This window comes from Budorcas taxicolor, chromosome X (genome assembly GCF_023091745.1).
Source record: "Budorcas taxicolor isolate Tak-1 chromosome X, Takin1.1, whole genome shotgun sequence".
In the NCBI taxonomy this organism is placed as follows: Eukaryota; Metazoa; Chordata; class Mammalia; order Artiodactyla; family Bovidae; genus Budorcas; species Budorcas taxicolor.
Genome location: NC_068935.1, coordinates 38,185,019 through 38,329,197, shown reverse-complemented (window position 1 = coordinate 38,329,197; position 144,179 = coordinate 38,185,019). Strand labels below are relative to the sequence as shown.

General features: G+C 39.4%; 3 protein-coding genes, 1 long non-coding RNA gene, 1 other non-coding gene and 1 pseudogene across 8 annotated transcripts; 3 read left to right on the top strand and 3 right to left on the bottom strand.

Annotated features, from left to right (window-relative positions):
• Positions 1-6,957: 6,957 nt before the first annotated feature.
• TRNAG-CCC (transfer RNA glycine (anticodon CCC)) lies at positions 6,958-7,030 on the bottom strand. The gene has a single exon. It is a non-coding gene; the product is annotated as a tRNA-Gly (tRNA).
• Positions 7,031-25,701: 18,671 nt separating this feature from the next.
• CUL4B (cullin 4B) lies at positions 25,702-55,656 on the bottom strand. Its single transcript, XM_052663049.1, has 21 exons — positions 55,614-55,656; positions 54,311-54,856; positions 52,094-52,209; positions 42,751-42,854; positions 42,041-42,110; positions 41,207-41,280; positions 40,243-40,405; positions 39,872-39,961; positions 39,549-39,631; positions 38,864-38,931; positions 37,537-37,655; positions 36,742-36,934; positions 35,658-35,762; positions 35,057-35,167; positions 34,510-34,595; positions 33,300-33,407; positions 32,252-32,365; positions 31,427-31,532; positions 30,322-30,494; positions 27,852-28,004; positions 25,702-25,808 (listed from the first exon to the last, which is right to left on the bottom strand). Exons 1-21 carry the CDS (start codon positions 55,639-55,641, stop codon positions 25,713-25,715), a joined length of 2,706 nt encoding a protein of 901 aa, XP_052519009.1. The 5' UTR covers positions 55,642-55,656; the 3' UTR covers positions 25,702-25,712.
• Positions 55,657-75,313: 19,657 nt separating this feature from the next.
• On the top strand, positions 75,314-76,065 carry LOC128070519 (insulin-like growth factor-binding protein 3 receptor; annotated as a pseudogene).
• Positions 76,066-78,431: 2,366 nt separating this feature from the next.
• Positions 78,432-90,750, top strand: LOC128069796 (uncharacterized). The gene is made up of 3 exons (XR_008201575.1): positions 78,432-78,486; positions 90,317-90,421; positions 90,615-90,750. It is a non-coding gene; the product is annotated as an uncharacterized LOC128069796 (long non-coding RNA).
• A 641-nt stretch (positions 90,751-91,391) lies between these two features.
• Positions 91,392-101,033, top strand: MCTS1 (MCTS1 re-initiation and release factor). Of its 3 annotated transcripts, none has more exons than XM_052662959.1 (7): positions 91,392-91,639; positions 92,284-92,390; positions 92,896-93,087; positions 93,619-93,716; positions 97,720-97,853; positions 99,517-99,584; positions 100,824-101,033. In XM_052662959.1, exons 2-7 carry the CDS (start codon positions 92,377-92,379, stop codon positions 100,903-100,905), a joined length of 588 nt encoding a protein of 195 aa, XP_052518919.1. In that variant the 5' UTR covers positions 91,392-91,639; positions 92,284-92,376; the 3' UTR covers positions 100,906-101,033. The 3 variants fall into 3 exon arrangements, with proteins under 3 accessions (XP_052518919.1, XP_052518920.1, XP_052518921.1); XM_052662960.1 differs by having other exon boundaries at positions 91,395-91,639; positions 92,935-93,087; XM_052662961.1 differs by lacking the exon at positions 92,284-92,390 and having other exon boundaries at positions 91,398-91,737; positions 92,935-93,087.
• A 13,110-nt stretch (positions 101,034-114,143) lies between these two features.
• Positions 114,144-117,739, bottom strand: C1GALT1C1 (C1GALT1 specific chaperone 1). 2 transcript variants are annotated; one of them, XM_052662958.1, is made up of 3 exons: positions 117,524-117,739; positions 116,844-116,966; positions 114,144-115,268 (listed from the first exon to the last, which is right to left on the bottom strand). In XM_052662958.1, exon 3 carries the CDS (start codon positions 115,261-115,263, stop codon positions 114,307-114,309), a length of 957 nt encoding a protein of 318 aa, XP_052518918.1. In that variant the 5' UTR covers positions 115,264-115,268; positions 116,844-116,966; positions 117,524-117,739; the 3' UTR covers positions 114,144-114,306. The 2 variants fall into 2 exon arrangements, with proteins under 2 accessions (XP_052518918.1, XP_052518917.1); XM_052662957.1 differs by having other exon boundaries at positions 117,600-117,739.
• Between the last annotated feature and the right edge of the window lie 26,440 nt (positions 117,740-144,179).

Below are 144,179 nucleotides of genomic sequence, written 5' to 3'. Positions count from 1 at the left end.
AGATCAGCAATTTTCCAACCAGCCAAATTATGTCAAGTTCATATTAGATGAAATAACATAGAAATAATAATTGCTAATATTTATTAAGCACATTCTAGGTATTAGTATCTTATGTGCGCTACCTCAGGAACTCTTATACAAGCCTATGAAGTATTATTAGAGTACTATCCTTGTTTTACACATGTGGAAACTGAGGCTTAAAAAATTTTTTTTTGAGGCTTAAAATCTTAAATGACTTGTCCAATTTTACACTAAGAAGAGACAGCGGAGACTGCAAGTGTCCTCCTCATTCCCTCCCCATGGTTTATAAGGCCCTCTGTGGCCTGGCTCCAGCTTCTCTCTGCAGCCTTCCTCATCACAATTTGCATCCAGCAGGAATGAAGTCCAGTTCCCTGAACAGACCATGCTTCCTGCTTAGAACCCTCTTCTCTCCATCTTTACCCGACTCAATCCCACTTGTCCTTCTGGTCTCAGCGTAGACCTCACTTCCTCTAGCAGTCTTCTCTGCTTTGCACGTCTGGTTTAGGTGACCTTCCTTTCTGCTTCTCTAGCTCCCCGTCATATCACACTGCATGGCAGTTGTCCATTTCCTGATCTGTTGAGAATTTGGGGAGAGCAGAGACTAGGTCTCTCTTGCTGGCCATTGCACTCCCAGCTCCTGGCACAACGCCTGGCATAAGTAAGTTCCCTATATGTACAGAAACTCCTCTACTTGAGACATTTCTTAGAGCCACAGAGCTTTATGGAGGGCAAATGTCATCAACTTTCTCTGCTTGCAGCAGCTTATCGACTGTCATTTTGGTCTCTGGCATTGGCATTCATCAGGTGTGTTTCTTGTGATTTTGCCTATGTTTGACCACTTCAATGAACATTGTTAATATATATGATACATACAAAAGCAGTAAGAGTGTTGCAAGTCTTAGTAATAAGTGATGTAGGGTTACAATAGAAAGGAAATTAGAATAGGTATGAAAATTACCAGTGTTGTACAAAAATATACATGAATAATTGAAGAATAGTCATGTCCGACTCTTTGCAATCCCATGGACTCTAGCCTACCAGGCTCCTCTGTCCATGGAATTTTCCAGGCAAGAGTACTGGAGTGGGTTGCTATTTCCTTCTCCAGAGGATCTTCCTGACCTAGGGATCGAACCCGGGTCTCCTGCATTGCAAGCAGATGCTTTACCATCTGAGCCACCACGGAAGCCCCAAATATTCTGATGGGCAAACACTAGATTATGCAACATGCGAACAATGTGGAGCCTATGGAGGCCAAAAAATCAAGAAGAAATATGTATTTTGCCTGAGGAAATTAATGTCCTAAGCTAATTCCGAGAGCACCTTATTATGGGGAGAGATAGAGGTCTCTGCCAACTTTCCGGAAGTCATTTTTCAGTCCTTTAATGACACTACTTTCAGAGCTTCACTGAAAACCATTATTGTGAAATCTTGAATTTAAAGATGTAGCCAAGAACCAGGATAATCAATCTTTATGAAGAAGGGCTACATCCTTAAAAAAAAAAAAAAAAAAGCAAGTTGCCCCCATTGTTCCATTTGTATAGAATTTTATAAAATATTATCATCTAGGTTTTATAATTGATTATTACTGCTTGAATGCCTGTTAGAGGTCAAGCACTTCTGAACATTATCTCACTTAATCCTCACAATATCCCTGTGAGATAGATACTGTTATCCCATTCTACAGATTAGGAAACTGGCCTTGAAAGGTTAACTTCCAAGTCACACAACTATGGAGTATTTATATTGGAATTGGAAACATATGAAAGAAAGTGTTAGTCGCTCAGTTGTGTCTGACTCTGCGACACCATGGAGCCCACCAGGCCCCTCTGTCCATGGAATTCTCCAAGTAAGAATGCTGGAGCGGGTTGCCATGCCTTTCTCCAGGGGATCTTCCCAACCCAAGGATTGAACCTGGATATCCTGCACTGCAAGCGGATTCTTTACTGTCTGAGCTGCTTCCCGAAAGTCACAGAGCTATGAAGTGTTTATATTGGAGTTGGAAGCATAATTTTGTTGAATCCAATATGCTCTTATTTTTTTTTTTAATTTTCATCCCATTATATTCAATTTTATTATTGATATAGTTGGATTTACATCCTGTATTCTACTTTTCTTTCCTACATGCCTCATGTCTTATTTTTTAAATAATTAAGTTTTAAATTTTTGGCTGTGCTGGGTCTTCATTGTTGCACAGGTTCTTTCTCTAGTTTCTGCAAATGGGGGCTTCTCTCTAGTCGCAGCGCATGGGTTTTCCATTGCGGTGGTTTCTCTTGTGGAGCACTGGCTGTAGAACTCGGGCTCAGTAGTTGTGGCACATGGGCTTAGTTGATCTGAAGCATCTGGGATCTTCCCAGATCAGGGATCAAACCCATGTTCCCAGCATTGGCAGGCAGATTCTTAACCACTGGGCCACCAGGGAAGTCCCAACATGCTCTTTTCACTACACCAACTAGCCTTCCCTATTATATAATTTCATCCTCACAACAGTCATACAAATGAAGGTAAGCAAAGTATTCCTCCGTCTTCAGATGAAGCAGGGAAGCCCAGAAATGCTCAAGGTCCCACCATTAGGTAGTGTGAGAAACAGAGGTAAACGCCAATCTCTTTTTTTGTGGTTCCGCTCCACTTGCGGGATCTTGTTCCTCAACCAGGGATTGAACCTGGGCCACAGCAGGGAAAGCCCAGAATTCTAACCACAGAAGCCCTAAACTCAAATCTTTTATCTCTAAGTCCAGTGCTCTTTCCAGGTGACCATACCTTTGCTTCTTCACAGACTGGTTAAATGCTCATGGTTGGAGCCTTTACGGGTTGGGCCTTAATGGCCTGAGGAGAGGTAAGGGAGGGGCGGTGTGCTCTTTTGGTGGGATGAGGGAGGGAGCTGCGCCTGAGGCCCTGGCCCTTGGATCTTGTCTCCCAGCTTCTAGGTTTTCAGTTTTCACTTTCTTGCATTGGAGAAGGAAATGGCAACCCACTCCAGTGTTCTTGCCTGGAGAATCCCAGGGACGGGGGAGCCTGGTGGGCTGCCGTCTATGGGGTCGCACAGAGTCGGACACGACTGAAGCGACTTAGCAGCAGCAGCAGCTTCTAGGTACTTGCCCTTGCCCTGGCCTTTTAGTGACATTCCTAATCTGTCCGAGGGAAATTGTCCCTTGTTGACCTTTACTCTGCAAATGCAATCCTGGCCAGGCTATATGGGGTATGATAGATTTCGTGTGTCCTTTCTTGGCTTTTTGGCTAAGATCAAGTGGTGGCTCAGACGGAAAGCGTCTGTCTACAGTGTGGGAGACCTGGGTCTGATCCCTGGGTCGGGAAGTTCCCTGGAGAAGGAAATGGCAACCCACTCCAGTACTCTTACCTAGAAAATCCCATGGACGGAGGAGCCTAGTGTCCATGGGGTCGCAAAGAGTTGGACATGACTGAGCGACTTCACTTTTTTTTCACTTTTTTCGAAACACTGTGTTCTGGATGAGGAGGCCTCTGGATAATTGGTTTGGTGACAAACTGGTCTTGTATGGTTAATTGCCAGCTTGTGTCTTTAGGGAAATTGAACAGGATGACCCATTTGTGGATTAATGCTTTATAGGGCTTCCCTTGTGGCTCAGATGGTAAAGAAGCTGCCTGCAATGTGGCAGACCTAGGTTCGATCTCTGGGTTAGGAAGATACCCTGGAGAAGGGAATGGCAACCCACTCCAGTATTCTTGCCTGGAGAACCCTATGGACAGAGTAGCCTGGTGAGCTACAGTCCATGGGGTTGCAAAGAGTCAGAACTGACTGAGCAACTAACACTTTCACTATGCTATCCTGGAACTCAGGGCTGCCCAGGAGCGTGCCACGGTCCTGGAGCAGATATTAAAGCCTGAGAACAGATTCTGGTCAAATTTCCTGAAATGATTTCCCTGAGAGCTATATGTTTTTCATTTTAATGAGATTGTATCCATTTCTTTCTTTTTTAAAAAATGTTAAATTTATTTTTGGCTGTGCTGGGTCTTCATTGTGGCATGGGAGCTTCTCCAGTTGCAGTGCACAGGCCTGTCTTATTGCAGAACATGGGCTTTAGCGTGCAGGGGCTCTCTAATTGTGGCACACAGGCTTAGTTGCCCTGCGGCATGTGGGATCTTAGTTCCCTGACCAGGGACTGAACTCACGTCCCCTGCATTGGAAGGTGATTTCTTTTGTTTGTTTGTTTTTTCCAATTAAAAAAATTAATTTAATTGCAGGATAATTACTTTACAGTATTGTGATGGTTTTTGCCATACATTGACATGAATCGGCCACAGGTACACATGTCCCCTCATTCTGAGCCCCCCTCCCACCTACCTCCCCACCCATCCCTCTGGGTTGTCTCAGCACCAGCTTTGAGTGCCCTGCTTCATGTGTTGAACTTAAACTGGTCATCTATTTTACATATGGCAATATACACGTTTCAATGCTATCCTCTCAAACCATCCCACCCTCGCCTTCTCCCATAGAGTCCAAAAGTCTGTTCTTTACATCCGTGTCTCTTTTGCTGTGGAAGGCGGATCCTTAACCACTGGACCACCAGGGAAGTCCCCAATATTGTTGCCATGTCTGACATATCTATCTTTAAGGATTTCAAATATTATTATTAGTTTAGCTTGCCATTAATCTGATGTTGAGCTTTTATGCAGTTGCATAATACCTATGCACAATACTAATGCATAATACTCAAGATAAATGTATGGAAATGTAGAGGACTCCTGCCTTCAGCCAAGATGGAGTAACGAGGCCTGAATTTATGTCCTGCCTGGAACAACCAAAAAAGATTAAAAAAAAATACAAAATTCATGAGACAATGATTGTTTTTTAAACACACATCAGGCAATAAATAAAAACTGATCTCTCAAAGATGGTTAAAAAATTAGGTGAGTCCTCTGATGGATGCCGACTACATAAGCTGCAGGGCCCAGTCAAAATGAAAATGTAAACGCCTTTAGCAAAAGGCACACAAAAAAGTTTTCCTTCCCCACCCCCCAGTCTCTCTCTTAACCCACCATGGTGGCTATTATGTGCTGTTTAATGCTACACTGTCTCAGACACGGGATACTTGCAGGTCAAGTGCAGACCCTCACAGAGGTGCCCAGAGGCTGTGCCTCTACCAAGGCATGCACACACATGCTTGCAGCAAACCAGCTGCTGGCTTCTGCCCCATATTGTTCATTTGCTCAGTTGTGTCTGAATCCTTGTGACCCCATGGACTGCAGTATTCTAGGCTTCCTTGTCCTTCACCATCTCTCCAGAGTTTGCTCAAACTCATGTCCACTGAGTCAGTGATGCCATCCAACCATCTCATCCTCTGTCATCCCCTTCTCCTCCTGCCCTCAATCTTTCCCAGCATCAGGGTCTTTTCCAATGAATCAATTCTTCACATCAGGTGGCCAAAGTATTGGAGCTGCAGCTTCAGCATCAGTCCTTTCAGTGAATATTCAGGACTGATTTCCTTTAGGATTGCCTGGTTTGATCTCCGTGCAGTCCAAGGGACTCTCAAGAGTCTTCTCCAACACCACAGTTCAAAAGCATCAGTTCTTTGGCGCAGTCTTCTTTGTGGTCCAACCCTCACATCTGTACAGGACAACTGGGAAAAAAAACATGGCTTTGACTATATGGACCTTTGTTGGCAAAGTGATGTCTCTGTTTTTTAATATGCTGTCTAGGTTTGTCATAGCTTTTCTTCCAAGGGGCAAGCATCTTTTAATTTCGTGGCTGCAGTCACTGTCCACAGTGATTTTAGAGCCCAAGAAAATAAAGCTTGTCACAGTTCAGTTCAGTTGCTTAGTCGTGTCCGACTTTTTGCGACTCCATCAACTGCAGCACACCAGGCCTCCCTGTCCATCACCAACTCCCAGAGTTCACTCAGATTCACATCCATTGAGTCAGTGATGCCATCCAGCCATCTCATCCTCTGTCGTCCCCTTCTCCTCCTGCCCCCAATCCCTCCCAGCATCAAAGTCTTTTCCAATGAGTCAACTCATCGCATGAGGTGGCTAAAGTATTGGAGTTTCAGCTTCAGCATCAGTCCTTCCAATAAACACCCAGGACCGATCTCCTTTAGGATGGACTGGTTGGATCTCCTTGCAGTTCAAGGGACTCTCAAGGGCCTTCTCCAACACCACAGTTTAAAAGCATCAATTCTTTGGCATTCAGCTTTCTTCACATTCCAACTCTCACATCCATACAAGACCACTGGGAAAACCATAGCCTTGACTAGACGGACCTTTGTCAGCAAAGTAATGTCTCTGCTTTTCAATATGCTATCTAGGATGGTCATAACTTTCCTTCCAAGGAGTAAGCATCTTTTAATTTCATGGCTGCAATCACCATCTGCAGTGATTTTGGAGCCCAAAAAAATAAAGTCTGACACTGTTTCCACTGTTTCCCCATCTATTTCCCATGAAGTGATGGGACCAGATGCCATGATCTTCGTTTTCTGAATGTTGAGCTTTAAGCTAACTTTTTCACTCTCCTCTTTCACTTTCATCAAGAGGCTTCTTAGTTCCTCTTCACTTTCTGCCATAAGGGTGGTGTCATCTGCATATCTGAGGTTATTGATATTTCTCCCAGCAATCTTGATTCCAGCTTGTATTTCTTCCAGTCCAGCGTTTCTCATGATGTACTCTGCATATAAGTTAAATAAGCTTGTCACAGTTTCCATTTTTCCCCATCTATTTGCCAGAATCCCATGGACAGAGGAGCTTGGCGAGCTTCAGTCCATGGGTTTGCAATGAGTCAGACATGACCAAGCAACTCACACACACACACACACACACACACACACACACACACACACACACACACTTGCCATGGCGTGATGGGACCAGATACCATGATCTTAGGGTTTGTTTTTTTTTTTTAATAATATTTATTTTTACTTATTTATTTGACTTTGCCAGGCCTTAGTTGCAGCATGTGGGATCTAGTTCCCTGACCAGGGATCGAACCTGGGCCCCCTACATTGGGAGCGCAGGGTCTTAGCCACTGGACCATCAGGGAAGTTCCCATGATCTTAGTTTTCTGAATGCTGAGTTTTAAGCCAGCTTTTGCACTCTCCTCTTTCATGTTCATCAAGAGGCTCTTTAGTTCCTCTTCGCATTCTGCCATTAGGGGGTGTCATCTGCATATCTGAGGTTATTGATGTTTCTCCCAGCAATGTTGATTCCAGGGTGTGATTCATCTAGCCTGGTATTTTGCATGATGTACTCTGCATACAAGTTAAATAAGCAGGGTGACATAGCCTTGATGTACTCCTTTCCCAATTTGGAACCAGTCCATTGTTCCATGTCTGGTTCTAACTGTCCTTTCTTGATCTTCATACTGGTTTCTCAGGAGGCAGGTAAGGTGGTCTGGTATTCCCATCTCTTGAAGAATTTTCCACAGTTTGTTGTGATCCGCACAGTCAAAGGCTTTAATATAGACAATGAAGCAGAAGTAAGATGTTTTTTCTGGAACTCTCTTGCCTTTTCGATGATCCAACAGATGTTGGCAATTTGATCTCTGGTTCCTCTGCCTTTTCTAAATACAGCTTGTACATCTGAAATTTCTCAGTTCACATACTGCTGAAGTGTAGCTTGAAGAATTTTGAGCATTACCTTGCTAGCATGTGAGATGAGTGCAACTGTGTTGTAGTTTGAACATTCTTTGGCATTGCCTTTCTTTGGGACTGGAATGAAAACTGACCGTTTCCAGTCCTGTGGCCACTGCTGAGTTTTCCAAATTGGTGGCATATTGAGTGCAATGCTTTGACAGCATCATCTTTTAGGGTTTTCAATAGCTCAGCTCTAATTCCATCACCGTCACTAGCTTTGTTTGTAGGGATACTTCCACTTGACTTGACTTCACATTCCAGGATATCTGGCTCTAGGTGAATGATGGACCCATCATGGTTATCTGAGTCATTAAGACCTTTTTTGTACAGTTCTTCTGTGTATTCTTGCTGCCTCTTCTTAGTCTCTTCTGCTTCTGTTAGGTTAATACCATTTCTGTCCTTTATCGAGCCCATATTTGCATGAAATGTTCCCTTGGTATCTCTGATTTTCTTGAAGAGATCTTTAATTTCCCCCATTCTATTGTTTTCCTCTATTTCTTTGCATTGTTCACTTAAGAAGGCTTTCTTGTCTCTCCTTGCTATTCTTTGGAACTCTGAATTCAGTTGTGTATATCTTTCCATTTCTCCTTTGCCTTTTGCTTCTCTTCTTTTCTCAGCTATTTGTATGGCCTCCTCAGACAACCATTTTTGCCATCTTGCATACCAACCACTGAGTCAGTGCCCTCAGAAAGGTAAGCCAGGAATCTCCACTTCCTATGGATCTGACACCCCAAACCACTGTGGATGGGCAGCCCCCAAGAGTACTGAAACTTCTGTGCCAAGATGGGTAGATAACTAAGAAAGTAGGCAAGAGGTTCATCTTAGCTGGGTCTCCTGTGATGCTGCCAGCTTGTGGTAGGGATGGTTGCCACCATGCCCCTACCTGAGATGCCACAGGGACAACCATTTGATCCTGACATCATGAGAAATGCTGGACTGGAAGAAACCCAAGCTGGAATCAAGATTGCCAGGAGAAATATCAATAACCTCAGATATGCAGATGACACCAGCCTTATGGCAGAAACTGAAGAGGAACTAAAAAGCCTCTTGATGAAAGTGAAAGAGGAGAGTGAAAAAGTTGGCTTAAAGCTCAACATTCAGAAAACGAAGATCATGGCATCTGGTCCCATCACTTCATGGCAAATAGATGGAGAAACAGTGGAAACAGTGTCAGACTTTATTTTTTTGGGCTCCAAAATCACTGCAGATGGTGATTGCAGCCATGAAATTAAAAGACGCTTACTCCTTGGAAGGAAAGTTATGACCATCCTAGATAGCATATTGAAAAGCAGAGACATTACTTTGCTGACTAAGGTCCATCTAGTCAAGGCTATGGTTTTTCCAGTAGTTATGTATGGATGTGAGAGTTGGACTGTGAAGAAGGCTGTGTGCCGAAGAATTGATGCTTTTGAACTGCTGTGTTGGAGAAGACTCTTGAGAGTCCTTTGGACTGCAAGGAGATCCAACCAGTCCATTCTGAAGGAGATCAGCCCTGGGATTTCTTTGGAAGGAATGATGCTAAAGCTGAAACTCCAATACTTTGGCCACCTCATGCAAAGAGTTGACTCATTGGAAAAGACTCTGATACTGGGAGGGATTGGGGGCAGGAGAAGAAGGGGACGACAGAGGATGAGATGGCTGGATGGCATCACTGACTCGATGGATGTGAGTCTGAGTGAACTCCAAGAGTTGGTGATGGACAGGGAGGCTTGGCGTGCTGCAATTCATGGGGTCACAAAGAGTCGGACATGACTGAGCGACTGAACTGAACTGAACTTCCTTGTACCCATGCCCAAGCCCCCATTGCTGACAGACAGGAGCATTAGTTGTTAGATGAGGGGAGGAGGGAGGAGGTTGGGGTGCTAGAGAGAGAGTGGTTGGCAAGAAACTATCCAAAGAAGTAGTAAAACAGAGAGAGGAAGGGCAGCGTGTGAACCCAGGCTCCAAGCCTTCAGTGTATGCTCTTTTGTCTCATGGGATTTCACTTACAAAACACAAAAGTAAAATTATTATGAAGTTCAAGATGGTGGCCACAGAGTATTAAAGCCAAACATGGGCCCTTTTGAAGCTTGGGGCCCTGCGCTACTGTCACAGGTCCATGGAGCCAGCTTTGTTTACCAAAAAAGGTGAACCAAGGCAGCCTGGCAGACTTCCTAGACTGAGTAGACATAGATGAGCATCTGGAGGCTCCACGGCAACTGGAGCGCCTAAGACAGAATCACAGAGAGGAGAGAACTGCACAGAGGTGGATCTCCAAAGATCTGCAGGTGTCGCCCCTCAAGTGTTCAGCAGAAAAGTAAGCAGTGCATTCATGTGAGGAAAATAACCCACAGAGAAGAGGACCATCTGAAAGAATGTGAACAAACAATGCGTGGTGCTCCTGTAAGGCCAGAATAGTGCCTGTTCCCACCAGCCTGAATAGAAAACCTCGTGACTCACAGGGCATTGAGGAGACAGATAAGTCTTGCTGGAGTAGTGGAGAATAATTAACACTAGAAAGCTCAAGAAGATTCATAGTAGTACAAAAATATACAAGACCTAAATGGTAAAATTGACAGTGCCCAGCATCCAATTAAAATTACTAGACATGCAAAGAAGCAAGGAAACACAACCCATGAGGAGCAGCATAATCAATTGATCAAAAACAAAGCAGAAATGTTAGAAGGAGCAGGAAATATTAAACCAGTTATAACTGTATTTCATATGTTCAAAAAATTAAGTAGTCACATGGAAGATAAAGAAAAGACACAAAATGAACTCACAGAGATAAAAACTACAATGTTCAATATGAAATATATATCAGATGGAATTAACTGCAAATTAGACATTGTGAAAGAACATATTAGTGATCTTAAAGGTATAGCAATTGAAAATATCTGACAAAAAAGAATGAAATTGGACCCCTATCTTATACCATGCACAAATACCACCTCAAAACGGATTAAAGACTTTAACGTAAGACCTAGATTGATAAAGTAAAGAACTCATAGAATTGAACAGAAACAAAACAAAAACAAAACATCCAATCAATAAATGGGCAGAGGAACTGCACAGATATTTTTCTAAAGAAGATGTCAGCAAATGGCTGACAGGTATAATAAAAGATGTTCAACATCATTAAGCATCAATGAAACACAAATCAAAACAATGAGATGTCACCTCATGCCTGTTAAAAGGAATACAAATCAACAAAATGTCTACAAATAACAAATGCTGGAGAGGATGTAGAGAAGAGGAAATACTTACACACTATTGGTGGGAAGGTAAATTGGTGCAGCCACAGGTGAAAACAGTATGGAGGTTCCTCAAAAACTTAAAAATAGTCTTTCCATATGATTCAGCAATTCTACTTCTGGGTTTAGATCCAATGGAAATGAATAAAGGATCTCAGAGATATCTGCCCTCCCATGTTCACTGAAGCATTACTCACAATAGCCAAAGTATGGAAACAATCTAAATGCCTATCAACGGATGAATGGACAAGGATATGGATAAATATATATATGGATATACATATTTGTCCATATATAATGGATATATATATATATCATGGAATATTATTGTTATGATTAAGAAGTAAATCTTCCCATTTGTGACAGTATGGATGGTGTTTGAGGGCATTATGCCCTGAAGAGAAATAAGACAGAGAAAGGCAAATACTGTATGAAATCACTACTGTGGAATTTTTTTTAAAAAGTCAAACTCATAAGAAGAGAGTAGAAAAATTGTTTCCATTTGGGAACACATGTAAGAATTAAAGATTTTAAAATTAAAAAAAAAATTGTTTCCAGGGGCTGGAATTGTTGGTAAAGGGATACAAACTTTCCGTTATAAGATAAATATGGTCTGAGGACCTAATATAGAACATGGTCACTATAGTTAACACTGTATTGTATAATTAAGTAAATAATGAGGTGATGGATGTGTTGGTGGAAACTCCTTCACAATATACATATATATGAGCAGTAAGATACCCCACGTCCAAGGTCAGTAGTGGCAGCCATGAGGTGATACCCCATGTCCAAGGTAAGGAGCAGCGGCTGCACTTTGCAGGAGCAGCCGTGAAGAGATACCCCACGTCCAAGGTAAGAGAAACCCAAGTAAGATGGTAGGCACTGAGAGAGGGCATCAGAGGGCAGACAGACTGAAACCACAATCACAGACAACTAGCCAATCTGATCACATGGATCACAGCCTTGTCCAACTCAATGAAACTATGAGTCATGTCTTGTAGGGCCACCCAAGATGGATGGGTCATGGTGGAGAGGTCTGATAAAATGTGGTCCACTGGAGAAGGGATTGGTAAACCACTTCAGTATTCTTGCCTTGAGAACCCCATGAACAGTATGAAAAGGCAAAATGATAGGATACTGAAAGAGGAACTCCCCAGGTTGGTAGGTGTCCAATATGCTACTGGAGATCAGTGGAGAAATAACTCCAGAAAGAATGAAGGGATGGAGCCAAAGCAAAAACAATATCCAGTTGCGGACGTGACTGGTGATAGAAGCAAGGTCCAATGCTGTAAAGAGCAATATTGCATAGGAACCTGGAATGTCAGGTCCATGAATCAAGGCAAATTGGAAGTGGTCAAACAGGAGATGGCAAGAGTGAACATTGACATTTTAGGAATCAGTGAATTACAATGGACTGGAATGGGTGAATTTAACACAGATGACCATTATATCTACTACAGTGGCCAAGAATCCGTTAGAAGAAATGGAGTAGCCATCATAGTCAACAAGAGTCCAAAATGCAGTACTTGGATGCAATCTCAAAAAACGACAAAATGATCTCTGTTCGTTTTGAAGGCAAACCATTCAATATCAGGGTAATCCAAGCCTATGGCCCGACCAATAACACTGAAGAAGCTTAAGTTGAATGGATCTATGAAGACCTACAAGACCTTTTAGAACTAACACCCAAAAAAGATGTCCTTTTCATTATAGGGGACTGGAATGCAAAAGTAGGAAGTCAAGAAACACCTGGAGTAACAGGCAGATTTGGCCTTGGAGTACAGAATGAAGCAGGGAAAAGGCTAACAGAGCTTTGCCAAGAGAATGCACTGGTCATAGCAAACACCCTGTTCCAACAACACAAGAGAAGACTCTATACGTGGACATCACCAGATGGCCAGCACTGAAATCAGACTGATCATATTCTTTGCAGCCAAAGATAGAGAAGCTCTATACAGTCAGCAAAAATAAGACTGGGAGCTGACTGTGGCTCAGATCATGAACTCCTTATTGCCAAATTCAGACTTAAATTGAAGAAAGTAGGGAAAACTGCTAGACCATTCAGGTATGACCTAAATCAAATCCCTTACGATTATACACTGGAAGTGACAAATAGATTCAAGGGATTTGATCTGATAGATAGAGTGCCTGATGAACTATGGATGGAGGTTCGTGACACTGTACAGGAGACAGGAATGAAGACCATCCCTAAGAAAAAGAAATGCAAAAAAGCAAATGGCTGTCTGAGGAGGCCTTACAAATAGCTGTGAAAAGAAGAGAAGCGAAAGCAAAGATATACCCATTTGAATGCAGAGTTCTGAAGAATAGCAAGGACAGATAAGAAAGTCTTCCTCAGTGATCAGTGCAAAGAAATAGAGGCAAACAATAGAATGGGAAAGACTAGAGATCTGTTCAAGAAAATTAGAGATACCAAGGGAACATTTCATGCAAAGATGGACTCAATCTTTATTGACAGAAATGGTATGGATCCAACAGAAGCAGAAGATATTAAAAAGTGGTGGCAAGAATACACAGAAGAACTGTACAATAAAGATCTTCAAGACCCAGATAATCATGATGGTATGATCACTCACCTAGAACCAGACATCCTGAAATGTGAAGTCAAGTGGGCCTTAGGAAGCATCACTATGAACAAAGCTAGTGGAGGTGATGAATTCCAGTGGAGCTATTTCAAATTCTGAAAGATAATACTGTGAAAGTGCTGTACTCAATATGCTAGCAAATTTGGAAAACTCAGCAGTGGCCACAGGACTGGAAAAGGTCAGTTTTCATTCCAATCCCAGAAAGGCAATGCCAAAGAATGATCAAACTACCACACAATTGCACTCATCTCACATGCTAGCAAACTAATGCTCAAAATTCTCCAAGCCAGGCTTCAGCAATACGTGAACTGTGAATTTCCAGATGTTCAAGCTGGATTTAGAAAAGGCAGAGGAACCAGAGATCAAATGGCCAACATCCGCTGGATCATCGAAAAAGCAAGAGTTCCAGAGAAACATCTATTTCTGCTTTATTGACTACGGCAAAGCCTCTGACTGTGTGGATCACAATTTCCTTGGTATCTTTAATTTTTCTTGAAGAGCTCTCTAGTATTTCCCATTCTATTGTTTTCCTCTATTTCTTTGCATTGATCATCGAGGAAGGCTTTCTTCTCTCTCGTTGCTATTCTTTGGAACTCTGCATTCAAATGGGTATATCTTTCCTTTTCACAGCTATTTGTAGGGCCTCCTCAGACAACCATTTTGCCTTTTTGCATTTCTTTTTCTTGGCGATGATCTTGATCACTGCGTCCTGTACAATGTCAGGAATCTCTGTCCATAGTTCTTCATGCACTCCGTCTATCAGATCTAATCCCTTGAATCTATTCATCACTTCCAGTGTATAATCGTAAGGGATTTGATTTAGGTCATACCTGAATGGTCTAGTGGTTTTCCCTACTTCAATTTAAGTCTGAATTTGGCAATAAGGAGTTCATGATCTAAGCCACAGTCAGCTCCCAGTCTTGTTTTTGCTGACTGTATAGAGCTTTTCCATCTTTGGCTACAAAGAATATAATCAATCTGATGGCTTACCTTTTCTTTAGGGCTTCCCTGGTGGCTCAGTTGTAAAGAATCCGCCTGGCAACACAGGAGACACGAGTTTGATCCCTGGTCTAGAGATCCCACATGCTGTAGAGCAACTAAACTTGTGCACCACAACTACTGAGACTGTGCTGTAGAGCCTAGGAGTTGCAAGTACTGAAGCCCACCCGCCCTAGAGCCCATGCTCTGCAACAAGAGAAGCATGGCAATGAGAAGCCTGTGGACTGCAACCAGAGAGTAACCCCCACTCAGCCCAACTGGATAAAAGCCTGTGCAGCTATGAAGACTCAGCAAAGCCAAAAATAAATAATTATATAAAAAGTTATATAATGTAGTACACCCTCCCTCTTATTGTTGGTGTATTTATCCTTGAAAACAGGCAGGAGGGACTTCCTTGGTGATCCAGTAGTTAAGAATCCACCTTGCAATGCAGGGGATACAGGTTAGATCCCTGATTAAGGAACTAGGATCCCACATCCATGGAACAACTATACCCGAGTACTGCAACTACTGGGCCTCTGTGCTCTGGAGGCCGTGAACCACAACTAGAGAGTCCGTGTGCTGAAACTAAGACCTGACACAGCCAAATAAATAAATAGTAATAATAAAAAAGAGAAAACAGGCAGATCTAGAAAAGCAGAGAAAAATTAAAATAAACATGATATGATCCAAAGCTTGAGAAATCATACAGTGATTTATTCATGGGTCCTAATTTATAACTCCTGATTTCTTGCTAATAAACTACTTAGAGAATTCAAACTATTAACTGAAAGTCTTAAAATAGTATAAAATTATATCCAGAAAATTAATTTTACTGGGTTTCTTTAGAATTGTTCATAGATGAGAAACATTCTTTTCAGTGGCGAGGGATCTATACATAAAAATAAAGCCATTAAGAGACTCATTTATTTTTACTATTTATCTAGCCACATTGGGTCTTATTCATAGCACATGGGCTCTTCCAGCTCTTGGTTGCTGGCACATAGGCTTAGTTGCCCTACAGCACGTGAGACCTTAGTTCTCCAATCAGGGGTCAAACATGTGTCCCCTATGTTGAAGGAAGATTCTTAATCACTGGACTACCAGGGAAGTCCCGAGACTCTTCTTTTAAAGTTGAGTTGTGGAGATTATTTTCTTGTTATCACCTATTTAGTTTGTAACCTAGATAAATGCTACCTGCATTAATGTTTTAAAGCAAGAAATAAATTACTTATTCTATTAAATATTTGCCATGTTCTTGAATACTTCAAATTTGAATATTGTATATTGAATAATTTGAACACATTGTATAGAACAATGTAGTTTATAACAGTTAAATATCTGATGTATATGATCACTGAATCATTTTATCTTAAGATGGATCCATTTGCAAATAACAGCAGTGATCCTTAACCCGTCTTTAACAGCTCATTTATTTTTGACCCATTTTGAGATATAAATTGAAAACTGTAATAATAAAACTGCTTTTGAAAATAAACAAGCAACAGACAAAACTATCCAAAAGGAAATATAAAGGGACTTCCCTGGCAGTCCAGTGGTTAAGACTCACAGTTTTCAATGCAGGGGGTGAGGGTTTGATCCCTGGTTGGGAAACTAAGATCCTGCATACCTCATGGCCAAGAAAAAAAAAAGGAAACAGAAAAACAAGACCAAAAAGCATAAATGAACTGTGAATCTTAAATGGCGTAACTGAAGTTCATAAAGAAGGGAGAGAGCGAGAAAATGTCTGAAAAAAAGGCAAAAGAGTTTCCAAACTTTATGACTACTATACACTCACAGATCCAAAAAGCTCGATGAACCCCAAATTACAACAGGAAGAAACACCACCATAAGGAACATCACAATGAAACAGTTCAAAACATGTGGCAAACAAAAAAACTTAAAAGCAACCAGAGAAAAAAAGAGGTTTTGTACACAAAGAATGACATCAGATTTCTCACTGGAAACTATGCAAACAAGGCAGCAGTGGAATAAAACATTTAAAATACTAAAAGAAAAAAAACTATAAACCTAGAATTCTGTATCTAATATCTTCTAAAAATGAAGGTGAAGTATGTTCAGACATTAAAAAAAAAAAACAGAAAGAACTCATTACCAACAGATCCCCCACTAAAAGAAATGCTCAATGATGTCCTTCAGACAGAAGAAAAATTATGCTAGGTGGAAATCTGGATCTACATAGGGAATGAACAGCTTTGCAAATGATAACTACATGGGTAAATATGTAAGACTAAAAAACTTTTTTTAATTTACTTATTTAGCTGTCATGGTTCTTCAATCTTCATTGTGGCTTGCAGGATCTTTCAGTTGCGGCATGCACACTCTTAGTTGTGGCATGTGGGATCTAGTTCCCTGACCAGGGATCAAACTCAGGCTCCCTGCATTGGGAGTGCAGAGTCTTAGCCACTGGATCACCAGGGAAGTCTCAATATGTAAGAGTTTAAAAAATCATTTAAATCTCTTTATATTTGATTTAAAACAAAAACAGTAACAGCATTTCATGTAGTTTATAAAATATGTAAATAGAATGTGATTCTTATAGTATAAATGAAGTGATACAGTATCACCCAAAAGTAGAATATGACAGGTTAAATTGTATGACTATAAAATCTAAAGTAACCACTAAAATACCTTCAGAACAGTTAATAAACCAGTAAAAGTGGTAAAAATAATGTTCAATTAATACTAAGTCTAATTCATCACTTTTTCCATTTATGAATCAAATCATATTTTGATTTGATCTGAGAACATTTTAGCATAAGTCCCCATAGATTTTTCCCTGTTTTTTCCCAAAAGTTTTATAGTTTTACACATTAAGACCACGAGAAAATTTTAAAATTGAAACCAATTTAAGAGATCTCTGGGATAACATTAAGTGTACCAACATTTGCATTATAAGGGTCCCAGGAGGAGAGAGAAGATTGAAAATGTATTTAATGAAATTATGGCTGAAAATTTCCCAAATCTGAAGAAGGAAACATCTGTACAGGAAGCACAGACATTCCCAAACAAGATCCACACAATGACATATCATAATTAAAATGGTAAAAGTTAAAAATAAAGAGTTCTTGGGACTTCCCTGGTGGTCCAGTGGTTAAGATTCAATGCTTCCACTGCAGGGAGCATGGGTTCAATCCCTGTTTGGGAAAAATTCAGCATTTTACATGGAATGAGTTTTAAAGGAAGCAAGAGAAAAACGAAGAGTCATGTACAAGGGAATCCCCGTAAGGCCATCAATTTATTTCTCTGCAGACACTTTGCAGGCCAGTAGGGAATGGCATGATATATATAAAGTGCTGAAAGGGAAAAACCTATAACCTAGGATACTCTACCCAATAAGATTATCATTGATATGGATAACCAACAAGGTCCTACTGTATAGAACAGGGAACTCTGCTCAATGTTATATGGCAGTCTGGATAAGAGGGGAGTTTGGAGGAGAATGGATACATGTATACATATGGCTGAGTCCCTTCACTGTCCACCTGAAATTATCACATTGTTCATCAGCTATATTCCAATATAGAATGAAAAGTTAAAAAAGATTATCATTTAGAAAAGAAAATGAGATAAAGGACCTTCTAAGATAAGCAAAATCTAAAAGATTCATCAATACTAAACCTACCCTGAAAAAATTCTCTAAGTGGATAAAAAGAATCTACAGGAAAGGGAAAATCCCATTCAGAAAGGCAATTATACAGTAAGGACTGAAAATCAACCACTTAAATAGGCCAGTTTGAATATAGAAAGACAAAAATTCATAAAAACTAAAACAATTAAGGGATAAGCATGAAGATATAAAATAGGACATCAAAAATACAAAATGGAATGGAAGGGAGTAAAAAAATGTTATCTTTTAGAATGTGTTTGAATTTAAATGACTACCAGTTTAAAATGAATAGATATAATCATAGGTCAACATATATGAACCCTATGGTAACAGTAATTAAAAACAAAACATCCACAAAAACTAAAAAGATAGGTACTCAAGAATACTACTAAAGAACATCATCAAACCACATGGGATGAAACAAGAAATAAACAGAGAACTACAAAAACTGGAAAACAAGTGATAAACTGGCAGTAAGTACAATGTTGTTGTTTTAGTTGCTAAGTTGTGTCCAACTTTTTTGCAACTCCATGGATCAATAATTATTTTAAGTAATAATAAAGAAAGAGTTCTTAACCACATCGAGTTATTGCCAATCAAAAGACATAGGGTGATTTGATTAAAAAAAAAAACCCCATATATTTCAATATGGTGCCTGCAAGAGACTCACTTCAGGACGAAGGGCTTCCCCAGTGGCTCAGATGGTAAAGAATCTGCCTGCTAATGCAGTAGACTTGGATTCAATCCCTGAGTTGGGAAGATACCCTGGAAAAAGGCATGGCAACCCATTCCAGTATTCTTGCCTGGAGAATTCCATGACAGAGGAGCCTAGTGGCCTACAGTCCATGGGATCACAAAGAGTCAGACAGACTGCAAGGACACACACAGACTGAAAGCTAATATTCCTAACCATTAGGCAACCAGGGAACACCCTATATCAAGCATTTTTCCCCCCAATCATAATGGCATGAAACTAGAAACCAATACAGGAAGAAAATGGGAAAAGTACAAACAAGTGGATACCAAAAATGTTATTCCAACAGGAAATCAGAGGGAATTCCTTGACATTCCAGTGGTTAGGATTCAGCATTTTCACTGCCATGGCCTGGGTTCAATCCCAGCTTGGGGAACTAAGATCTTGAAAGTTAAGTGAAGCGGCAAAAAAAAAACACAAAAAACCAAACAAACAAACAAACTAAAAAAACCCCCAAAACAAAGAGAAAAATTAAGAAAAGGATAAAACAGACTATAAGAAAAATGGCAAAATATTTGAACACTACAAAAGAGGAAATCCATATGGTTAAATTAATATGTGAAAAACATGCTTAACCTTATTAGTAATCAAGAAAATGAAAATTAAAATCACAATGGGGATGATAACAAATATGCAAGGAAACAAACCACTCTCAATGAATTCTCAGAAATAATAAACAAGTACATATCCCTCAAGTGCTTTAGATATTGGAATTACCTGATACAGAAAACAAAGTTGCTAATGTAAAAAAAAATATTTAATTGAAAGAACCACAAAAATGAGCCATCAACAGCAGACTATCGAAATGATCAAGTAGATTTATAAAAGAAGCAAACAGGATTTTTAGAAATTAAAAAAATGCAAACTGTTTAAAAGTTCAGTAGATGAATTAAACAGAAGATTGGGCACTGAAGACAGAATTAGTTTATTGGAAAACAGTTCTAAAGAAATTACCAAGAATGCAGCCTTACGGTTTGAAAATACGAGAGAGAGAGAGAGAGACATGGTAAATAAAATAAAAAGCTTTATATGTCTGACTTCAGTTCAGGGGGAGAAAGGAGAAAGAATGGAGGAGGCAATAGTTGAAAAACAAAATAACGGTTGAGATTTTTTCAGAACTAATTTAAGACATGAATTCACATGCAAATGAAGCACTATTATATGCCAAGGATAAATAAAAGCAAATCCACAGTTCTCCATACTGAAACTGCACAACATCTGCTGCAAAGAGGCAATCTAAACTGTAGTCAGACTGATAAGTCATGATCATCTGTAAAGGAAAAAAATGAGGGTAACGGGCAGATTCTTTATCACAATAATGGAACCTGGAAGGCAGTATGATGGTATCTTCCAAGTGCTGAGAAAAAATAACAGGCAACCAAGAATTGTGTGGCTTGAAAAATAACATTTCAAAACAGAGTTGAAAAAAAAATGTTCTTGGTCAAGAAAAAACAAATTTACACAATATACCTACAACCCAATACATTTATAAAAGATGTACTTCAAGAAGGAAAGAAAATTAACTGAGAAAGAAGCTCTGAGATGCCAGGATGGTGAAGGAAAAATCTGACAAGTATATAATCTATACTTGGTATAAAATAAATTGTTCATTTATTTAGCATGTATTATGTATCACCTGCTATAGTAAACTGAATAATACGGCATATTCAAAAGCAGAGACATTACTTTGCCGACTAAGGTCTGTCTAGTCAAGGCTATGGTTTTTCCAGTAGTCATGTATGGATATGAGTTGGACTGTGAAGAAGGCTGAGCGCCGAAGAATTGATGCTTTTGAACTGTGGTGTTGGAGAAGACTCTTGAGAGTCCTTTGGACTGCAAGGAGATCCAGCCAGTCCATTCTGAAGATCAGACCTGGGATTTCTTTGGAAGGAATGATGCTAAAGCTGAAACTCCAGTACTTTGGCCACCTCATGCGAAGAGTCGACTCATTGGAAAAGACTCTGATGCTGGGAGGGATTGGGGGCAGGAAGAGAAGGGGACAACCGAGGATGAGATGGCTGGATGGCATCACTGACTCGATGGACGTGAGTCTGAGTGAACTCCAGGAGTTGGTGATGGACAGGGAGGCCTGGTGTGCTGCGGTTCATGGGGTTGCAGAGTCGGACACGACTGAGCAACTGAACTGAACTGAACTGAACTGAACTGAAAGATATTAGGTCTTAATCCCTGGAACATGTAAAATGCCACACCTTATTTGGAAAAGGGGCTTTTACAGATGTGATTTAAGGATTTTAAGATGAAATTATTTTGGGATTATCTGGATGGGTCCAAAATGCCAATGGCTTCCCTTGTAGCTCAGTTGGTAAAGAATCTGCCTGCAGTGCAGGAGACCTGGATTCAATCCCTGGGTTGGGAAGATTCCCTGGAAAAGGAAATGGCAACCCACTCCAGTATCCTTGGCGTGGACAATCTAATGGACAGAAGAGCCTGGTGGGCTGCAGTCCATGGGGTCACAGAGTTGGGCACGACTGAGCGACTCACACAAAGAGAAATTACACACAGCAGTCAGTCAGGTGATAGAAGCAGAGTCGGAGGAAAGATGCTATGGAACCAGCTTTTAAAGTGAAGAAAGGGACATGAGTCAAGGAATGTAGCTCCAGAAGGAGTGTGGCCCTGCCAACACCTTGATTTCAGCCCAGTAAAGCTGATTTCCAACTTTTGGCCTCTAGAACTGTGAGAGAATTGATTTCTGTTGTTTTAAGCCATGACATCTGTGGTAATTTGTTACAGCAGCCACAGGGAACTAATGCACGTACCATGGCTAGAGACTTCCCTAAGCGCTTGAACAAAACAAAGGTCTCTACCCTAATAGAGCTTAAACTCTATTCTCAACAGACGATATGCCATGAGTATCATTAACAAGTAAACTGCATAGCATGTAAAAGGTGACAAATGATACGTGAAAAAGGCAAAAAAGTAGGGTGAATGTGGAATTGATAATGTGTGGTATGGCTGGTGGGCAAGTTGAAATTTTAAATACAATGGCTATGGTAAGCTTCCTAGAGAAGGTGGTGTTTGAGACTAATGTTTTAATTTGTGGTATTCATTTTTTTAAAAAAGGACAAAACTAAAGCACTGGACAATAATATTGTGTAAGTTGGGGACGAGGTGATCAGTATTAAAGTTTTCTAACATCTTTATATTAATTGGGAGGAAAATTTAGACATTCATTTTAGATTTTAAGCACACATACTAAGATATTGAAGGTAATCAGTAAAAGAAAAGAAATAGAATATATAATTTCCAAATAAGTAGTTGGGGAAAATGGAATAAGAAAGTCAACAAATAGAACTCAATATATGTATTTTTTTTTTAAAGCTGAGAAAGGAGAAAAAGCAAAGAAAATTAGGATAGAGAGCAATCAGTAAGATGTTAGAAACAAATGCAAATAGATATACATTTCCAGTTAAAGGACAGAAATTGTCAACTATATTTAAGTAAAAAAAAAAGTTAATGTATATTATGTAAAAAAAAAAAAGGACAAAAATTTGTCAGATTATGGGAAAAAAATGAGAAAATTCATCTAACATGAAGAGCCTCACCAAAATATGAGAATATAAAGAAAGGCTGTTAAGCAATGAAGAGCTATACCAAGCAAATACTAGACAAAAGTCAGAGTAGTTATTTTACAATAAAATACTAAAACCAACTCAAGAAGAAATAGAAAATCAGAAAAAAACAACTGTTAAGTGGAGAGATTGAATCAATAATCAAAAATTCCCCATAAGAGCAAGCCCAGGACCAGATAGCTCCATTGGTGAATTCTAGTAAATATTTACAAACACCAATCCTCAACTTTGAGGACTTCCCTGGTGGCTCAGATGGTAAAGTGTCTGCCTAGAATGCGGGAGACCTGGGTTCAATCCTTGGGTTGGGAAGATCTCCGAGAAGGAAATGGCAACCCACTCCAGTATTCTTGCCTGGAAAATCCCATGGACAGAGGAGCCTGGTGGGCTACAGTCCCATGGGGTCACAAACAGTTGGACACGACTGAGCAACTTCACTTTCTTTCTTTCTCAACTTTGGGGCTTCCTCAGTGGCTGAATGGTAAGAACCTGCCTTAACAATGCAGGAGATATGGTTGGGTTCAATCCCTGGGTCAGGAAGATCCCTGAAGAAGAAAGTGGCAACTCATTCCAATATTCCTGCCTGGAAAATTCCATGGACAGAGAAACACGGTAGGCTATAGTCACTTCATGGGGTTGTAAAAGAGTCAAACACAACTTAGTGACAAAAACAACAAATAACTTCTCAACTTTAATCTAGACTAGTTTCATACTGACTTTATAAACTATCTGACTTAAAGATTTGGATGAAACAATGGTCATACTTGTGCTTGATTTTTCTAAAATAGGACAGTTAAGAATAAATACTCACCTTGAGGATTCCTAGAAATCACCCATTACCATCCCTTCCCCTCTACACTCCTATAGCATTATCATCAAACCACCACAAAAATAAAGAGAAATTTAAAAAATAAAACTGACAACTATGAATTCATTAATCATTAGGAAGATTTTAAGTTCTGTGGTTTTATAACATTCTTACAATATCTGAATTTTAAAGATCTGCTCCAGAAATTTTTTTTAAATAAAAAGTTTTATTGGAGAAAAATAGAACCACCACGTACACAGGGAAAAGAGCACAAAAATTCAACTGATACAGAACTCAAAGTCACAACTACCCAATGTTGTTTGCGATTACTTTTCCATTTCTTAAATGGCTTTCCTCAATTTTAAAAATAGTCTTGCCTACTTTTTTCAGCTGAAATAGCATCAAATTTTCAAAACATTAAGAGCCTCAGCGAAGGGACCAGCTTTTAAGATAACAAAGGTGACACCAAGAGTCTTCTAATAGGACCAATTCTACCGAAAAATTCCTGAAGCACATAACTACTGAGTCTGGTAGAACAGTAGCTCAGAGACCATCAGGGATTAGTTAGAACACTGACTTAGATGGTCCAGTATGCAGAGAGGGCAAACAAAAAAGCTGCATTTCCCTGTCAGATGAATTCATGTAAGAAAACCAACAAGGTGCTAAGAAAATACAGGCAATGGCTGCTCAAAATAATTAAGGCGGCATTCTAAATACCACATATCATTAGACAACAGTGTGTAAATTGATGCAATTAGAAAACAGGCCAGCTTAAAAAAAATATGGTCACAGGTCATTGAGAACTCAATAAATCAATCAAGAGCAAACACAAGAGCTGAAAGTCTTCTCAGCTGAGGGTTAGGACCTAGGTATTCTTCCCAATAGCTTCAAATAGTCAAGGAAATAAACTGCTGCAAAAAGCATAATAGCAGTTCTGATTTTTCTAAACCAAAACAAAATTTCTGCTTCTCTTCCAAGATCAATTCCCTTCAAAACTTCAAGGAAAAACAAACAAGGAAGCAAAACAAAACCCAAAATACAAAACCAAAAAACCACTGATGGTAAAGAGAAGCTTTTACTCACATTATCAATTTGAAAAAAACAATACTTTTGCTGTTTTCTATGTATGAACAATCCTAGGACATTCCTCTGAAAAGCAGGTGTCCAGTGGCTATGAGAACTCTTTACCTTCAAGCAACTTTGCAAAGAATAAGATCAGCATAATACAGAATTTGAAATCCCAATGAGGGGGTGTGTGGGGAAAATGAGGAAGGATCTAGTTCTATCTAGGGCTTTAAGGAAGTTAAAATAAGGATAACAGGAAAGCCTAATATGCCAACAAAAAGGAGAGTTGCTGCTGCTGCTAAGTTGCTTCAGTCGTGTCTGACTCCTCGCGACCCCATGGACTGCAGCCTACCAGGCTCCTCCATCCATGGGATTTCCCAGGCAAGAGTACTGGAGTGGGTTGCCAGTGCCTTCTCCAAAGGAGAGTTGAGGTGCTTCCAAAAAAAACTTTGGTAGAGAAAATAGGAATGCTAAATCCCAGGAAGCCTGTAACAATCTACAATTGGTCCAAGTCAAAGACAAAACTATCCAAACAATTTTGAAGTCTAAAGAAGTTGAAAACTAGTTTGTGAATTTTTGCTCTTGTAAAAAGTTACAAAATGTGGGTTTGGTCTCTTTTGCAATGTTCATATTATATTCATTTTTAATACGAAGAAATAGTTGGGTTTTTCTCTCCTACCATGTTCTTCTAGCACAACTGATCAGCAATTTTCTATTTCAGCTATTTTTATAAGTACCTGTTAATCAGCACAGTAAACTCAGGGCTGAGCCATATACACACATCTCATAAATGGAACATTTTAGGATGTGTGTATACAAGACAATATGTAAGCACTGTCCCTCTACTTGAAAACTTGTTTCCAAATAAAAATTTTAAAAACATCCCTTTCAGTGTAACAGAACATTACTTAGTAAAATATCAAGAGCTATGACAACGTATTTTTCTCTTCAAGGGAAATCACAAAACAGGTGAACAATCAAGTCCAGGGTGGTTTTTCTATTTGATAAATACATCCAGAACTCTGTACAGTAAATAAAGTTTGCATGCAGTTTAAGTATCTTTAAATGACATTTTAAGCAAATAAACCTTTTGCTTCATAATTAAATGGTGTATAAGAACCCCCTCCTCCTCCTTTAATAGCCATAAGGACCTCTTCCCCAGTTCCAAATAGGAATCATGAAAACTGGGTACTTTCTTAAAGAGTTTTCTGCACATCATACTAAATAACATGCAAAGAGTTCAACAACATTCTTTTTAAAGGTAAGTATTACTCTTTAAATGGGCATGTTAACCACTGAAAAGTCACTCAACTATTCCCATTACACTGTTTCATTTGGTCATTGGTAGTATAAAAGAATTCAAACAACAACAGGTTAGTTTAGCCACTGGCTATTGTATATGACAGCAACTGCTTCAAGGCCAACAACATTTTATGCAATGTAATTGTACTGGTTTGGATTTTCTTTGTCTCTTTCCATGTAGTCTCGGTCAATTAGAGATTCTATTCTCTTCTTAAGATCAGCAGGCTGTAAGAGAAGGCAAATTTTCAGTGCATAGTTCATAACCCACTGGCGCAAGCCCCTTTACCAATACTCAATTTAAAAGAAAAAAAAACAACGGCCTTCAAATCTCCTTAATTTTTTTTAACTTAAATTTATTTATTTTAATTGGAGGCTAATTACTTTACAATATTGTATTGGTTTTGCCATAAATCATCATGAATCCGCCACGGGTGTACACGTGTTCCCCATCCTGAACCCCTTCTCCCTCCTCCCTTCTCCTTAATTTTAAAGAGGAAAGCATGATGAAAATAAATCAGGTTAAAAATGTTTTCCTACTATACATATACTGTCATATTTTGTCCTACTGTTATATAGTACATTCTCTATTTTAAAGAGATCTGCTAAGAACCAGCTATTCTCTGCGCAAATACAAAAGACCATCATAACTTCACACGAAGAACATGTTATAGTTTAAGGAAACATAATGCTATTAGTTTTGCCAAGATAGTTTGAGAAGATAACCAGATCCTAAATTTGGAAAAAAGCTGGTTCTCAAAGCCAGGCTTTGTTGCTGTTGTTGTTGAGTAGCCAAGTTGTGTTCAACTCTTTGAGACCTAATGGACTGTAGCACACCAGGCTCCTCTGTCCTCCACTCTCTCTCAGAGTTTACTCAAATTCAAAGTCAGGTTGCATTTTTATAAATTACAGATATACTATGGAAATCACTATTTACAAGACTACTACAACAAATGGCTTGATAAGTGAAGTTATCATTTCATATTTCAGATCTCTGTATTTCAGGTTTAATGTAAGATTTAACTGTTACTTGCCCAAAATGATTTTAATTTTTAAATTCTCCTTGTTGAGAAATCAATTAAGAAAGCTTATAGCTTGTTTTCAATTGCATTCTTAGCTGTTGGGCAACAAAAGTCCACTGTCTTTTGTATCTAGCCTTAAAGAGAATATAATCTTGCTTGCTAATAGCTTTTCAGATTGTATAAAATGCCTACTTGATCAAGAAAGTTAGAAGGAAAGTAGTTTGATTGGGCAGTCAAAATTTCAGTGAAGTGTGAATTCCAAGGTTTGAAAATCAAAATGACTTGCTCTTAATTATGGCGAAAGACCAAAAATATCAGCATATTTATTATAGTGGTCCTAAAAACTTCCTTAGCTAGCTAGTATAAATGAGCTCTCTGGCTGGAGGTGAAATGATTGTTAAGGCATAGGATGAGGGTGAGAGTGTGGTCATGAGGAGCCAGTATTGTCAGCTTACAAGCATTTATGTGTCAGGCCCAGTGCTAAGTTTTTACAAGTATCATCTCATTTAAGCTTCACAATAACCCTATGAGGTAAGTACTATTATCATCTCCATTTTACAAAAGAGGAAAACAAGCTCAAAAGGTGAAACAGCTGAGAGTCTATCCAAAGTCTAATAAGTATTTATTATCACAAGAGTCTGGGAACCTTCAAAAACATGAGATACAGTCCAGTACGCTACCACATTGTCTAAGGTGCTTTATTACTGGGGATTTATACTGAAACATAGCCATGTGATGACTAATTTTAGTTTGCAGAACTATCACTAAAGTTTACAAAAAGATGCCTAATGATGACATTACAGAGTTTTATTAAATTGGAATATAATTGCCTGTATGGTTTTTAATGGCCCTTACACAAGCTAACTAAACAGAAGACTTAATTAAAATAACCAAATCTGTCAAATAGCAAGGTATTCTTAGGAGAAAAAATTTTTTTAAGTAACAAAGAAGCTAAAAAAAATTAAAGTGAATAAACTTGAAAATTTCAAGTTTCAGGTATAAGAGCTTTTATAAATTGTTTTCCCCTTTTGTTATAGCTGCCCACATATGCCAACAAAGGTTTTTTTTTTTTTTTCAAAAATCATATATATGAGCATGAGAAATGAAAACTTTTGTCCCTGTAAATGGTCTTGAGGTTTTAGTCAATGTTTTTAAGATTTGTATCTTAAAAATCTAATTTATACATACATATAAAACAATATAATTTTTATATATAAGCAGCTCAGTAACAAAATACTGAAGTACCTACCTTGACTGGAAATTTCAACTGGTTGTACACTTCTGAAACAAGGAGATTGTGGCTAAGTGTCTTTCTCATCTTCATAATTCGAACAATTGCAGCATCAATTTGATATTGTCTATCTTGAAATACTCTTTCTGTGGTACTAGCTTGTTCTTCAACCTAATAAAAAAAGTTTTAAACTTAGAAACTGTACCTGAATTGAAACCTAAATACTTACAAAAACTGTACGTTTTAGGGCCATGACACAATTAACACTTTAAATATGCTGAATTATCAAAAGAAACCTCATAAATACAGACAATGACAAAAAAAAATACCCTACAAACATAATTCCTGTTTGTCCTAGTGTCCTGTATCAATGAAGTAATGCCAATTTTAGTTAATAGAAAAATACCATCTTGGTTTTTCTAGAGAGACAGCTGATGAAGAATGTATCATTTCCTTTTACTCTGTTCTCAAAATCTTAATGTGTCACAAGCAGTTGCTGACCAGATTTCTGTATAACATTAGCTTATCTGTAAAAGTGACTGACACTGACATCTGACTCAAACAAAATATGGTACCACCCAGCTAAGCTAATTAGAGTCAAACTTCTTTTTTTTTAGAGTCAAACTTTAAAATTTATTTTTATTTTGTAATACATAAATCAGAAATGCACAGTTTAAAAAGCCAGTTAACCAATTTTAATGTTACAGCTAGCATGTTCCTCTTTAGTACTTAAATTAAGAGTAGTTTGGGCTTTTTTATTTTTTGCCACACTGTGCAGTTTGTAGGATCTAAATTCCTCCACCAGGGATCGAATCTATGACCCTTGAAGTGGAAGCACAGAGTCTTAACCACTGGACTGTCAGGGAAGTCCCTAGTTTGGGCAATTTGTAGTCAGCTTCTTTCTGATACAGCATACATGTTTTAAAATGACATGGTAATTTAAGGGAACATCACACCTTTGATGTGAATGTTAACAAGACAGGAACTTGTCTGCAACACTGACCTCTGTGCTATGCTCAATCACTTCAGTCACGTCTGACTCTTTGCGACCCTATGGACTACAGCCTACTAGGCTCCTCTGTCCATGGGATTCTCCAGGCAAGAACACTGGAGTGGGTTGCCATGCCCTCCTCCAGGGGATCTTCCTGACCCAGTGATTAACCTGTGTCTCTCATGTCTCTGGCATTGACAGGTGGGTTCTTTATCACTAGTGCCACCTGGGAAGCTTAACATGGACCTCTGAAAGTGAAAGTGAAGGTCGCTCAGTCATGTCCGACTCTTTGTGACCCCATGGACTATACAGTCCATGGAATTCTCCAGGCTAGAATACTAGAGTGGGCAGCCTTTCCCTTCTCTAGGGGATCTTCCCAACCCAGGGATCGGACCCAGGTCTCCCGCATTGCAGGTGGATTCTTTACCAGCTGAGCCACAAGGGAAGCCCAAGAATACTGGAGTGGATAGCCTATCCCTTCTCCAGCAGATCTTCCCGACCCAGGAATTGAACCAGGGTATCCTGCATTGCAGGCAGATTCTTTACCAACTGAGCTATCAGGGAAGCCCACATTGACCTCTACCCCATATTAAAACTTTTTCTCAAGTACTACATTAAACCTTGTTGGGATTGAAACCAACTGGTTTCAGCAAATGCGGCAGTTGCTGGTTTCCTTAATAAAAGTCTCTTACAAACTCAAATGACAAAAATGAAATATTTACTGTTGATCAAAAAAGTACTAACTAAATCATTCCATTTTCACCAAGGAAGCTGGCAGAGAAAGAAAAAGAAAATATAATCTTTAGTGCTGGCGAGGGCACAGTGAGACAGGCACTCATGCTATTAGTGTAAATTAATGTATTAAGACTCTTAAAATGTCCACACTCTTTAACCCAAAAGATCTACTTCCGTGATAAATTTATAAGGAAAGATCAGAAAGATTAAGATTTAGGTACAGAGATGTACCTTGCTGTTTTATTTATAATACTAACAAGTTATAAATTTAACTGCCCAACAATAGACATTGGCTGAATAAATTATTAGAGCTGCATAAAAGAATATTGTGTGGCCATCTCCCATTTTATCAAGATGTTTAGTAGCATGGAAAAATAAAGACCTAAAATACACAAAAAGCAGTATATAAAACTATGTTGAGTATTAGGCCCAACTGTGTACACCCTACCCCCTGCTGCTGCTGCTGCCAAGTTGCTTCAGTCATGTCTGACTCTGTGCGACCCCATAGACGGCAGCCCACCAGGCTCTGCCATCCCTGGGACTCTCCAGGCAAGAACACTGGAGTGGGATGCCATTGCCTTCTCCCCTACCCCCTGCAAAACCCTGCAAAATCAAATACTGAAATACACTGAGCTAGATACAGGCCCAGATAATATTAATGCTGATGGTGGTATTCTAGGCTAAAATCTTCTCTATAAATCTTTACTATGAACACATATAATTCCAGTACATAAGGATGAGGAGAATGCAAAAAAAAAGTACCGTTTCTTTCATCTGAATTTGATTGATCTTTATCCTGAAAAGTTTGTGCTTGAAATCATCATTACAAATGAACTTGTCACCATCTTCGATATCTTTACCCTTTGGATTTTTTGCCAGAACTCTGGCTTTGCCACAGGCCAATGACTGCAATGTTCTCCTTAACTCTCCATCCTCTGAAGAAGAAAGAGTGGTTTAGCTATCTGTTACTAGCACATCAACATGGACAGCTATATTCAACCTCAGTCTAGCTTCTATCCTACCCATCTATTACAATTGTTTCCCCTTTTCCTGAAGGTTCATGAACAACATCCTCTTTATCCCATCCAATCGCTTTTTTCCTGGTCATCCTCTAAAGGCTTCAATTATCACTCCATGTGGATCACCATCACATCTTCAGAAATGACATCCCACTTTTCCCTAGTCCCACATTTAAAGGCTACCTCCACCTGGCTCTTTTATGCTCATCAATTTCAGTATGTCCAATATTTTAGTCATCATCTTCCCCATAAAACTGCATCTTCTTTCCAACTGTTAGTCATGAAGCCATCAACCTACTCTGGTGAGAAATCCTGGAATCATCTTTTAACTCTTTCCTCTCCTTCATCCTCCATGTATCCAGTAGTTGCTTCCTTACAGAGGCCTTGTCTCTCTCCTCATTGGCCTCATTGTAGTCTAAGCTCTTTACCCCACGAGCTTCTGGCCTGGAATCTCTTCAACTTCCAAGCTGCCCTACTATCCACTGATTCTAGGCAAGCTGCCCAAATGACTCCTGCCCAAGGTGTGCTCATTCCTTTCTCCATACCTTTTCTATGGTATTTCCTCCTGCAACATAACTAAAATTTGAAGGCCCAGCTCAAACCCTACTTCCTTCATGAAGGCGCTCCCCACTGTGCCAGTCCACAGTAATCTCTTGCTTCAATGAACTAACACACTCTGTCAAAACCACAGACTGGTACTCACTGGTTGTGAAATTATTTTAAGTGTCATTTCCCCCTTTCCCCATGGTTCTAAGTGCTGAGGAGAGGGATTATTTCTTTAGGGTCCCCCAGACCACTTAATCAAGTGGGCTGCACATAGTGGACACCAAATAATGCTTGCTACAAACCTATTCCAGTAGCCTGCTTGATCTCTTCTAAGCTGAACTCCTCTCCCTCATTAAACATTAGCAGCACCAGTGTTTGAAAAAGAGACACCTGGAGTTCTTTTTTACCCTGTTGGAGAAACAACAGTGTTTAGCCATCACTTTTTTAAAAAACCACATGAAGATTAATCAAGTAACTAATCTCTTACTGGAAGAGCATTTTTCAATTAGTGGATTTAAAAATACAGATTAACATTATCCAGAAAAGCCAGTATGTTCAACAGAGGGTTTAGGTGTGATCCTACCTAAAATAGGGAGGAAGGATTGAGTGACCTTTCTACAGGTCTTTTGTAAGCCTTATAATTAAAACAGAACAACAAAGTAATGAAAATTAATTACTCAGCTTTATGTGTCATTACACATATTTATTACAAGCAGTAAGAAATCACTATTTCAATGCATTTTCAATTTGTCTGATTCAGATTAGTCATGAAAAGCTGTAGGATTTTTTGAAATTAGATATGAGAACTGTTCCCCTTAACACCCACTCTCTTCTCTAGCTCCCAGCAACAAAAAAAGAAGTTTCCTGTCAAAAGTGGCAGCTTGAACTTTGCATCCACAGGTGGGGAAAGGATGTGGGAGAAAAGTTACTGGTTTTGTTTTGCAGCAGAGCCCAATCAAGTGTGGAAAAGACCACATTCATATACACAGAGCTGTGACAAGCTATCACTATGTCATGCACATATATAAGACAAAGTTATAAAACACCTTAAAAACCTTGAAGTTAAGAGGGATGATCTCAGTATCAAAGATGAAGATGAAAACTAAGTTGGGGGAATATCCACTTACCTCTTTAAACTCTGCCTTTAGTACGCAGTGTCCTAGAGTTGATTGCCATTGAAGTTTCCTGCCACTATGTTTGCCAAGGTAAAATGTCTTGAAAATCTCCTGAAGTTTTACCATCTACAATAAATAATGCTTTTTTTAAGCTCTGTATCCAGTATCACATTCACTACTTTTTTATATTTACACGTGTAAAAATGTGTGGAAGTTTTAAAGACTATACCCAATAGGGCCACTGATCACTTTGATGTAAGATAATAACCACCAAATTTAATAGTATTAATCAGATTTACCCTCTCTCATCTGTCTGCAATATTTTATCATCCTCTCCTTTTAAAAAAATATTTATTTATAAACTTAGTTGCAGTATATGGGATATAGTCCCTGACCAGGGATCGAACCTGGGCCCCCTGCATTGGGAGCTGGGAGTCTTAGCCACTGGACCACCAGGGAAGTCCCATCCCCTCTTCTGAAACATTCATCTCCAATGCTTTTTGTGCCTCTGTACCATGCTGGTTCCTTTATCTCGCTAGTGTTTCTTCATTGGTTTCCTTCATAGGTTCCTCTTCCTACCACCTACCAATTGTGAGCCTTTTTCAAAGTTCTGCCTTAGGCCTGTTCCTCTTGTTTCCACATTTTCTCTGTTAATGAGGGAGATCTGTTCCCTGGCCTTTTATGATCATCTTCATGAAGGACTCAGTGTCTATCTCTCTAGCCTTAACCCCTTTCCTAAGCTTCAGTCTTGGGTTAAGACATTTCCCCAGGAGTTAGGACAGATTTACTCAAGTATCCATCACTCAGCTATCCCACCCTCCAGCCCAGGTAATATACCATCAAGAATTTTTGAGAGTTGGGCAGTGACGGGTACTAATACAATCTGGGGATCTGAAAGAAGAGTCAAGGACATTGGCTCCAAACTCAGGAATTGGCATCTTAAGCTATGCTCTAATGATACTAAGTACAAGAGCAATATAAATAAAAGAATAAAACATTAAAAACACTTGACATTTGGTGTGGGTGTGGTAACACCAACTTTTAAAACAGTAACTCTTACCTCTGGTGGTAAATGAACTTCCATAGGCACATATGTTGGCCAGTAACCCATTGTCAGGATATTCACAGTTAATTCAATATTCCCAGGTACATTCTGGTTCTGCATATACTACAATAAGATCAACACACACTGAGATCTTAAAAAATAAAAATGCATACATTTCATGCCATAAAAATGACCCATTCAAGAAGTTCCTCATTATAAAACTACATGTGAATACTGACCATTTTTAAAATAAAAGGCAAAACTATTAAAAAGACTATAAATGAAGCCTATATTAAAAGCGCCAGAGAAGTACACCAGGTAACATTTTGCTACTATGTACACAAGGATCAGGTGATTCCTTCAGAGGCATTAACAACTTAAATAATTTCTCACATATGACTGGGCTGTTATAGGATTTCTTCTCCATTCTTTTCCCCATACCACCTGCAGTATCCATTTTTGGAGACCCCTACATGGCTTGGAAACCCTGGCAGCAACCTCCCATTCCTCAGCCCACCAGCCAGCCCAAGTGTCTGGTTTTTCACTTGTTCCACTGTGTGTTTGCAGGGAGTGACCTGAAATGGCAGAGGAAGAAGAAGGGGAGAGGGCAAAGCAGGTAAACCCTATTCTGTAGCTACTACAGAGGACCCATGATCCTACTAACCCTGATCTTTCTCTTGAGCCTTCCACTCTCATCTCTCATCATAACATAGTGGTAAAGAAATCACTGTTAAAACCCTAGGAGAGGAAAATCTATCTTGCTATCACTATTACCTATAATCGTAAATGTTTCAGAACTAGCTTCTACCAACATCTGCACAATATATAGATCTAGCGTTTCATTCCCAAGGTCCCCAAAGGCCTTATACACTCTATCACCTCTTCCATCTCCATCACTAGCTCTGAACATGCAACCACCAGTGATTAGATGCTAGAAGCCCTGCTTTCACTAGCTACAGCCTTTCCTGTTCTGACTTCTGCTCAATACATTTCATCTCTATTTTTGTGTTATTTCGGGAGTATATTGAGAATAAATTTTGAAGTAGGTCAAATATACTTACATTTCATTGGTGATTATTTTCTTCTGCTGTGACTATCATCTAAGTTGCTATGAAGTATTTATAACAAATACAAGTTTCTACTTATCCTCTTCAGTACAAACCAAAGTAAGAAGATAACTAAATACATTTAAGTTGGAGGAATTAAGAGTTTAACTCACTTTTACCTGTTTGAACTGAATCATGATGTCTTTAGAAAGTTCCATGTCTTTAAACATTCCTTCAAGTTTGCTGGTGAAAGCAGCTCCACATTCTAGTAAAGATGTTTGTACATTTACAATATTTTAAAGTGGTTAAAAACAAAGAATTTAGAATTGAAAACATGAAATGTAAAACTTACTTTAGGAAGAAATATGGTCTGTAAGTATTCATAAGAATAAAAAAAAGCCTTACCCCAAAAGTGTATGCCCCACTAAATCAGAGTCAAATCTTAATCCTGTAGTAACTTTATCTACTTTTTAGGCACAAGATAAATGGGAAATTTTATACAAATGATTAAAAACAAGAACAATGTTTTATTTTTAAAAAAACTCACGACAGCTCTGCATATGTAAATAGGTTGGAAACCTCATGAGCTTACTCAATTTACGTTTTTAATCATATGAACTTACAATGACTGACAAAAGAGGCAACTGACTGAAAGAGTAGAAATTAAGCTAATATTTTCCTCTCAGAAATTAAAGAAGAAAAGGATCAGAAGAATGACAAACATACCATGTTTAAGTTTGGACAGCATTGATTTTTCAGCATCTACAGATGCACTTTTCCCAACTAAAAGGCGCTTGGCTAAATCTTTCTTATAGAAGGCCTCAAAAACATCCTTACCTATATAAATCATAAAACACAACTCTTATATTCCAATATAAGGTTTTGACACAGTTGACTCAAAGTGCTTAATAAATCACACCATTAACCCAAGTCATTTAAATGTACACATTTTATCCAAGTTTTCTAAATGCAAGAAACATTAGAGGTAGATTTTTGTGCCAGACATTTCAAAACTTCTTTGCTGTAAAGAATTAAGACTGAATTTACTTTTCCTTAGAAAAGCTTTAGTTGACTAGTAATTTTCGCATCAATACCCCTGAGATTAAAATAAGTAGCAAAATTCAAGACTCTTAATAGTGGAAAAGTCGGAGCACAAGGCAATTCAGCAACATTCCTCAAGTACCCCAATAAATTAAATGCAAAGAATTTAATAGAATTTTAAGTATTTAATCCCCAAGTAAATATACCTTACAGGTTGATTTTACTCGCCAGTTTCTCTGTTGAGTGCTTTGTTTTAAAAGAATAATATTAAAACAAAAATACGTACCATATATAAATCTAAATATAATCATAATCTTATCCAACATTTTTTCAAGTTCTTCATCGGTAGCTTCTTTGTTCCCTGCACGAAGCTTTGAATCCACATACTTCGCTAAAATGGGGGAAAAGTTTGTTGTTCAGTGATCATCAGTACCCATGAGGTACTGGTCACTATAAATACCAAACAGGAGTATGATATACTGAGTATTTCAATGTTTTACACGTACACATGCATTTTTTAAAAGTTTCCAAAGTCAGGGAGATCAAGCGACTTGTTCAGCGTCACAGAGTTAAAAAATACAAGAGCTTCAACTCAAACCCAAGTCTTCTGGCTCCAGACCTAATGTACTTTCTACCATACTGATGGGATAAAGAAACTCTGGTGGGGGGATGGTGGTGGAGGTGTTTACAGCCTTGTGCAGGAGTCAAAGTCACTGAAAGACAGTGACTTTGGAATATCTTCTGGAATGTTCATTTTACACTGATGGTAGGCAATCTGAAATACTACTTTTCTATTGAAACAAATCAGATACATTACAGAGTAGGAGGCAAAAATTGCAAAAATTTTAAGGGTAAATAGTAAACCAACAAAATTTCCTCCTTTTAGTGAAGGATCTTCTCAGGTACCTCCTCCTCTGACCCAGGTGGGGAAAACTGAGAAGAACTGCAGTACACCACACTCTTTACTCTAAATTGGCCCAGATTCCTAGGTTTATTTTCATCTTGAACATTCTTTCTCACTGGCAACTGCAATTTTGTGCTAGCCTTTCCTGTGTGTGGGCCTCTAGAAAAAGTACCCTGTCCCACCTCTAAATTGCTCTAGGCTTGTAAAACAGCTATCAAGCTTTTTATATATAAAAAGTAAAAAGGTCCAATGTACTGTCTTACAAAGAAAAACCACGTTTGATAATGTGGGCTTTGAGATATTCTTTAGCATGAAGGACTACTCCTTGCATCCGGCTTCTTAGAAACCACCAACTAAGCAACTAGAAATAAATTAGACTGTTATTGAAAGACATGGCACAAAGATGTTAATATACAAAGCCTTATGAAAGAAGAACATTAAATGGGAAAAGGGAGTGGAAAAATACCTATAAGTTCAGCAGGCTTGTTTGGTCTTTTGTTAATGAATGTTTCAAATGCTTCTTTCATAGCATTGATAAACTTTTCATTCTTCAGGAAACAGATATCAATTATATGGTCAACCTTATCTTTAAAATCCAGCAATTCTTGAACCATGGTTTTATCCTTTTCAGGATTAATTACAATAGTGCTACCAAACGCCTAAAAAAACAGAAATGAATTTTTACTAGATTTTAATTCTCTGCAATGAAAACAATCCCCCAAATCATATTTTAAGTATACACATACCCACATACTTTAAAATTTCAAAAAATTAAATAAAATAAAGCAGGTTCTGAAATCAAGAAAAGAAGATAAAGTGATAAAACATCCAGACTGATGCCACTCATCTATAATCACAAGGTAAGGAATAGCCACTGGGTATAAAATATCATAATGGGGTCTTATTGTAGAAGTTTCTAGGGTTTTTTTCCTACTTTTAAAGTCAGCTTGAATTTTTTTAAATGGCAATATGCCTTCAGTGTTAGATTAAAGGAAAGAAATTTGGATCCTTAAAAAGTCCTATTCCTTTTCCCACATTCACTACTATAATTATTGGAGCTAGAAATCACATCAGACATCAAGAAGAGAACTGTTTTACTGTTAATTTGCCACATGGCTATCATTCTCAAGTTGACTGCTCTCAAAACTCCCATTACTTGAAAAACAAAAGGATCTAACAAATAAGAAAACACTTATTCGTATGTACTCTAAGTGTACAGATTATAAGCCATGAGAGGAAAAAAAAAGGTTAATGTTAATACCTTAATGTATTCAATCCATTGTTGTAAGAGAACCTGAACACCACCTCGAACTCTACTGAAGAGCTGATACAGGAGAGATAAATCTTGAATTCGGTTTTCATCAAGGAGGTTATTTAAACCTGATTTTTGAAACATTTGGTATTTAAAAAAAAAGTGAACAAAAATGTCAGGTATTGTAATGAAAAAGAAGTTAAAATTATTCTGATACTGGTTTGAACTATGACTAGTCTGTGAATTTTAATATAGAGATGTGCTTTGAATTAAACTCAAAGAGATAATTACCTTTCCAAGTGAAAACTAAATATAGGGAACTTATATAAAAACAAAAATTATATAAAGGTCTGTACCATTTAACATAGTAGATCACATGTATAAACCAACTTATAAAAATTGGTCTGTGTAAATATGGTATTCTTGGGCTTCCCTTGTGGCTCAGATGGTAAAGAATCCGCCTGCAATGCAGGAGATCCACGTTTGATCCCTGGGTTGGGAAGATCCTCTGGAGAAGGGAAAGGCTACCCACTCCAGTATTCTGGCCTGGAGAATTCCATGGACTGTATAGTCCATGGGGTCGCAAAGGGTAAGACATGACTGAGTAACTTTCACTTCACTTTCAAATGCATGTTACAAATACCTCATATGTGCAATAGCCATATTATATTTGTATTACTGTACACAGTTATATTTCAGAGTATTGGATAAGGCCTGTGGTATATAAAAATTATGCATCAATAGGCTAAGTTTAAATGAATCCTAAAGTATTTGATTTTCAGAATGAAATAAAAGTATTAACTGCATTAAAGTTCTAAGATATTTTATACAAAAGATGGCTGGAAAGGTAAGACTTTCGCCTATTTGTAACACTGTTAATGTAAAATTCAGGGTATACTCATATATCACTTAGGATTAATAGACATGCTTGGTTTTATATGCTAGAAACAAAATACTTCAGTGAAAAAAGGAATGCATTTCCTTATTATTTAATATACTTAATATTTATATATTTTATTTAATATTAAATACTTAATATTTACTATTTCCTTATTATTATTCCTTAATTTTCCTTAAAAATTAAGAATCCCCAAATTCCTACTGTTTCTTTACTGGAGTTGGTTAAGACTCCTCTCATCTCACTTCTTGTATCTTTAAAGTTAAGGAAAGAGGCACCTCCTGAAAGTTTACTGTGATGAAGGGGGGCAAAGCATTGTGTCCTACCTCAGGAATGCAGTAATCTATCAAACCTTTAAAAAGGCAAGCTTTAAAAATGTTTCTACTTGTTTGCTACTATTTTAAAAGTAATCTCTTTAATTTGTAAATTGCCAATTACCTTTCTGAAGAATTGCTGTTAAGTGTTCTCCTAGAAGTTGTTTTTCCACAGTAGCAATTAATGACTTCCTATAAGGAAAAAAAAAATTTAGAATTAGACATTTGATTCTGCTGAAAATTTAGTCTCTCTTGGGGGATAAAAAAAGTAACTAGCTCACTTTGTTAATTTCAGTATTCCTACTCTTCTGTATAAATTTATTGTGCTCAGTTACTCTACTTTATGCCTAGAAGGAAAACATTGTGTATTTCGAAATTTTGGTATATCACAAAATAAATATTTCCATGGTCTTGCCATGGCTGGCTTTTCCTAAACTTCTCTGCTTTTACTAGGAAGTATTTATCTGCTTATAGGAATTCCTTGGCTGGTAATATTTAGGAAAGCAGAGAAATACTTTCTCCTATGAACACTTGCTGAATTTTAATCAGCCTGAAGATGTCAAAGATCACATTAGCTTTTAATACTATTTTTTAATTACAAGCTAAACACATATGGACAACCAATAATCAAATCCTTGACTAAACTAATTAAGTAGGGAAAAAAACAACTTGAAGTTTGCATTATGAAAACAACTGTTAAAGTCTTAAGTTTTACCTTAAAATACTTACTAACATTTGGGATGCCCAAAGTGTCTTAAGTGATTCCACAGCACAGATTAAGGCTATTAGGCTGAGCGTGTAATACTTACTGGGTGGTCTGATCTAAGTAAGTAATAAGTCTGTCTGCTTCTTCTTCTAGACGTTTATTAACATGATGAAGGTATTCAGGAACCTACAAAGATAAGTTTTTTATATATTGTTTTCCTCCCCATAAATCATTTAGTAAATGTCAAGTCCAAAAGATCCTGGGAGTAGCCCTGTCAAATGTGACAAGGTTGAATCATATGTAAAATCACATGTAAAATTATAGCAGCATTACTTTTGGAAGATAAATGAAAGGGCAGCTTACGTTCTATAAAAGTAGGGTCTATTATGAGACACAGTGGATTTATTCATCATCATTTTTAAATACCTCTCTTTCCTGCATTAATTTTTGGCCTTCAGCTGCGTACAGTCGGTTAGTTTCTTCCAAAAATCGTTGTTCAAAAGAATCCTGATAAATCTGGGATAGGGTAACAAAGTAAAGAAGCTCAATTATTCAATAAATGTTTATGAATGTCTCTATGTGAACAGCATTATGAGCCTGGCTTTTTAAAAGTTTTTTTGGCCGCACCATGGGGTTTGTGGGATCTTGGTTCCCTGAATAGGGATTGAACCCAGGCCCCTCAGCAGTGAGAGCATGGAGTTCTAACGACTGGACTGCCAGGAAATTCTGTGTTTGTTTTTTAAACATCAGACTAGGTACAACAATCAGTTCTATAGTAAGTGAAGTAGTTAACTTACTTGCAAATCAGAGAGCATGCTTAGAAGGCTTCGGAGTAAACTTCTATCAATTGCTTCACCATTCCTCTCCCTCTCAATCAAAAGAAGAATGCCATCAATTGTCTTATTCTGGACTTTCTGATCACTTATAATATGAGCCCTAAATAATTCCAGTCCCATGTCCCTAAAATAAAAAAAAATACACAAAATCTAAATTAATTTAAAACGATACCACTTCTGGAGAAGCTTGCTTAACTTCTCGCCACATGTTAATTAGGGTTCCAGGCTTTGAAGCAACAACTGTAGAAGTATAAAATCCACATATTTAATTTTAAATAATATTATTAGATTAAAGCATACAGGAAACTCATTGTCTTTAATGAGAACTGAAGCTAAATTCCCATCTTCCTCCATAACTAAGTATTATTGATTTATTTCCTTTGGTGGATTTCTTCCTTGGTCAAATCAAGAGACAAAATTAGTTCAAAGCTATAAAATGGTCTTCACTGTACTTGTAATGAAGGCTTAATTGCTCATTTGTCATCTGCCTTCAGTACTCAAAAATCAGTGAACTCTGATAATTGCTGTAGGTAAATGCTAGGCACATGGTGCGGGCAAGAGCTCATTATACTCTTCTATTTTTGTGTATACATGGAATTTTCCCTAATAATGTTAAAAGATAATGAGTGAACTCTTGATCAGCAACAAAATGATGCATATTCAGACAGTCCAGAGCAAACTTCAATCCTTTTGGCTAACAAAAAAACTTCTTCATAAATTTTTGTATACTCAGGGAATGTTAGCTATGAATATTAGCAGAGAAGACATAAATAAGAAGGTAAAACTGCTATAAATACAAGTCTAGAAGCTAAATGTGAGTTTTTAGGAGAATATTCCCTGTATTACTCTCTTCTATTAGTGTAATTAAGATTTGACTATGATTTGTTAACATATCTTTTCATAATTTTTTTTCTTGCATCCTTACCAAATGGATGGTAGCATTGAATTCTGAAGAACATAAGTCCTATCCAGAAACAAAAAGATGCTCCTGATCATGATCTGTCAATGAAAAAAAGAATCAAACAATTTTTTATATGTTGTGAAGCTGATATATTTTATAAAAGAAGACTGCACGGTTTACTTGTATATATACTAGACTACTAGGATCAAACATACAGATTTTTTTTTTTCAAACATACAGATTAACACATCTGAGAATATGCCCATACCATTTTTAATTAAACTATTAATAAATCTTAACTCTTGCTGTAGTTTCTAGGAAAAAAAAGACACTTAAAATGGTCTATGACCTCTTTGCAACTTGAAAATTAACTAAAAATCAAAACAGAATCAAGGGGCATATAATTTTTCCTCAGCAACAGTTCTCAGGGTGAAACTCTTAAAATTGTACACGTGGGATTTCGGGTGTGTGGGATGGATTTTAAGATTTTTAACTTGCAGAATATAAGGTTTAATATAATACCAGATTGGGGAAAAGGAAAGGTTGTGATGTGAATAAGCTAAAGTGCAGGACCAGTAGGCACTTTGCTAGGTAACCAAATAACAGGTGGGATAGCCATTAAGACTGACAAAATGTAACACTTATTTATAGTGCTACAAAAATAAAAATGATTCTAAGGTATAAGTCATTCTAAAATACTGGTTTACCCATAACTTGCCATTTTAAAGTAGAAAACTCAACCAAAATTAGTTTTAAGTCCCCCTATTGCAAAACTTTTAAAACTAATATTCTTGTATTTGAAGAAACTTATTTTAACTACAATATTTAACTGAAATGTAATACTTTTTGCCATCTTACCATCTGCCTACAATGGTTCTGCCAACATCTATCAATCTTCTTCAGAAAAAGAACACTATCCAAAGAGTCTGTGAGATACACGTTAAGGATATTTTAAAAATGCTTAGGACAAGTAATACATGCAATGTTTAAGAGCACATTTGTCTTAAATATGGAAAGCCCTACATATTAAATGAAACTAAATAGTACTTATAGAACAAAATGCTACTTCTTAAAACGGTAAAAACATGTTAGAGTCCACTAAGAAAGAAAAAAACCTTTAAAAAACAAGTCTTAGGGACTCCCCCGGTGATCCAGTGGTTAAGACTGTGCTTTCACTCCAGGGGCCATGAGTTTGATCAACCTAGGTTGGGAACTAAGAACCCACATGCCACAAGGTCAAAACAAAACAACAAAAAGCAAGTCTTAGATGTAATTGAGCATTGTGTTTTCAGTTCATTATTTCCTGATTATCTTTCCTCAAATGGAAATTTGTGAGGACAGTAAGAGTAAAGACATTAAGAAATTTTATTTACGTTAGTGGTACAATGTAGATTTGGACCCTAATTAGAAGTAAAAAGTGAAATTTTACTTCGTTTCCCTAGAGGCAAGATGAACAAAACCCAACAAATCTACAAAACATAGGCATTCCATTTTAAGCTGGTTTAAAAAGTGAGGGACAGAGGGAGGAAAAGATGAAAATACAAGGTTTTTTGTTTTTAAAAGGATATTCTCTGAACTGATGAATCTGTGCTTTGATGTGATCTTCACAAATCTGTCTCAGCTGTTTGTACAAGTTTGCAGAAATCTTGTAAGAACAGAGATTTTCCACAGCCTGCAAAATTAAACACATACTTTCTTAAGGAGTGAATGTATCTCTGTATATATATTTCTTGATTATTTACATCTAATTCCTATTATTTGTTATTTCTACCATGTTAACTTATTAAAAAGGATGTCATCCATTTAAAACACAAGGTAAAACAACCAAGTATCAATGCAATTAGTGAACTTTTTTCATAACCAGTGTAGTATAACACCCCTCCCCAAATCTGTTTATTCTGGCAGTACAGTTTAAGTATGGGGGGGAATCAAGCCAAATTCTCCACTTGTAAAGACACTGAATTTATAACAACTGCTACATATAAATTCTGTCTTATTCATAAAAATGTTAATTGTTTTTCTAAGCAGAATTCCATTTTGAGTTTGAAAAATAATTTTACCAACTGTTTATTAGATAGTTTGGGGAGAAGGGAAAGGCTACCTACTCCAGTATTCTGGCCTAGAGAATTCCATGAACTGTATAGTCCATGGGGTTGCAAGGAGTTGGACACAACTGAGTGACTTTCACTTTCACTGGGCAGTCCAACTACCACTGACTTTAAATTTATTTATACTTTCTTTGGTTTTCCTGAACAGAGCAATCCAGAATTTGTTGCAAGCAGTGTTATAAGAATGAAATAATTATACAAGGATTTATCTCCAACACTGCAGCTTAAGAATATTTAAATAAAGACGTTTTAAATTTTGCACAATGGAATAAATATTAATTACTAAAGAAATACTGAATTTTTATTTCTTCTAATTGTTGGATTGGTCTCTTATAGTCAAATCCCAAAAGGACAAAACTGAGATTTCACTGAGTTTCTTCTTAGGTGTATCAAGACTTTCAAATTTAATACAACAGGCATGGTAGAACTCTGAAATAATCTACAATTCCAACTAGTAATGACTTAAGTATAACACCAGGATTTCTTTCTCACCACAACAGAAGGCAAAAATTCCATTAAAATTGACTCTAAGGGACCATCCAAGTCCTGTTGGTTGCATTGGAATTTTATAAATATGTAGTTGGAAGTCATATTCCCAGCATGCAGGTCCAGCAAATAAACTCATAAATGAAAAGAAAGCTTAAATGAAACCACTTATACTAAAGGAGGAAAGGTGCTACACCTTACCAGCAAATAGCAGACCACTTAGATCCAGCAGCTAACGAGGAATAAGGAAGCTAAGTTCCTGCTGGCCACCACTTACGATGGGGCCTTGGGTCAGGCCACAAATGTCTAAGAGTGCTTTTATTTCATGTGCCTGACTGGTTCACAATGATCCCCTATGGACTCTCTTCCTCCTTTAGTAGTCTTCTCATTGTATCTTGGTGTTCCTTTTGAATGATTGATTTTCTCAGCATTTCTTGTTTCCCTGCTTAAATTGTCTTTGTAGTGCATTTTCTTCACATTTCCCACTTCAAGTACTTTTCCAAGTCCTACTTCTACCATTCCCTTCTGCTGTGATACTTTCTTCCATACGTTAGTTCTCATCCCACCTGTTTATCTTCTCATACAGGATACCACATTCCCTTACTACTCAGCTAGGTTCCACTTCTTCCAATAAACTTTCCTTAACTGTCTCAGCTACCAATGACTCGTATGGCACTACCAACAATCATACCATACTGACCTGTCACTGAATCAACACTGTATCTTTTAATGTGTATATCCTGGCCTCCAACTCTCCTTAATGACAGAAAGAGACCAGACCATGGGCTCATGTACCTGTATGTTCTTTAATACTTCTGGGGCTTTAAACCAGGTGAATATAATAAATATTCAAAAAACTAATGTACTTATAACTAGCAATGTGTCCTACACACAGAAGAGGCTTACAGCATAAAGTGAAAACTGGTCAGAAAATATGTAATTACAACACACTATTAGATGCTATGATGGGGATAAACATAGAGGTGAGGTCTCTAACTCAATCTTTATGGCAGGGAAAAGTCAGGAAAGGCTTGCTGAGCAGCAGTAAAGAGGTGGAGTTCCAAAGACCCAGAGGGATGTGGATAAAGAGCTTATGGGAATAGTGAGAAAAAGAGAATTGGGCCCAGGTGGAGCAATGGTAGAGAATCCACCTGCCAATGCAGGAGATTCAAGAGATGCAGGTTCGATCCCTGAGTTGGGAAGATGCCCTGGAGTAGGAAATGGCAACTTGCTCCAGTACTCCTGCCTGAAGAACTCAATGGACACAGGAGCCTGGCAGGCTACAGTCCATGAAAAATGAAAGTGAAAGTGAAGTCGCTCAATCATGTCCGACTGTGACCCTGTGGACTGTAGCCCACCAGGCTTCTCCGTCCATGGGATTCTCCAGGCAAGAATACTGGAGTGGGTTACCATTTGGACACAACTGAGCAACCAAGTGCGTGTGCACGCACATTATATGCATATGGCTTCACGTGTGCTTAGTTAGAAAGCGGTTTAAGATTGTTGTTGTTCATTCACCAAGTCGTGTCCAATTCTTGGCAACCCCATGGACTGCAGCACACCAGGCTTCCCTGTCCCTCACCATCTCCTGGAGTTTGCCCAAGTTCACGTCCATTGCATTGGTGAAGCCATTCAACCATCTCATCCTCTGTCACCAGGCTTAAGTTATTAGAAGCAATAAAAGAAGGAAAGGCCAAGGCAGGAGGATCTAAGGTGAGTTTTGAAGGTCAAGATGGAACAGAACCCCTTACCAGTCTCTAATTTAGCCTTGACTGCTTAACATATAGACCAGATCCAGTAATTTTTCATCTTTAAGAACTTTTCCATCAAGCTCTTCAGGTACTGTTATGGAGAAACTGCCTAACAGGTATAAAAAAATACAAAGGACTGCATGGTGTGGTGCTGAATAGTGGTCTACTATCATTTATGTATATATAAAAAAGAAAATTGAGAAAACCTCCACACATCTGTTTTTGCACACATGAAACATTTCTGGAATGATACCCCTAATAACATTTGTTTGCTGGGGCAGGGAGGTTGGAGTGGAAGTGAAACTTTTCACTACGTGCTCTCTCATAGTTTTTGGGTTTTGAGCCAGATGAATGTATAAAATATTCAAAAAATTTAAGTATTTGCCTCCCCCAATAAAACACTATCTTTCCCACCATCATACTTTCTAGCATGGAATTCAAGGTTCAATATTACCATTATTTACTCTCATGTCGCTTTATAATCTTCCATACATCCCGTGATCTAAATACTCTGCTTTCCTCACTTTCAAGCAAGGTTTGTTTGGAACAATCATGTGTGCCTAAAACAGTGGCTTCCAAAAGTTTTTGACAAGCCACAGTAAGAAATATTTTATGTCACAATCCATTGCACATAAAATAAATTTATGTAAACAAAACAATATCTTCATGAACCTGCATTTACCATTACTATATGTGACCTACTTTGCTATTTTCTATTTTACTTCTTTAAAAAAAATGCTGGTCATGAACTACTAACTTCATGAGCCTACTAGAATATAGACCTCAGCAGCAAGGACTAACTGATCTCTGTATGTCCATGGCGTTTGTCTAGCTTTGCACATAGTAAACAGTCACTGACTCAAGAAGAATGGGGTGTTTACTAAGAACTCTATCCTGTTAGGTGCTGGGGTAGAAATATGAATAAGAGTTAAATCACCACTTAGGAGTTTGAGGTAAACTCTATTTTATTCCAGATCTTTGCAAAGGAATTTTAGAAATGTATTATTTTACACTTCACTAAACACTCTGGAAATCCTTGGAAGTTTGATCTAGTATAATTATTACTAATATAACCTCATTACACAGGTAACTATTTATATTAAACAATCTAGATAGTTCTATAGGACTCTTAAATAAAACTATCTTTTTATTTAAGCTCCCAATCACTACTGGTTAAATACGCTGCCTTAAATCCTTTTTGTAGGTGTCAGCTACAAAATAAGAACATTTTAATAAGGTTTTAACTTTTATTGTTCCAAATCCCAGCCTCTTCCCTTCAGGATGCATCAGAAACATGTTTATCTGAAGAAAAACAAACAAAACTCCAAAGAAAATATAAATGTGTAGCAAATGAAATACAAAACTATAGTTCCTGAAATTTGATGCTTTATGGAATACAAGATTTAAGAAACAGCAAAGGCACATAAGCTCCCATTTAGGACAAAGAGTGGGAAATGAGGTTAAGACGACTAGAAATAATAAAGTGAAGATTAAAACAAGGATAAAAAATACAAAGAATGCAAAAATTAATGGTAAGGGAGGAAATCTAGAAAATTTTCTGATTCAGCAACAAGAGACACTTAAGAAAGATTCAATTCCCTCCAGGGTGCTGAACTCTGGTTGCTGATCTAATGAACTGGGGCTTATTTTTCAAACCATATGCTTAAATAGAGAAAGAAAACACACATCACAAAACTTTTCAACTGATATAGCAATAAAACTCAAATTATGTCTTTTTACGTTTAGTAAAAATGGCTAAAATAAAATGATCAAAATGTATCAACAACTGAGAACTGCAAGAAGGAAGGAAGCCAAATAATAAAACCTAAATTATTTTTCTTTTTACATCCAGTAAAAACAGCTTAAATAAGACAAATTATCAAGGACTAAGAATTTGTAGTGGGATAAATAGCAGGGATAGTATTAACAATTCAGTAAAAACGGGAGTAATAGTAATGTGACAGAGTAAGCTTAAAAATATCAAGTTAAACTTAACAGAATACAATAGCTAGTGATCAACACAGAATAATCACCTCTGCTAAGAATCTACCTAGTCTCCCATATCCAATGACTGCTTAAGAAACCCATTTTACAATGGGAAATAAACTATACTTGGATAGATGCACTATTTCTTTCTAGTACTGTGGCCATCCACTGATTAATAAATCACTAACTGATTCATTTACAATCACTAATTGGCTCATTATTTTTAATATTTATTTCACAAGAAGCAAACAAGAGTTTCCATTATTAATGAATTATTTTCATCAGATCTCAAGTAGGAACTAAACTTATTTTCAAAGATAAGAATTAGACATTTATATTAAGAATAAATGTAACACTTTCATATAGAAATAACCAGCCAGCTCCAAAAACGGCAGCTGATTTAAAAACACTACACAGGGGCTGCCCTGGTGGCTCAGTGGTAAAGAATTTGCCCGTCAATGCAGGAGACACAGCTTCCATCCCTGATTCAGGAATATTCCACATGCCATGGAGCAACTAAGCCCATGCACCACAACTATTGAGCCTGTCCTCCACAAGAGAAGCCACCTTAATGAGAAGCCTGAGCATTGCAACTAGAGAGAAGCCCCTGCTCGCTCCAACTAGAGAAACACCGGCACAGCAATGAAGACCCAGCACAGCCAAAAATAAATTTTAAAAAATTATCAAAAAAACCCAAACAACAGTACACAGCTACTCACACAAGGCTGAGAACATGAGGAAAATAATCCTATTACTTAAAATATTACTTAGTAAAAAAAGTCACACACTAAAACCAAGATTCCAACTATTAAGACACCACATGTAAAAACAAGACACATTCTTGAGAAGTGCAGAGGGACACTGTTCCTAGACAGTTCTTTTCTTTTTCTACTATTTTTTCAGTTTGGCTAATGATGTTTTCTGACACACCTTTGGAATGTAATCTATTTACCAGCCAGCTGTTCTGGCCTAGTGTGGATTTAGAATTTAAAAATGTGTGGCTTTAGAGCTGTATAATAAAATGTAATCTCAAAATAAAGGTATCTTTTTTTTTAAAGACTCAAATACTATTTATTACCATTATCATCATCGATGACACAGACATATAGCAGGCTGTGTAGTTAAGTACTTTTTCGCAGTATTTATTTACAACCATGCCATACAGGTAGTGTTAGTCTCCCTGTTTTGCAAATGAGAAAACCAAGGCTTAGAGAAGAAACTGACCCAAAGTTATTATGAGTTGCAGATCTCTAATCTAAGGCAGGCTGATCAATTCAAAAGTCAGTGCATTTAACCATACTCCTATCAATCAAAAATAAAGAAGCAGAGACTTCCCTGGTGGTCCAGTGGCTAAGACTTCGTGTTTCCAATACAGAGGGAAATTCCCTGGTCAGGGAATTATACCTTATATGCCGCAGCCAAGAGTTCGCATGCCACAATGAAGAATAAATAAATATTAAAAAATAAACAAGCAAACAAAAATATTCAAACCAAAACAACACGAACCACTGTCTCACTCTTACAGAAATTCAAGGTTGTGGAGGAAAGATAAGTCTCACTTTGAATCACTTTTAAAAGATGACATTTACTTATTGCAAATACACTCAGTCTTTCCTAGAAATTAAAAACTTAAGAGGAAGTATATGCAATCTACACTAGGGAAGACTTCCATGCTTATGCTTTAAAGCAAAATGGTTTTTCATTCATAGAAAAAAGTTCTGCACAGACATATGCCAAATAAGTATTTACATCAAGGATAGAGAGAGAGGTGGGGAACGAGGAGTTTGGAGAACTTTTGTTTGGTATGTTACATATTTCTATATTGTTTCAATTTTAGGAGAGTACTTTTAAATTACATTTCAACCACTCAAAAATCAAACAAGCACCTGAAATCCAGATAGCATGAAACAGTTTAACTTTTTTATCCTCTTTTTTGAACTTGAACATCTTAGTATAATCTTTTCTGAAAACAATCCAAAGTAGCATTTACAAAGTTAAGGTAGAAAACAACAAAAGAGCTAGAAACAAATGCTTTTAAACTGATTATAGCAGAAGTAGTAAAGTATTATTAAAAATGCTAACAGTGAAAAGTTATAACTGATTTTAGGCTAAAGAAATGCAACTGAACAACACCAGATAGAAGTTCCGAAGTATAAGAAAGGAAAAACACACAAAAAATGTGAGCTATGAGCTCCTGAAACATAAAGAGATTTAACAGAAACAATTTATCAGGAAAAGGGACTTCCTTGGCAGTCCAGGGGTTAAGACTCCGTGCTTCCACTGTAGGGGGTGCGGGTTTTATCCCTAGTCAGGGAACTAAGATTCCACAAACCACACTGCATGGCCAAAAAAAAAAAAAAAATTATCAGGAAAAATAGTTTTTAACCCACAAGCTCTGGAAAAATACTCAAAGTAAAGTAAATAGAGTTCATTAACAACTACAATCATCACAACGCTAAAAACAAGCATTGTGTATTAAGGCACTTATATAGAACCTAGAAAAATGGTAGTGGATGAAACCTAGTAGAGAATGGACTTGTGGACACAGCAGGGGAAGGCGAGGGATGAACTGAGAAAGTAGCACCGACATATGTACACTATCACGTGTAAAACAGACAGATAGTGGGAAGCTGCTACAGAACACGGGGAGCCCTGTCTGGCCCTCTGTGATGACCCAAGGGGGTGGCATGAGGGGAGGGGAGGGACACTCAAGAGGGAGAGAATATATATATATATGGATATATAATTATGACTGATTTGTGTTGTACAGCAGAAACCAACATGACCCTGTAAAGCAATTTTCCACCAATTAAAAAATAAAATTTAGAAACTAAATGTTATAAACATGAAATATGTAACACATTACTGAAATTAAAGCTGTATGCCAGCATATCCAAAGAAACACCATATACATGCATGTATGAACAAAAATTACCTTCTCTGATGACAGAGTTTTTTCCCCCTAAAGTAAGAGTATTTATTTGCTTCAAACACTGCACTACAGAGGCATGTGGAGTGCGTGCACTGGACTAAAAATTTGGGCATCTCAGTTTAAGTCCCCTGCTCTGCCAATATGCTCTCCAGTGCATAGAGTCCCTTTGAGATTTCATTTCCTCATAGAGTGGGGATAATAACTACTGTCTTATCTAGTTCACAAAGTGTTTCTATAATGCTTAAACGAGAGAACCCTACTTTGTAGGCTATCATAGACACTATATGAAGAAAAGACACTGGACCACATAACCGCTTCAAGTCTAACTGCAATTCTACATTTATTATTGTACAACTCAGGATCCACATGTGTAATGTACCAACACAGCCAAATGAGGTGGGCTTATCCTTAGTAATACCTTAGTACTACTATTATTACCTGACACTTGTGTGTACCACACAGCATTATCACTATGCAGCGCGCACCATTCTGAGTTTGGCATGTACTGATATATTTTATTTAAATATAAACAGAAATTGGTGATCTCAATTGACACACTGTAAGTAAAAAAATCATACTGTGGCTTATGAAATAACTAGTGATAACATCAACTTATATTTCTATCATAGTGCTTCATGGTATTTTTCACAAACATCTTATTTGAGTCCTATGGGCAACTTGGTGAAATAGATACAAGCAGTTCTTCCCCCTGTTTACAGAGGAGGAAACAGAAGCTGAGAGAGGTTTAATACCTTGCCCAAGATCGCAGGCTAATACAGCCAAAACTAGATCCCTTTGTCTTTTGACTCCTGATCCACTATTTGTCCATCACCATACTACTTCTTCAACTAAAATGAATAGATGAAAACTACAAATTTTGATAAACTGGATCAACATAATTTCTTACAAGATACTCATCAATACAAAAACTCAAGCCACTGGACTGTGCAGCACTTTTTAAAAATATCAAACTGTTGACACCAGAATGGAAAGTAACTTCTTGAATTGGTTGTGGCAAAAATACAGTAGGGCAAAGTATCTTGGTAACAGAAGTCTAAATCAGTAACTGTATTTTTAAGTTAAACATTTCAAGGACAGATCCATTTGTTAAGCAAAAGAAACAAGTCTGAACCTCAGACCAAGTTGATGAACAACCTGCTGGTCATTTTGGGGGCTAAGGTGTGTCTTGTAGGCCAAGAGATAAGACATACAGAAAAAGAGAAATAAATGACAAAAGCATGCTAACAGGAAAGAGGTAGAATAAAGTATACAGCATTTCTTGAGGCCTTTCCTATAGGTAACATCACTTAGCAAGAAGTATCACAACAGAAAATGTCACCAGAAATTATCTTTGGGATCCAAGCTATAGGTTTCTATTACAGATAAAACTTACTATACCAAGGTACTCCTAACTGTAAATCCTAATTAGAAGGGTCCAAGATAAGCCCAATTTATACCAATCAGACTGTAGCCATAGTTGATGTCAGAATATACGGTCTGTTTATAAAACAGTGTATGCATTAATCAAGAAATTGGAACAAGAAGCGAACCAAAAATCTACATAAGCACCCATTTCGGAAAGTAAACTCCCTATGCACTGCGCCTCAATTTACGCTAACCAAATCTGGTTATCCACATCCAGACATACCTGATAGAGTTCTTCTAGATTGTACTTAATTGAAGTACTATTCTGGATAGCTTCCACTGCTTCTTTCAGCTTCTGCCATGTTTCATCTGTGTAGTTTTCTGGTAATTTAGGCTTATCTAGATGATATATAAAAGGTTGATAATCAGAATAACATGCAAGATATACTAACAAAAGGATCTATAAACTACTAGTATTATTGCTCTCCAAGTGTAAATTGTGATGTTTATAATTATCATACCTAATTATTAAAGTAACCATTATATTTAGGCTTAGTAATAAAATTTCAAATGCCAGAACACTGTGTAAGTCATTTTATCTCACCTATTAAAACTGAAGGTGAGAGTTTTTTCTATTGTCTGAATTGTTTCAAAAGATAAAAATCTGAAAATGACAGATAAAACTAATCCTGATCCTATTCCATCATGTGTAAAACCTAAGTCAACATGAATTTTGTACCTGAGATTTAAAATACTGAGTGCCTGTTATGTACAAAGTACATTATAAACATCTTAATCTTCCTAAAAATGTCCTGCTGCTGCTGCTGCTGCTGCTAAGTCGCTTCAGTCGTGTCCGACTCTGTGCGACCCCATAGACCTAAGGATGGTATTATTATCCTTATTTTGCAACTAAGGAAAACTGAGGCTGGAAGACTCATTTACTAAAGTTTGCCCAAGGTCACCACAGATGGTCAATGGCAAAACTGGGATTCTAATTCAGGTCTATTTGACTCCCATATTTATGTACCATCTACAGAAATGGAGAGAAACATCTTAATTCATGTTTTAATTTAAACTACATTTATGAGCAGAATGAAATATAAGAAAATCAAAATATCCTGGTAACTCCAGAACCTATGTAGCACATTCAGAATGAACAGGAACATCTTAATCCAGGCTTTAATTTAAACTTCCTTGACCAGCAATTGTTTCTAGATACCTTAATAATGTGTTGCAGTTTAGGAGGGGGAGAAACAAAAACTCAAACAAAATCTCTGAGACCAGTATACAAATACAATTAGGGTCATAGCTCATCTCTTTAAAAATCCTTGGCTGTTAAATTGATATATTTAAAGTAAAACAGTGAACAAGCTAGTCAATTACAATTCCTATTTACTTCAGAAAGGTCTACTATTAAATCAGCAAGATTACAACACTTGAGAGCCTGGAGGTGGGAGTGGGAGTGATAGGAAAAAGAAAAGGTTAAAAAATCAACATCCCTTTGCTTGAGACAAAATAGAGCATATTTCTGATTTCTACGCTAATGGTGAAAATACAAGCACAGGGAATCTAATTTTCTCAATACTAATATTTAGTCGCAAGGCACTGATCTGGTCAATATTACTTTAGTTCATTCATTTGACTTCTCCACTTAATAAACATTGTAGCATTAGTTGCCAGTTAGGGTGTTGAAAAAGTCAGGCAGAGAAACCGAAACACATTCCATAGATTAAAAAGTAATTCAGCTCAATTACATTATGCAAAATTGCTGATTTTATATTTGCATCAATGCATTCACAATACTCTCAATCACATACCTCAAAAACTTGAACAAATTCTCCTAAAAGCTGCAGGTCAGTACTTTAAAACCCATTTCAGTGATTAAAAAAAATAGATGAGTTACTACTTCTGTGTATACACAGTATTTTTCACTTCCAAACCCTACCTTTGGAAAGAAATGCAGAGATCATAAATACTTTTCTCCAACTACTGCTTCCATGAGTTTCAAGAATGTAGTATTCAACATTATAAATCTAACCAAAAGTCTTCTTGGAACATCAAAAGATCACTATTGCTACCTGAATTTCTAGGGACTAGATAATATGGCCTACTGAAGCATAAAAATAAAAATCCCAGCAGTGCCAAGATTCACTATGCACCTGAAATAAATAAACATTTTTAGAGTACAAATTTCTCACCTGTAAAATCCGGATCAATCATACCGACTGTCAATGTTATGAAGACTAACAGATCAGATAAAACAGGCTGAGCAGACCTCAAAATACTGCACAGAAATACCTGGTGTACGCTTCAGCAGAAGGATACTAACCACCCCCGGAAAATAAACCCTCCACCCAAAAAGGACCTCCCTCCTCCTCATTGATTATGCATAAAACATTAGGCCACCTCTATACTGTTTAACATATTAGCATAAATAGAGCACGTGACCACTCAAGTGTCAAATCCTGAGTACGTGATCATGGATTTTGGCCCTGGTTACCTTTAAAGTTCTTGATCACTAACTTCTTAGCAGAGCCAGGCTTGCTGTTAGCAAAGCTAGAGACGGTGGTGGAAGATTTGGCCAGGCCGTTTGCGTGATGCACCGAAGCCACAGTAGAGATTAATATACTCTTATTTTTAAGTTGCTGCTGCTGAGATGTTGCAGCAGTTGGTGAAGATGAGGACGAGGACGAGGATTCCTCAGCCATCTTCGCATCAAACCCTACAAACTCCAGGTTTTCTTCAAAACGCAGCTTCTTCTGTATCGGTACGTGGCTGGGAGCAGTCACTGGGACCCCCAGGCACGAGAAGGACGAGGTTGAAGGGGATGCCGAATCCCTGGGTTGTAAAGGAGGAGTGGAAGAGGAGGAAGAGGTGGAATCAAAGTCTTCTCTCTCGTTACTACTGTTACTGCCGCTACTGCTGCTGCTGCTGTTTAACTTTCTCTTCTTGGCAGAGGTGGGCGGAGTGGTGCTGGTATTACCATCAGTGGCTGATCTGACCTCTTGAGCAGCAGCAGCAGCTGAGGGATTGGGGGAAGAAAAACCTGTTGGAAACATGAAAATAGCGGGGTCAACAGGCAGACGAGCATCAAAAACCTACGTTTATATGCCTGCGTGCGTGTAGGAGAGAAGGTGGCAATGCTAGAGGGGGAAGGGAATAAAGAGAGGAGAAACACAGAGGACGAGAAGGAAAGTGAAGGGGGGGCTCCACCCGGGGAATGGGAGGGTTTGGGAAGGAGGATAGGCTGACACCAGGAGTGAGCAGAACAAGGGGGGAGAGCGAATGAGGAGGCAAACAGGTAAACGGCCGTGCCGTCCCCCTCCCCTGCTTTTCAGTCTCTCTCCCCCCTTTCTGCAGGAGCGACTCAGTAAGTCTGTGAAGCTGCAGCTCCTCCTCCTTTTCTCCCTCTCTCTGGGAGGGGAGATGCAGTGCTTGGGGGGAGGGGGGAGGGGGAGAGAACCGGAGCTTGTTATTGTCAATAGCACAGGAGGCTAAAGATGGCGCCACTTCCGGTCACGCGGCGCCGAGGGAGGAGCGGCGTCAGTCCGCGAAAGGGGGGAGCGGGTGGAGAGCAACACTGCAGGCGCCCGGGGGGCGGGGGAGCTGGAGTGGGGGGAGGCGGTGGGAAAGGGGCCGCTGAGGCGCCGGAGACGCTCGCGCTTCTGCCCTCGCACTCGCTCTCCCTACCCCTCCCTCTCCAGTTCCCCTTCCTAGGCAACACTCTCCTCCCCCGGCCCACCGATCACTCCCACCCTCTCCTAAAAGGTCCCGCGGGAAGCTTCGCACCGCAACGCCCTTACCGGAAGTGACTGGGCAGACACTTTTCATAGCGCCCAGATCCCGAAGCCCCCAGGTCTGCAGGACTTGGGGGGGGGGGAGGGAGAAGGGGGGGCAGAGAAGGGGAAAGGAAGGAGGGGGCGGGCCTTCGAGACACCTTCGGAGCTCCGGATTGGAGCTTCCAGAATGCGAGGCGGGCAGGGAGGGGTGGTGGCGGGAGCAGGAGCGGGAAGGAGTCTGCAGGGGAGGGAAGGTGGTGACGGTGAGGGGCGGGGTGAGCTAGCTGGGAAAATAAGAGGGAGGGAGGGAGTAAAAGTAAAGGAACGGAGAATAGAAACTTTGAAAGAGATAAAGGAATAAGGAGGGGTTGCAAGGCGAGAGGAGTACCTCGAAATGGAGGAAAACATAGTCATGCCATTATGCCTGATGCTAGGGAGGATGTCAAGATGTTAAGATAGGACAGGAAAAGGAAAAGAGCTTAGATACAAAGAAGATAAATGAGTGTTTCATTCAGTTGAGCTATACATTGTTTCTCTTTCATGTCAAGGACAGTGCTGACTCAATACTGAGTTTTCATACTTTTCTCAGTAACATACATGCAAATCCTGTTACCTTCCTACCCTACCGGAAGCATTCTCTAAGATGGCTGGCTAGAGTTAAAAGGGTGCATTTTAAGGCCAAGAAACAGGAAGGTAACTAACACGTCCCTCTAGCACAATTCCTAGGGCCAATCCCAGCTCCAACTCCCATCAGCCGTTAACCCGGTCGGTAATTTACAGACTAAACAAAGCCACTTCTTTTTACGAAATCCTGGTTCATGTTATTTCTCCAGACATTTTAAGAGAGCAATATCGGTAAAAGTCAATGTTTTCTACCAATATAGTGCACAAGCCCAAATTTTAAAACATTAATCCTGAAAACAAACCTTTAAATTTGGTTATATTAACAACAATAAGCCACGTAAATCCCTTGTTCGGAGTTTTTCTTTAACCCGAGGGTATTGGGGAAGGGGAGGTAGGAGAACCTGGCAAACAAAACTAAATTTCCCAACCTGTTGCTCTTCCTAACCACAGAAACATTCAAGGAGCATGTACCGAAACACTTCGTATGCCAGACACAATACCAGGTCCTGTCACTGAGAAGCAGTGGGAGAAGAGTTTCAAAATTAAGTTTCCATAACAGTACTATAACCAACGTACAAAGTTCCGTGGGAACAGGTGAAAGACATTTGAGAGAAGTCTAGAATAGTTTGAGCTTCACAGAGGAATTGAAGTTTATGTTGGGTCTCAAAGAGGGAGCTGCCAAAAAGACGAGGGGAGAGGACTGAAAGGCACCCTGGGCAGTGGAAACAGGGGCAAAGCAGGGAGCTGTGAAACGACCTGGCCTCTTTATGGAAATAAGAAAAATGCAGTGAGGCTGGAAAATAGTATGTCTGGTTGGAAGTAAGAAAGATGAGGCTCAAGGATGCCTGGCAGGTGAAGTAAAAAATTTTGGAGTCTACCCTGCAGGCCCAAGTAGACAGTATGGAGACCAAACTGGGCTTTTAAAAGCAGGGTAGTAATGGGATTGTGAGGGAATAAAAGCAGTTTGTATTGTATAGTTTGAGACAGACAAATCAGAATCCTAAGAATAAGTCAGTTTCTAATTTTGTTTACACAGTTCCACTTTTTATTGTCTTAAAAAGTCCTTCATTAAAAAGCAAATCCTCCTAGAAAAGGTACCACCTTGGGCCACTATCCAGCTGTGTGCGGTTTGATGACAACAGGCTGAAAGCAAGGCTCTAATGGAACTTAGGGCCCAGGGCCACAGAGAAGAGAGATAAGAGGCCTCAAAGGGGAAAGACTGGGCTCCTATTTGTTTTGAATGTGCTCTGTTGTTCTTCCTGCCCAATATGAGACACGTAAGCTCTTAAGGCCAGGGAAGGTGTCCCAAAATATTAAACCCTCCCTTATTGAGTCTCACATTTCACATGGTGCTGAACAACTATAAATACAGAGTAAATACTTATTGAGTTGAATATTTCATTGAATGAGAATAAAATAACACCATGTCTTCATCAGGGAAGATTAACTGGGCAATTTTCAGGACTAAATGATAAAGGTCATTCTCATTTATGTAGTTATATTCCTTAGAAGGTTATATAGATGGGCCAACTGATAATAGCTCAAAAGTGGTACCGTTTCTAGGAGGATTTGCAGTTTAACCAGGGACCTTTCAAGACCAAAAAAAAAAAAAAAAAAGTAGGCCATGTTCCAATTCAGGTAATTATATTCCTTAGAAGGATGTATGGAAGTGCTAGCTATTTAAAAAATTACAAATCTTAGTGCCATACAAAGATAAACTTTTATGCTAACATACAGGATAGCCGAGTCCTGTTAATATTCAACTATGTGGTTGTAATAATAGCTCCCAATCTGACGTGGTTATCTAAGCCCTTCAGTCTTCCGTGTTACATGTTAGCTCTGAAAGCACAGATACTTGGCTCTTGAGCTCTAGGCTCACTTTGAATGACCCCGTAGCTAACCTACTAGTTAAGTTTTCCGAGAAATATCCTTAAGTGAGATTTAGAGGAAAATATTTTTTCTTTTTGATTAATAAAAATCTTCCTTTTGACATTTTACAACCTTAATTTTGTCCAGGTCGATTCTTACATATTTAGCACATCTTAGTATGGATATGTAATTTATGTAATTTAAAAAATTTAACATTTACATTTTGTGGCACAAACCAACTTAGATATTACTGTGTAATGTATGACGACTAGAACTTTGTGTCTTTTTGGAACTTTGGACCAATTTAAAAGGAAGAAAAACCCACGTTGCTTTGTAAAATATCTTTGATGTCAAGAATCAACTAATTGGGGCTAACCAAAACATACAATCATGTGTGCATGTTCAGTCATGTCCAACTCTTTGTGACTCCAATGGACTGTAGCCCACCAGGCTCCTCTGTCCATGGGACTTCCCAAGCAAGAATACTGGAGTGGGTTGCCATTTCCTCCTCCAGGGGATCTTCCCGACCCAGGGCTCAAACCCTTGTCTCCTGTGTCGCCTGCATTGGCAGGTGGATTCTTTACCTCTAGCGCCACCTGGGTGTCTACCGAAATGTTTGTCAACAAATATTAAAGACATTCTCAACAGTAAAATACGTTTTTCATGGTTAACTCAATGAAACCACAATAATAAAGTTGTGCAATGTAGACACCATACATTTATGGCATTATCAGATTAAACCCAATTGGGCACTGTACACATATTCTGTACACAGAATCTTTCAACTTGTGAGTTCAACTCATACCTTAGAAACATTAATTAAACTTAATACCGCCAGATGAAGTATAATTATTACCGGCCTTCTTTTAATCAAGTAAATAAATAAATCTGTAGCTATTTATAAAGGTAAATATATGCATAAAGGAAGAGATACAAATAAAGAAAGAACTATCTAATGTCCATCCCTCTTTTTCTGTAGGCATCTCTCTAAAAAGGCAGAGTGTAAGCAGTTTTCCTTTTTTGATCACAGGGATTCCCCAGGGTGCTTGGTTTGGGTTCTTCTCTAGACATCTCTGAGGAGGGGCTTGTCAGTGAATAGTCACTCTTTGAAGCCTTGTTATTCATGGGTGGGATTTTCCTTAAAAACAGCAGACAGTGCTTGCTCAGAAACATGTTTCTGCAGCAAGCCTTGTTTAAGAATGTGTCCAGAAAAGACAACTTCTGGGGAAAAGGTGGTGCGTGTTCTTTATCCATTTTTCTGAAGGACGATCTTTGAAGGAGAGAAATACAGATGCGTCAAACCAAGCAATGGTGACATAGTAAAAATTTTATCATAATAAGGGCTTTGTTATGCTATCAGCAACAAGGGACTGCTGGGGGATGACTGAGGAGGCCAAAGCTTAAGCAATGATGCTCCAACTATACACTGTGTATTCACCCTTTGCCCATCCTGGAATTGCTTTATAAAGCAAGGAACTTAATTACAAATGCTGAATCTATGATGTTCAGTAAAATGTAAATAAATGACACATCTCATTTTTAAAAACAAGATCGTTTCTATGTTATATCATTTCTAAAGTTATCAACTGAAGATTTACTGACTTGGGTATAGCAACCATTAGAGTATTTATCCCCTTGTTTCAGAAATTTTATGCACTGTCCTACCTGTGAACCATCTGGAAAGTAGATTTAAGGACTAACAGGGCCAGGCAGTTTCCCCTGGGGGTTTGGGAGTGGGGGACAAATCAGTCACAGACTACTTCCTTTGGTGCTACCAGGTACTTGCTTATTATGGAGTTGAGTCTTTCTACCTCCATCCTACTTTAAGGTTTAATCTTCCAATGGCATTCAGCTTTTCCTTCTCTCAAAAGCAGGGCCAATTTAGGTTTAAATCAGAGGTTCCCCCAAAACACCTATGCCCAGGTCTGAACCTAGTCCTTAGGAAGCATCACTATGAACAAAGTTAGTGGAGTTGATGGAACTCCAGCTGAGCTATTGAAAATCCTAAAAGATGATGCTGTGAAAGTGCTGTACTCAATATGCCAGCAAATTTGGAAAACTCAGCAGTGGCCACAGGACTGGAAAAGGTCAGTTTTCATTCAAATCCCCAAGAAAGGCAATGCCAAAGAATGTTCAAACTACTGCACAATTACATTTATCTCACATGCTAGCAAAGCAATGCTCAAAATTCTCCAAGCCAGGCTTCAACAGTGTGTGAACCAAGAACTTCCAGATGTTCAAGCTGGATTTAGAAAAGGCAGAGGAACCAGAAATCAATTGCCAACATCCATTGGATCATTGAAAAAGCAAGAGAATTCCAGAAAAACATCTGCTTTATTGACCATGTTAAAGCTTTTGACTGTGTGGGTCACAATAAACTGTGGAAAATTCTTAAAAGAGATGGGCATACCAGACCACCTGACCTGCCTCCTGAGAAATCTGTATGAGGTCAAGAAGCAACAGTTAGAACTGGACATGGAACAACAGACTGGTTTCAAATTAGGAAAGGAGTACATCGAGGCTGTATATTGTCACCTTGCTTATTTAAATTATATGCAGTGTACATCATGCGAAATACCAGGCTGGATGAAGCACAAGCTGGAATCAAGACTGCCAGGAGAAATATCAATAACCTCAGATATGCAGATGACACCACCCTTATGGTAGAAAACAAAGAGGGACTAAAGGGCCTCTTGATGAAAGTGAAAGAGGAGAGTGAAACAGCTGGCTTAAAATTCAACATTCAAAAAACAAAGATCATGGCATCCGATCCCATCACTTCATGGCAAATAGATGGGGTAAAAATGGAAACAGTGACATACTTTATTTTCTTGGGCTCCAAAATCAATGCAGATGGTGACTGCAGCCATGAAATGAAAAGAATCTTGCTCCTTGGAAGAAAAGCTATGACCAACCTAGACAGCATATTAAAAAGCAGAGACATTCCTTTGCCGACAAAGGTCCGTCTAGTCAAAGCTATGATTTTTCCAGTAGTCATGTGGTGGCTCAGCTGGTAAAGAATCTGCCTGCAATGCAAGAGACCTGGGTTCGATCCCTGGGTTGGGAAGATCCCCTGGAGAAAGGAAAGGCTACCCAGTCCAGTATTCTGGCCTGGAGAATTCCATGGACTGTGTAGTCCATGGGGTTGCAAAGAGTCAGACACAACTGAGTGACTTTCACTTTCACTTTTCATGTTTGGATGTGAGAGTTGGACCATAAAGAAAGCTGAGTGGGTAAGAATTGATGCTTTTGAACTGTGGTGTTGGAGAAGACTCTTCAGAGTCCCTTGGACTGCAAGGAGATCCAACCAGTCAATCCTAAAGGAAATCAATCCTGAAATTTCATTGGAAGGACCGATGTTGAAGCTGAAGCTCCAATACTTTGGCCACCTGATGCGAAGAGCTGACTCATTTGAAAAGACCCTGATGCTGGGAAAGACTGAAGGCAGGAGGAGAAGGGGACCACAGACAATGAGATGGTTGGTTGGCTTTGCTGACTCGATGGACATGAGTTTGAGCAAGTTCTGGGAATTGGTGATGGACAGGGAGAACTGGTGTGCTGCAATCCATGGGGTCGCAAAGAGTCAGACACAACGGAGCAACTGGACTGACTAAACCTAGTCCAATGGAATGAAATCTCAATTATCAGTATTTTTAAGAAGTTCTCTGGGTGATTCTAAATAACTCCAGGATTGAGACCACAGCAGTAGGTGAAATAAGTACCACAGTGATCTGAATGAGGCTGATAACCCTTTGTATTTCTTTTAATGCCTGAAATTTCACAACTATTGATTTATTCTTTTTGATAAAAATAGTCCATCTCTAGGAATCCTTCTTTCAAATGCAAATTAACCAGAGAGACTTAGTTCCTGACCCTTTTAGGTGAATGCTTCTTAGAAACAAAGGATAATACAAAAGTCTTCAGTGCTTGGAAGTAAACAGAACTTTATCCAGGCCCTGCAGTGTGGGTAGGAGGAAAAGTTACCATCAAGGGAGGAAAGATTTCTGAGAGTACATTTTGCTGACCTCACAGTATTGCCTGGGGCCAACCCTGCTTTGAAAGGACTGCATTTTTAGCTTCAAGTCAAATTTAACAGCTTATCTCAGCTGCCAAAGTCATGTTAAAAGAAAATTCATCTTTTTAAAAAAAGCAAAACAAAGAGCAGACATTGGGAATGTGGGTTTGGAGCTATCCATAAATGCCCAACTTCTGAATTATCACTCACCATATGGATGTTTCTATTGCCAAATGATCTGTTTTCCCTGATTCTATTAAATGTCCTTTATTCCCACAGATAGCATCATCTCTCTTGCCAATTCATTTGGTCATTCAACAAAAATGTATTGAGCAAACTACTCTGGGCAAGGCATGGTGCTAGATGTCAGAAGGGAATACAGAACTAATACAAAATTCCATTTGCAGTTGATTTTACAGTTTTCCAAAGCACTTTCACACACAATCTTATTTTATCCTCATAACCACACTGTGAGATAGGTCAAGTGCCATCCGAATTTTACAGATGAGAAACAGGCTTGTGGAAGGAGGTTAAAATGACTGGCCAAAGTCACAAACATTTGAATACTGACATTTAAGTCTCTCAGTCATGTGTGACTCTTTGTGACCCCATAGACTACAGCCTGCCAGGTTCCTCTGTCCATGGAATTCTCCAGGCAAGAATACTGGAGTGGGAGCCATTCTCTTCTCCAGCGGATCTTCTCAACCCAGGGATCCAACCCAGGTCTCCCATACTGCAGGTGGATTCTTTACCATCTGAACCACCAGGGAAGCCCAAAAAAGCACAGACTTAACCAAATCCAGCTTTTCTCTAACTCCAAATACAGTACTTCCCATAGTTTATAATTTAGTAAGGAGATATGCCATAAAATTGTTTCAAGTATAGACAAGTTAGGAAAAAAATGTCCAGAGCCCCACTCACTAGGAGAAAAAAATGAGGAATAATGAAACAATGCCTTTATTGAGGTGAGCCAAATCCAAAAGGAGAACAAGCTTCTTGGATTTAGTGCAGGCTATCATCAAGTACACAGGACACAGCAGCAAGCAGTGCACATTCAAGGAGAGAGTGGCAATTTGGCTACAGAAAGTCAGCCCATCCCCTGGCTGGACCCTCAGCCAGTGGTGATCTTCACTGGAGGTTGAATCCAGCTCCTTCTCCTAGTCAAATCCAGGCAAACACTGAACAAACCTTGTCTCAGGACCAGTTATGATCCAGTCACTGAGTATACAAAGACAACCCTTGGCCTCAAACAGTTCTCAAATGCCCTAGTGGGTGAGGAAGATGATTATAGGACAGTGTGGATAAAGGCTGGTAATAGGAACACAGTCCCTGACAATTACACAGTGGAAGTGACAAAGACTCAGGGGATTAGATCTGATAGAGTGCCTGAAGAAATATGGACGGAGGTTTGTGACACTGTACAGGAGGCGGTGATCAAAACCATCCCCAAGAAAAAGAAATGCAAAAAGGCAAAATGGTTGTCTGAGGAGACCTTACAAATAGCTGAGAAAAGAAGAGAAGCAAAAGGCAAAGGATAAAAGGAAAGATATAGCCATCTGGATGCAGAGTTCCAAAGAATAGCAAGGAGAGATAAGAAAGCCTTCCTAAGTGATCAATGCAAAGAAATAGAGAGAAACAATAGAATGGGAAAGACTAGAGATCTCTTCAAGAAAATTAGAGATACCAAGGGAACATTTCACACAAAGATGGGCACAATAAAGGACAGAAATGATATGGACCTAACAGAAGTAGAAGATATTAAGAAGAGGTGGCAAGAATACACAGAAGAACTGTACAATAAAGATCTTCATGACCCAGATAACCATGATGGTGTGATCCCTCACCTAGAGCCAGACATCCTGGAATGTGAAGTCAAGTGGATCTTAGGGAAGCATCACTAGGAACAAAGCTAGTGGAGGTGATGGAATTCCAGCTGAGCTGCTGCTGCTAAGTCGCTTCAGTCGTGTCCAACTCTGTGCGACCCCAGAGACAGCAGCCCACCAGGCTCCCCTGTCCCTGGGATTCTCCAGGCAAGAACACTGGAGTGGGTTGTCATTTCCTTCTCCAATGCATGAAAGTGAAAAGTGAAATGAGCAAAAGATGATGTTGTTAAAGTGCTGTACTCAATATGCGAGCAAAATTAGGAAAACTCAGCAGTGGCCACAAGACTGGAAAACGTCAGTTTTCATTTCAATCCCAAAGAAAGGCAATGTCAAAGAATGTTCAGACTACTGCACAACTGCATTCATCGAACACTCTAGCAGGGTAATGCTCAGAATTCTCCAATCTAGGCTTCAGCAGTACATGAACCAAGAACTTCCAGATGTTCAAGCTGGTTTTAGAAAAAGCAGAAGAACCAGAGATCAAATTGCCAACATCCACTGGATCAGAGAAAAAGCAAGAGAATTCCAGAAAAATATCTATTTCTCCTTTATTGACTATGTTAAAGCCTTTGGTTGCATGGATCACAATAAACTGTGGAAAATTCTTAAAGAGATGGGGAATACCAGACCACATGACCTGCCTTCTGAGAAATCTGTATGAGGTCAAGAAGCAACAGTTAGAACTGGGCATGGAACAACGGACTGGTTCCAAATTAGGAAAGGAGTACATCAAGGCTGTATATTATCACCTTGCTTATTTAACTTGTATGCAGAGTACATCATGAGAAATACTGGGCTGGATGAAGCACAAACTGGAATCAAGACTGCCAGGAGAAATATCAATAACCTCAGATATGCAGATGATACCACCCTATGGCAGAAAGTGAAGAGGGACAAAAGGGCCTCTTGATGAAAGTGAAAGAGGAGAGTGAAACAGCTGGCTTGAAATTCAACGTTTTAAAAATGAAGATCATGGTATCTGGTCCCATCACTTTATGGTAAATAGATGGGGCAACAATAGAAACAGTGACATACTTCATTTTCTTGGGCTCCAAAACCACTGCAGATGGTGACTGCAGCCATGAAATGAAAAGACGCTTGCTCCTTGGAAGAAAAGCAATGACCAACCTAGATAGCATATTAAAAAGCAGAGACATTACTTTGCTGAGAAAGGTCCATCTAGTCAAAGCTATGGTTTTTCCAGTAGTCACATATGGAAGTGAGAGTTGGACAATAAAGAAAGCTGAGTGCCGAAGAATTGATGCTTTTGAACTGTGGTATTGGAGAAGACTCTTCAGAGTCCCTTGGACAACAAGGGGATCAAAGTAGTCACTCTAAAGGAAATCAATCTGGATTATTCATTGGAAGGACCACTGCAGAAGCTGAAGCTCCAATACTTTGGCCACCTGATGTGAAGAATTGACTCATTGGAAGAAACCCTGATTCTGGGAAAGATTGAAGGCAGGAGGAGAGGGGGACGATAGAGGATGAGATGGTTGGATGGCATCACCAACTCGATGGACATGAGTTTGAGCAAACTCCAGGAGTTGGTGATGGACACAGAAGCCTGGTGTGCTGCAGTCCAAGGGGTCGCAAAGAGTTGGACATGACTGAGGGACTGAACTGGAATAGGAACACAGAGGAGAGACTTCTGCACAGCTTAGGAAGGTAGGGTGTTGTGGGGTGGAGAAAGGGTTGGGCTGGGGAGTTAAGAATAGCTTTCAGAGAAAGTAAATCTCAGAGGGAAGTGGGAATTAGCCAGGCAAGGGGAGTGTGAATGAGCAGGGGGCATAAAGAAGGAAAACAGGGAGCACATTGGGCTTCCCTCATGGCTCAGCTGGTAAAGAATCTGCCTGCAATGTGGGAGACCTGGGTTTGATCCCTGGGTTGGGAAGATAGATCCCCTGGAGAAGGGAAAGGCTACCCACTTTCGTATTTTGGCCTCAAGAATTCCATGGACTATATAGTCCATGGGATGGCAAAGAGTCAGACACAACTGAGCAACTTTCACTTTCACTTTAAATCCTGAAGGTGAGAGAGAATAAGGCATATTCAGGAAATTGCAAGGAAACTAGTTCTCAGGGAATAGCTTTAGTCCTACTGGAAACCCCAGAATGCTCAGGAGAGAAATCAAGGCAGCATCCCAGCCTCAAATCTGATATAGCAATTCCTAGGCTTCTTAATACTGGACCTTACTTCTGTACCCTACTTGCTGTTGCAACTGTGGCTATTGATAATAATTCTTGGTTTGAGTCACACTCATTTAGGAATTGGACTTAAAAGTTGGCCTCATCATTAGCTACAGGAGCTCAGAATCACAAAGGGCAGGATGAGGGTGTGATGAGGCATGGGAAATAAGATAATGAAAAAGAAATGAGATGATACAGATGCACATTATGACCACGATAGTGGTCAGGAATTCAGATGAACTTGAGCAGGGTTTGGGAAATGATGGCCAGTGGACCAAACTCAGCCAGCTGCCTGTCTTTATAAAGAACGTTTTATTGGAACACTGCCATACTCATTCATCTACATATTTTCTGTGGCTGCTTTTATGCTAAAACTACAGAGTTCAGTAGCTGCAACAGACCATATGGCCTGCAGAGCCTGAAATATTTCCTACCTAGTCCTTTACAGAAAAAAAAAAAAATGCTGACCCTTGCTCCTAAATATGCTACGTGCTAAAAAAGAGGCATATGGAGAATGTTTAGTGGTGGCACAAAGAACAAAATGATTTAAAACATGCTAAGGATTTTCTGTTCCTAGTCTGTATCACCTGTGACACAGATTTCAAAGAATGGCAAGGGAATATTCTTCAACAGAGTGACTAAATGTGGTATATTCACACAAGAAAATACTACATTGTTAAAAAATAACTTATAGTTACATCCATAAATCACAGGAATGTTACACGAAAAGAAGCAAATCACATACATACAATTTGATACTTTTTTAAAAGCTCAAAAATAAGAAAACTCATGGATATATATATATAATGTGATAAAAATAAAATATGGAAAGGAAATAATAAACACAAAACTCATGATAGGGGATTGCCTTAGGGGAAGCAAGAGGGTGGAGAATCTAGGTAGATTCAAAAGCATTGGTAATGTTCTAGTAGGAACTTCTCAGGCTGTCTAGTGGTTGAGATTTCCACAATTACTGAGCCTGGTCTGGAGTCCCCAAGCCACAACTACTGAAACCCGAGGGCTCTAGAGCCTGTGCCCTGCAACAAGAGAAGCCACTGCGGTGAGAAGCCCATGCCCCTCAACTAGAGAGTAGCCCCAGTTCTCCGCAACTAGAGAAAACCCAGACTCAGCAACAAAGACCCAGCACAGCCAAAAGTAAATATTTATTTTTAAAAAAGTCCTGTTAAAAAAAAAAAAGCAGTGGTAGTGTTCTAGTTCTTAAGCTGATGATAGGTTCTTGGATGTTTGTTTTATTACACTCCATAAATTACATGTCACACATATTCTTTTGTATATATTAAAATTATATATAAAAAGTTTTAAAAAGTATAAAGACAGCAAGCGATGATCAGTTGAACGCTAGCATAGCAGTTTAGAGAATAAATACCTGGCAGAGATGACAAATGACAACTAGGACTGATCTTTTGAATATTTATGCATTACTTATGGATTCCCCAAAATTACTCCAGAGCTTGAGAAATCGCCCTCCAACCTTGTGGAAGAATAGACTTTCCCTAGTCCACAAGATGGGGACTTGGAATTGTTATTCTACAAATCTGCACTTAATTTGTCATATCAGGATGGTGCCATCTAGAAACCTACAGGTTAACTGAAAAAGGCAACAATGTGTACAAAGACATGGAAGTATGAGGAAAAGCATGGTGCATTTAAGCAAATGCAAGCATGATATGCTGTGCAACTGGCATGCAATAGGATGGTAGGAGATGAAGACAATCAGGTAGGGTTCAGATCATGGTGAACTTTGTACATCATGCTCCAGGATTTGGATTCAATCCATTAGGTCATGGGTAACCCACTGAAGGGCTTCAAGCAGGGAAGAGAGTAATACGATCAGTTGTACATTTAGAGATGTCCAAGTCTCAACAATCTTTGACTACAAAAAAAGGTGACACCTTCTTCCAATCCCCAAAGGTAACTTCAGTTTAACGGTTTTCTAATTAAATATCTTTTTCGATATATTTAGCTATTTACAGAGTTTTTGCTTTTTTAAAAAATAGATCACACTGTGTGAATTGTTCTGTGACTATTTCACTTAATATTATACATGGACATTTTTTGTGTCAGTACTCATAGAATTCACCTTACCATTTTTACGGGCAGCATAGTACATTCAGCCCTCTGTATCTGCCAGTTCACATTAGCATATGTGGAGTTCAGACTGTACTACAACATTTTACATGAGACTTACACAATTTTAACAAGAGACTTGAACATCTGGGGATTCCAGGGGTAGTGGGTGGCAGATGGGGGGGAGATGGGGGAATGGGGGTGGGGGAAGGAGGGGGGGTGCAGAGACAGGATTGTGGAACCAATCCCCAGTGGATACCAAGGCACAACTGTTTATGGATGTACATATTCCTGTCATTTAAGAAAAAAATTCTAATCATCACACTTCATTGTTTCTTTTTCCCCTTTCCTTACTTTTGCTGGACTGACTGAGTTTCCTTTTTCCTTTTTTTTTTTTTTTTTTTTTTAGCTATTAGTGGTTGGGAAGCTCTATGAACTATTTCTATTCTATTGATGCTTATCTTTCAGTTTTGTTTATTTATACAAATGACACACAAACATTTTGTAAATACAAAGAATAGAAGAATACAGGATAAAAAGTGGAAGTGTCTGTTCACTAAGTTTTGTGTATAGCTTTCCTCAGTATTTATGTATATATATATATTTATACAAATAGAAAGCTTTAGTGTTTTTTTTAAAATGGTATCATTACTATATGTATAGGTCTACAATTTGCTTTTTAAGCCTAATATACATTGGAGATCTTTTCATGACAGTACATGAAGGTCTATCTAATTCTTTTTAAGGGCTGCACACTATTTCATAATAAAAACATAACCACATTTTATGTAACCATTCCCCTATTTTGGAACATTTGGTTACTTCCAATTGTTGCTACAACAAACAATGAATATCTTGTAACATAGACCTTTGTGCCTGTGTAGAAGTATTTCTGAGGATATATTAGAAATAGAATTGGGTCAGGCAGAAGGTATATTTAAATTTTGATAGACAGCTATATTAGTGTTAAGGAACGTTATAGATACACACCCACCATCAGAATGACCACTGATTGTGCACACCATTAGCAACCTAAATATGATCAAACTTTATTGTAAAGTTTTTGTAAAATTACATGAGTTCATTCTCACTAAAACAACCACAACAAAGTAAAAGCAGAAATGCCCACTTGATCACCATCCCCTGCTCCCTCTGCTGCTGCTGCTAAGTCGCTTCAGTCGTGTCGGACTCTGTGCGACCCCATGGACTGCAGCCTACCAGGCTCCTCCATCCATGGGATTTTCTAGGCAAGAGTACTGGAGTGGCTTGCCATTGCCTTCTCCAGCTGATCCCTCTAGGGGAAACTAATTTCCGCCTTGCTATTAATTTTTTTATTAAAGGTTTCATTATATTTGATCTTCTCAGGAATAACTCGGTAATTGACTCAAACTTCCTAGACATATTCTTAACAATTATTTGGACTTAAAGTGTTACAAGTTCATTTACTCACCAGTAAATGCCTCACTTTTACTGCCTTCTGGGACAGCTCCATCGTCATTTCCATCCAGTGATCCAGGTGACTGTGACATCATCTATATTTGGGAGCTAGGTTAAAGAACAGAAAATTCGGTTTTACAGCTGCCCTCTCCCATATCTCTATGGCCTTATGGATTCAATGACTGGTTTCCCAACTAATTTTACCATATTTGTTTCCTATCTTCAAGAAAATCCTCACAATTTCCACCCACTAATCATACCCTTCCCTTGTGATTCCCTATGGCTATGGATCTATTCTTATTTCTCTCCTTTCATTGAGAGCTAGTTTGGGGGAGAAAAAACACATCTGTTCAAACATCTTGAACTGGAAGTCTGACCTAGCCCTTCAAATCTTACCTCAAATTACGATGGCTTCGTGAGAGCGGGAAGGTAGAAAAAAACACCTGTTTTTCCCTATGGCTTGAGCCCCCTATGGCTTGAGCCCCCGCTGGCTTGAATGCATAGGACTAGGCTCCCCTCCAACTGTCCCGCAACTATCTTGGGGGCTCTCCAAATTATGAGCTCACTTGTGATTTGAGCCAGGTCTCTAAAGATTCTATTGTGACCTCATCAGGGCTACCCACCTATGGGAGGCAGTTTTCTAACAGATACTCTCTTACATACTTTGCCTTTAATTCTCCATCCTGCACGTTAATAAAAGGTGTAACTCTATAATCTCCCTCTTCTAAAAGTTTGAGAGTAACGAACGAAAGGACAACATATAGAATAATTGAAAACTTGACTAAAAATGTGGCACCACTTAGGGTCTCTTGGCCGAAAAAGTAGGTCCATGTCAGTAAATTCAGACATGAAACCCTCCCCGCGTTACCCAGTCTCAAAGGAGCCACTTCACTCACCGTCCTAGGGGGATGTACAGGATTGGTTGTTATTTGTTATTTTATCTACTTCTATCTAAAAACCTCAGGGCTCACAAGGTCGCGCTAAGCTGCAAGTGCCCAACCTTCGAGTTAAGTCCTGCCTACCAAGGTTGGATTTCCCGTGGACTTATTGGGTTTCAAGGATAATTGACAACACATCTGACCTATCCCTTCAGAGGAAACCCCTCTTGCAGCCTAGTGAGCGCCAAAAAAGGAACAACTCAAAAGATCTACTGTCGATGGATATGTTTGTTTCCCAAAGTCTGAGTTATTCACTCTTACAATAATACCTATGGGACATCAGCAGGTCAACCAAAGTTGTTCCGTTTCAAGACCAGTGCACTTCCTGAACTAACACTAATGAGTGGGAAAGTTCTGACTCCCCTCAGGGTCTCCTTGCACACCATCCCAGTGGAAAGGGAGGGGCTCCTCACGTGGTCTCCACTGAGCGCTGGGGTGGAAAAAATGAGATGGCAGCCTCGAGGTAGCCTGCCCAGGGTGGCATGGCTGAGGGGTGGGCGCAGGTTTTCCATGGCGTTTGGCTAGAGTACATCAGATTTCTAAAATGTTCTGTCTTGCTAGGTTGCTCCTTTCCTGATCCTTTGTCTAGGGACAGCTAAATTTGGGGAGGAAGCAACAGTTAGAACTGGACATGGAACAACAGACTGGTTCCAAATAGGAAAAAGGAGTACTCAATGCTGTATATTGTCACCCTGCTTATTTGACTTATATGCAGAGTACATCATGAGAAATGCTGGGCTGGAAGAAGCACAAGCTGGAATCAAGATTGCTGGGAGAAACATCAATAACCTCAGATATGCAGATGACATCACCCTTATGGCAGAAAGTGAAGAGGAACTAAAAAGCTTCTTGATGAAGTGAAAGAGGAGAGTGAAAAAGTTGGCTTAAAGCTCAACATTCAGAAAACGAAGATCATGGCATCTGGTCCCATCACTTCATGGGAAATAGATGGGGAAACAGTGTCAGACTTTATTTTGGGGGGGCTCCAAAATCACTGCAGATGGTGACTGCAGCCATGAAATTAAAAGACGCTTACTCCTTGGAAGAAATGTTATGACCAACCTAGATAGCATATTCAAAAGCAGAGACATTATTTTGCCAACAAAGGTCTGTCTAGTCAAGGCTATGGTTTTTTCCTGTGGTCATGTATGGATGTGAGAGTTGGACTGTGAAGAAAGCTGAGTACTGAAGAACTGATGCGTTTGAACTGTGGTGTTGGAGAAGACTCTTGAGAGTCCCTTGGACTGCAAGGAGATCCAACCAGTCCATTCTGAAGGAGATCAGCCCTGGGATTTCTTTGGAAGGAATGATGCTAAAGCTGAAACTCCAGTACTTTGGCCACCTCATGCGAAGAGTTGACTCACTGGAGAAGACTCTGATGCTGGGAGAGATTGGGGGCAGGAGGAGAAGGGGACGACAGAGGATGAGATGGCTGGATGGCATCGCTGACTCGATGGACGCGAGTCTGAGTGAACTCTGGGAGTTGGTGATGGAGAGGGAGGCCTGGCGTGCTGTGATTCATGGGGTCGCAAAGAGTCGGACACGACTGAGCAACTGAACTGAACTGAACTGAACTGACTATTTGTCTTGCTGGTTGATGTTTCACACATACCTTTTCCACTATTGTGAATGGGATACTTCTTTTTCCTATTTCTATTTCCAGTACTGTTAGAATAAAATAAAGCTATTGGAATATAATAATAGAATGTTAATTGTACAATCTACCTGGGGAGTATATTGGTGTTCATTGTGAAATTCTTTACACTTTTCTATGTGTTTAAAGGGTTTCCCAGGTGATGCTAATGGTAAAGAACCCTCCTGCTAATGCAGGAAACATAAAAGACTTGATTTCTATCCTTGGGGTGGGAAGATCCCCTGGAGGAGGAAATGGCAACCCACTTCAGTATTCTTGCCTGGAGAATTCCGTGGACAGAGGAGCTTCGTGGGCTACAGCCTATGAGGTCACAAAAGAGTCAGATGCAGCTGAGCACACATGCACATACCATACAATTTACACCTTCAAGGTATAAAATTCAATGATTTTAGCGAATTCCAGATACATGTAACCATCACTAGTCAGTTTCAGAACATTTCTGAAACCTGTGAAAGACACCTCATACCCTTAAGGTATTGTCCCCTCTTGCTCTGCATCCTGTGGGTGGGAAGATTCCCTGAAGAAGGAAATGGCAACCCAATCTAGTGTCCTTGCCTGGAAAATCCCATGAGGAGCCTGGCAGTCTATAGTCCATGGCGTCACAAAGAGTCAGACATGACTTATAGACTAAACAACAACAACCCAAAGGAGTGCCTTTTTCTAATCAGCTCACCGAACGGGGGCACTTTTTTGTGTACAGTTTTTCTGCTCTGAGATCATGCCTGCTATTTGTCACCTTGGCGTTCTCAGAAGCACTGACATGCAGATAACTGGATTTCTCAATCTTAATGCACCCTTATTAGAAATCTTGACTAATCAGAAGCCAGAACTGGAAGAGGCCTTTTCCCCTTGTCTCTCAGAGTGAGCCCTATTATTGCCTCAGTCAAATTGACAGAAGAAAATGACTGTTCAAATTAGATCAAGATGGCGGCCTAAGTGCTTGTAGCTTTGTCTCCATCCTCTCTTCTCCAAATCTCTTAAAACATCAGAATAGCAAAAAGACCAAGACTGGTATAATTAAAGCAAACTGTACCATCAGCAGTTCAGAAACTGTGAAGATCCCTTGAGGGTAGAAATTGAATATGATCATAATGATAAAAGAGAAGGAGGAGTCCAGTTCAAAACCTGCAAGGGAAAATTACTGGATTAAATCCAGAGAAAATAAAATTTTAGAATGAATAAATGCAAAGAGGAAGAGAGGCTCTCCTGTCAATTAAAGAATTGAATTCAGGAAAGAAGGATCAGTTGGGCCCCCTTGTGATCAGTCCTACACCCCCTTCCCCAACCCATTCCAAGGTTAAAGCCTAAAATTTCACACTAAAGAAAGTGAGCTATTTGCTTCCAAAAATTTGCTAGTGTGAATACAGCATCCTAGGAAAACAAAACAAAACAAAACAGCAGACCTTGATGTAATCTGGACTTCCACAAAATATATGGAAAAACAAAAAGAGAGAAGCAACTTTGGATAGGAGAGAAATACACTAAAGTTCTCCACTGCCAGAGTAAAACTGTTTTGGCAATTTGCAGGGAGTAAGGAGAATGGCCCTTTCTGACTCCGGCAGAAGCACTTACCTTAAGGGGGAGCCTGACAGTTCAACACACACAACCCACTTATACAAAGACCTTCTGCTAAGGAGAGGGGACAGAGACACACAACTGCAGAGGGAACCCAGGCAACCTATTTTTGCTAATCAATTTGTCTCTTATTCACTAATATGCACAGACAACAAAAGATTACCAGAAATAGTTGCAGAAAGCCTACAACATAAAAAGAAGAACCAAGGCTTTCGATAGAAAAAAATCCAGAAAGTTCTAAAAAGCAAAACATGAATTTGCAGAGAGGGCAACTATATACATAGCATTTACATTGTATTTACAACTATTTAGATAGCATTGATATGTATTAGGTATTATCAGTAACCCAGAGATGATTTAAAGTATCATGGGAATTTTAATAATAACTCTAAATGGTATATAACCTTTAAAAATATGAATCACTGTATTGTATACCTGTAACAGATAATACTGTAAATCAACCATCCTTCAGTTTTTTAAGTTTATTGATTTTGTTTTGATTTTTATTTGTTTTTTATATTCTGCACATGAGTACAAATCATACAGTATTTGTCTTTCTCTCATTTAACTTGTTCCACTTAGCATAAAAACCTCAAGGTTCATTCATGTTGTTGTAAAATGGCAAGATTTCTCTTTTATGGCTGAGTATATTCCATTGCACAGAGAAGGCAATGACTCCCCACTCCAGTACTCTTGCCTGGAAAATCCCATGGACAGAGGAGCCTGGTGGGCTGCAGTCCTTGGGATCGCGAAGTTGGACACGACTGAGCAACTTCACTTTCACTTTTCACTCTCATGCATTGGAGAAGGAAATGGCAACCCACTCCAGTGTTCTTGCCTGGAGAATCCCAGGGACAGAAGAGCCTGGTAGGCTGCCATCTCTGGGGTCGCACAGAGTCAGACACGACTGAAGCAACTTAGCAGCAGCAGCAGCAGCATATTCCATTGCAACAGTATAAATGAACAAATCAAACCAAAACAAAGACATAGACACAGAAAATAGACTAGTGGTTACCAGAGGAAGGTGGGGAGGATGAAATGGGGATCAACTGTAAGGTTATGGATGGAAACTAAATTTTTGGTAGTGAGCATGTTGTAGGATATACAGAAGTAGAAATATAATATGCATATGAAGCTTATTTAATATTATAAATCAACATTACCTCAATAAAAATAAATAAATACACTCCAAAATATAATAATAAAGTACAGGGAAGGATGTGCATAGGTTATATGCAAATATCATGCCATTTTATGTGAGAGTTGAGCATCTGAGGATTGGCATCCACTGCGGTCCTGGAACCAGTCCTCTGTGGATCCCGTGGGATGACTGTAAATAGAATGACTGGGAGGCCGGGTGGGGCGACCGGGTGGGAGCACGGACCCCTTCCCCTCGAGACTCCACATGTGACATCTCAGGGGCGCTGGCCTTGGCCCGGCTGCTAGCGCAGGCTCTTCCCAGAAGCTCAGATCCCTCTGTTCTCCATGGGCATTGGCCAGGCAGGGCACTACCTGCATCTCTGCCTGACCTACCACCCACCTCTGGTCTGTGCCACTTTGATCCTGCTGCTCCTTGGCCTTTCTGGCCTGGGTCTTGGTGGCTTCCTCCTCACCCACAGAACTGACTGCATAGCCCTGACATCTCCCAGGACTGGGTCTCCTTATTAAGATCTTTTGGCTAGCTGACCCTGTGCCCCGTGAATGGGACAGTCACAGGGAAGGGGCGTGGGTCTCATGTCATGGGCTTACTGGCCACCTTGAAATTCGGAGATGGTCCAGACAGGAACAAGAGCCAGACATTCCAAGCCCAGGTCCAGGGTAGTCAGATGGGATTGAAAGGATCTTTTGCAAGAAAGCTGGTCCTTGTTACGGCCAGGGTGATCACAAAAAGGACCCCAGGAACCTGCCTGTATTTTAGTGCTACTCCAGAAATCCTGCCCTCCAGCCAGCCACTGATACCCTGCTCAGAAGAGGGAGCAGGAAATGCCATCCTGAGTCCTAGAATGGCTGAGGAGTGTGTCAGTGTCTGGAGCCACGAAGGTCTTGTGCTCATCAAGTTGCTCACCTCGGAGAAGCTGATTCTGCGTGGCTCTCGGCTGCTGGTTTTGGGCTTCTTCCTGATTCTGTTCTGTGGCCTCTGCTGTCTCACTGCAGCATGCTTCCATCCATGCCGGGAGTCTCACTGGTCTAGAACCCGGCTCTGAGGGCTCTGGCCTAGTTCCTGTCTCGCTCTCAGGTGTGGATCAACTTCTTGGGCTTTGATTCTGAGTTGGAAGAGATGTTACCAAAAGTGGAGAGCTGGAATGTGGGAGGAAATAAAAGGCTTTTTTGCTCAATAAATAAATAAATAAATAAATAGAACGACTGGCCCTGAGTGGGGAAGGATGAGGAGTGAAGTAATACAAGGAACAAAGCTCCAATTTGCAGATTCTAATTTTCTTATATATTCAGAACACATTGTAGGCATATTCAGAACCTTTATGAATTACTCAGGTAAGTATTATAGCAAGTGAAAGTGTTAGTTACTGAGTCGTCTCTGACACTTTGCAACCCCATGGACTGTAGCCCACCAGGCCCCTCTGTCCATGGGATTCTCCTGGCAAGAATACTGGAGTGGGTTGCCATTCCCTTCTCCAGGGACTCTTCCCTACCCAGGGATTGAACTTGGGTCTCCTGCACTGAAGGCAGATTCTTTACTGTCTGAGCCAACACAGAAGCCCAGTTACAGCGAAATGAAATAAATGAATCTGAAGAAGAGGATGATGTGAAATAGAAATAGCGGTGAGCAAAGAAACAGTAAGAAAACAACAAAAAAAAGTTAAATGGAATGGGATGAGGGTAGACAGTTGTAAGTTGTATGTTTGGTACCAGGCAATCCAATCTTCCTTTGTATCTTATATATAAAGTAGGATGTGATGGTTAGGGGAAGGGTGGCAAAAATTTGAGAAACATGGAGAAGGTTTGAAATAGTTCAGAATAACTTAACAAGACATAAGTACTGGGGTAGCTGGGCAGACTTTCAGACATATTTGAAGTGAGGTATTTCTCCAAGAAATCACCAGATCATGTGAATAAGTAAGGATATAGAGAAGCTCATACCACTACTTAAAAAGGCTGAGTGTATGTATATACATATATATGAGATTTAGTTCAGTTCAGTTCAGTCGCTCAGTCGTGTTGGACTCTTCGCGACCCCATGAACTGCAGCACACCAGGCCTCCCTGTCCATCACCAACTCCCGGAGTTCACCCAAACCCATGTCCATTGAGTCAGTGATGCCATCTAACCATCTTATCCTCTGTCGTTCCCTTCTCCTCCTGCTCTCAATCTTTCCCAGCATCAGGGTCTTTTCAAATGAGTCAGCTCTTCACATCAGGTGGCCAAAGTATTGGAGTTTCAGCTTCAACATCAGTCCTTCCAATGAATATTCAGGACTGATTTCCTTTAGGGTGGACTGGTTGGATCTCCTTGCAGTCCAAGGGACTCTCAAGAGTCATCTCCAACGCCACAGCTCAAAAGCATCAATTCTTTGGCGCTCAGCTTTCTTCACTGTCCAACTCTCACATCCATACGTGACCACTGGAAAAACCATAGCCTTGACAAATGGACCTTTGTTGGCAAAGTAATGTCTCTGCTTTTCAGTATGCTGTCTAGGTTGGTCATACCTTTCCTTCCAAGGAGCAAGCGTCTTTTAATTTCATGGCTGCAGTCACCATCTGCAGTGATTTTGGAGCTCAGAAAAATAAAGTCTGACACTGTTTCCACTGTTTCTCCATCTATTTGCCATGAAGTGATGGGATCAGATGTCATGACCTTCATTTTCTGAATGTTGAGCTTTAAGCCAACTTTTTCACTTTCCTCTTTCACTTTCATCAAGAGGCTCTTTAGTTCTTCTTCACTTTCTGCCATAAGGGTGGTGTTATCTGCATATCTGAGGTTATTGATATTTCTCCCGGCAATCTTGATTCCAGCCTGTGCTTCATCCAGCCCAACATTTCTCATGATGTACTCTGCATATAAGTTAAATAGGCAGGGTGACAGTATACAGCCTTGACGTGCTCCTTTCCCTATTTGGAACCAGTCTGTTTGTTGTTCCATGTCCAGTTCTAACTGTTGCTTCCTGACCTGAATACAGATTTCTCAAGAGGCAGGTCAGGTGGTATGATATTCCCATCTCTTTCAGAATTTTCTACAATATATGAGATTACCTTGTACAAATATAGAATGCATTTATTTTTGCAGATACCCATTAGAAGATTTTCAGAAATAACTCATTTATCAGTCTGCAAAAATTCAGAAATCATAGGAATAACATTCTCTGATCACAATACAATAACATTAGAAATTAAAAACAGAAAAAGGGCCCCCTGAAATAACACACTTTAGAATTCTTTTCTGGTTCAAGTCCCTTAGATAACAGCTTTCTCCAGATAGAATTTATAGGCCATAAAATTCACCCTTTTAAAGCAGACAATTCAATGGTTTTAGTGTATTTACAGAGTTGTGCAACCATTGTCACATTCTAATTTTAGAACACGGTCACCACCCCATAAAGAGATCCTGTCCCTTTCCTCAGCTGCCTCTAAAGTGACTGGTCCTTCTGAGGAAGCTAAGGCCGTGTTGAGGTGAGGCCCTGACTTCATCCAGCCACTAGGACCATTTCAGGCAGCCCCTGCTTAGCATTCACCTGCAGCATGGCCTCTGAGCTCACCTGCATCTGCTTGGCCTTCGTCCTGCACAACAGTGAAGTGACAGTCCCGGAGGATAAGATCAATGCCCTCATTAAAGCAGCCGGTGTAAATGTTGAGCCTTTCTGCCCAGGCTTGTTTGCAAAGGCTTTGGCCAATGTCAACATCTGACGCCTCATCTGCAATGTGGGGGCTGGTGGACCTGCCGTGGCAGGAGGCCTTGTCCCCTCCCCCACTGTTGCCCCAGCTGAGGAGAAAAAAGTAGAAGCAAAGAAAGAAGAATCTGAAGAGTCTGTTGATGACACGAGCTTTGGCTTTTTTGACTAAATCTATTTGGTAACATGTTTAATAAAAAACTGAGCTCTTTGCTGCAGGAAAAAAGGAGACTCCTATATGCATTAGCTGACACATCCTAGTCCCACCTTTCCCCATACCCTGGCAACCACTGATCTACTTTCTGTCTCTATGTACTTGCCTATTCTGGACATTTCATATAATGGAGCTATGTAATATGTGGCTTTTGTGATTGGCTTCTCTTACTTAGCCTAATATTTTCAAAGCTTATCCATGTAGTAGCATGTCTCAGAATTCTTCCTTTCTATGGCTGAACCATATTCCATTGTATGGGTAAGTCAGATTTGTTTATTTCACCAGCTGAAGGATATTTGGGTTGTTTCTACTTTTTAACTATTATGAATAATGTTGCTATGAACATTCATGTACAAGCTTTTGTGTCAGGCTATGTTTTCATTTCTTGGGTAGATGCCTAGGAGTGGAATTGCTGGACCATTTGGTAACTCCATAGTTAACATTGGGCTTCCATGGTGGCTCAGATGATAAAGAATTTACCTTAAGTGCAGGAGACCCAGGTTTGATCCCTGGGTGGGGAAGATCCCCTGCAGAAGAGAATGGCAACCCACTCCAGTGTTCTTCCTTGGAGAATGCCATGGACAGAGGAGCCTGGCAGGCTATGGTCCATGGGGTCATTAAGAGTTGGACACGACTAAGGAACTAACACTTTAACTAATTAACATTACATGGAACAGCTAAATTGTTTTCCAAAGTTGTACTATTTTGTCTTCCCACAGTGATGTGTGAGGGTGCCAGTGTCTCCATATCCTTGCCAAAACATGATATTTTTTGTATTTTTAATTATAGCCATCCTGATAGAGTATTTTCTAAATATTTAACAAACTCTTTTAGTACAGTTTCAGATTGACAGAAAAGACATAAGAATATTACAGAGAGCTCATATATACCCTGTATCCAGTTTTTTCTATTGTTAATATTACTGTGGTACATTTATCACAACTAATTAACTAATGTTGTTCACTTGCTCAGTCGTGTCTGACACTTTGCAACCCCATGGACTGCAGCACACCAGGCTTCCCTGTCCTTCACCATCTCCTGGAGTTTGCTCAAACTCATGTCCATTGAGTCGGTGATGCCATCCAATAATGAGCCAATATTGATACACTATTATTAACTATATGTCCATATTTTTTTTCAGATTTCCTTGGTTTCTACCAAAATGCCCCCTCTTCTCTTTCAGGACCCCCACCCAAAATCCACATTAGCTTCAGTGATCATATCACTTACGGCTGTTCTTGGCTGTGACCATTTCTTAGACCTTCCTTGTTTTTGATGACCTTGACAGTTCTAAGGAGTCTGGTCAGATATTTTGTAGAATATCCTTCAGTTTGTGTTTGTCTAATGCATTCTCCATAATTATACATCACAGCAAGGGTACATGTTCTCAACATGACTTATCATTGATAAGTGAACCTTGAGTGCCTGGCTGAGGCAGTGTTTGGCTTGTTTTTCTATTGCAACATTCCTCTTTTTCTCTTTTTCCAAACTCCACTCTTTACAAGGGAGTTATTATGCACATCTTACACTTAAGGAGTGGGCAGTTATGCTCCCCTGGCTTGAGAAAGTATCTACATAAATTATTTAGAATTCTTCTGTACAGGAGATTTATCTACTCTCCTTTTATTTATTTATTTGATCATTTGTTAATATCAGTATGGATTTGTTAATATTTATTCTATACTTTGAATTATAATCCAATGATATTTAATTTGTTACTCAAATTGTTTCAAATTTGGCCATTGAAAGCTCTTTCAGTTGGCTCCTATATCCCTTTGACATACGTCTATAATTGCAGGGTTTTTTTTGTTTATCTGCTTGTTCAGTTTTATATAATTTAAAAAAATTTATGGTGCTCCTGCTCCTGGCTCATTTTATATTTTCCCTGCCCCAGTCTTAGAGTCAGCCATTTCTCCATGGAGCCCTGGCTCCTTCTATTAGAGAACAGAGAAAATTTGGTGCTATCTACTAAATTAAATATCCACTTAAGCCTCAACTTTACTATTCTACTAGGTATGTAGCTCAAAGAAATATTGGCATTTGCTTGAAAGGGATATATGCAGGCAATTTTTGTGTGTAAGCATTTCAAGTGTGATATTCTGTGTATGAGCAATTCACTTAAATATTTATTGCATGCTGATTATGAGTTCAGCACCAATCTAGACCTTGGTAATAAAGCAGGGATTCTTGGCGTTTACCATTTAGTGGGGGAAACAATCAACAAAAAGATAGATGAGTAATATCAAGCAGTCCTGTAAGTCAGGGTACCAGCAGAAAAGAGAGGTACATTTTAAATGAAGGATTGATAAGGATTTAATCATTAAAATCTACTGCAGGGCACAGAGCAGGGTGGAAAGGGGGAAAGTGGATACAGATAGGCAAAGCAAGAATATTCAGGGAAGGGGTGATAGTACTATGGGGAAAGGTAAAGAAGAGTAAAAGAGAGAGGCACTCTTAGATAGTGTTAGGATGAGGTGGCCTTTGAATAATGGCATGAGTGAAGGGAGGGAGAGAGACAAGTAGATATCTAAGAAAAGTCATTCTAGGCAGAGGGCAAAAGCGGCAAGACCCTGAAGTGTTATTCACACAATGAAATATTATACATCAATCAAAATGAATGAACTATAGTAATATGCAAAGATACACAGATGAATCTTAGAAAAGTAAATAATAACGAAGAAAAATTAGGTTCTGAAAGAGTACAGCATACAACCTAATAACCTTTCTATAAAATTAAAATAAATTACAATAAATAATATACTTTAAGAGGGGCTTCCCTGGAGGTCCAATGGTTAAGTTTGTACACTTTCAACACAGAGGACACGGGTTCAGTCCCTGGTGGGGGAACTAAGATTCCACATGCTGTACCATGCCACCAAAAAGTTTACATATATATATATATATAAATATATATAATATAAAAATAAATATAAATACTTATATATATAAAGTATATATATATATATATATATACTTTAAGAAAGACTCATCCACATATGTACGCATATACACACATATGTATGTTTTATATATATATATATATATATATATATATCATATATGTGTGTAAATATATGTGTGGGCTTCCCTGGCTCAGTGGTAAAGAATACGCCTGAAATGCAGAAGATGCAGGTTCGATCCCTGGGTAGGGAAGATCTCCTGAAGAAGGGAATGGCAACCCACTCCAGTATTCTTGTCTGGAGAATCCCATGGACAGGGGAGCCTTGCAGGCTACAGTCCATGGGGTTGCAAAGAGTCAGACAGCACTTAGTGACTAAACAACAACAACATGTATGTATAAAGTAAAACTGTATTAAATAGAGCACCACAAAATGATGAACACAAGATTCAAGATGATGATCCTTTGCCAGGGGCTGAGGGGAGGCAGACAAATGAGATTGGGGGCCATATAGTCAGATTTAGTTATTAAGTTCATGGATGCTTGTTACATTTTTAAAAACAACTAACTAAAAGTTAATATGCTTGGATTAATAAGAGAATGTGACATCAATCAAAGATTATGATTAATTTAATTATATTCATCCAAGGCCCAATGGAAAAAAAATAAGACTCTGAGAAGCAAGAGACCATACTTGGCATACTTGTGAAGTAGCAAAAAAGCCAGTGTGGCTGACGCAGAGGGAGGGAAAGGGAGAGTAATAGTAGATGGAGGGGTGGAGGAGACTGAACTGCGTAGGGCCTTCAGGGCAGGAGGACCTTGGATCTTGTTATACCTGAGATGGGAAGCCATTGGAGGTTTTGAGCAAGGGAGTCAGAGGATCTGACTTATGTTTTAAAAGGTTCATCCTACTTACTGTGTAAAAAATAGATTGTAAGGGAGCAGGCATAAGAAATGAAAGCAAAAAGGCAAAAACAAGTAAGAGACAAGTTTGATAATCAAGGTGACAGATGATAGTGATTTTGACTAAAGTCATACTGTTGGAAGTATGTGAGAAGTGATCAGATTTTGGATATATTTTGAAAGTAAAAATATTTGATAGAGATAGTATTTTGTGATGGACTAAGTGAAGGATGTGTGAGAAAGAGAGGGCTTCATGGATATTTGACACAAGAAAATCTGTGGATAGAACTCCCATTTATTGAGATGAGGATGACTGCATGCTGGGGAGGGGGTTAAATTAAGAATTCTATTTTGGATATGAATTGTTTTCCAATGTCTGTTATTCAAGTGGAGATATTAACTTCGGATAGTCTGAAGTTTAGAGGAGATTTCCAGACTGGAGATTTAAAATTGGACATAAAAGGTATACAGATGGTATTTATAGGTATGAAACTGGCTTTTAGTGTAACCAAGGGAAAAAAACATGGACAAGAGAGTCACAGACTGAGTCCTGGAGCAATCCAACAAGAAAACGCTGAAGAGAGGAGGAGAATTAACACCCAAAAAGATGTCCATTTCATTATAAGGGACTGGAATGCAAAAGTAGGAAGTCAAGAAACACCTGGAGTAACAGGCAAATTTGGCCTTGGAATATGGAATGAAGCAGGGCAAAGGCTAATCGAGTTTTGCCAAGAGAACACACTGGTCATAGCAAACACCCTCTTCCAACAACACAAGAGAAGACTCCACACATGGACATCACCAGATGGTCAACACCGAAATCAGATTGATTATATTATTTGTAGCCAAAGATGGAGACGCTCTATACAGTCAGCAAAAACAAGACCGGGAGCTGACTGTGGCTCAGATCATGAACTCCTTATTGCCAAATTCAGACTTAAATTGAAGAAAGTAGGGAAAACTGCTAGACCATTCAGGTATGACCTAAATCAAATGCCTTATGATTATACAGTGGAAGTGAGAAATAGATTTAAGGGATTAGATCTGATAGAAAGAGTGCCTGATGAACTATGGATAGAGGTTCATGACATTGTACAGGAGACAGAAAGCAAGACCATCCCCAAGAAAAAGATGTGCAAAAAGGCAAAATGGCTGTCTGGGGAGGCCTTACAAATAGCTGTGAAAAGAAGAGAAGCAAAAGCAAAGGAGAAAAGGAAAGATCTACTCATTTGAATGCAGAGTTCCAAAGAATAGCAAGGAGAGATAAGAAAGCCTTCCTCAGGGATCAATGCAAAGAAATAGAGGAAAATAATAGAATGGGAAAGACTAGAGATCTCTTCAAGAAATTTAGAGATACCAAGGGAACATTTCATGCAAAGATGGGAAAAAAAAAGGACAGAAATGGTCTGGACCTAAGAGAAGCAGAAGATATTAAAAAGAGGTGGCAAGAATACACAGAAGAACTGTACAAAAAAGATCTTCAGGACCCAGATAATCATGATGGTGTGATTACTCACCTAGAGCCAGACATCCTGGAATGTGAAGTCACGTGGGCCTTAGGAAGCATCATTATAAACAAAGCTAGTGGAGGTGATGAAATTTTAGTTGAGCTATTTCAAATCCTCAAAGATGATGCTGTGAAAGTGCTGCACTCAGTATGCCAGCAAATTTGGAAAACTCAGCAGTGGCCATAGGACTGGAAAAGGACAGTTTTCATTCCAGTCCCTAAAAAAGGCAATGCCAAAGAATGCTCAAACTACTGCACAACTGCACCCATCTCACACGCTAGTAAAGTAATGCTCAAAATTCTCCAAGCCAGGTTTCAACAGTACGTGTACCATGTACTTCCAGATGCTCAAGCTGGTTTTAGAAAAGGCAGAGGAACCAGAGATCAAATTGCCTACATCCGCTGGATCATCAAAAAAGCAAGAGAGTTCCAGAAAAACATCTACTTCTGCTTTATTGACTATGGCAAAGCCTTTGACTGTGTAATAAACTGGAAAATTCTGAAAGAGATGGGAATACCAGACCACCTGACCTGCCTCTTGAGAAACCTATATGCAGGTCAGGAACCAACAGTTAGAACTGGGCATGGAACAACAGACTGGTTCCAAATAGGAGAAAGAGTGCGTCAAGGCTGTATACTGTCACCCTGCTTATTTAACTTATATGCAGAGTACATCATGAGAAACGCTGGGCTGGAAGAAGCACAAGCTGGAATCAAGATTGCCAGGAGAAATATCAATAACCTCAGATATGCAGATGACACCACCCTTATGGCAGAAAGTGAAGAAGAACTAAAGAGCCTCTTGATGAAAGTAAAAGAGGAGAGTGAAAAAGTTGGCTTAAAGCTCAACATTCAGAAAACAAAGATCATGGTATCTGGTCCCATCGTTTCATGGTAAATAGATAGAGAAACAGTGGAAACAGTGACAGACTTTATTTTTTGGGGCTCCAAAATCACTGCAGATGGTGATTGCAGCCATGAAATTAAAAGACGCTTACTCCTTGGAAGAAACGTTATGACCAACCTAGATAGCATATTCAAAAGCAGAGACATTACTTTGCCGACTAAGGTCCATCTAGTCAAGGCTATGGTTTTTCCTGTGGTCATGTATGGATGTGAGAGTTGGACTGTGAAGAAGGCTGAGCGCCGAAGAATTGAAGCTTTTGAACTGTGGTGTTGGAGAAGACTCTTGAGAGTCCCTTGGACTGCAAGGAGATCCAACCAGTCCATCCTAAAGGAAATCAGTCCTGAATGTTCATTGTAAGGACTGATGCTGAAGCTGAAACTCCAATACTTTGGCCACCTGATTCGAAGAGCTGACTCATTTGAAAAGACTCTGAGGCTGGGAAAGATTGAAGGCAGGAGGAGAAGGGGACAACAGAGGATGATGGCTGGATGGCATCACCAACTCAATGGAGATGAGTTTGTGTGAACTCCGGGAGTTGGTGATGGACAGGGAGGCCTGGTGTGCTGCAGTTCATGGGGTCGCAAAGAGTCAGACAGGACTGAGTGACTGAACTGAGCCATTGTGGAATAAATAGAATCAGTAGAGGGTTGTGTTAAGGAAGTTAAGTTATCAAATTGTTTCAAAAAGCGGATCATAGTCAACTCAAATACTACTGAGAGTTTGAGCAAAATCAGAACTGGGAACGATTTGTGGTTTTGGCAAGATAGGGGTCATTGGTAACCTTGATCAATGAGAGCTGTTTCAGTGGCATAGTGGTGACAAAAGCCTGACTGGAGCAGGCTCAGAAAAGAATAGAAGGAGATGAATTAGAGATGGTAAGTAGAGGCAACTGAATCAAAGATTGTTGCTATAATGAGGAAGAGTGAAATTTCATGGTAGCCAGAGTGTTATTTCATTTGCTCATTCAATGAGTATTTATTGAATGTCTACCATGTGCCAAGAACTTGGATATAACAGTGAACAAAAAAACAGACAAATCCTTGTCTTCATGGAGCTTACAATTTAGCAGAGAAGCATAATAAATAATAATGTAATAAATTTTATAGTATGTTAGAAAGTGAGACATGCTATAGAAAAATTGAACTAAGGAAAGGGATGGGGGGTGATTAGATGACATTTTTAAATGGAAATATTAGGGAAATATTTACTGAGAAGTTAACATTTGAGCCAAGGTCTGAAGGAAGTGAGGATTATATGGCGATCTGAGGTAGAATTTTCCAGGTAGACCAGATGGCTCAGTGGTAAAGAATCCGCCTGCCATGCAGGGGACACAGGAGATGCGAGTTTGATCCCTGGGTTGGGATAATCCCCTGGAGGAGGAAATGAGGAACTGGGTGGGCTACAGTTCATAGGGTTGCATAGAGTCAGACATGACAGAGCATGCATGCAGACACAGACAGCTTCCAGGTAGAAGGACCAACCAGTGAGAAGACCTAATGTGAGCAAACAGTGCAAAAACCCTAGGATGTGGTGTGTTGGAAAATAGCATGGTGGTCAGTGTAATTGGGGTAGATTAAGAGAAGGAGACGAAGAGTAGTAGAAAATGAAATGAACCAGGATCTTCAATGAACGAATGAGCGTGTGTGTGTGCTCAGTTGCTTCAGTCGTGTCTGACTCTTTACGACCCTATGGACTCTAGCCTGCCAGGCTACCCTGTCCATGGGGATTCTCCAGGTAAAAATATTGGAGTGGGCTGCCACACCCTCCTCCAGGGGAACTTCTGACCCAGGGATTGAACCTTCATCTCCTGCATTGCAAGCGGATTTTTTACGGCTGAAGCACAGGAGAAGCCCTCAACGAACCATGAGTAGAGGACAACACAGAGGAAGTCGAGGTGTAACCAGATGGTCTGAAGCTTAGAGGAAGGAGAATCAGGGTTGTGTTGTGTGTTTTGCCTGAGGGTGAAGGAGGAATTGTCTGGAAGTTGTAATGTGGCTGGAAGAGGATGCCAGGTCACCTCCTGACTCCCCAATACATGTAGTGTCTTGATGTGAATCACTTTCACTGGAAAGGGCTGAAAAGGAATTTCCAAACTCAGGGGAAAGCCAGGAATATCAGTGGACACTTAGGGATGAGTTGGAGGATGGGTAGGAGAGTTTGTTAATCTTGGGATGGTGTTCCAGGGAGGTGTCAGAAGCACCTGGAAGTTAAGGTAGAAATGAGAGTTCAGGTGGCAGGAGGAGAATCACAGGAATGTAGGAATGAAGTTAGAGAAGCAGAATAACAACAACACAAATAATTTAACAACGCTTTGCATGGATTCTCTCATTTAATCCTCATAACAGCCTCAGAAAGTAGAGCCTTTATTTTGCAGCTGAGAAGAGAGGCATAAGAGTTTCAGTGACTTACCCAAGATCACATAGCAAATAGACTGAACTGGGTGCTTACATATTGAAAGTGAAAGTGAAAGTTGCTCAGTCGTGTCCAACTCTTTGCAAACCCATGGATTATACACAGTCCATGGAATTTTCCAGGCTAGAATACTGGAGTGGGTAGCCTTTCCCTTCTCCAGCGGATCTTCCCAACCCAGGAATCAAACTGGAATCTCCTGCAGTGCAGGCGGATTCTTTACCAACTGAGCTATCAGGGAAGCCCCTTGGACAATGACAAAAGAGATAAGGGATGTGAGTGAGGCACAGTGGGTTTGGCTTACCATAAATTTGGCAAGATGATTAGTTCTGACAGTTCTGATAAACAGAGGTCTTTCAGCTCTCCCCAGATTTCACTGTATTTGGGACTGGAGGTAGGAGAGGCTGTTTTGTTGGTGTTCCTTATATTGTTCCATATGGAAAGATCCAGGCAGTGGCTGGGCCAGTGTATTTTCTCACTTGTGGTCTGCAGAGTGATTGATAGGTGGGGGTAGTGGTGTGATTCTTAGGTATGTCTTGATCTTGTGGGGGATATAAAGCCAGGCTGCAGGGGGCTCTAAAGTATAAGGCTGAGGGGCAGTCTGTGGGAAAAGTGACCTTAAGGGAAGACTTCACAGGCTCCAGATTCTGAGATGAGAGATCCAGTAGGGGTCTGGAAGTGGCCCAATTCTTTCTTGCATTGAAAGCACCTACCCCAGTGTTCAAAGCTATGGCCCACCTCCTAAAGAAATCGTTTTTTACTGGACACTGTGAAGGGTTTCTTGGTGGCTCAGCTGGTAAAGAATCCGCCTGCAATGCGGGAGACCTGGTTTGATCCCTGGGTTGGGAAGATCCCATGGAGAAGGGATAGGCTACTCACTCCAGTATTCTGGCCTGGAAAATTTCATGGACTGTATAGACCATGGGGTCGCAAAGAGTCGGACACGACTGAGCAATTTGCACTCACTGAAGGGTTTTGGTGCCTTGCTTGTTGCTTGAGGAAGTTAATGAAGAAGAAAAGGAGGCCTTTCTGTAAGCTTCCTTGGGCAGCATTTTTGAGCCTCATGTCAAGATGACCCTACAAAATTCTTTCAAAATTCTAAGACGGCAAATACAATCATGCAATGTTTAAAGCTTATTATAGCTAGGTTACTTGTTTTAGTAAAATGTATGCTAGAGTTGGGTTTTCTGTGTCCTGTGCTGCATATACATTGAGGTCTCTTATAAAATAAACTGCACAGAACATTTCTGCATCAAATACAGTAGAGACAGCATATATGTCTAAAACATCAAGGTCCTTTACAAATATTGTGTGAATAAATGAAGTTCATTGTTTCGGTTTTTGAAGAGGTTTATTTTGAGATATTTCTTCTTTTATGACACGCTGTTTGTAGTAGCAGTGATTTATTTTGAAGATGAGTTCTGTCAGGAGTAAACCCCCAATTGTAGTCTTGGAAAAACAGAAGCCACTTTACAATGATCCTCTGAACAACGCAAAACCAGAAACACACTGCAGTGAAAAGTGGACCCTGCTTATGTATCTGTGTAGGTGGGTTATGAATAAAGGTGTTCATGGATGCATACAGAACTAAATACTTCCCTCATTAATACTAATGACCTAACTTGGCATTTGTTATATTAATACTTCAGATTCGGTCTCTGTGATTACCAGAGTATATGAAAGTGGATTAAAATATGTATGCACATATAGCTATATGTCTATTCCATGCATGTGGGATTTGTTATAATTTAGAGTATGTATAATTTCTTTTTCTTTTTTTACTTTCTGGCTGCTGCTGGCGGGCGGCAAGCAGGATCTTAGTTCCCTAACCAGAAATCGGACCCGCAACCCCCTGCAGTGGAAATGCTGAATCTTAACAGCTGGACCACCAGGGGAAGTCCCCTAGAGTATGTATAATTTTTATAGAATTAAACATTGGCTATTATTTCTAGCACTGCAAATACTCAGCATAATACTTTTTAATAAGTCTAAAATTAGTTCCTGGCTGTCCAGTGGTTAAGACTCTGAACTTCAAGGCAGGGGCACGGGTTCCACCAATGGTTCAGGAACAGCTGTGCAGGAGCCAAAAAGTAAAATTAAAAAAAGAAATTAAGAAGTTCAAGAAATTAGGAATTCATCAAGGTGTTACTAGTTTGTGCTGTGTGCTAAGTCACTTCAGTCCTGTCCGACTCTGTGTGACCCCATGGACTGTAGCCCGCCAGCTTCTCTGTCCATGGGATTCCCCAGGCAAGTATACTGGAGTGGTTTGCCATGCCCTCCTCCAGGGGATCTTCCCTACCCATGGTTGGAACTGGTGTCTTTTATGTCTAATCTGCATTAGCAGGCGGGTTCTTTACCACTGACACCACCTGGGAAGTTTTTAGTTTGGGAGTTCATCAAGTTAAAATGTATTTACTAGTGGAATGCATTATTATTACTATGGTGTTACCATGTTAAGATTGGATACAAAATATCTGTTTTCTCCCACCTCAAACTGCTTAATAATAACTGTTTATGGCTGTTATGATGTATTAGCTGTTCCATGGCAGGCTTCTAGGATGATGTGAGAGTTGCCAGTAATATTCTCCTGCTTGGTAAGAAGTCTTAGCAGTATAGCCCTAACCACAGCTGGGGGTCTGGGCTTCAGTTTTGCATGCTCCTAAACAAAATTTTCAATGTTAGAGAGTCGACTAATGCTGGGAAAGCAGATTAATGCTAAAGACATTTACAAGAAACTGAGGTAAAAACCGAATGACAATTTATTAATTTACAGTTGTTCATGCGGATGTGATTTGAAAACAGAGTTCCTTCTGGGCAGAGCTTCATGGGAAGCTAAACTATAATTAGAAGATTGTTGCTACCATAGAATCAAGGCAAGGTGAGTTGTTAGTTGTACAATTCAAACACATAATGCTATTTGCTGTGATTGCTCCAAGCGTCCATCTCCCCAGCAGAGTATTTGCTCCTGGAAGAGACTGCTATATTTATTTTACAGATCAATGCACCCTACCCCACCGCCTGGGTAGTGCTTATTCAGGTTTTGTATTTTTCTATGCTTTCTCTTGGAGAAGAAAATGGCAACCCACTCCGGTATTCTTGCTTGAAGAATTCCGTGGAAGAGAAGCCCGGAGGGCTACAGTCCATGGGGTCGCAGAGTCGACACAGCTGAGTGGCTAACGCACGCATGCTTTCTCTGCTGATCAAAACCCTTGATTTGCTCTCCTTTTTAAAATTACAGGTAAAACGTGTTTATCTGTTATCTCTTCAATCAGATTAGTCTAGTATTGATCGCCTAGAGGCCATTCTACCATTCAAGGGAGGTACCTCTTTAGGTTTATAGCTCAACTCATATGAAGGTGAGGCAGGGGACAGTAACCTCATGAATAATTCTTTGGGGGCACCTCACTGTGGTCAGTGAACACGGTTGCCAGATTAAAATACAGGACGCCAAATTAAATTCAGATAGCAAGTATTTGTGTGTGTGTGTGTGTGTGTGTGTGTTAAGTATGGATGAGGTATAGTTATACCTAAAACAAAACAAACAAAAAAAAAAACACCAACCCAAAAAAGTATTCATTGTTTATCTGAAATCCAGATGTCCTGTACAGGGCATCCTGTATTTTTATTTGCTAAATTTGACAAGGCCACGAGTACGTTAACATAATGTCAAGAGGTTTGCCCGGGTTCAAGCTGGTCGGTAAGCACCAATCCATTCGGTTGTCTCAGGGAACAAAACCCCTTCCCATTAAAAAGTAAACAGCAGGTGGCAATGAAACTCGGAAGAATCTTGACCCTTTGAGGAACCCGTAGTGACACACCGGCCCTAACCACGGCTTTGATTGATTGCCCCGTGTGCTCCGTTCTTCTCTTTCTGCTTCTGGAATGATGGCTCTATCTCGTCTTCCTTCTCTAGTCCCGCCCTTTCAGCTACCGGCTCTGGATGGGGATCGGTAACCCAGAAAGGGCCAGCAAAAGCGCCGTAGTGTTTAGAGGAGCGGAAGTAGTCAAATGTCTCTGAACACCGTAAAGTGCGGCTGGCTGTCTCCCTTTCCGGATAAAGACAACAGTTCCGACTGTCAGTGCCGGCCTTCCTCCTGTAAGGGGATCTGCCGGACCCTTGCTAATTCAGTTTTTCTTCCCCATTCCGGGCCCTTCCCTATCGTCGCCCCCTTCATCTTGGATCATGTTCAAGAAGTAAGGACATGCCCTGGCCTCCCTCGGCTGCTCACGAAGGTGGTGGGGGTGGGTGGTGGGGAAGAGGACAAGAGCAAAGATTCTCTTTCTCTCTCCCCCACCCCTGCCATCCTTACTCTTTAAGGTTTTTCTGTAGTACCATGCTTTCAACACTATATGTCTCTGTATGTCTCAGAACTATGCTTGCAACATTTTTGTTTAAAGCTTTTCTCTCCTAATCCTCCATCAGGTTGGGTCCTCCCACTTTCATTTTCTATCTCGTTACCCCTGTTTCTCATTTGCCCCCTTTCCCAGTCCTAGCTCCATTCCTAGGATTCTACCAATCACATCCTTGCACTGTGATTTAGGGACATGCCCTCTTTAGCAAGAGGACAGCCCTGCGCTCTCTGCCTTTTGGTTACTAGTTAGGAACTGAACAAGGGAAGGCTTGACTTCCTGGGTCATGGGAGTGAAGGAGTCTGGGTGACAGGAAGCTAGCGGACTGTCATACCTATTGCCTAGCTGCCAGATTAACCTTGTCTTGAAAATAACGTGATTGCTCCATAGGGGTTATTCAGTTGAGGAAGACAAAAATTATTTGGAACGCACCTAGTGGCTTTGCCTTGCAGATTTGGTAGACGCAAAAAGCAAAGGGGGAACATGGGCAAAGGAAGGTGGGTTTTGTGCATGACATTTTGAGCAAAAATAATTAGGGATGTTAAATACCGTCATTATTACTTCAAAAAAATCTCAACAGATTACATAGCATAGGAGGGGCTGCTTTTCTGTGTTAATGTTTGGGCTGGTCATTTGTATCCTAGTGCCTGAGGGTATTTTCATTTTGTTTTGTTTTACACAGATTTTGTTATAGGTGGGAATCTGTTTCTTTCTGGGTAGAACTGAGTAAGATTTTCCAGGAAAGGCATTTGTGTAGCTGATTACAGTTTATTGTGTTATATATGCCTCATATCCTTTCCCCTTCCCTGCCCCCCTCCAGCTAATTGTGTGTATATGACAGTTTAATATTGTATTAAGACATTGGTTTTGTGCTGGACAGAGTAAAAGGAAAATTGTATTTTAAAAAGCAATTTCTTCCATAATTATTTTAGACATCTAAATATTTGCTTGGGAATCGGTAATTAAAAAAATACCTTTAGCTATTCTGTTATGTCTTTTTAGAAATGCTTTTTGTTTTTCCTTGCAAAAATCATTTGGCAGATTTGATGAAAAAGAAAATGTGTCCAATTGCATCCAGTTGAAAACCTCAGTTATAAAGGGTATTAAGAATCAATTGATAGAACAGTTTCCAGGTATTGAACCATGGCTTAATCAAATCATGCCTAAGAAAGATCCTGTCAAAATAGTGCGATGGTAAGTCTTTGTTTTTTTTCTATGTAAAACTCAGAGAAGCTGAATATAATATGATTAGATTGCACTTATAATAACTGTGATTATCTTTATATTAACTATTTATCTACTCTAAATGAGTAACCCTAAAACATAAATATTTATATTTTCACATGTTTTTCTATGTGAAAAATGTGGCATTGTGTACTGATTGTTTTATTAAGGAGTTAATTAAATGTTTTTATTCAGAGTCAGATTTATTTCAGCTTGTGCTTTAGAGGTTTGTTTTATTAATTATCTACCAAGGAAATTAAAATATGTAATAAAATGTGAAATAAAATTGTAGCAGATCATATTTTTCTCTACTGGACTGGTGTTAATTTAAGCAGTGTTTTGTGGGGGTTTTTGGGGCCTGGATCTTTACTGAAAAATTTTTTTTTAAACTTACTGTATTTCTATATATGCATACTTCATATTATACATTATTTAAAGGATGTTTGGCATATTCATTTTTGAAAGAAAATATCTAACTTGGTACTTTGTGATGTTTTACAGCCATGAACATATAGAAATCCTTACAGTGAATGGAGAGTTACTCTTTTTCAGACAAAGAGAAGGGCCTTTTTATCCAACCCTAAGATTACTTCACAAATGTAAGTCTTGTCAAATATGTATTTGGGGACATGAAAAGACACAAAAGGAGTTGAAAGTGACTTCTGGTAGTTAACTTATTGAAAGAAAGGTGAAAGTGAAATCACTCAGTTGTGTCTGACTCTCTGCGACCCTCTGGACTGTAGCCTGCCAGGCTCCTCTGTCCATGGGATTTTCCAGGCAAGAATACTGGAGTGGGGTGCCATTTTCTTCTCCAGGGGATCTTCCCGACCCAGGGATCAAACTCAGGTCTCCTGCATTGCAGGCAAACTCTTTACCCTCTGAGCCACCAGGGACTCCCACAGTTAACTTACTAGTACTAGGTTATATGGAATATAAAACTAAAAAGATTTCCCCTTCTCCATCTTGTGGTAAATCTGAAAAATGCATATTCTCTCATTATGCATTCCGAAAGCCCAAGAAAGAGCATTCATTCATTCATTCATTTAAAAAATATTTATAGTTTTTGAACTTATTCTGTGCCAGGCACTGAGCCAGGTATTGAGAATGTGATAGGAAGCAAAGACAGACATGGTCCCTGTCCTTAGGAAGCTAACAGTCTAGTGAGGAGACTAGACAACAATTAGATAATTACACACATATATATTCACAAACTGTGTGATAAGTGCTGTAAACATTTTCTTTTACATCTGTATCCAGATTTGCTTCATAGAGATAATTCTATATAAGGGAAAGCATGGAGTCCCAGTTCTTAGTAGTGTCAAGGCCAGGTGTTAAGAAACAAAATAATGTTTGTTATGTACCCACATTTGCATGTTGTTAGATTGATTACATTGCAAAAGAAAACCCAAAGGAAGATGCTATCCTAGTGTACAAGAGTTTTTCAACTGTAAGTAAAATTTCTCCTTTTCAAGCCAGTATGTGTCTGGCATGTATGCTTATTTATGGTGAAACATTGTGTCTGAAATGTTAAATGGTAGAGGAAGAGTGTCCATTGAACTGTTCTTCCAGTTTTTCTATATGTTAAGCATTTTCATAATAAGTTGGAAGAAAAAGATGTTTCTATTTGATAATTTTTGCTGGGAACCAACCTTTTAGAACATCTTAAAGTTACTCTTGTGCAAGAAGCAGGATGCTATGGTAGTTAAAACTGTGAACTTGGAGTCAGGCAGATCTAGGCTCAATTCCCACTGCATGTCACTTTTGTCAAGTTACTTAACCTGTTTAAGCTTTGTTTCCTCATCTTTGAAAATGGACACAATTGTATGTTACATCTCCCAGGGTTGTGAGAATTAAATGAGATAGTAACACAGATGTAATGCACCTAACACAGTGCCTGGAACATAGTAAGTGGTTGATACATTATAGCCATTATTATGATGCAGCAATTGTTCAGTAAATGTCCATCCACTACTGCTACTTGTCATCATCCCCATGATCTGGCTTATCATCATAATTATTATTAAAGGGCAGGTATTAATAAGGATGGAGAGCTAGAAAAGAAATTATGACTTCTGAGTAGTAAACTCATTCATTTAGGTTCCTTTTTATCAGTAATATGTTTTAATTAATTTGGAACCATGTTTAATTTCTAGTCTTGGTAGGAAAAAGACTTAATTGTTCTCTGACTAGTGGGAAGGCTAGTGGTAAGACATTAAAGTGATTACATTTTACCAATTATTATTATTCCTAGAGAATCCTGAGAGGTCTAAAAAGTTTTTCTCATAGTTATTGTTTTAAATCCTTCAGGGATTTAGTTGTTAGGTTATGAATTATTAGTAGACATACGTGTGTGCATGCGAAGTCGACTCTTGGCGACTCTCTAGACTGTAGCTCGCCAGGCTCCTCTGTCCATGGGATTCTCCAGGCAAGAATACTGGAGTGGGTTGCTGGGCCCTCCTCCTAGTGATCTTCCCAACCCAGGGATTGAATCCGCATCTCTTGCATTGGCAGGCGGGTTCTTTACCACTAGCGCCACCTCAGAAGCCCAGTAGAAACATATACACACACACAAATACATTTTTTTTAGGATTATAAAAGGAACACGTGTTCAATCTAGAGATCTGGAAAATGCAGAAGTAAAATCACTTGTATTCCCATGACGTAGAGGTAACCATGGTTAGTATATCAGTGTACTTCCATAGCATTATCTTCAATATTGTGTGTGTGTGTCTGTGTGTTATGTGTAAATGCATATTTTTCCCTTTTTTTTAATTAATAAGCTTTATTTTTTAGAGCAGTTTTTTACACTTTATTTTATATTGGAGTATAGCTGATTAACAATGTTGTGATAGCTTCAGGTGGATAGCAAAGGGACTCAGCCATACATATACATGTATCCATTCTCCCCTAAACTCCCCTTCCATCCGGGATCCAGGCTGCCACATAACATTAAACAGAGTTCCCTGTGCTATACAGCAAAACTTACATGGTTATCCATTTTAAATATAGCAGTGTGTACATGTTGATCCAAAATTCCCTATCACCTCTCCCATCCTTTTCCCCCTCCAGCAACCACATTCTGTAAGTCTGTGAGTCTGTTTCTGTTTTGTAAATAAGTTCATTTGTATGATTTCCTTTTTAGATTCCACATATAAGGGATGCCATAGGATATTTCTCCTTTGTCTGGCTTACTTCACTCAGCATGACAATCTCTAGGTCCAGCAATGTTGCTGCAAGTAGCATTATTTCATTCTTTGTTATGTCTGAGTAATATTCCATTGTATATATGTACCACATCTTCTTTATTCATTTATCTGTTGATGGACATTTAGGTTGCTTCCAAGTCTTAGCTATTGTAAACAGTGCTGCAGTGGACACTGGGGTACATGTATTCTTTCAGACCAGGTTTTTCTCTGGGTACATGCCCAGGAGTGGGATTGTAGGGTCATATGGTAGCATTAGAGCAGTTTTAGGTGTACAGAAAAAATGAACAGAAAGTACAGACAGTTCCCATATACTTCCTTCCCACTCTTCTTCTTAATATCCTGCATTGGTGTGCTTCATTTGTTACAATTGATGAGCCAATATTGATATATTATTATGTATATTATTATAATTAACCAAGTCTATAGTTTATATTAGGGTTCATTCTTTGTGTTGTACATTCTGTGGTTTTGTCAATTGCATAATGTCATATATCCATGGGCTTCCCTGGTGGCTCAGTGGTAAAGAATCTGCATATAATGCAGGAGACGTGGGTTTGATCCCTGGGTCAGGAAGATCCTCTGGAGGAGGGCGTGGCAACACTTTCCAGTATTCTTGCCTGGAGAATCCCATGGACAGAGGAGCCTAGTGGGCTACAGTCCATGGGGTCGCGAAGAGTCAGACATGACTGATGTGACTGAGCAGGCACTGTATCCACTGTTATAATATCTTACAGAATAGTTTCACTGCCCTAAATATCCCCTGTGTTCTACCTACTCACCCCTCCCAGCTCTTCCCCTCCTCCAACCCTTAGCAACCACTGATCTTTTTGGCAATTTTTATTTTTTTTTTCACTTGTCATATATTATGAATATTTCCCAGGGTATTACATAGTCTCCAAAAACATGGTTCTATTATACAGATATTATAGATATACTTTAAGTCATTTATCTCTTAATCGTTGGACCTTTAGGCTGATTCCAGTTTATTTCTAATATAAATATTAGTGCTATAATGAGTATCTTTCTACCTAAATATATTGTGCATTCTTCATTTATTTCTTAGGATAAGGTCCTAGAAGTAGAATTACTAAATCAGAGTTTGAACCTTTTCAAGGCTGTTGGTACATATTGCCTAGTAGTCCTAAAGAAAGCCTGTACCTATTTATAAGCCTTCTAGCAGTAAATGCGAATGCCAGTTTTCTGACATTCTTGCTAGCACTGGGAATTACTTTTCTCAAAAATATATACCAATTTGATAAGTGAAGGAATGTGTTTCAGTTTTATTTCGCATCTGTCAAAGTACTATAATTTCGGGAAATATTTGTTCATGTCATTTGCCTTTTTCTGTTGAGTCTTTAATTTTATTAATTGGTGTAATGTATTTCTTTTCTTCTAGATCCTTTTATCCTGCCACATCAGCAGGTTGACAAAGGAGCCATCAAATTTGTACTCAGTGGAGCAAATATCATGTGTCCAGGCTTAACTTCTCCTGGAGCTAAACTTTACCCTGCTGCAGTAGATACGATTGTTGTATCCTTCCCAGGCTCTGTTGAAAAATGTGTTCATTGTATTCTTGTTATCAATGAAAGAACTAACATCCAAGAGAGCATTAGATGTATCTTTTGGAAGTTACTGTTGTTATATCTTTCTGCTTACACTTGAAGATATGGGAAGCAACATTATTTTGTGTTAGAAGTTAAATGAGAACAAGTAATAAAAAGAGTCCCAGCTGCATTTCAGCTGTGTTAGGGCCCAGTGTTATGAGACTTGGGACACAGTATAAAACTCCTGATTTTATATATATATAATAGAGAGGTTGTATATGATATGATTGGATCACTTATTTGAACATTATCTTGCTACTTTTACATTTGAATTACTCTGGGAAAAAAGCATTCAAAAGGGAAAAAAAATTGAGGCACCAGGTGGAATGTTGGTGACTAATAGGAACCATTGGCAATCCCTATGGCTTTATTTTAAAGTCCCAATTAACTTTTTTTTTAACTTTTATTTTAAAATTCATTTTTAACTTGGTTGTTTGGGCCTCGGAACATGTTTTCTCAATGAGAAACTTTGACGTCAGAGATAGCCCTTAAGAATCTATTCAACTCATGACGTAGCTGAATAATTCTGCATTCCTTCCATTTCTCTGCTGTTGTTTCAGCTATATTCTAGATTAGTTTTTTGTCAACTAGTCTGGACAGGATGACATCTTCTCTTTTGTCATAGATAAAGTGATCATTTGCCTCAGGTTGAGGAAAGGAACCATATTTGGTGGGAAATCACTGGAATGGGATGGCCATTGGAATAGGTTTAAGAGTGCTCAGAGGAGGGTGTCCTCTCTTGTGGAAGTTATATCTAAGGGGTAATATAAGTTGTATATCTTAGGAACAGCTTGTATTGACAGGTAATCGGTGTTCAGATATGTGTGGAACATTGAAGGAATGAATGAATGAATTGAAAACCAATGGAGAAAAATATTCTCTGAGGACAGGTTACCCTTTTATGTTTATGATTGCTCTAAGTTTTTAAAGTTTATAACATTTATAACGTTCTGGAGTTTCCCCTAAATGGAAAATTTTCCTAGTATTTGGCCTTTGCTTTTTAAATTACTTTTATTTTGAAATAATTATAGACTGTTGGAAAGCTGCAAAACCAGTACAGAGAGGTGCTGTGTACACTTGAAACTTCGAAAATATGGACTGTAATGTTTATCATTTTAGACACTTCAAATGAACCAAGAACATTCTGGTTGTTCTGGAGAGATTGCAACTTACACTGGGCTCTTAAAGATAGGGGATATAGTTATTGTTTTAATGTATCCTTTATATAAAACCACCATTTAGTGATTAAAGCACTAGAACAGTGGGTATTTCTTTTTAATATTTATATGCAAAAAATGTTACCTCCTTTTTTGCATGATTTCTTTTTCTTCTCCTCCTTCTTTTGTTGGCATTGGGTTATAGTATTAGCATTTGACCCCAAACCTGAGAATGATTATTAGATTCCATTCATTTAGCATTTATTGAATATTTGCAGTATGCCCATAAATGGTGCTAGGTCCTTGCCTTCAAGGAGTTAATGGACTAGGTGAAAATGCAAGTTGGGTTCCCAGCGGCTTAAGCAGTAATGTGACACCCCGTCTCAAAGGTACTTTGATAGATAAATGGTTTTCTTAGCTGTGTGTTTTCAGGCAATCATGGCAGAAGGAAAACAGCATGCTCTGTGTGTTGGAGTCATGAAGATGTCTGCAGAAGATATGTAAGTCTCCTGTTAGTCCCCCTTAGTTTTTCAGATATAGGTAACCTAGGCAGTAAGGGGCTTCCTAGGTGGCACTAGTGGTAAAGAACCTGCCCACCAATGCAGGTTAGCCATAAGAAACACTGGTTCCATCCCTGGGTTGGGAAAATCCCCTAGAGAAGGAAATGGCAGCCCACTCCAGGATTCTTACCTGGAGAATCCCATGGATAGAGGAGCCTGGCAGGCTATAGTCCATAGGCCATAGGGTCACAGAGAGTCGGACACAACTGTAGTGACTTAGTGCACACACGGGAGGAATCAGAGTTACAGGTGAACTTTGCTCTCGTTCATACCACATCTTACAAATATTTACACACAGAAGCCTCATTTCTGATTTTTCCTAAGACTCAGGAAGCCATTGAAAGTTATTTCCTCTCTGAGATTGCATTCTTTCTTTAGCACTCTGAAAAGAACCTGTGTGCCAACACAGCTATATTATATGTATGTGTGTGGTATTTTAGGAATTTTTTAATTTAGTGTGATTTCACTTAGGTGTGGGGAAAGGTATTTTGCTGCTAGTTTTTAAAAACAGTGACATAATTTAGTGCCACACAGTATTTATCTTGTATTTTTACCTGGTGGCATAAAATATTAAGGAAATATTAGCGACACATTACCAAAACATGGGCTTCCCTGGTGGCTCAGCTGGTAAAGACTCTGCTTGCAGTGCAGGAGACCTGAGTATGATCCCTGGGTTGGGAAGATCCCCTGGAGAAGGGAAAGACTACCCTTTCCCAATCCAGTATTTTTCCAGTATATTTTCCAGTATTCTAGCCTGGAGAATTCCATGGACTGCATAGTCCATGGTGTAGCAAAGAGTTGGACATGACTGAGTGACTTTCAGTTTACCAAAATATAGTCAATATACTTAAAAATGTTGGAACTCATTTGATGACCAAATTATTCCTATTACTTTTGTTTCAGGGTTAATTATAGCACTTTGATGTTCTCCTGGTCTGGCAACATCATTACTCTGTTTCTGTGATCCTACTAGTTAGATCACTAGAATTTCTTTAAGACATAAGTGAACTTCAGCAGAGTAATGTAGTTTAATGTAGATGATCATGTTAGTAATATAAATAAATTCCCTATATATGGCTCAATAATTGCAAAAGAGCAACACACCCTGAATTACATTTACCATGAGTAAGCCTGTAAAAGTACTTAACAACATGTTTATGTGCTTTATTCCTTCTGCAGTGAGAAAGTCAACAAAGGAATTGGCATTGAAAATATCCATTATTTAAATGATGGGCTGTGGCATATGAAGACATATAAATGAGCCTCAGAAGAAATGCACTTGGGCTAAAAATGGATATTATGCTCTATCTGTATCTGTGTTTGTGTTTATGTGTGATGGCATGAAGACAATACCTCTGTGGTTATGCTGAATAAATTCAACAGATGCTAAAATTCTGTTAGCTTCAAAAATTATTTGTTCTTAAACTTAAGTTAAATTTGGGTTACAAAGTTGGACATTAAAAGGTAGCTGGTAAGTAACCAAACTTAATTAAGACAACTTAATGTCCTTTCTTAGGCTAATGATACAAGATGAAGGGCAAGACTTGGTAAATGAACTTGCTAGTATATGGCTGATGCCTCAGAAAATCTGACCAATTAATGGGGCTGGAGCTAGACTGTTTTTTTTAAAACATTTTTTATTTTTAATTGGAGGATAACTGCTTTAAAATGTTGTATTTATTTCTGCTGTACAACAGTGTGGATCAGCTATAAGTATAAATATATCCCCTCCCTTTTGAGCCTCCCTCCCACTTCCCCCCATCCCACCCCTCTAGGTTGTCATGAGCACCAGGCTGGGCTCTATATGCTTATACAGTATTTTCTCACTAGCTATATATTTTACACATTATAGTGTATATTTTAGATTTGGATTTTTATCCCATTACCCAAGGGCACCTAGAAGTACCCCTTCTCTTTTGTCTGTGTTTTTTGGTTGCTATTTCCATTTTTAAACTTTTCATTATGGAAAATTCTGAGCATAGAAAAGTATGGGTAGATAGTATATTGGATTTTCTAATCCATCACCCAGCTTCATGTCCAATATTGTTTTGTCTCTGTCTCACTCCCTCCCACCTCACTCCCCAATTATTTTGAAGCAAATCTCAGATATATCATTTCATCCATAGTTTCTTTAATATGTATTTTTAAAAGATATGTTTTCTTTAAAAAAATAACCACAATACCATTATCACACCTAAACATTTAGCTATTTCTTAATATTATCAAATATCTGAACTGTGTTCAGATATGTGACAAATGGACTTAATTGTTTCTCTTTTTATTTTTTTAACCATTGGTTTGGTTGAAGTTGGTATCTGCCAAGGTTCTTATATTGCATTTGGTTGCTATTTATTTGTCTCTTTTAATCTATACGTTCCCCCTCCTTCGTTTTCCCTTTAATTATTTACGAAATCTAGTTGTTTTGTCTTATAGTTTCCTGTCACATTCTGGATTTTGTTGATTGTATCACTGTAAAGTAATTTAACTTGTTTTTATATTCCTCGTATAGCCTGCAAACAGATAGGCTTGATCAGATTTTGGTTCAATTTATTTAGTGCCCTCTCTTGAAGCTGGGTGAAATCATACCCCACAGATGCCTAGAACTTCCAGATTTGAGTCCCTACTGTATTCCCCAAAGAATGTGTATCTCTTATCATAAGTGGCATGTGAAGACTATCAACCTACTTCAGTAAGATCAGTAAGCTGTTTTCAGAATTAAACAGCAGTTGTGAATTTATATAGTGATAACAGGTCTTTCTTCCTAATAGCATTGCTGTTATATCTCAGCCGTCTTCATTTGGTTGTTGACAAATATACTACATCTGATTTTATTTTTCAGATGGATACAGACATTTACAAGATTGTGGTGACCCGTGTTACAGTTAGAAGTTGGTGAGAAAGGTGAGGGTGGATAGTAAACAGAGAGAGACCATTGGGCTGGCTGTTGCAGCTGGGCCTTCACAACATAGGTGAAGGGTATAGATCCGGGTCTGACTCAGATTGAGAAACTATTTCCCACAAAACCTGTAAGACTTGGCGATTCCCATGTTAGAATGTAAGTGTATTAATTTATGGTAGTAAGTCTGCTTAGGGTAAACAATTAGTAAACAGGAGGTTTCTTGGTGAAGATGGATTAGAGTAAAGGAAGGTTGATAATTTGGGGGAGTCTTTCATCTGGGCTGAGGTAGCGCTTGGAGAATTTTTCCTCCTTAATTATTAATTAGAATGCTTATGACTGCCAAAAATCTTTCTTTCTTAGCCCATAGAGGTGCCCTGGTATTTTTCTTCCTATATCCTTTTTAAGTCCTATGTATTTTCCTTTGTTATGACAGTTATATTCTATAACTTGCTATATTTTTAATATTTTATTATTTATTCCTGGTGGATAAAAGTGTAAATAATCTGATCAGTGGCATAATTATAAATGAACTTTCAGGGTAGGTTTCTTCAACAGATAGTCTCATTTCATGCTGACTTACTAGTTTCAAATTCAGACGTCTCCCCATTTGGGAGATAGGCAGCCTATTTGAGGTCTGTGGTTCCTTATATGCTTAAAAAGAAAGTAAGTCATTTATGTCAAAACCAAACTTTGAATCTTTATTCTTGGTACTAAGATAATGTTAATTGACCAGAATTGCCTATGGAGTGTTAGTGATGAAAAACAAAGCACGCACACATATTAGAGAAGTTTTATTTGTGAGGTTTCAGAAATAGTTGATCCATGTTTCAGACCACGGTTACAGTGGGTATAGGGAACACTTTTAAAATATTCAACATCATCTGTGCTTGTTTTTCTACTATGTTCAGGTACATTGACTTTGTTGCCTTGGTGATGTGGGCTAAATATGTACGTTTCCTACTTCCCCCGGGTCTGAGGCCTCAGGTCATGGAGTTAATCGGAGGTGTGATTCCACAGGTGGGAGCCCAGTCAACCAATTCAAAGAGGTTGAACTAGCTGGTATATCAACCTCTTGATGTACTGTGCATAAAGAAAACTTAGTTTACCCACATTCCTGAGAGTACGAATATGGGGAGAGCCTGTTTTCTCATAGGTAATGTGCCTTCAGTTCACTTTTAGTTTGAAAATTACTTTTGTGTCAGGCAACCTACAATCTAGTCATTTTTGTGCACTTTTCCAAGGTCAGTTCAGCTCACTGGACATTTATTGAATATCCACTAGGTTCTAGGTGTGTGGCACAAAGATGAATAATAGACAAGTTGCCCTTGCCCTTAAGGAGCTTCCAGGCTAGTAAGTAAAGTTACATTTTAAAAAATCTGGGTAATGGTGACAGCCCAGTACCAATTTATAAAGCTAGTAGGAAGTTACTAATACATTTCCAATTTCAGTCATCAAAACTTACAAATTATACATGAACCAAATATAAACATATTCCTTAAATTGTACCCAATGTGAAGTTAAAAAAAATCCAGTTGTCTTGGAGTTGCAACAGTTCAGCATTCCAGCTCAGATGGTTGTCTTGTTTTGCCATAGACCCGGTTAGCCCTCTTCTGCTGCTGCTGCTAAGTCACTTCAGTCGTGTCCGACTCTGTGCGACCCCACAGATGGCAGCCCACCAGGCTCCCCCGTCCCTGGGATTCTTCAGGCAAGAACACTGGAGCAGGTTGCCATTTCCTTCTCCAATGCATGAAAGTGAAAAGTGAAAGTGAAGTTGCTCAGTTGTGTCCGACTCTTAGCGACCCCATGGACTGCAGCCTACCAGGCTCCTCCCTCCATCCATGGGATTTTCCAGGCAAGAGTACTGGAGTGGGGTGCCACTGCCTTCTAGCAGACTATTATAATGGTTTGGTGGTGCTCGGTTGGCAGCTGCATTTTTCCTTTTCTTAATGTTCTGGACCCAAAACAAGCAGCTGGATTTAGCTAAAGTACAGCCATGAACATTTCCAATTGGAGAGATTTGATAGTCTCCAAACATAAAGTCAGATGGCATTTGTCAAATAATGATTATATCCAGCCCAGTTCCCCCTGCACATACAAATCAGCTACCAAGGATACAGTATCTCTAAGCAAAGTACCTCAGAAGATATAAGAATGGTAAATGACTAAATTTACAGAGGTATTTCATTATAATAATATTTCACCTTTTTGTTGTTCATGAGACTATTAATTATGTAGCAATTATATATTAATGGGAATATGAAATGAATGTATGCCCAAACAAAATGTGGTAAATATTTTAACTTTATCTAGGTTCATTAATTTTGAGAATACATTTCTCAAAGCTCTTCAGGAAACTCAAAATGTTCCAAATTCTAAAGGAGCATCTACTGAAACTGATTTATGATGAGAGAAAAAACAGAAAATGTATGTATGCATCCTGTGTCAATACAACCATCACTTCTGAGGTCTCAAGCAATCAGAAATTTACTGAGTTATTCAATAACCTGTAAGAATTAGGCCATTAAAATATATTTTGAAAGCCCTTCAGAACGCTTATGTTTAGTATGTCATTATTTGTTATTAAGGCAGTAAAAATTACACTAAATATAATTATATTCTTAATATCCTAGTCTCTCAGCAATACTCCTAAAGAAATCTTGCCTGTCAACGTGGAGATTGATGCATGTAAATGTATATTTGTATTCTATGTTTTTATACATCATGTGTATACTTTATTATGCTTTGTTTTATAGCAGGTAAAAGCATGAGTAGATATAATGAACTATAATGATAATTTATCTAATAGTGTATTAAAACTAAAGTACTTATAAAGGACTACAACTCCACCAGAACAGGAGTGAATGAACAGGATTGAAAACCAGTTTTAAAATCTGTGTTGAGACTATCAGGCTGGTTGGTCAGTTGGTGTAGGAGCTGGGTTCCTGGAGAATATAATTTATATATGGAAAAGGACATGGAGATGATTCACAGAAATTTCTACTAATAATATCATGTTCATTAGAACAGGTCATGGGGAGGAAAAATAGATAAAAACATCCAAACTAATTGTACTATTAAAGATTTGCCTCTTGGAGTGAAAAGTTAAAGTATACCAAATTTTGTCCCTGAACATTTTGAGAAATTAAAGGATTAGTGAAATAATTTTTTATATTTATTCATTTATTTGGCTGTGTCAGGTCTTAGCTGTGGCATGTGAGATCGTCCTTGTGTCACCTGGGACCTTTTGCTGCATGTCAATTCTAATTGTGGCACATGGGCTCCAGAGCACATGGGCTCAGTAGCTGCAATGTGCAGGCTTAGTTGCTCTGCAGCATGTGGGATCTTAGTTCCCTGACCAGGGATTGAACCCACATCCCACATTGGAAGGTGGATTCTTAACCATTGGACCACCAGGGAAGTCCCAAGACAACTTTTAAAAGCTTCATGCACTTAACTTCTACTTTTGTTTCCCTATCTGTGAGGCATGGAATGCCTGTTTCATCATATTGATGTTTTAACAGATTTTTAGTTTTTCACGATCTGAAAGATTTTGTATGTACTTGTTAATCTGGATACTGTTCTCATCAGTTCTAATGCTGCCTCATCGAGAATTCATTTTTTAAAGCCAAAATTGACTGTTCACTTAAGCATCTGGATTAAATTGGGCAGTGTGAGGAGGATGGGTGGTAGTGGTTTAGTTGCTAAGTTGCATCTGACTCTTGCAACCCCATGGACTGTAGCCTGCCAGGCTTCTCTGTCCATCTGATTCTTGCCATTTCCTTCTCCAGGGGATCTTCCCGACCCAGGAATAGAACCCGGGTCTCCTGCATTGCAGGCAGATTTTTTATTGACTGAGCTACGAGGGGTCCTTTTTGCCCTGTTGGCTGTGGACAGCTTTCTTAGAGAGTTGGCTTATCCAGGATGAGGAAAAAGTATGCTTTTGCATGACTAAAGTCTGTCTAAAGTTTGCTTATGTAAGCATTTTGGGTTTAAGAGAGTTCAACCTTGGAATTCCCTGTTGGTCCAGTGGTTAGGACTCCATGCTTCCATTGCAGAGGGCATGAGTTCAGTCCCTGGTCAAGAAACTAAAATCCTGTAAAAAGCTCAACCTGAACTGTATTTGAATATAGAATACAAACAGTTTCATTTAGTGGGATAGCAGCAGTCTCTAACCCATCAGATTAACCTCTATCTCCTAAATAGCTTTCAAAAAGCACATGACTGGAAGCTAACTTATTGCTGGCAATGCTTTATTCTGCTTAAAAAATAGTAGGGGCTAAACTGTCGTAAAAACTTGTAAGATTACACTGCACTTATTTTGTGTTTTACAGGGTAAAAAAATCTTATGTTTTGTAAAATGTTTTTAAAGGAGTCCACAAAGTAATTCTGCTTTCTTGCTCCCAAATGCAGAGGTCTGAGAGAAGGCGCATGGCCTCGTGAGCTTCTTGGTATTGTCAAATCCAGTTCTCTCTCAAGTGCCAACTGCCCAGATGCTTTTACTGTGGATGGAAGAGTCTTACTAAAGCAGTCGTTTTTTGTTTTGTTTTTTTTTTTTTTGGATATAGAGAAGCATCTTCCCCGGCAGTCCAGTGGTTAGGACTCTGCCTTCTAGTGTGGGGGGGTGGTTTGATCCCCTTGGGGAGCTAAGATCCTACGTGCCTCATGGCCAAAAAACCAAAACCAAAGAGACAGAGAGAGAGAGAAAACTATCTTGATTAAAGTGTGAGGAGATAGAAATCACATTGATTTGGGCAATTTCGGCTCCAATAATGTCTAATTTGCTGTGAAAGGGGAACATGTATTAGGTTAATGTTCTTAAAAGGAACTTCCAATTTTTTCCTTAAACAGATATTTACTTTATTAAACAGCTGCTCAAGGAAGAGCTATTTTATTACATGGCACAGATTCAGTGTATAGATGTTATTTTAGAACTATTAATGAAGGAGTTCCCTTGTGACTTTGAATATTCAGTACCAGCTGTTTATTCACATCAATATTTTAATATTTTACCAGAAAGATACCTAATAAAAAGGATTGATACATATTTAACTGTGAAGTGCTAGTTAAACTTGTTCAAATGGGCCAGAGGGAAAGGGAAATAACATTCCTTGAGTACCTACTGTATATATAAGCTCTATTTATATATCTTGCTTAATCTTTATGACTGCTCCATGAGGTAGATTTTATTTATTTTTATAGATTTATTTGACTGAGCCAGGTCTTAGTTGTGCCACAGGATCTTTAGTTGTGGCATGTGGGATCTAGTTCCCTGATCAGGGATTGAACCCGGGCCCCCTGCATTGGGAACACAGAGTCTTAGTGACCGGACCTACCAGGGAAGTCCCTCCATGAGGCAGATTTTAATTCTCATTTTGCAAACGAGGAAACAAGGGTTAACTTTCCTGAAGATACATTGCTAATAAATGGCAGAGTTGGGATTTGAACCTAATTTCAACTTGAATGCTAAGCCTGTTTTGCAGAAAATCTCCCCTCATATTCATAAAATGTTAGTCTCAGCCTTCAGTTGCATCACCATCTTTGTTTATGGGCTACTGGACATAAGTTTAAGTTGGCCGAGCCTGTATACCACAGTGGGAAAATATGAGTAGGATTAGAATGAGGTAACAGTGGGTGGCTGCCTAGCCTGGGTGGCTAAGATAGTAAAGAATCTGCCTGCAGGGGCTTCCCTGGTGGTCCAGTGATTAAGAATCCACCTTACAATGCAGGGGACATGGGTTGATTCCTGATATGAGAAGATCTCACAGGCCGAAGGGCACCTAAGCCTGGGTGCCATAGCTACTTCGCACCCTAGAGCTATGCTCTGCCACAAGAGAAGCCACTGGAATGAGAAGCCCGGGTACCACAGCTAGAGAGTAGCCCTCTCTTGCCACACCTAGAGTAAGCCCACATGCAGCAACAAAGACCCAGCACAGCCATAAATAAATAAATACTTAAAGAAAAAAGAATCTCCCTGAAAGCAGAAGACATAGCTCTAGTCATGGGTCAAGAATTTCCCCTGGAGGAGGGCACGGCACCCCACTCCAGTATTCTTGCCTGGAAAATCCCATGGACAAGGAGCCTAATGGGCTACAGTCCCTGAGGTCACAAAAGAGTGGACACGACTGAAACCACTAAATAACAGCAACAATATAAGGGAAAAGGCTGAGGGGTCTAATCTATATTTCACCCCACATCTATTCAGTTAATTTTGAGAAGTGAAGTGAAGTCGCTCAGTCGTGTCTGACTCTTTGCGACCCCATGGACTGTAGCCTACCAGGCTCCTCCATCCATGGGATTCTCCAGGAAAGAATACTGGACGGGGTTGCCATTACCTTCTCCAGGAGATCTTCCCAACCCAGGGACTGAACTGGGGTCTCCTGCATTATAGGCAGATGCTTTACCATCTGAGCCACCAGGGAAGAGTTAATTTTGAGAAGGAGTATCCAATGATACTTCCCTGTGAGAAGGAAGATCCAGTAATGGAACTGGTACAAGGAGATGGCCTGGGGCCTGCTAAAAGTCAGGTTGTAATTTCCAGAGCATTCAAGACAAAAAAATAAACAGCTCTTTAAGAAGAAACTTCAAGTTTTCTCCATTCACGTCAGCCCCAGGGTGGAATGTTGTCTCACACTTCTGAAATTGGTTAGACCCGTGTTGTAACTGTAAAATACACACTGGGTTTCAAAGACTTAATAAAATAATGTAAACGATCCCATTTTTCTGTCACTTATACATTGAAATGACAATATTTTGGATATATTGGGTTAAATAAAATATAATATTAAAAGTTATTTCACCTGTCTTTTTAAATGTGGGTAATATTAGTGGCTTCTTTGGTGGCTCAGAGGATAAAGCGTCTGCCTGCAATGGAGGAGACCTGGGTTCGACCCCTGGGTCGGGAAGATCCCCTGGAGAAGGAAATGGCAACCCACTCCAGTATTGTTGCCTGGAGAATCCCATGGATGGAGGAGCCTGGTGGGCTACAGTCCACGGGGTCACAAAGAGTCGGACACGACTGAGCGACTTCACTCACTCAATATTAGTGGAATTTTTTAAACTACACATGTGGCTTTCATTTCTATTGGATGGCACTGGGATGGAGAATGGGCAGTGTTCCTTGAAGTTTCCTTCTAGAGGTGAATACCTTAGAGCTGTAAATAGGGAAAAGAAGATTCTCAGTGCCAGTATTTAGTCTTCTATCAGTGGGATGGATAAATTGGGAGACTGCTATTGACATATACACACTACTATGTACACTAATAAGAACCTACTGTATAGCACAGGAAACTCTACTCAATACTCTGTAATAACCTATGTGGGAAAATAAAAGAATGGATATATGTATACGTGTAACTGACTCACTTTGCTGTACACTGAAACTAACACAATATAGTAAATCAACTCTACTCCAATAAAAATTAATTAAAAAAAATTGTCTTCCATCAAGTTAGGACTGGACTGTAGCCAGTCAGGCTCCTCTGTCCATGGAGTTCTCCAGGCAAGAATACTTGAGTGGGTTGCCATTTCCTTCTCCAGGGGATCTTCCTGACCCAGGGATCAAACCCGGGTCTCCTGCATTGCAGGCGAATTCTTTACTGTCTTAGCCACCAGGGAAGCCCCAAGTTAGGACCACTTTTTCCTCCTGAAGGTATGGGGCTGGTGTTTTGACTATTAAAACATCGCCATTCTACACTGAGTACCTTTGTAGATGTCTCTTATCACTCATTCATTAGAAGCACTGCTTACTTTTTTTTTTCCAAATGTAAGCCTGTCACATAATTAAGGACATCCTTCCTCACTCCTGGACTTCCCTGGTGGCTCAGTGGTAAAGAATTTGCCTGCAATGCAGAAGTGAAGTGAGTCGCTGAGTGGTGTTCGACTCTTTGCCACCCCGTGGACTATACAGTCCATGGAATTCTCCAGGCCAGAATACTGGAGTGGGTAGTCTTTCCCTTCTCCAGGGGATCTTCCCAACCCAGGGATTGAACCCAGGTCTCCTGCATTGCACGTGGATTCTTCACCAGCTGAGCCACCAGAGGAGACCTGGGTTCAATCCCTGGGTTGGAAAGATCCGTAAAGGGCATGGCAACCTACTCCAGTATTCTTGCCTGGAGAATCCCATGGACAGAGGAGCCTGGTGGGCTACAGTCCATGGGGTCACAAAGAGTCGGACACAAGTGAACACATGCAGCCTCTCACTCCCATCCATCCATCCATTCATAGAAAATCTTAGTTTTATTTTTAGGCTCTGCTCTTCCTGCCAGGTCTTTCACTAAATCGCCAAAGCAGTGGCAAAACCAGCGTGGCCATTCTTGCACAGAATCAGTGAAAGCTATCAAAGAAATGGGAATTATGTGGGTTAAGAGAAACAGCACTTATCAAAATGATTTTTAGGGAAAAAGGGACCACCATATTCTAATAGTAAAGAATGGCTTGTTTTATTGCTCATGCAAAGCTTATACAAAATGATTGTTTGACTGCCTGTATGAATCATGTGTTTGGGCCTTCTTGCTTTCCACAAAATAACCAGGTCTAGTGTTGAGCTAATGGATACTCAATATATGCAAGGAATAGTATAGTGTATAGATTCCACACTAATAAAAGTGGACTTTTCTATTATGCTAGAGACCCCAGATATACACCATCATTTCATTTCACCATTTCATACTTTCTAAATAAGTCATTTCCTCCATTATCCTTTGAATACAGTATTTTACCTTTGATTATATTGGAATTGAGTTATTCTTTCATTAGACATTGGGGACTCCTTTGTGGGAAGGTTGGCAAAAATTTCTGAATTTTTTTCTATGCTAAAAGAGCTAAACTTTTACAAACAGGCTCTTCACATAACCACTCAGACATGCAGTGAATGCATCAATCCAAGTGAGCTGGCACTAAAAGCAACAGAATATTTTAAACAAGTGGAAAATCAGTGGTACATCATTACTAAACTCTGCTTTCAGTAACTTTTCTAATACAGGTGTTCCCTGCTTTAAGCCCAATAGATGGGTTTGTTTAAATGCATTACAGAAAAATCTGGGCATTATAAATCAGATTTGATACACAAGCAATCTTCGAGCTACATGAAGAAAAAAGCCAAGAGATCTAATCTATATTTGCTCCAAATCCAGTGTTTTGACAAAGAAGGTCTAGTGACTGAACTTGTGCAAGGAGATGGCCTGGGGCCTAAAGTCAAGGTGTAGTTTCCACTGCATTCAAGAAAACCAGAAAGATAAATATAACTTTGTCCAATATAGTAGGCATTAGCCAGCCATATGTAAAACATATTCACAATCATGATCAATTCTCATTAGACCTCCATTCTTCCCAACTCTCTTCCCAATAAGAGTGTAGTTAGGGTTACAGTTTTTGACTACTGAATGCATGATGATCAAATCTGTAAACATGACCTCTGTAGCACAATTTTCTGTGTTACTGATTCCAGTTTTATCTACAAGACTAGGTACAAATATGTTCAAAGAGACAGTATATTATTTAAGACAACTAACATTTTATAAAGGAATTATCCAGGCCAGAATACTGGAGTGGGTAGCCATTCCCTTCTCCAGGGGATCTTCCCAACCCAGGGATTGGTCTCCCGCATTGCAGGTGGATTCTTTACTAGCTGAGCCGCCAGGGAAGCCCAAGCATACTGGAGTGGGTAGCCTATCCCTTCTCCAGCGGATCTTCCCAACCTAGGAATTGAACCGGGGTCTCCTGCATCACAGGTGGATTCTTTACCAGGTGAGCTATCAGGGAAGTCCCTTTTATAAAGGAATACTCATATAAAAATACAATGAAGAGCATAAATTTGGTTTAAAAAGCAACTGTTAGTACCCACTAGGAAATCAAACAATGGAATGCACTCTAATATATTTATTTCAACTATATTTTGATAGCCTAATGTAGAAAAAATTTTAATATATTGGTGTTGGGGGCAAGGTGATACTTAAACTGGGTGTCACACTCAGTGAGATACTGTGCATCATTATACTCACTGAATACGATTTGTAGTAATTACATCTGAGACCACATATTACGGTGCTTGATAAAATGGTGTTTATTATTTTTTCAAAATTAATAACCTTTCATCTTAACCAAGAGCCCCAATGAGGAAGATTGTACAGATCAAAACAAAGGGTTTTACACACTACTCTGATGATTGATAATTTGTAGCCCAAGGTCCTCTTAAGGAAATTCTCTTTCTGGCTTACAAAAGCTGTGGGAGACTATGAACATCATGAGGCCAGTTACAAGAAAAATTGATCTCTAAAATGTCATGGTCTCACACCCTGTGGAGGCTTATGGATCTGACTTAATATGGCATATGCAGGCCCAATTAGAGGGCAAATCAGCTCCAAGTATTTCACAAATTTATGAAGACAGAAGTTATTGTATCTACCATCCTTAAAGCTTCTAGGTAGCCAGTGAAATCAGGCAAATGGCATAGTAGTCCGAGGTGAATGGTGAGGCTAAGGCCTCCACACCAAACAGGTGCAATCAACATATGATACAATCAAGAACATGCAAAAAAAAAAATCTCAAAATTTGAACAGGTAAACAAAAACCAGGGCAGATTCAACCCAAGTAAATGAAACTGCCAGACTACCAAAAGGAGTTCTTTAAAGGAGATTTAAAGGGGCGTCCCTGGAGAAGGGCATGGCAACTCACTTCACTATTCTTGCCTGGAGAACTCCATGGACAGAGGAGCCTGGTGGGCTACAGTCCATGGGGTTGCAAAGAGTTGGACATGACTGTGAGACTAAGCACAAAGGGGCTTCCCTGGTGGCTCAGCAGTAAAGAATCTGCCTGTAATGCAGGAAACTTTGGTTTGATCCCTGGGTTGGAAGATCCCCTGGAGAAGAAAATGGCAACCCATTCCAGTATTCTTGCCCATGGACAGAGGAGCTTAGTGGGCTACAGTCCATGGGGTCTCAGAACAAATTAAACAACAACAAAGGATATTTCTGCAGAACTCACTTGCTCTGCAGGAGTAAATCAATCTCAACTGGTATATTTTTATTCAAGCCATAGCTGAGAGCTTGATTAACTGGGAATGCAGTTAAATGACATTACATTCTTTATGGTCACCACTTCAATTTCAGTATATGGATAGAGAAATTGTATATGCCGAGGAATGTCACTAAACTAGCTCCCAGGAAAATTATTAACCTTTGTAAGTAATCTTCAATTTCAGGGACAGATTTCAACTTTTACTTTAACAGGGGTTGGGAACATTCTCTTGGTTGCTTGGTTGTGTATTTTGAGAAAACAAATTCATTGGCACTTATGAGGGCTTAGAACATAAACCAACATTAGCAGTAACAGAAACGCATAGCTAAAAGTTTTACTTTAATCACAGATTCAAAATTAGAGATTTCATTTGGATATCTTAGCAAGCTAAAAAGACATGTTAAATTTTTAACCAATCAGCAAAAAAATGTGCCACACAGACTTTAATGTTCATAATTTAGAATTTATCACATATATTACTTATAAATATATCCTTTATTTGTAAAATTATTATTCTTAAGACATTTCTTTCCAACACAGTTGAAATTATCATATTTTTTAAGAAAAAAAAAATCCACCCTATTTTAAAATGTACTACTAAACTTCAATGTGGGAATAAATCAGTGCCACCAAATTGAAAAAGAAAACAAAAAAGAAACATACTGCTGTGTTGGATATATATGCAGTTGTTACTGCAAATAACAACACACATCTTGTCCAGCGATCATATACATGCTCTTGTTTCACTTCTCAGTCATTGTCAGATCCATTTGGAGGTAGGAAAACCAATGCATCATTGAAAACATGCCCAAATGCCCTAAGACGGTATACCCCATACATCATTACATGCATCTGATTAGGTGTCAGTCCATTAAAAGTAACAGCCATATCTGAACAACATCCTTCTACTACCTGGTTTGGGTGATTAGTCATTGCCTCTTTAATAAAAAGCCCAACAGATTTGGTGTTAAATATATCTTTTCCTTCAGAATCTTCTGCATTTTCTGCAAACACTCCGGCATATTTCAGGCAGACGGCAAGCTGCTTATCTTCAGATATCTTCCAAATCATCCCTCCCTGTTCAGGACACTTCTCAGGAATACTGAGAAGGCTGTTAAGTCTCTTCATTGATTCTATACTTAAGACAATTCCTCCTTCCATGCTCACATACTCCAGATCTCCAGATTTTACAGTGTGACCTAGATAGAAAGGTTGTGATGGATCCTTTTTTAACAAAAAGTACTTTAAGTTTTCAATAATAGCAAACGTAGTGGGGCGTGCAAGGAAGAACCAGTTGTATTGGTCTCTATATTTATCAAAGGCGTATTTGTAAGCTTTTCTCATCATTAACCACATGTCATTTGTTTCCATGTTAACTGACTCAAACACTTTAACATTTTCAGAACTGAAGAAGTCTACTTTGTCACAGTGATTGGTCCAAGTTTCTTTCACTGCAGCCCAGAGGCTCACATCTTTGGGTTTGACAAGTAGGATACAGTATACCCGAAAGCTCTTACTGAGTTCCATGCGTTCATCTTCTGAAATTTTCAAGATGTCTTCTTTATTAGGAGCTTGGAGATGATGATGCTCATGGTGGTGCATTCTATTTCCATGACCAATCTTAATGTGTCCTAGCATAGTAATCAAGGCACAGAAAATGCTTCCAAGCATTACACCCTTCAAAAATGAACTGCTTTCAGAAAGCATTTTTCCTATAAAGAAGAAAAAGAACTTTAGGATACTTAATAGAAAAGTATTAGTCTAATGATTTGATAGTTCCCCTATACTTACATTTGGCTCTTAATGTTAAGGAAAAAAAGGCTCTCAGGTTTGACATGGAATCAGTTGCAAATAGTACAAGAGAATCTTAAGAATTTTTTGCTTCCAATAGTATCTGATTACTGCTGGGTATAAACTGGAACTTTGCAGAAATACCTCGCAGCCGTAGAATTTTCTGCGAGGCTATTTCTGCACTTCATCTATGGGGATTTAATTAACCAAGTACTGAATTAAAGCACTGACCCCAGAAACCAATGTTACAGAGGTAGTCTGTCCATCATTCTCTTGAAAGGAATTTTGTTTCACAAGCTTGCATTATATTATTTAAATACCTCTGTAGCTATAAATGGACTTTTACAAGAAAACCTTAAACTGAACAAAATAAAACTACTTAACAGTTGCTATATCACCAGTGGTATCTGTGCTGGCTTTTGCTCTCAATCTAATGCTTTATTTAACCAATGGCTGCTACCAGGTGTTTTGAGTACATCTAAAGCAAATTTCTTGGAATTGATACCATATTTGTTAATATTTAGCCTCTTGTTCCTAAGACTAAATGACTTCCAACACAGTATCTCAACTAACTGATGTAATAAAAGCCCATAATGAAAACAGTTAAATTATTTGGGGACCATTAATGAACGTTTTTATTTCCTCCAAAGGCATCTGTTTATTCTTTGGAGAAGTAAAAAGTCTACACTTTGATTTCAATTAGAAATTAAAAGAAAATCAACATTAAATACAACTGTTGAAAATTTCCCAATCTCCTCTCCATCTCCACAAGGAATGTTCTGAGCTACTTAGATTTTTCCCTATGTCTCTTAAAGTTGAAAGTGGGCTTCAGTTCAGTTCAGTTCAGTCGCTCAGTCGTGTCCGACTCTTTGCGACCCCATGAATCGCAGCACACCAGGCCTCCCTGTCCATCACCAACTCCTGGAGTTCACTCAGACTCACATCCATCGAGTCAGTGATGCCATCCAGCCATCTCATCCTCTGTTGTCCCCTTCTCCTCCTGCCCCCAATTCCTCCCAGCATCAGAGTCTTTTCCAATGAGTCAACTCTTCACATGAGGTGGCCAAAGTACTGGAGTTTCAGCTTTAGCATCATTCCTTCCAAAGAAATCCCAGGGCTGATCTCCTTCAGAATGGACTGGTTGGCTCTCCTTGCAGTCCAAAGTGGGCTTAGAAAATACTTAATGTCGCTTTTCTCATTTTACAGATAGGGAAACACAGGGTCCACAGAGGTTAGGTAACTGACCCAAAGTCACGGTTAGTAGTAGAAATGAACTAGAAATCAGATATCCTGACAGCAGTTTAACGTTTTTTTTTAGTACAGAATAATTACCTCAACAGTGCTTCTATCCATATTATTGATAATAAACAAGTTACAGAATAACCCTGGTTTCCTATAAAGGAACAGACATGTAAGATCTTGCATCTAACATCACCATACTGCCTCAAGGACACCACCCCTTGGTTTTAGAGGAAATGGACTTTGACTTCCATTACCTTTGAAGGACCAGGTGTGGAATAGCTTGACAGACGTAATTCTTAAGCAGGGGTGGGGGAGTAGGGAAAGAGGCAGGACAGCTTTTCTGTGTCACTCACAGAACTCGATCAACAAACACAGCTCTGATAAGGAAAAGAGAATTGACAGGAAACAAGCAGAATTGTCAGATGCACTGCAAAATGAATTCTTTTATATAGGTCTTCGGCATTTCATATTATTTCTGGTCTATATATGATAATTCAGTAGTGTTTCTTAGCTTGATAATGGCATATGGATGTCAGGATTCTTCTTGATGGGGATACTACTTAAAGTCATTTGCACAAATTTTCCTAAGGAGTAGCACATGATATGTGATGCGCGTGATAGGATTTTGGTGCAGAGGGGAGGGAAACTTAAAACTGTACACGGGGACAAACAAGGCAGAAACTACCAGAGTGGTTTTCCATACGAGTCTCTTTAGATGAAGCTGGTTGGGGTGGAGTATGGAAAAAGGGAGGAGAATGAAATGGCGAACAGAAGTGAGGGGGAGAACATGGTCAACCCAAGACCCCAAGGAGGGGCAGAGGGAGCGCCTCTAGCAAGCTGGCGCTCAATCTCTCCCCCTCACTGTTCCTCCCACCGGACCTGCCGGGGCACCTCGCGTGGAGCATGCTGGGAGTGAGCCAGGGCCCAGGCCTACCCTGGAGAGGGGCGGGGTCGTTCCGGGGGCTGCTCCGCGGGGAGCTCCAGGTGCGGGCCGAAGCCCCAGCACTCACCCGCGTCTAGAACGGTTCAGGGGCGGGAAAGCGCAGCCGCGCAGAGCTTTCCTCTCACGTTCGCGCGCCACTCGGTTACGTTCCTGGTTGGGCTGCTCTAGATGCAGGCGGTGTCCTCTCGTTGGTTTCGCAAAAGGTGGGGAGGGCCAGGAAGTGGCCGCCACGACGGCGCGGGAAGGGGGCGGGGCAAAGAAGCCCTCGGTCGGGCGGAGCCGCCCGCCGCACCGACGTCGGAAGGGCCGGCGCGCAGGGAGCGCGCCTTTTCTCCCCGCCCCCTGCCGAGTTCCGAGAAGCGCGTCGGGCTGGCGTGACCCGGACTCTGGCCCATACCAAATGGGACGCCGAGAGAGGCGTGCGTGTGCACGTACGACCCGCCGACACCTCCCACCGCCGCACCTACCGGGCGTGGAAACTGCGGAGCGAGGCAGAGCGTTCCATCCGACCGAGCTCGGGTCAGGTCTCTCATTGATTTCTCTGACGAACTCTTGAGACGTTGCACCAAGAGGGTGCTCCATCCAGTACCCCTGGGCTGAAGTTAAATGCAGACCACTGAAACAGTCACCAAATTATGAGGGCGAGGAGTCGCTAAGGTTATTGGAACAGTATCTGAAGCCCCACTGTCCGGAGTCCAGTACTGTCTTCACCGCGTCATTTGGTATGCTGGGAAGGTTACTTCACCTCGCTATGCCTCAGTTCTCCCCTCTGTAAAGTACAGAAAGTATCACGGTAGTGCTATCTCATAGAAGATTAAATGAGATAGTGCCTTTGACTCTTATTAGCAAAAGACCAAGCCTAGAGTAAGCATTCGCTAGCTATTAGCTGTACGCTACTCACCCCTGTATCACTAGCCTTAGTACCAGCACGCCGTGGACAGTATATATTTGTGGAATTAATGAATGTTAAAACAACAGATGAGGAACCAGGACCGGAAATGAAGGGTAAGGAACTTTCTAAAGATCACAGAGTAATTAACAGCATAAGAGGAACTAGAACTCAAATCTAATTACAAGTGTAGAGCTCGCTTTCTGCTAAACGTGAGCTTTCTTAAAATTCATTTTTGTGACATAAAGGGGTTTTTGCTAAAAAGCACAGAATCTTAAATATTTTTTAAATGTACTGTCACCAGGTTCCATCTGAATAACTTTGAGTGGTGATTTACCCAGCCCTGAGTTCCTAAAGACACATATTTGAATATTGACAGTGACCCAGTTTAAGTGGACTGAAAGTTTCAGGAAGCACTGAAACAATGAACAAATAGATTTTAGGCACTCACTATCCTGGCAGTACTACCCTAAATTCTGGAGATACAATGGTGAATAAAATTAGCCCCCTGCCTTTAAGGAACTCTCAGTGTAGCTGGGAAGAAAGACGTTAAATAATCCATTACAAATACATGGTGGCACGTTCTCCAAAGGAATACAAAAATACATTTTAGAACTGGAAAAGAGCTTAAGACTGCAGAGTATCTCCACTATATTTTGTTAAATGACATATATTGTCTATTGTCACATATATATTAATACATGTGTGTTGACTAAACCACAACCACCTCACGTGTGTGTGTGTGTGTGTGAGGTGTGTATATGTGTGTATATCCGACTATGTATGTATATGTTCGACTGCAACCCCATGGACTGTAGCCTACCAGGCTCCTCTGTCCATGGAATTCTCAGGCAAGAATATTGGAATGGGTTACCATTTTTTGCTTCAGGGGATCTTCCCAACCCAGGGACTGAACCTGGGCCTCCCGCATTGCAGGCAGACTTTACCCACTGAGCCACCAGCGATGACCTATATCTATACACACACACACATACATATTTAGTTAAGTGAAACAAGTTGCAGAATAATGTGTATGGTGTGATTATGCTTTGCAGAAAACAAACAATTTTATATATGTGCACATATGTTTGATCTGTTGGTAATGAGCAAAGGGAGTTGTGGAAGGCGCCTCAGCAGCCTGTTAATATTGATCACATCAGGAGGTCGCGGTGTGAATGATTAGCCTTGTCTTTATACATTTCTTCAATTGCTTGTTTGCATTGTTTCACTGGTCATAACAAGCATTTGTTATTTTTGAATTTGAAGAACAGCAAATAAAGGGATCTTTAAGATTAGAAGGAGAAAAAGAATGAGGGAAAGATACCAGTAAAAATACTTTCAGAGAGTGCAGACAATCAAGCTCTCCTTGCAAAAAGGGACCAAGGAAAGACAGATAAAAGTGGCACTCAGAATTCAGAGACAGTGGCACAGAGTCAATTTAAACCACTGCTTCTTTCTAGTACAGGAGGGAATACCAAACTGAAAATACTGATACAAGATGCTCTGAAACAATAAACCGTGGAATTTTCAACATCAAAAGCACTGCCAATGAGAGGTTAAGAACCCAGTTCTCTACTTAAAGCAGTGTTTAAGCATTTGAAGTGAGATTAGTGAGATGGTTGACTTGTAGTTAGGTGATTGCATTTTTAAAACGTCTCTCCTCATTTAGTCCTAATTTAAAAAATACATGCAAGTAGTTTCTGCTAAAATTAAGAATATTTATAAATGTTCTTTGGCCCAGCTAACCCACTTCTTGTAATCTCTCCCCTAGAAATTAAAGCATCAGAATGTAAGGCTAAATGTGTATGGTCAAAAGCATTGTTGTTGATAATAGTGAGAAATATCCATCAATGGTTGAATTAATTAAAGTGCATCCATATAGTGTAATATTAAGCATAAAATAAACAGCTTATCTCTCCTGCACTAAAGACTTCACTAAACACACTAACCTGCACCTTGTCAGGGTGGAGAGGGTTGCTTTTAAATTTGGTTGCCTTCATGTGCCCAGCAGCTAAGGCAAGACTGCATTCAAAACTGACAACACTGTGTTATTGTTAAAAGTCCTCCTGCTAAGTGCATGCATTATTCAGCATGAGAAGTCATTAATTTTTAGTAATTGGCAATCACTTGCATTTAAACATTCAAATTTTTGAAATCTGTCCAAAGGCCTTTGGGAAATTAACATGATTTTCCACAACAGTTCACTGGAATAGTAAATATTGGAAGAAATCTAAGGTGAATTGTTTTCTGCATAACATCTTTTTGAAGGGTTAAAGGTATCTTCTGTGTTTACCAAAATTAATACCTGTAATATATGTAACCTCTGCTGCCTAGAATTTCACAGATGTTCATCTTTAATAAACAAATTCCCTGTCTGAGCAAATTCATTATTGTTTCCATTTGAGTATAGTTGGTCCATAAATGAATCTCATTTGTGTTTTCGGGCATATTCATGCTTGCAGTATCATTTAATTTTTAATTCTCTTTTTGGAGCTAAGCAACCAGAGGTTTTTTTTTTAAGTTTACTTTTTAATTGAAGGATAATTGCTTTACAGAATATTGTTGTTTTTTCTCAAACCTCAGCATGAATCAGCCATAGGTATACATATATCCCCTCTGTTCTGAACCTCCCTCCCATCTCTCTCCCCATCCCACCCCTCTAGGTTGATCCAGAGCACCTGCTTTGAGTTTCCTGGAGCCATACAGCAAATTCCTGTTGGCTGTCTATTTTACATATAATAATGTAAGTTTCCCTGTTACTCTTTCCAAACATTTCACCCTCTCCTCCCATCTCCTCATGTCCATAAGTCTATTCTGTATGTCTGTTTCTCCATTGTTGCCCTGTAAATAAATTATTCAGTACCATTTTTATAGATTCTGTATATATGCGTTAGAATACGATATTTATTTTTCTCTTTCTGACTTACTTCACTCTGTTTAATAGGTTCTGGGTTCATCCACCTCATTAGAACTGACTCAAATGCATTCCTTTTTATGACTGAGTAATATTCCATTGTGTGTATGTACCACAACTTCTTTTTTTAAATTTTTTAAATTTTTAATTGGAGGCTAATTACTTTACAATATTGTGGTGGTTTTGCCATAGATTCACAGGAATCAGCCATGGGTGTACATGTATTCCCCATCCTGACACTCCCTCCCACCCCCCCGCCCCATCCCATCCCTCAGGTTCATCACAGTGCACCAGCCCTGAGCACCCTGTCTCATGCACTGAACCTGGACTGACGATCTATTTCACATATGATTATGTGCATGTTTAAATGCTATTCTCTCAAATCATCCCACCCTCGCCTTCTCCCACAGAGTCCAAAAGACTGTTCTTTACATCTGTGTCTCTGTTGCTGTCTTGCATATAGGGTCATCGTTGCCATCTTTCTAAATTCCATATATATGCATTAATTTACTGTATTGGTGTTTTTCTTTCTGACTTCCTTCACTCTGTATAATAGGCTCCAGTTTCATCCACCTCATTAGAACTGATTCAAATACATTCTTTTTTTGCTTCCAAGTTCTAGCTGTTGTGAATAGTGCTGCAATGAACAAGGGGATACACATGTGTCATTTTCAATTTTGGTTTCCTCAGGGTATATGCCTAGGAGTGGGATTGTTGGGTCATATGGTGGTTTTATTCCTAGTTTTCTAAGGAATCTCCATACCATATTCCATAGTGGCTCTATCAATTTACATTCCCACCAACAGTGCCAGAGTGTTCCCTTTTCTCCACACTCTCTCCACCATTTATTGTTTGTAGACTTTCTGATGATGGCCATTCTCACTGGTGTGAAGTGATATCTCATTGGAGTTTTGATTTGCATTTCTCTCATAATGAGCGATGTTGAGCATCTTTTCATATGTTTGTTAGCCATCTCTATGTCTTCTTTAGAGAAATGTCTGTTTAGGTATTTTCCCCACTGTTTGATTGGGTTGTTTGTTTTTCTGGTATTGAGTTGTATGAACTGTTTGTGTATTTTGGAAATCAATCCCTTGTCAGTTGTTTCAATTGCTATTATTTTCTCCCATTCTGAGGGTTGTCTTTTCACCTTGCTTATAGTTTCCTTGGGTGTGTAAAAGCTTTTAAGTTAAATCAAGTCCCACTTGTTTACTTTTGTTTTTATTTCCGTTACTCTAGGAGGTGGGTCATAGAGGACCTTGCTTTGATTTATGTCATCGGGTGTTTTGCTTATGTTTTCCTCTAAGAGTTTTATAGCTTTTGGTCTTACATTTAGGTCTTTAATCCATTTTGAATTTATCTTTGTGTATGGTGTTAAGTGTTCTAATTTCATCCTTTTACATGTAGCTGTCCAGTTTCCCCAGCACCATTTATTGAGGAGACTGTCTTTGCCCCATTGTATATTCTTGCCTCCTTTGTCAAAAATAAGTTACCCATAGGTGCAGGGTTTATTTCTGGGCTTTCTATCTTGTTCCATTGGTCTATGTTTCTGTTTTTGTGCCAGTACCGTACTGTCTTGATGACTGTAACTTTGTAGTATAATCTGAAGTCAGGAAGGTTGGTTCCTCCAGCTCCATTCTTCTTCCTCAAGACTGCTCTTCCTCAAGACTGCTCTGGCTATTCAGGGTCTTTTGTGTTTCCATATGAATTGTGAACTTTTTTTGTTCTAGTTCTGTGAAAAATGCCATTGGTAATTTGATAGGGATTGCATTGAATCTGTAGATTGCATTTGGTGGTGTAGTCATTTTCACAATATTGATTCTTCCTAACCAGGAACATGGACTATCTCTCCATCTGTTTATGTTGTCCTTTATTTCTTTCATTAGTGTCTTATAATTTTCTGTGTACAGTTCTTTTGTCTCCTTAGGTAAGTTTATTTCTAGATATTTAATTCTTTTTGTTGCAATGGAGAATGGGATTGATTCCTTAATTTCTTTTTCTGATTTTTCATTGTTAGTGTATAGAAATGCAAGTGATTTCTGTGTATTGATTTTGTATCCTGCAACTTTGCTAAATTCACTGGTTAGCTCTGGTAATTTTCTGATACTATCTGTAGGGTTTTCTATGTACAGTATCATGTCATCTGCAAATAGTGAGAGCTTTACTTCTTCTTTTCCAGTCTGGATTCCTTTTATTTCTTTTTCTTCTCTGATTGCGGTAGCTAGGACTTCCAGAGCTATGTTGAATAATAGTGGTGAAAGTGGACACCCTTGTCTTGTTCGTGATCTTAGGGGGAATGCTTTCAGTTTTTCACCATTGAGAATAATGTTTGCTGTGAGCTTATCATATATGGCCTTTACTATGTTGAGGTAGGTTTCTTCTATGCCCATTTTTTGAAGAGTTTTATTCATAAATGGCTGCTGAATTTTGTCAAAGGCTTTTTCTGCATCTATTGAGATTATCATATAGTTTTTATCTTTCAATTTGTTAATGTCATGTATCACATTGATTGACTTTCATATATTGAAGAATCCTTGCATCCCTGGAATAAACTCAACTTGATCATGGTATATGAGCTTTTTGATGTAGTAACCAGTTTTACTTATTTTTTAAAACCAATTCAACATAATTAAGATTTATACAGTTTTCACACAGCAGCAAGATACAAATTCTATTCAAGTTCCCATAGACCATAAACAAGGAGACACTGGATCATATCCAGGGACATAAAACAAAATGCAAAAATCTCATAGTCTAAAGGTATTGAAATCATACAGAGTCTGTTTACAGTCTCATTTCAAAATGTTTCTCCATTTGATGACCATCTGGAAGCTTTATTTTTTTTTAATTAACAAACTCATTTACCTGCCAACAAATATATATTAAGTGTTTACAATAGGTCAGGCACTGTGTTAGGTATTGTTTTTTCAAAAACCCTTTTTTTTAAATTATGGGGAATTTCCAACAAACAGAAATAGAAAAATATAATGAAATCGCATGTAAAAAAGGCTGTAAAGGATGTAAATTGCTTCAATTTAAGGAAGTTTCAATATCCTCAATTCAAAGCCAGTCTTATTACCCTTTCCACTTCCCTCCCATCCAGATTATTGTGAAGCACTTCTTGGACATGCCACTTCATCTATAAATATTTCAAAATGTATCTGTTAAATATAAGAGATAAGGGCTTCTTTAAAAAAAAACCCACAATACCACTAGAAAACGAATTCCTTAATATACTTAAGGAATTACTTAACAGTGTTCTAGTTACTAACAATATCATGATTGTGATGATTTTAATAATCTGAATCGGAATCCAGACAGTCTACCCATTGTGATTGAGTTTTGTGTGTTAAGTTTCTTTAGTCTATAGGTTTCTCCTTTTCTCTCTCCCCCTTAACATTTCTTTTTTGAAGAAGTCTCATTGTTTGTCTTATACATTTACCCATAGTCTGATGCAGATAGCCACATTCTGGTTCCTTTAATGTTTCTCTGCCCTTTGTGTTCTTTATAAATGGATCTAAAGTAGGGCTGCCAGATTTAGCAAATAAAAATACAGGGTTCCCAGTTAAAATTGAATTTCAGATAAACAGTACCTTTTTTAGTATAACTGTGTCCCAAATGTATCTGGGACATACAAAATATTGCGTGGTACCTGCTTACTCTAAAAATATTATTTGTTGTTTATCTGAAATTCATTTTAAACTGGGCATCCTGAAATTTATCTGGTAACTGTAACCCTAATCTAAAAGGTTTGTTTGATTCAGATTCAATTTTGAGGGGAGGAGGGTGGAGGTCAAAGATTTCTTCATTGATTGTGATATGTGCTTCCTTCAGGAACATTATGTCTGGTTGCCTTTGTGATGATAGCTGCCATTGATGCCTAGATCCATAATTCATTAGGACTGCAATATGGTGATCTTCCAATTTTCCAAGGCATATGTTTTAGAGGAAGTTTGGTGTAGTGATCAAGAAGTCAGGCTCTGGCATAGGAAAGACTTGGCTTGAGCTCTGGCTCAGCCACTTTCCTAGCTGTGTAACCTAGGGCAAGTTTGTTCACTTTTCTTAGCCTTAGCTGCTTCATCTGTAAGACAAGGTTAATAATAGTACATGTCTCATAATGTTTTTTTTTTTTAGGATCAAGTGAGTTAAGGTACATGGAGGATTTAGAACAGTGTTCAGCACAGTGTTCTAAGAGCTGGCTATTACATCTAATGAGACTTTTAAAGAATTATGGCCTTTCAAATTCAGGATTCCCAATAGTAAAACTTTCAGTCCGCCATTCAGCAGTTGTATTTTCACATAATACAAATAACAATAAAGATATATTAAACTCTCAGCCTCTCCTGTTTGTCCAGTGCTTTGCAGTCAGCAAAGGCCTTCTTCATATGATTCCATTCTCATGTGTTCCTCATAGTAGTCTGTTAACAAGAAGGACTGGTCCTGTTATTTCTTAAAATATTCATTTTTATTTGGTTATTTGGCAGGTCTTGGTTGTGGCACTAAGGGATCTTTAGTTGCAGCATGTGAACTCTTAGTTGTGGCATGTGAGATCTAGTTCCATGACCAGGGATGGAACCTGGGCCCCCTGCATTGGGAACATGGAGTCTTAGCCGCTGGACCACCAGGGAAGTCTCCTTTAAGTGTAAAGAATCTTGGACTTAGGGAGGTGACTTGCTCAACTGGTAACACAACTAGAAAGTCACACAACAGAGTAAGGACTGAGTCCTAGTACAAGGCTGTTATGAGGGAAAACATTGAGTGAGGAAAATTGTGTGGTCCTTTCTCTGTGCAGCACTCATTTCTTGGTTCTGGTGACAGCAGTATCTTGTTTGCTTTTTCAACTTTTCAGCTTCTTGTTTCTTTCCCAAAGTTTTCTCTCTGAAGAGGAATAGTTAAAATGTTACCTTCTTCTGCCTCTGTAACTCACCTTGCCACTTGGATAGTCTGGATCACATAGGTCACGTAGGTCATGTAGTCTCAGAAAGTGGGGGCTTGCAATACTAGGAACTGGAGTTTATCTCACTCACCCTTGTCCTGTCCTTTGCAGTCACCCAGCCCCTGCAAACGTGCTTAATCATGCCTGTCCAGGTCAGGCATCCCCCTCCCCATCTTGACCACTGTTCCTGCACACGCGTGCGAAACCCCTTAGTTTAAACCAGCCTATTAACAGCTAGTGTAGCCCACTACAGTCTGTCTATAAAAACTCTGTAATCCCTTTGTTTGGGGCTCAGAGCTTGGCCTGTTAACTCCTCTGGGCCCGCCGGCGTAATAAACCTGAGTTCTCCAACTCTCTGAGTGTCATGCTTGTTTTCTTGAGTACTGGTTTTTGCAACATCTCCCAGTTCTCATCCTCAGTCTCTCTTCTTCTGAGTTTAGTTGCTTGCCAGGATTCTTCATAGCTTCCCTTATAGCTAAATTTGGTAAAGAATCTGCCTGCAATGCAAGAGACCCCAGTTCGATTCCTGGGTCGGGAAGATCCGCTGGAGAAAGGATAGGCTCCCCACTCCAGTATTCTGGCCTGGAGAATTCCATGGGCTATACAACCACTATTTCTTCTAATATTTAGGCTTCCCTCATAGCTCAGTAGGTAAAGAACCCACCTGCAATGCAGGAGACCCCGGTTTGGTCCCTGGATCAGGAAGATCCCCTGGAGAAAGGATAGGCTACCCACTCCAGTATTCTTGGGCTTCCCTTGTGGCTCAGCTGGTAAAGAATCTGCCTGTAATGCGGGAGACCTGGGTTCAATCCCTGGGTTGGGAAGATCCCCTGGAGAAGGGAAAGGCACCCACTCCAGTATTCTGGCCTGGAGAATTCCATGGACTGTATAGTCCATGGGGTCACAAAGCATTGGACATGACTGAGTGACTTTCACTTCCACCAGGGTTCTATCCTTGGGGCATTTTTACTGTTATAGTCCTCCCCTTTAATATCTACTCAATAGTTTCATCTAGTCAGTTAGCTGCAACTGTTCCCTCTGGGAAGATGATTTTCACATCTATATTTCTGGCCTCTACCTCTTGAATTTTGGACCCCAAATTTCAGTTGCCTGCTTGATATCTCCAAGTGTCTGTCTGAGACAATCTTATGAATCTTATGTTCAGTGGGTCTGCTTATCTGGATCCTGATTTTTTAAAAAAATTTTGTTTACTTATTTTGGTTGTGTTGGGTCTTCATTGCTGTGTGGGCTTTTCTCTAGTTGTGGAGAGTGGGGGCCACTCTCTGGTTGTGGTGCGCAGGCTTCTTAATTGTGGTGGTTTCTCCTGTTGTGGAGCGTGGGCTCTTGGTGTGTAGGCTCAGTAGCTGTGGTACATGGGCTCAGTTACTCTGTGGATCAGTTACTTCCTGGATCAGAGATTGAACCCGTGTCTCTTGCATTGGCAGACGGATTCTTTACCACTGAGCCACCAAGGAAGCCCTGGATCCTGATTTTAACCAATTAGCTATATAAATCAAACAAGGAGCTGATTAAGGAAGTTTGAATACTTACTGATGACACTAAGTATTTGATGACATTAAAACTTAATGTTACTGTTTTAGTTGAGATGATTATATGTGGCTGTGTTAGGAATATTTTTCAGAAATACATATTGAAATGTTTATGGATGATATATGTTTGGGATTTACTTCAAAATAATTCAGTTGGGGAGAGAAAGAATAGGTAAGGGTATTGATGAGAAACAAGATTGGTTGTGTGTTGATAATTATTGAGCTAGGTAATGGGTATATAGGACTTTAGTATCCTATTCTCTTTTCTCTCTGTTTGGAAATTTGCATAATAAAAAATTTTAAAGCTCAAATAGGCCCCAAACTGAACTAACCTTATATACATCCATCTCCTGACAGTCATTTCCCCTTACATTGACAGTCACTCATGAAAACCCAAAGCTCTTGGTTTCTTCCTTCTGCCTGACCTCTATACCCAATCAATTGCTCTACACTGTGAGACTCCCTTCACAGTGAATCCTGCTTCTGTCCTCTTTTCCCATTCAAACGGTCAGTACTCTATTAAGTTCCTAATTCTTGCCTGCACTACTGTAATGGCACTCATAAATTCCTCCCCGTTTTCCAGCCCATGCTCACTTGGCACGTGTAAAGCATCTAGCATAGTGCTTGGTACTTAGTCCCTCTCCATTGCTCCTCAGTAGTGAATTCATCTTCCTTCCTGCTGCCTGCTTTCCCCTCTGATGACACCTCCCTTCCCTCACCCTGAGGCTGTTCCTCACTCCCTTTCAGAATTGCTTTCTTCCCTCTCCCTCCTGGATCCTGCCTTTGCACTGCTGCCTCCACTCCACCCAACTGCTGTGCTTTGTAGAGGAAGCGTGTGTCTGAATAAAGACTGATTTCTCAGTTTCACAGTTAGAGCAGAATTTGGTTAGCTGTAGATGAGCAGAGCCTTTACATACAGAAAAAGGAGGCATCCTAAATGTAAGTGAGAGAAGCAAGTTTTAAAGCTGCCTCTTGTCCCCTCACCTCAGTGAAGAAGAGGCAAGATCTCTAGTCTAGAGGGATCAGCTTCTAGATTCAGGCAGGCTAGGGTAAATGCTGGTGGCAAAGAAAGGAGCAAGGTGGTTATTATTCCAGCAAGCTGGGGACTTACTGAGGAAATACCTCTTGCCTAGTCTGGCTAAGGGAGGAAGAGCAAGAGCTGCCTCTGGTGGGTCTCTTAAGTGCAGCATCAGCAGTATGGGTGGGCAAAGGTGCTCTTACTCAGGCCTGTCCCAGAGAAATAGAACTCTTCCTTTCGGTGGCCTGCTTAGGTATAGTTCTATCTGTTACGAAGAGCAGCCAGGCATTCAGGGGCTGGACTGATCAAGCACAAAAACTCCCTATCATTAAAAAATACTGTAAATCAATTACATTGTTATATTTAAAGCATAACACTTGCAACTGAAGCCAAACTGCTGTATTATAATAGAGATGCATCTGCCTGTTTTATATTCAAGGCCCACAGGCTTCAACTAATTTAGGGGACCATCTGGTGAGGAAGAGAGAAAGTCTCATTATATAGCAGCATTTGTTTGGAGGCTCAGGCCTCAGAAGGAATTGTCCTGGGGGATCCTAGTCAATTTCCAGTGCTCCTGACCTTATTATTTAGGTAAGAAGGGCATGGTTCTGGAGTCAAATCAGACTCAGTTCCACCTGCAGCATTCTCAAACTAGGTGTCTTGAGCCATAGAACTTCTGAAGTTTGAATTTCTTCAGTTTCCTCATATGTAAAATGGGAATTAGATGATACCTGAAGTTGCTGGGAACATTAAAGGAGATAAAATCTCCCAGAGGGAGCCTAGAATCATTGCCTCCTTTCCCTTGATCCATAACTTAATCCTCCATCTCATTCCCTCTGAGCCTTGCTCTTGCCTTCTTTGTCTAATATCCACTTTCACATGGATAGACATGGGCATGCATTTATACAGATCTTTGAACAAAAGGTCTGAAAAATAAGTTTTATTCAAATGCTATTATTTGTTCACTTCTACAGAAGTTAAAGAATTGAAATGAAATTGCCCTGGGATGCAATGGTAAGAGGGCAGTTTTGTCTCTTCTGCAGTATGCTAAGCAAAGTCCTCCTGTCCCACATTTAAGTAGTTGAAAGGATTAGACCAGTTAGCTGGGACAAGTGCTAGTTGAAGCTCAGGGGCAGGAGGAGAGGGAGTTAGAAAGCAGGTTGGGTAGAGATGGAAAATCTGGGAGTGGGGATGGTTTTAGATTTTAACTAGATAACTGCTACTTAGGTGACAGCTTTGTTTCAAGTGAGAATATGAATTTGGCTGTATTCCTAGCTAGAATCTAATGTTCAAAGTTTGCTCCAAATCGAGAAACAAAATTAAGAAGTGATGATTAAAATAGGCAGAATGTAATTGCTGAAACTGTAGTAGATACCTGGAACTTCATTGCACTATTCTCTATACTTTTGTGTGTGTTTGAAGTTTCTTGTTTTTTATGTTAAATTTTGAAAAATATTTATTTATTTGGCTGTGCCATGTCTTAGTTGCAGCATGTGAACTCTTTATTTGTGACAGTGGGATCTAGTTCCCTGATCAAACCCAGGCCCCTGCATCGGGACTATGGAGTCTTAGTCACTGGGCCACCAGGGAAGTCCCAGAAGTTTTCTGTTTATGTGACAATTATGAGACAGTGGAGGTCACTAAAATACCGGGGAGTTTGATGCCATGTCAGTAAAGCTAGTAGAGGATATTTGAACCAAAAGAACTCCTTAGAGTAAATGTGGTGATTTTTATAATTCTCATCTAGGTAAGTGGATTTATTTGAAGGATTAAAAAACATGCAGATAAGACATTTGATGGATATAGTATAAATTAACCTCCAAACGTTTCTGACAAGATGTTACATCCACCGTTTTGGGTTTTTTGTTTATTTTTTAGTTTTTGCTTTTTTGTTTGTTGTGTTTTTGGCCATGCCACAAAGCTTGCAGGATCTTGGTTCCCTGACCAGGGATGAACCCTGGGCCATGGTAGTGAAAGTGCTGAGTCCTAACTACTGGACAACTGAGGAATTCCTGAGACCACTGGTTTTAAGGGGATTGAGTCACATTAGGACTGTGACTTTCTTTCATCTGAGTAGATATTACTGTAGAAATAGGAAACCATAGAGACAAAGGAGGTTAAGGACATTATTTTGACATTTAGAAAATATGATTTCTTTGGAATTAGGGGTGCCTGGTTAAAAAAATAATCTTTACAAAAGAAATAAACAGTGAAATCTCCAAGTGGAGAATTACATGAAACTTCCTGACAATAAAAAGCTTAGTTGATGTAAATGAACTATAGAAAATCACCAATATGGGCATGAGTATGTTCACTGGTAGCTAAGAAGACAGCTTTAGTTGTTGCTCTGAATTGTTGCTAAACTACTTAGGGATATTATGAAAGCCTTGCTTGGCAAGGCTGTAGGCAAGAATGCTCATTATAGAATGACTTAATAATTCATGTATGTAAATGTACATATATGCATTTGATGCTATAGTGGCTGGGATTGATTGTAGATCACAGGAGAATAGATTTTTTTCCTCCTGTTAGGATTGGCATTTTAGAAGTTACTGTTCTATTATGGACACCTACAATCCATCCTGTCAGAGGCTAGGAGAGCATGTTAAACTAAAATCTAATAGAGAAGAAAACATTTTCTGCCTTCAGAGGCTTTGCCTTCCCTTCAGGGAGAGAATTGACAGCCTTGCTGACAGTGAAAAAAATAGGTCAAAACCCTCCTTATTAAGAGGTTTTACCCTTCTACTTGAAACAAAAATGAGAGTAGCAAGTTCTCCATGGTGATAGTGGTCAGTTCATTTCAGTTGCTCAGTCGTGTCCAGGTCTTTGCGACCCCATGAATTGCAGCACGCCAGGCCTCCCTGTCCATCACAAACTCCTGGAGTTCACACAGACTCTTGTCCATTGAGTCGGTGATGCCATCTAACCATCTCATCCTCTCCTCATCCGTCCCCTTCTCCTGCCTCCAGTCCCTCCCAGCATCAGAGTCTTTTCCAATGAGTCAACTCTTCGCATGAGGTGGCCAAAGTACTGGAGTTTCAGCTTTAGCATCATGCCTTCCAAAGAACACCCAGGACTGGTCTTCTTTAGGATGGATTGGTTGGACCTTCTTGCAGTCCAAGGGACTCTCAAGACTCTTCTCTAACACCACAGTTCAAAAGCATCGATTCTTCAGTGCTCAACTTTCTTCACAGTCCACCTCTCACATCCATAAATGACTAATGGAAAAACCATAGCCTTGACTGCTACTGCTGCTACTGCTAAGTCACTTCAGTCATGTCTGACTCTGTGCGACCCCACAGACAGCAGCGCACCAGCCTCCTCTGTCCCTGGGATTCTCCAGGCAAGAACACTGGAGTGGGTTGCCATTGCCTTCTCCGATAGCCTTGACTAGATGGACCTTTGTTGGCAAAGTAATGTCTCTGCTTTTGAATATGCTATCTAGGTTGGTCATAACTTTCCTTCCAAGGAGTAAGTGTCTTTTAATTTCATGGCTGTAATCACCATCTGCAGTGATTTTGGAGCCCCAGAATATAAAGTCTGCCACTGTTTCCCCATCTATTTGCCATGAAGTGGTGGGACTGGATGCCATGATCTTAGTTTTCTGAATGTGGAGCTTTAAGCCAACTTTTTCACTTTCCTCTTTCACATTTTCAAGAGGCTTTTTAGTTCCTCTTCACTTTCTACTGTAAGGGTGGTGTCATTTGCATATCTCAGGTTATTGATATTTCTCCTGGCAATCTTGATTCCAGCTTGTGCTTCTTCCAGTCCAGCGTTTCTCATGATGTACTCTGCAAAGAAGTTAAATAAGCAGGGTGACAGTATACAGCCTTGACGTACTCCTTATCCTATTTGGAACCAGTCTGTTGTTCCATGTCCAGTTCTAACTGTTGCTTCCTGACCTGCATACCGGTTTCTCAAGAGGCAGGTCAGGTCATCTGGTATTCCCATCTCTTGAAGAATTTTCCACAGTTTATTGTGATCCACACAGTCAAAGGCTTTGGCATAGTCAAGAGAGCAGAAATAGATGTTTTTCTGGAACTCTCTTGCTTTTTCCATGATCCAGTGGATGTGGGCAATTTGATCTCTGGTTCCTCTGCCTTTTTTAAAACCAGCTTGAACATCTGGAAGTTCATGGTTCACGTATTGCTGAAGCCTGGCTTGGAGAATTTTGAGCATTACTTTACTAGCATGTGAGATGAGTGCAATTGTGCGGTAGTTTGAGCATCCTTTGGCATTGCCTATCTTTGGGATTGGAATGAAAACTGACCTTTTCCAGTCCTGTGGCCACTGCTGAGTTTTTGCAAATTTGCTGGCATATTGAGTGTAGCACTTTCACAGCATCATCTTTCAGGATTTGAAAGAGCTCCACTGGAATTCCATCACCTCCACTAGCTTTGTTTGTAATGATGCTTCCTAAGGCCCACTTGACTTCACATTCCAGGATGTCTGCCTCTAGGTGAGTGTGAGTGATCACACTATCATGATTATCTTGGTCGTGAAGATCTTTTTTGTACAGTTCTTCTGTGTATTCTTGCTACCTCTTCTTAATATCTTCTGCTTCTGTTAGGTCTGTACCATTTATTTCCTTTATTGAGCCCATCTTTGCATGAAATGCTTCCTTGGTATCTCTGATTTTCTTGAAGAGATCTCTAGTCTTTCCCATTCTGTTGTTTTCCTCTATTTCTTTGCATTGATCGCTGAAGGCTTTCTTTTCTTGCTATTCTTTGGAACTCTGCATTCAGATGCTTATATCTTTCTTTTTCTCCTTTGCTTTTTGCCTCTCTTCTTTTCACAGCTATTTGTAAGGCCTCCCCAGACAGCCATTTTGCTTTTTTGCCTTTCTTTTCCATGGGGATGGTCTTGATCCCTGTCTCCTGTTCAGTGTCCCAAACCTCCATCCATAGTTCATCAGGCACTCTATCTGTCAGATCTAGGCCCTTAAATCTATTTCTCACTTCCACTGTATAATCATAAGGAATTTGATTTAGGTCATACCTGAATGATCTAGTGGTTTTCCCTATTTTCTTCAATTTAAGTCTGAATTTGGCAATAAGGAGTTCATGATCTCAGCCACAGTCTGCTCCTGGTCTTGTTTTTGCTGACTGTAAAGAGCTTCTCCATCTTTGGCTGCATAGAATAGAATCAATCTGATTTCGGTGTTGACCACCTGGTGATGTCCATATGTAGAGTCTTCTCTTGTGTTGTTGAAAGAGGGTGTTTGCTATGACCAGTGTGTTCTCTTGGCAAAACTCGATTAGCCTTTGCCCTGCTTCATTCCGTATTCCAAGGCCAAATTTGCCTGTTACTCCAGGTATTTCTTGACTTCCTACTTTTGCATTCCAGTCCCCTATAATGAAAAGGACATCTTTTTTTGGTGTTAGTTCTAAAAGGTCTTGTTGGTCTTCATAGAACTGTTCAACTTCAGCTTCTTCAGTGTTACTGGTTGGGGCATAGACTTGGATTACTGTGATATTGAATGATTTGCCTTTGAAACGAACAGAGATCATTCTTTCGTTTTTGAGATTGCATCCAAGTACTGCATTTCGGACTTTTCTGTTGACCATGATGGCTACTCCATTTCTTCTAAGGGATTCTTGGCCACAGTAGTAGATATAATGGTCATCTGAGCTAAATTCACCTATTCCAGTCCATTTTAGTTCACTGATTCCTAGAATGTCGACATTCACTCTTGCCATCTGTTTGACCACTTCCAATTTTCCTTGATTCATGGACCTAACATTCCAGGTTCCTATGCAATATTGCTCTTTACAGCATCGGACCTTGCTTCTATCACCAGTCACATCCACAACTGGGTATTGTTTTTGCTTTGGCTCCATCCCTTCATTCTTTCTGGAGTTATTTCTCCACTGATCTTCAGTAGCATATTGGGCACCTACTGACCTGCTGGGTTCCTCTTTCAGTATCCTATCATTTTGCCTTTTGATACTGTTCATGGGGTTCTCAAGGCAAGAATACTGAAGTGGTTTGCCATTCCCTTCTCCAGTGGACCACATTTTGTCAGACCTCTCCACCATGACCCACCTGTCCTGGGTGGCCCCACATGGCATGGCTTAGTTTCATTGAGTTAAACAGGCTGTGGTCCGTGTGATCAGATTGGCTAGTTTTCTTTGAGTATGGTTTCAGTGTGTCTGCCCTCTTATGACCTCTTGCAACACCTACCGTCTTACTTGGGTTTCTCTTACCTTGGACATGGGGTATCTTTTCACAGCTGCTCCAGCAAAGTGCAGCCGCTGCTCCTTACCTTGGACGAGGGGTATCTCCTTATGGTCACCCCTCTTGACCTTGGATGTGGAGTAGCTCCTCTCGACCCTCCTGTGCCTGCGCATCCACCTGTGATAGTTGTAGAGCAACAGATTTCTGGGTGAGAACTGAAGAGGCAAGCTATACTCCACCTATATAATTTGTAGGACTCAGTGCAAAATGAAAACGTGGGGTCCCTTGTTCCTGAATTATTCAGAATTTCAAAATAGTGACAACAGAATATGAAGCCAAACATGAACTCTTCTAAGCATGGGACCCTGTGTGATATAATAGATTATATGCCCATCAAGATGACTTTACTCCTGGGCAGCAGGAATAGTCATAACAAAAATTCAGAAGATAAAATAGAAAGGTCCAAAGCAGAAAAGCAAAATCATCTAAAATTCCACCTGGAATGAACCCTTATTATTTTGGTGTATATATCCCAAGGATGTTTCTGTATACATATATAGATATATATTCATATAGTTTTTTAAAATATAAATTTATTTTTATTGGAGGCTAATTACTTTATAATATTGTAGTGGTTTTGCCATACATTAACATGAATCTGCCATAGGTGTACATGTGTTCCCTATCCTGAACCCCCCTCGCACCTCCCTCCCCATCCCATCCCTCTGGGTCATCCCAGTGCACCAGCCCCAAGCACCCTCTCTCAGGCATCAAACCTGGACTGACGATTCCTAGAGGAAAACATAGGCAAAACACTCTCCGACATAAATCACAGCAGGATCCTCTATGACCCACCTCCCAGAGTATTGGAAATAAAAGCAAAAATAAACAAATGGGACCTAATTAAACTTAAAAGCTTTTGCATACAGTTTTTTAAAACTTTATTTTAAAGTTTAATCGGTTATAACCGATTAACAATGTTCTAATAGAAGGTGAACAGCAATGGTACTCAGCCATATATATATATACATGTATCCATTCTCCACAAAACTCCTCTCCCATCAAGTCTGCCACATAACATTGAGCAGAGTTCCTTGTGCTATACAGTAGGTCTTTGTTGGTTATCCATTTTATTTTTTTTAAGTATAAATTTATTTATTTTAATTGGAGGCTAATGACTTTATTGTATTGGTTTTGCCATACATCAACATGAATCCACCACGGGTGTACACGTGTTCCCCGTCCTGAACCCCCCTCCCACCTCCCTCCCTGTACCATCCCTCTGGGTCATCCCAGTGCACCAGCCCCAAGCGTCCTGTATCATACATCTGTTATCCATTTTAAATATAGCAGTGTGTACATGTCCATCCCAAACTCCCTAACTATCCCTTTCCCCCAACCTCCCCCTGCCCTACTGCCCTGGTAACCATAGTTTGTCCTCCAAGTTTGTGAGTCTCTGTTTATAAGTAATTTCATTTGTATCTTTTTTTTAGGTTTCACATATAAGGGATGTTATACGATATTTCTCCTTCTCTGTCTGAGTTACTTCACTCAGTATGACAATCCCTAGGTCCATCCATGTTGCTGCAAATGGCATTGTCTCATTCTTTTTAATGGCTGTGTAGTATTCCATCGTATATATGTACCACACCTTTATCCATTCCTCTGTCGATAGACATTTAGGTTGCTTCCATGTCTTGGCTATTGTAAACAGTGTAAACAATTTTTTTATGGAAATTGTATGTTAAAAAAGAGATAAGGCCCCAAATGGAGTCACTTGTGCTAAGCCCATATCACAAATGGAGACTTAATATGAAACTTAATTACAGTTCCAACCTCTCCCAGGAATGTAATCTTAACCAGTTAGTCTGGAATTTCCTGGTCAGCACTAAAGAGGTAATTTGCCTGATAGGCCCCTGCTGTTCCCCAGAGGAAGGCGACCTTGCCTTAAACAATCAGCTCTTTGGTAGAATAACTTCCTTGTTCTGCCTCTTCCTACCTGTAAAAGTCTTCCATTTTGTACAGCTCCTCAGAGCTCTTTCCTGTTTGGTATATGGGATGTTGCCTGATTCATGAATTGTTGAATAAAGCTAACAAGAGGTTTAAAATATACCCAGCTGAATTTTGTTATTTAACATACTGGTGGCAGAAGTGAAACTGAAGGAGACTTCTGATGGCTTTCGGGTCAAGGAGAAACAAAGGTGTGATGCCCTGCAAACTCTTTGAATTCTCTGTCTTTTTTACCATTTCCTAGGGTTGTGGGTAAGTTCCTCTTGGTTCAGAGTTCCACTCTCTTTGCCTTGAAAGCTCGATCTAATTGGCTTTCTGCAGTTCCACGTTAGGACCTTCTCGTAGTTAGACCACAGTTTCCTATTTGATTGAAAAACCTTAGCCCTTAGTTCAGTCTCCAGATTCCACTTTGAGAACTGCTGGCGATTCAGTCAGTAGTTCCCCATTTGTTTCGAATCTCAGTCTTCAGTCTCCACTTCTTGAGTCTACTGGTTCAGTCCTTTCTCCAATCCCAGGTTCCACATTGGAAACTGGTGGTAGTGTGTACCAGGTCTTCTCCTGGCAGGCCACAGTAACATCTCTTGGTTACTGCTGGTGTGTTAAGGTGCACATATTTGTCTTGTTTTGTGTAGATAAGGGCTATTGCTAATGAGAATCTTGGAAGTCAAAAGTTGAAAAATTGGTGGGCTCTTAAAATCTGATGGAGCACTTGCTACCTACCTCTTAAGACTCTTGTGTTAGGATAAGTTGATCATGGCTAAGTCAGTTAGGATAAGTTGATTACTATCCTCAAAATTTCCATGCATTGAGGTGTGCTGTAAGCACCACGTAATTCACAATACAGCAGCACAACCCTCTTTTGTATTACAGTAGTCCCTCATATCTGCAGTTTCACATTCCATAGTTTCTGTTACCCCTAGTTAACTGTCGTCTGAAAATATTAAATGGAAAATTCTAGAATTAAATCTTAAGTTTTAAATTGCAAACCATTCTGAGTAATGTGATGAAACCTCAAGCCCTCCAGCTACATCCACCCTGGAATTCCCAACCAGTGACTTTGTCTGCTCCTGACATCCATCCATCAGCATCATCATGGCTCGATGATCCAGGATCACCCAAAGCAGATGGTCCTTCCTGGCATATCATCAGAAAGGCAGTAGTAGCCTAATGCTATGTCACAATGCCTGCATCATTCACCTCACTTCATCTCATCACATAGGCATTTTATCATCTCATATTATCTCAAGAAGGGTGAGTATAATACCATAGAATATATTGTGACAGAGACTACATTCACATAATTTTCACTATACTATATTGTTATAATTGTTCTATTTTATTATTATAAATCTCTTACTGCACCTAATTTATAGATTAAACTTTATAGTATGTTCGGTTCAGTTGCTCAGTCGTGTCTGACTCTTTGTGACCCCATGGACTGCAGCATGCCAGGCTTCCCTGTCCATCACCAACTCCTGGGGTTTATTCAGACTCATGTCCATTAAGTTGATGATGCCATCCAACCATCTCATCCTCTGTCATCCCCTTCTCCTCCCGCCTTCAATCTTTCCCAGCATCAGGGTCTTTTCCAGTGAATCAGTTCTTTGCATCAGGTGGCCAAAGTACTGGAGTTTCAGCTTCAGCATCAGTCCTTCCAATGAATATTCAGGACTGATTTCCTTTAGGATGGACTGGTTGGATCTCCTTGCAGTCCAAGGGACTCTCAAGAGTCTTCTCCAACACCACAGTTTAAAAACATCAGTTCTTTGGCACTCAGCATTCTTTATAGTCCAACTCTCACATGTATGGACATGACTACTGGAAAAACCATAGCCTTGACTAGATGGACCTTTGTTGGCAAAGTAATGTCTCTACTTTTTAATATGCTGTCTAGGTTGGTCATAACTTTCCTTCCAATGAGCAAGCGTCTTTTAATATCATGGCTGCAGTCACCATCCGCAGTGATTTTGGAGCCCAGAAAAATAAAGTCAGCCACTGTTTCCCCATCTATTTGCCATGAAGTAATGGGACCGGATGCCATGATCTTAGTTTTCTGAATGTTGAGCTTTAAGCCAACTTTTCCACTCTCCTCTTTCACTTTCATCAAGAGGCTTTTTAGTTCCTCTCACTTTCTGTCATAAAGGTGGTGTCATCTGCATATCTGAGGTTATTGATATTTCTCCCTGCAGTCTTGATCCCAGCTTGTGCTTCTTCCAGTCCAGCGTTTCTCATGATATACTCTGCATATAAGTGAAATAAGCAGGGTGACAGTATACAGCCTTGACGTACTTCTTTTCCTATTTGGAACCAGTCTGTTGTTCCATGTCCAGTTCTAACTGTTGCTTCCTGACCTGCATACCGGTTTCTCAAGAGGCAGGTCAGGTCATCTGGTATTCCCATCTCTTGAAGAATTTTCCAGTTTGTGGTGATCCTCACAGTCAAAGGTTTTGGCATAGTCAATAAAGCAGAAATAGATGTTTTTCTGGAACTCTTGCTTTTTCAATGATCCAGCGGATGTGGACAATTTGATCTCTGGTTCCTCTGCCTTTTCTAAAACCAGCTTGAACATCTGGAATTTCACAGTTCACGTATTGCTGAAGCCTGGCTTGGAGAATTTTGAGCATTACTTTACTAGCATGTGAGATGAGTGCAATTGTGCAGTAGTTGGAGCATTCTTTGTCATTGCCTTTCTTTGGGATTGGAATGAAAACTGATCTTTTCAAGTCCTGTGGCCACTCCTGAGTTTTCCAAATTTGCTGACATATTGAGTGTAGCACTTTCACAGCATCATCTTTCAGGATTTGAAAGAGCTCAACTGGAATTCCATCACCTCCACTAGCTTTGTTTGTAGTGATGCTTCCTAAGGCCCACTTGACTTCACATTCCAGGATGTCTGCCTCTAGGTGAGTGTAGTGATCACACCATTGTGATTATCTTGGTCACGAAGATCTTTTTTGTACAATTCTTCCGTGTATTCTTGCCACCTCTTCTTAATATCTTCTGCTTCTGTTAGGTCCAGACCATTTCTGTCCTTTATCGAGCCCATCTCTGCATTAAATGTTGCCTTGGTATCTCTAAATTTCTTGAAGAGATCTCTAGTCTTTCCCATTCTGTTGTTTTCCTCTATTTCTTTGCATTGATCGCTGAGGAAGACTTTCTTATCTCTTCTTGCTATTTTTTGCAACTCTGCATTCAAATGGGTAGATCTTTCCTTTTCTCCTTTGCTTTTTTCAGTTCTCTTCTTTTCTCAGCTATTTGTAAGGCCTCCTCAGACAGCCGTTTTGCTTTTTTGCCTTTCTTTTCCATGGGGATGGTCTTGATCCCTGTCTCCTGTACAATGTCACGAACCTCCGTCCATAGTTCATCAGGCACTCTATCTATCAGATCTAGTCCCTTAAATCTATTTCTCACTTCCACTGTATAATCATAAGGGATTTGATTTAGATCATACCTGAATGGTCTAGTGGTTTTCCCCACTTTTCTTCAATTTAAGTCTGAATTTGGCAATAAGGAGTTCATGATCTGAGCCACAGTCAGCTCCTGGTCTTGTTTTTGCTGACTGTATAGAGCGTCTCCATCTTTGGCTACAAATAATGTAATCAATCTGATTTTGGTGTTGACCATCTGGTGATGTCCATGTGTAAAGTCTTCTCTTGTGTTGGAAGAGGGTGTTTGTTGTGACCAGTGCGTTCTCTTGGCTGATGTCATTTAAGTTGCCTCTTAATTTCTTGAGAAATTGAAAGCAACTATCCTTATCTTACAGATCTTTGCAAAACCAGAAATGTGACTGCAGAAAAGATGCAGAGCTCACCTATCCTTTTTACCTTGTTATCCCAAGACCTCCTCTATTTATCTCATGAAGCTTGTACATATTGTAAAAATTCTGGTCTTTAAAGAACAAAAGTCCTTTTTGGAGGAACTTGCATTATTTCCCTGTCTTTGATATCTAATTGTTTTACCTAGTCTTTCTCTGGCAACTCTTATGTAGACCATCCTCAATTCCTGAGATCAAAATGAAAAAGTAGGGGGGAAGGCTTTAAAAAGTTTTTTTTTTTAATTATATCAGTGTATAGCCAATTAACAATGTTGTGATAGTTTCAGGTGTACAGCAAAGGGATTCAACCATACATACACATGTATCCATTCTCCCCCAAATGGGGGGAAGCCTTTTAAAAATACAAACTGCTATAAAAGCTCTCTTGCCCAATGGATTAAAGACCTAAATGTAAGACTGGACAGTATAAAACTCTTAGAGGAAAACATAGGAAAAACATTCTTTGACATAAGTCACAGCAAGATCTTTTTTGACTCACCTTCAAGAGTAATGAAAATACAAAGAAACAAATTAAAAAACAAATGGGACTTAATTAAACTTAAAGGCTTCTGCAGAGCAAATAAGCCATAAACAGGATGAAAAGACAACCATCAAAGTGGGAGAAAATATTTGCAAATGAAGCAACCAACAAGGGATTAATCTGCAAAATATACAAACAACTCATGCAGATCAATATCAAAAGAGCAACTCAGTAAAAAAATGGGTGGAAGACCTAAATAGACCTTTCTCCAAAGAAGACATATAGATGACCAACAGGCACATGAAAAGATGCTCAATATCACTAATTATTAGAGAAATGCAAGTCAAAACTATGAAGTATCACCTCACAATGGTCAGAATGGCCATCATCAAACAATCTAAATAAATGCTGGAGAGGGTGTGGAGGAAAGGGAACCCTCCCACACTGTTGGAATGTAAATTGATATAGCCACTGTAGAGAACAGTATGGATATTCCTTAAAAAATTAAAAATAGAACTACCAAGTGACCCAGCAGTTCTACTACTGGGCATATACCCTAAGAAAACCATAATTCAAAAAGACATATGTAACCCAATGTTCATTTACACAATTTACAACAGCCAGGAAATGGGCGCAATCTAAATGTCCATTAACAGGTGAATGGATAAGGGAGATGTGGTACATATGTACAATGGAATATTAATTACTCAGCCATGAAAAGGAACAAAATTGGATCATTTGTAGAGATGTGGATGGGCCTAGAGTCTGTCATACAGAGTGAAGTAAGTCAGAAAAAAATATCGTATATTGACACATACATACGGAATCTAGAAAAATGGTATAGATGAGCGTCTTCTCAGGGCAGGAATAGAGATGCAGATGTAGAGAATGGGCATGTGGACACAGTGCGGGAAGAGGAGAGTGGGGCGATTTGGGAGATTAGGCTCGATATATGTACACTTCCATGTGTGAAATAGCTAGCTAGTAGGAAGCTGCTGTATAGCACATGGAACTCAACTAGGTGCCCTGTGATGACCTAGAGGGGTGGGATGAGGGGTGGGAGGAAGGCCCAAAAGGGAGGGGATGTATGTATACATATAGCTGATTCACCTTGTTGTACAGCAGAAACTAACAAAACATTGTATATCAATTATACTCCAATAAAAAAAGAACTGGGAAAGTTAGAGGTTACTTGTTAAGGACAAATACAAATCTAAAGTGTTTTCTCCACAAATATTAGTAGAAAAGGCTTTAGCCATAGACATTAGAGCAGGTATACTTATTTCAACTGTTCTTTTTTAAGCTAGTGAGTTTTACATTGTCTTACCTGCCTCATGGTTAAAATTTTAGAACAAGAACTATAAAATCTTAACTATAGTTTGGGTCAGCGTTTTTTTGTGTGTGTTTCTGTATATGTTGTAGATGTGTTGTATTTTTTTCTTTTTTACCTCCAGATGGTTTTGTCAAAATTAATTTGTAAAAACAGAATGGAGTTCTGTATAATTGGCTTAAAGGAAAAGAATGCCTATGTGAATTTAGTATTTATACAGTTCTCAAAAAATATAACAGAAACTAACCCAAATGCTTTTCAGGTTCATGTGATCTAGGAAAATATTTGGTATTAAATCTAATTCAAATCTGTTAGTTTAATTAAAGTAGACATGTCTTTAGTGTTATCAACAGTGAATATAATGCATACATACAACTTTTATTCTATCTAGGTTTATTAGTCAAATAAGTTTATGTTATCTCTGTTATAAAACTTGTCAGCAAGAAATATAACCTGGTATGATGAAGTAAGCTAAGCACAGTTGTTGAAAACAAGTGATTTAAATAGATGTGAGGTTAGAGTTTTTAGGTGAAGTTCTTCTTAAGCAGTTTCCACAATCTTTTTGGTAACCTGAAATCTTAAAGTTTTGCTTAGTTAAATTAAGTGATGGATAGTCATTAAATATCTAGATAATGTCCAAATAAGATGAAATACAAAAACACTACTAAATGTAAGTTTATTTACTTTCGGTTTCATTTTATAGAGGAACAGAAAGATTTGGGTTTATTAGTAAACACGTTTAGTGCCACATTGAAAAAAATCACGATGAAAAAGCATATGTTTCTAGAAAATTAAAATGTTTATAAATTTTCCACAAAATGCTAATGTATAAAATAGTTCACAATTGTTTAATTATTTATTTTCACTAGTAATTAAGGTTTTTAAGGGTTAACAATTATATATGTAATTAAAACTACTAGAAATAATAAGGGAAATGTTTCCATGCAAGGAAAGTAGGGTGTATGTTTTCAGTAAAAGAAGGTATGAGGAATAGAAACGCATTTTTGTTGAGGGGAAGGAAAGTATTAATAGCTTTGTCCTGAGGCTGGTTATTTCAGAATAGGAAAGAGGAAAAATATATGACAAAATCTGAATGTAAAAAAGACAGTTGTAAAATGTTTATGGGAAAGGAATCTTGGGAAAATAATTTTATGCATGGTTAAGCTGGCTAAGATTAAAATGAATTTATTTGAGTGAAAAATGGATTTTAATATCAAAAGTAGCTGGTACAATATTAGAGTTTGATTGTCTCTCTACTTTAAAAGGGCCAAGCTTTTGTACACTAACTATTGGTCTGCTCTTGTAAGAGATTATAATCGGTTTTTATCTTTTAAGTAATTTGCTTAGAAGACAAAGGTTTTGTGTCTTATCAAAATAATTTCCTGTGTTTCACATTGTCTTTATCAAGTCTTAGATTACTTAAGAAAATTGAGTCTTCTCTATTAAAGAGCTAAGGTATTATGTTTTTTTTTTTCCAAATTTTTTACAATGATTTAACTTTCTGTATTTGCCTGTGAAGTCTTTGTCACTA

Excerpts from the sequence above, each read along its gene's own strand:
- CUL4B (XM_052663049.1), bottom strand. The coding sequence starts at position 55,641 with ATGAAAAGTGTCTGCCCAGTCACTTCCG. Across the intron at positions 42,855-52,093 it reads ATCTAGAAGAACTCTATCAG|GCTGTGGAAAATCTCTGTTC; the intron begins GTATGTCTGGAT and ends TTAATTTTGCAG. Across the intron at positions 35,763-36,741 it reads CAAGCCTGCTGAACTTATAG|CGAAGTATGTGGATTCAAAG; the intron begins GTATTTTTCCAC and ends CCCCCATTTTAG.
- MCTS1 (XM_052662959.1), top strand. Across the intron at positions 93,088-93,618 it reads CCTGTCAAAATAGTGCGATG|CCATGAACATATAGAAATCC; the intron begins GTAAGTCTTTGT and ends GATGTTTTACAG. Across the intron at positions 93,717-97,719 it reads CCTAAGATTACTTCACAAAT|ATCCTTTTATCCTGCCACAT; the intron begins GTAAGTCTTGTC and ends CTTTTCTTCTAG.
- C1GALT1C1 (XM_052662958.1), bottom strand. The coding sequence starts at position 115,263 with ATGCTTTCTGAAAGCAGTTCATTTTTGAAGGGTGTAATGCTTGGAAGC.